This window comes from Paramisgurnus dabryanus, chromosome 22 (genome assembly GCF_030506205.2).
Source record: "Paramisgurnus dabryanus chromosome 22, PD_genome_1.1, whole genome shotgun sequence".
NCBI classification, from domain to species: Eukaryota; Metazoa; Chordata; class Actinopteri; order Cypriniformes; family Cobitidae; genus Paramisgurnus; species Paramisgurnus dabryanus.
Genome location: NC_133358.1, coordinates 1895682 through 2010967, shown reverse-complemented (window position 1 = coordinate 2010967; position 115286 = coordinate 1895682). Strand labels below are relative to the sequence as shown.

The 115286-nt window shown below is 41.4% G+C and overlaps 3 protein-coding genes across 3 annotated transcripts; 1 reads left to right on the top strand and 2 right to left on the bottom strand.

Annotated features, from left to right (window-relative positions):
• The first annotated feature begins 1212 nt into the window (after positions 1–1212).
• Positions 1213–18276, top strand: LOC135777752 (ferritin, lower subunit). Its single transcript, XM_065287973.1, has 5 exons — positions 1213–1346; positions 1982–2082; positions 4213–4359; positions 17099–17224; positions 17482–18276. Exons 2-5 carry the CDS (start codon positions 1984–1986, stop codon positions 17629–17631), a joined length of 522 nt encoding a protein of 173 aa, XP_065144045.1. The 5' UTR covers positions 1213–1346; positions 1982–1983; the 3' UTR covers positions 17632–18276.
• A 10060-nt stretch (positions 18277–28336) lies between these two features.
• On the bottom strand, positions 28337–29277 carry LOC135777753 (X-linked retinitis pigmentosa GTPase regulator-interacting protein 1-like). Its single transcript, XM_065287974.2, has 3 exons — positions 29211–29277; positions 28973–29100; positions 28337–28892 (listed from the first exon to the last, which is right to left on the bottom strand). The coding sequence occupies exons 1-3, from the start codon at positions 29240–29242 to the stop codon at positions 28678–28680; spliced, it is 375 nt and encodes a 124-aa protein (XP_065144046.1). The 5' UTR covers positions 29243–29277; the 3' UTR covers positions 28337–28677.
• Positions 29278–44629: 15352 nt separating this feature from the next.
• On the bottom strand, positions 44630–100676 carry LOC135777775 (receptor-type tyrosine-protein phosphatase H-like). The gene is made up of 17 exons (XM_065288007.2): positions 100395–100676; positions 95979–96255; positions 76122–76388; positions 75737–76015; positions 72688–72957; positions 71980–72213; positions 71638–71889; positions 66134–66224; positions 65540–65587; positions 65382–65463; positions 65066–65156; positions 62560–62633; positions 53753–53890; positions 53391–53513; positions 46982–47142; positions 45484–45619; positions 44630–44863 (listed from the first exon to the last, which is right to left on the bottom strand). The coding sequence occupies exons 1-17, from the start codon at positions 100440–100442 to the stop codon at positions 44744–44746; spliced, it is 2691 nt and encodes an 896-aa protein (XP_065144079.1). The 5' UTR covers positions 100443–100676; the 3' UTR covers positions 44630–44743.
• Between the last annotated feature and the right edge of the window lie 14610 nt (positions 100677–115286).

The window sequence follows — 115286 nt, the reverse complement described above, 5'->3', positions numbered from 1 at the left end:
CTAAGAGCCATCCCCTCGGACAGCTACAGGTAACATGCCAAAAATGCATATATTATCATATCTGGATATATGTTAAGTTTCTTTTTGTGGTTTACTATTTGTATTTTTTCTTCACTTAAGTAGTCTAATGTTTCTGTTCAGCCACTTAACTGAAATGCTTTGTCATAACCTTAAATTTAATTGGTTTAACAGACAGAATATAACTGCAATATATCAGTTTCTATCATTGCAAAAATAAAAAAATTATGTTCCAGAATCGGATCAAATAATAGACCAATTTAGAGTAGACGTCACAGTTACGTCACTGCAAGCTGCGCGCGCAATGCGGTTGCAGAAAAACAGTGGAAATGAATTAGACACGAGTGAAAAGAGCAAGATAACTCACTAGAAAATGTCTTGTTGTGCTGTTAAGTGTCAGAATAAGAATGCCAAAAAAGATGGCTTTCATTTTTATAGAATACCATCGTCGAAGACATCATTTGAAGATAAACGTAGGTGTTTATGATTACAATAAGCCCTTAAACGGACAGAATGGAGCAAGGAAATCATCTGGAAATCTTTTAATAATTAGAATAGAAAATAAGTAGAGAAGATGTCCGGTGTTCTGTCGAAGTTTGTTCCCTCCATGTGTTTCTTATAGCGTTTTTATCATGTTACAATTATAATTTATTAAGGAAGAAAAAATTATATTTAATAAACACTATTATGTATAATACATGATAGTATTGCTTTTACATGTACTTTTAGCGATTCAGACTGTAAAAATAATTGATTTAGCAAAAAAGAACAATACATATACATTACATACATTGCATATCAGTAGCCAAGCCATTTAAACTTTTTATCTATCTAAAAAATAAACGTTAGGTGATTTAAACGCTATAAGAAACAGTGCACTAAAGGGAAACATAGGGGAATCAGACTTCGACAGAACACCGGACCCATAAAAATCACGGTTTAATGCTAAAACACTTCACAACCCTACTGCGGAGCAGTCACTTTCTGCAACCAGTTTGGCTCCGCCCACAAAAAACGTCATCTCTGTTTGCAAACAAGAAATTGGTCTATACAACGGACAGAGCCAGCATATGTGAACTCATCCAAGGTGAATACCTTATGTAAGTAAGTAATTAAAAGTTAATAAGTAAATGTTTGCTTTAACATAATGTTCATATGATTTGATGAGATGAATTTGATCGTCAACAGTAGAGGTCGCTGTATAAGAGCTGTGGGTCTGTGTGAAAAACAGCACGTGAGTATAAACTGGCTGATGTGTATCAATGGATTAAAGCTTCTCTGCTTTACCTCGATTTGCATTTGAAACACAACAGTGCTGAAGAACAAAGGTGAGTTTAATACATTTTGTAGTCGTGTTAAAATAAACTTGTGTGGATTAACTTTACACGTTGATGTTACCCTCTCTTTTTGTTTGTTCATTATTGTTATTTTTTTACTTCAACCGTCGAGTATTAGTGTTTTGTGATTGTGTCGGGATCACTGATCCACAGAAACCAAACATAAGCAAATTTTATATTATTCCGAATGAATTTGTGTCGTTGTTTTTATTGATTGTGTTTATTTGCTTCTGTTCTTGTGTAATTATAGAGGACACGATCTGACATGTGCTGTATGTTTAAATGATTGCGCAAAGAGACTTTTTTATTTCATATTGCTTTAAACATTTATTTAGACCATATTTAATTTTTAAATGAGTAACTTCATAAACGGAGTAAATGAATATTAATGAAATATTTATCATACCATAATCTTGCAGTCATTACTGGCAATTCCAGTAAAAACCTGTTTTAGATTTTGGGAAAATGAACACATATTTATAGATAAAAGACACTGGAAGTTGTGTAATATGTGTGGGTATTTAGTTAATTAACGTTTGTAATTTCAAGTTTCACCCATACATTCAGTTCATGTTAATATATATGATGCAAAATATTGAATGTGTTTTGTGTGTTGTTTTCCACAGAAATGTCTCTTGTCAGGCAGAATCTTCACCAGCATAATGAAGCAAACATCAACAAACTAATAAATTTAAAACTATCTGCCTCTTACGCTTATCTGTCTCTGGTGGGTTTCAGTCACTGCTTATTATAATCATCTTTACATTGATAAAAAATGTACGTTTGTTACAGGGCTCGCAAAATTGTTTAATCCCTGATAGCCCTTCAGGCAGGCACTCTTTCATTTTTGGTAGCCCGAAATGAATTCAAGTAGCCCGAATAAAAAATACACTGTTTAATGTAGAATATTGATAAATCCTGGATTTCCATGTAAGCCAGCTTATTTCTGCCCATCCCCAGCTAACAATTTGGTACCCAAAACGGTCCCCTAACATTAGTTTTTGGTTTCTAGAATGTTATTTTCCAAGGATTTTGTTTAATAGCAAGGAATGTTTTCTTAAAGAAAATAAACATTCCCCTAATGTTATTTTTAGGTTATTTTAACGTTCCCCTAACGTTAGGATAATTGAATGTTATATTACTGAATGTTATATTATATGAATGTATTATAACACAGGTTATTTTTAATTTAATTTAATATAATAAAATACCTCAACACATATTTAGATAACATGGTATTTTATCAAATATATAAACAACCAGTGACTTTAACACAATATAGAAGACTTATTTATTAAAAAGGAATAAACATTTAATTCCCTTTAGGTTAACAGATCTTACCATAGCAGTTTATTTTCGCTAGAATAATGTAAGACTCTGAGGTAAAACGAAATGACAAACACACATTCTATTCGCTTTAGGTAAACGTAATATCTTACCACTGCTGTTTAGTCACCTATCAAAAGCTTCTAACATCATATTCTCTTAAAGGAATAGTCTACTCATTTTCAATATTAAAATATGTTATTACCTTAACTAAGAAGAGTTGATACATCCCTCTATCATCTTAGTGCGTGCACGTAAGCGCTGGAGCGCGCTGCTACACTTCGATAGCATTTAGCTTAGCCCCATTCATTCAATGGTACCACTCAGAAATAAATGTATGGCGTAATAGCACTTTTGGGAGTACTTCCACTCGCCTGAAAATTCCGCTCCCCTTCTCCCTCTCATAATGGGAGAGGGAGGGTGTTACTGCGCCGAGTCGAAGTACTCCCAAAAGTGCTGTTCCGCCATACAATATAGTTCCTCTTTTAAATCCGCTTAGAAAAGCGCTTCGTTTTATTTTGTACCACCAAACTTGCTCGTATAACTACTCGTCTTAAATAGGAAAAACGTTGATGTGTTTGGTCACTTCTAACTTTATCTCTGAGTGGTACCATTGAATGAATGGGGCTAAGCTAAATGCTATCGAAGTGTCGCAGCGCGCTCCAGCGCTTACGTGCACGCACTAAGATGATAGAGGGATGTATCAACTCTTCTTAGTTAAGGTAATAACATATTTTAATATTGAAAATGAGTAGACTATTCCTTTAATAGCGTAGACGTGTCAAATCGATCGGAAATCACTCAGATCTATTTTCCTTCTCATATATTTAAGTTACTACCTGAAGAAAGAAAAAAGAAACGCTAAAACAATGTTAGTCTATGAAGTAATTTTTTTTGTAAATGACTTGAGTTCACGCTGAGCACAAGAGCAGGCAGGTGCTTGTGAAGAGCGAAGCCGGCAGAAGCGCGTCCAGAGGGTCGCGTGCAGAGGGTTGCGCGCATTTCAGAAGTGCACATTAAAGGATGGGTTTATTTATGCTTTCACTTCATTTCCTGACAGTTTCACTTGTTACGTGAGGATAATGACTGACAAGAGGACACCGAAATACGTACAATACAATTACCTAAATAAATCTGAGACAAAGCAAAAACATTAAAATATTATTTCCTACCCAAGATAGCCCGACAGGCAGGGCAAAGATACATTTTGGTAGCCCGACAGGAATTCACAATAGCCCCGGGACGTCGGGCTAGCGATTTTGCGTGCCCTGAATTTGTTATATTTTTTTGTCGTCTTTTGATTTTATATATTTTTGTGTTGTTTTGACTTTAACTAAATCTTGCATGTACATGTTTTATGTTCGCAACACAAGTTAAAGACACAATAATGTAAGGTGTTTGAAAAAAAAAACCCAAAAATATAAAAGCACCTTGTGCATTTTCCATTATTGTAGGATTTGATATTTGTTGAAGTGGTAATGTGAAGTTTGTTCCTATGAGTCAGTAACCCCATACTTTTTTTCTTTTTAAGGGTATGTATTTTGACAGGGATGATGTGGCTCTACCCAATTTCTCCAAGTTTTTCCTGGAGCGCTCCGAGAAGGAGAGGGAGCAGGCTGAGCACCTGCTGCAGTACCAAAACAGACGAGGAGGACGAATCCTTCTTCACAACATCGCGGTCAGTCTGCTTTATAGTGTCATTTGTTGTTCTTGATTAAGGGTGCTCCTATCAGGATTTTTGGGGCCGTATACATATTACACTTCCTTCTTGTTGGAGCCACATTAGTTTATTCAAGTAGTGGTAATTTGTTATAATTTTCTAATTAATTTGTGTACTATTATGATTTGCTCTTATTAGTAATATATATTTTGACATTATTATTTTTGTTGTTTATTTATTAATAGTCTTTTATTTATATGTTTAGTCTTTATTTTGGTTAGTTTAATAATTACAATACTTGATTTATACACTGGAGGGCAGTAGTGGGCACAGGTAAAGGTGAATATAGGTAGGAAGTAGGAGGTGTCCTATAGCACCTGGGTGACGGGCATATGGTTTTTTACCAGCGTGAGAGATGCTGTATTGTCTGCTCAGTGGGAACAAATAAACCAGCCACAAGTCTGAATCCAGTTTGAATTTGATTTATTTCTTACCTGCGTACATCACCTGCCCAGGGTGCTAGAAGTTGTCTTTTGAAGGTTTGATTTAAGTTTAATTTATCTTTGTTTGTTGACAAACGGCCACTACATCAAGTAAAAAACCTGCCTATTGATTAAAGAAAGAAGAAAAACTTTCCTTGGAATTTGCTTCGGATATTATTGGGATACCCGATGGAAAATCAGCATGGATTGTTTTAATCATCATTCATGGATTATCTGCTGGCATGAAACAGAGGCGGCCTGATCCGAGCTATGAAGTTCAAGTTGGTATGTACTGCTAAATGCCGTGTAGGAAAACGGTTTCATAAAAGGTAAAAGCCTGCAGTGTGTGCTTGTGTGGATGAATAGGATTGTTTGTATTAAACAAAGTTGTTTCAATAAACGTTGCCTTTGCTTTGTTGCCCGATTGTGAAAATTCACTGATATCAACAATATAAGTTTGCAACAAAATTATGTGGAGAAGCCGAAATCACAGAGGTCAATTAAATTGTCTTCTAAAGGAATGTGTTTTTATATACAAACATGTCAAGAAAAACGCACTGCAAAAACCAAACAGGCTAAAAAGCTTATGGATAAAATCCGTGCTCTAATTGAATTAAATGAAAATGCAAACACAGTGAACACTCAGCTTGCTTTATTCATTAAGTGTTATGAAGGAGCACAACATATTCATGAAACATTTATGGAGTTACCTCTACCAGAAGATGAAATACTCATCGCTAACACTAAAAACTTTGAGGAGAAGATGAAATCATGTCATGCATTTGTTGATGATGTTAAGGAGTGGTTGTTTAAAGCTGGTTATCCATACTCACAATCAACAGAACCTATCGACGCAGGATGCGTTAATGATGAAATACAACCCGAAGACAGTATTTCTAACGTCTTAAGTGTAAGAGCAAGTTCTGTAAAATCACGCGCCACTGGTATATCAAAGACGTCCGCAGCATCCGCGGCGCGCATTAATGCGGAGGCTGAGAGAGCAGCTCTTCTTAAACGCGCCGAAGCTTTAAAAAGGGAGCATCATATAGAAGCGCAGGAGGAAAGGCTTCGTAGGGAAAAGGAGCAATTGGAGCTTGAAACAGATTTGGCAGCTACAACCGCAAGGCTTCATGTCTTAGAAGTGAACTCATCACAGCGTGGATCAAGACGATCTGATGGATTGAACTCTTATTTGAAGAGGAGTAAAGCTCAAAGATCCATCGGTTTAGATCCTCTTGCTAAAGCCTTTGTCCCACCTGAAAATGATGTTCTTGCTGTACCTCATCCGGTATCAGATTTTAAGTCAAACCAAGGATTTACTGAGCGAATGTATGGAAGGCCATTGGGGTCAGAAGCTCTATATCAAGAAGTACAGCCTGCAAATGGATGTCAAGTGGCACATGTATTAAATTCTCAAACTCAAAGTGGTAACAACCAAAATGACATGATGGGGATTATGCAAAAACAAAATGAAATCACTTCACTGTTGGTTCAGCAAAATATTTCCTCTGTCCTTCCTCCAAGAAATCTGCAAATTTTTGATGGAGACCCTCTTCAATATAAATCCTTCATTAGAGCCTTTGAAAATATAGTGGAGAAGAAAACGAATAATCCCAGTGACTGTTTGCAGTTCCTTGAACAGTACACTAGGGGGCTCAACATATACCTCCAGATCAAGGATATCAAAGAGCCAAGAATCTTCTTGCACAGCATTTTGGAGATGAATATAAAATTGCATCCGCCTACATGGAAAAAATACTTAACTGGACACCCGTTAAAGGTGAAGATGTGAAAGGATTACAATCATTTTCTCTGTTTCTCCGAGGATGTTCAAATCTAACAGAACAAGTAATGTATATGAGGGAACTGGACTAACCATCTAACATGCGGAGTATCATTTTAAAGCTTCCTTACAAGCTAAGAGAGAAATGGAGGAATATTGCATGTGATCTGCAAGAACGAAGTGGACAGAGAGCTACATTCATTGATCTTGTAAATTTTATTGAGAGACAACCCAGGTGAAAAAGTAGTACACTTCCATAGTGTACTTAAAGTGCTTTATTTTCGCACACTAATTTTGTACTTAATATACTAAAAATTAATCTTTAGTACTTCTTAAGATGTTCTTAAAATCATCTAAGTGTACTTCACTGTGCTATTTTGAGACACCATAAATATGAACTAAAATGTGCTAAAAATGTATTTAAAAAATGTATTTAGATACCACTTTTAGTAAACTTGAACCCATCTTTGTATGAAAGTTGAGTTCAAGTTTAATTCAAGTGTTAAGTAAATACATTTTTTAATACAGAGATAGTATGTTAAAAATGCATTTTAGTTCATATTCCTGGTGTCTCAAAATAGCACAGTGAAGTACACTTAGATGATTTTAAGAACATCTTAAGAAGTACTAAAGATGAATTTTTAGTATATTAAGTACAAAATTAGTGTGCGAAAATAAAGCACTTTAAGTACACTATGGAAGTGTACTACCTTTTTCACCTGGGAAGTGAAAATTGCTTTAGATCCAGTTTTTGGAAACATTCAGGATCCTCAACATCCTAACGTTAAAGCCTCCTGTAGCAGCCAGCTACGACAACGAAGGAAGGGGAGCAGCTACGTTACAAATGTCACTCCTGTGAGAGAAGAAACTATGGCACGGTCTGCAGAACATAGCACTTTCTCCACTCATTGTTGTCTTTTCTGCCTGCAGAGAAATCATACAGTAGGTCAGTGCTCGCAGTTTACTGCCAAGTCACACCGGGACAAGATCAACTTCATTAAGGACAAGGGTATTTGTTTCGGTTGCCTGAAAGTAGGCCACACAAGCAAGGACTGTAGGAGTCGATTGGATTGCTACGTGTGTCATCAGAAACATCCCGGGGTCCTTCATATAGAAAGACAGGATAAAGGCATATCTGTAGAACAAGGCAAACATCCTGTGAGCCTTCCAAGTGATTCGACTGTTACCTTTCAGACGTGTGGCCATATTGGGTGTGGAAGATCATTCTACCTTCCTTATCGTTGCAGTAAAGGTCAGAAGCAAACTGACTAATAAGATCATGCATACATATGCTTTCTTGGATCCTGGCAGTTCTGGCACATTCTGTACAGAAACCATGGCAAAAAGGTTAAATTTGCAAGGTAAGAAGACAAGTATTTTGTTGAGAACAATGGGCCAATGAAAGGTTGTGAATGCTCATGTTTTGTCAGGTCTTGAAGTGTCTGGCATGGGTGCTGAAGATTTCATAAAGCTTCCTGATGTTTTGACTCAAAAAACCATACCTGTGTCTTCACTTAATATTCCACGACAATCAGATATTGATCCATGGCCGTATTTGAAGGATGTAATACTCCATGACATCCATGCAAATGTTGATCTGCTTATTGGAACCGACGCCCCCAAGGTTCTGGAGCCGTGGGAAGTAATAAATAGTCAAGATGAGGGCCCATATGCTGTCAGAACCAGGGTTGGTTGGGTCATTAATGGTCCTCTTCATGGTGGAAGCCGTAAAGGTAAGAGTGGCTATTCGGCTGTAACCGCAAATCGCATCTCTGTTGAACATCTGCGAGAAATGCTTGTTAAGCAGTATCATCATGACTTTAATGAGAAATCATCAGAAGAGCAGATTGAAATGTACAGAGAAGATATAAAGTTCATGGATATTGTCAGTAGTACAGCAAAACTAATTGGAGGTCATTACTGTATTGACTTGCCATTCAGAAAAGAAAATGTAACCCTGCCAGATAATCGTTACATAGCAGAGCAGCGCTTATGGAGCCTGAAAAGAAAGTTTGACAGGAACAGTGTTTTTAAGGAGGAATATACCACGTTCCTAAATGAAATGATAACACAAGGACATGCTGAGCCAGTTCCTCTTGACCAGCTGACACAGAGCAATGGAAAAGTTTGGTACATCCCTCATCACGGGGTGTATCATCCTCAGAAGGGTAAGCTAAGAGTTGTTTTTGATTGTGCAGCCTCATATAAAGGAACATCACTCAATAATCAGCTTTTGCAAGGCCCCCGATCTTACCAACAGCCTCATTGGAGTTTTAGTCCGATTTAGGCAGGAGCCTATTGCAATAGTGGCTGATATTCAATCCATGTTTCACCAGGTTCATGTCTCTAATAAGCACATTGACTTTCTCCGCTTCCTCTGGTGGCCAGGTGGTGACACTGCACAGGCTTCGCAGGAATACTGCATGAAGGTACATCTATTTGGAGCTGCATCATCCCCAAGCTGTGCCAATTATGCCTTGAGAAGAACTGCAGATGACAACGCAGAACACTTTCCACCAGAGGTTGTGAGTACAGTGAAAAACAATTTTTATGTCGATGATTGCCTTCGTTCAATGGCTTCAGAAGAGGAAGCTAGGAAAATGGTCCAGGATTTAACTGCACTTGGTCAGAAAGGAGGATTCACTCTGTCAAAATGGGTCAGTAATAGTCGTGCAGTTTTGCGCTCTGTCAGTGAAGGCCACAGAGCAAAAGACATGATGGAGCTGGATTTGGATTCAGATCAACTTCCTGTGGAACGTACATTAGGACTACAGTGGTACGTTGAGACTGACCAATTTGGATTCAAGGCCTCAGCACAAGAGCAACCACCAACAAGAAGAGGAATTCTTTCAGTGGTCAGCTCCCTCTATGACCCATTGGGCTTCCTTGCTCCATTCAGCATGATGGCTAAGTTGTTACTGCAGGAACTCTGTAAAAGAAACCTTGGATGGGACGAAGATATTCCCCATGTTCTTGCTAAACAATGGGCGGTCTGGTTGGAAGATCTCCAAAAGGTGGCAAAGTTCAAGATCGATCGTTGCATTAAGCCTAATGACTTTGGAAACCCTGTCACTGTACAGCTTCACCACTTCTCCGATGCCAATGAGGTTGGGTATGGAGTCGTCTCTTATTTAAGACTCGAAAGTGAGGATAAAGTGCATGTTGCGTTTATGATGGGAAAGGCCAGAGTTGCTCCGCTGAAGCAGACAACAATCCCTCGTCTGGAGCTAACAGCTGCAGTCCTTGCTGTCAAAGTAGACCGAATGCTACAGAAAGAGTTCAAACTTAGGCTGGACAAGTCAGTTTTCTGGACTGACAGCACAACAGTCCTTAAATATATATCAAATGAAAGTCGACGATTCTGTACCTTTGTGGCTAACAGAATTGCAGTCATCAGAGAGGCAACTGATGTTGATCAATGGGGATATGTGGGGACAAAGGAAAACCCAGCAGACGAAGCTTCAAGAGGATCTTGGATGATGGGGAAAGTTTTGGATGTCAAATCAGATGTGAATGGGGTTGTGCGCTCTGTCCGCCTCCAAACGAAGACCAGCATCTTGGAGAGGCCCGTGACGAAGCTATGCCTGCTGCTGGAGGCGGCAGCATAATCACATGAATTGACTCTCTTTCTCTTTGTATACCTCTATTATTCTCTTTCTTTTTCTTTTCTTTGCAGGTGCGGCAAGACATCTGTACCTGATGTAGTTAGAATAGATAGTGTGTAGCTCCGTTTAAAGAGTTCAGTAATTGTGATAATATCCAATTAGGGGCCGGAGTGTTGGAGCCACATTAGTTTATTCAAGTAGTGGTAATTTGTTATAATTTTCTAATTCATTTGTGTACTATTATGATTTGCTCATATTAGTAATATATATTTTGACATTATTCTTTTTGTTGTTTATTTATTAATAGTCTTTTATTTATATGTTTAGTCTTTATTTTGGTTAGTTTAATAATTACAATACTTGATTTATACACCGGAGGTCAGTAGTGGGCACAGGTAAAGGTGAATATAGGTAGGAAGTAGGAGGTGTCCTATAGCACCTGGGTGACGGGCATATGGTTTTTTACCAGTGTGAGAGATGCTGTATTGTCTGCTCAGTGGGAACAAATAAACCAGCCACAAGTCTGAATCCAGTTTGAATTTGATTTATTTCTTACCTACGTACATCACCTGCCCAGGGTGCTAGAAGTTGTCGTTTGAAGGTTTGATTTAAGTTTAATTTTTCTTTGTTTGTTGACAAACGGCCACTACACTTCTTATAGAAACAACTTAAACCACAGCATGCTTGGTTATCAGTGTTTGGAATAACGGCGTTTAAAATAACGGCGTTACGTAACGACGTTCATTTTTCAGTAACGGGCTAATCTAATTAATTACTTTTCCCGCCGTTACAACGCCGTTAACGTTACCGGACGTTAAATGCGGTGCGTTACTATGCACTGACTTGATAAACTGTGTGATGCAAACGCAACCCTGGCTCACATAGCTAGTGAGGAGGTAGGTTAATAACGAGATAAGCGATTATGATTGGCTAAGGCAGAGTAATGTGTTTCATGGTAGCCAATCAGAGCCAGTGTTGTTATACATATGCCAGCGCACGCGCCTGCGGCGACACACACACAGGGCGAATTCCAACCGAAAGTGATGATCACTATGCCCTATTCCCTTTGAAGATCAAATCTCTTGATGTATAAACTCTAGAGAAAGTTGCGCAATGTTGTCTCATAGTGTGGCTAATTAAAATACGTTTGGTGATAAAATACAGCGTCTTTTTCTGTTTATTTGGATTTTACATCCCCTTCGCGAAGTGCCCTTCAAGGGCGCACAAACGGCATTTGGAATTTACCCACACACACCGAACAGCTAAACAGAGATTCGCGGTAGCAGAAGAGATATGGCGAGTCAGGATGAGCAATGCGATGAAAAGTTGGCATAAATGTGCATGTAATGTGTACATTATGTCCGGGAGCGAAGACTTTGTCGACATCCGTTGTAAGCAACTCTAATTTAATGAATCATATTGTTAAACTGTTTACTTTTTTAATGAAGAAAATGAAATACAGCAGCCTATGTCTTCCAGACTATTTATTTCAGGTTGTTAGTTTGATTTATTTAATTTGCTACAGTTATTGCAAACACACTTTACTGTATATTATTTAACTGTTTACTTTTGAAGAAAATACCTGTGCCCGGTTGCATGAAAGTCCTTAAGCTAAGAAATCCCTTAAATATAAGGTTAAGGGTACCCTTAATAAAAAATGGGTTGCAAGAAAAACCCTTAAGTGAACCTTAAGGCTGTCAATAAGTATTTACCCTTGAATGCTAAAGTATTACCTTAAGTTCTGCTCTGCGTTGCTACAAAGTCCTTAAGTCCCATTTTCCCTTAAAAACTTAAGGGACTAAAACAGGTCCCTTAACGTCACACGCGATGGCTGATTTTATGTTTTTTTTAAGAAAATGAAGCACAAACGCGCATTTCTAACAATCGAAATAATCCCTAGAGAAAAGTGATGCGCATTTATCAGAAGAATGGCGGTTTGATCGTCCGTCAAAATAAAGTGTTTCCAGTTTGAATTACTTTGAGTATTCATGCATGCGGCACTTTACAGTCTGTTATTTGCGATGTTTCATTGTACACAAATTCGCCGTCTGTTGAGCTGCGTGCGTTGATTTGTTTACGCTGTGAGATTTTGTAACCGTAGCAACTGCTTCTCCGCTGCCGTGTTTTGGCAGAGACTATCGTAAAATACTTAGTATAAACACTTAGGTAAGGGTGACAGTTAAGACCTTTGTTGCAACGCTCTTAAATAAATCCCTTACCTCAGGGATTTTTTCTCCCTCAGGGAAACCCTCACTTAAGGAGTTTCATGCAACCGGGCACTGAAGTACAGAATGTCTACCAGACCAGTTGTCTGACATTGGGAGTTTGATTTATTTAATTAAGAATACGACTACAGAGCAAACACACTTTTTGTTGTTTAAAAGTTAACTTTTTGTGAACAAAACACTTGGAAGTACAGGTTGTTTACTTCAGTGATTCCCAACCGGGGGTACGCGTACCCCAGGGGGTACGTGAAGAGTTTCCAGGGGGTACGCGAAAAGATTTACATTTTACTTTGATCTCATTTACTTTTAATAAAAATGTCTTTCGTTTGTCCAGTCATTTACCTAAGATTGATTTTTGTGAGGAAAGCATTGTAAAAAGGACAACTTTGTAATTTTAATCTTATCATTAATATAATTAGGCGTCAAGAGTAAATGCGCTGCATGATCCAAAACGCAATAGCGATGTCCAACTCAAGAACGATCTGACTATTTTCAATGAACCTGAATAGTTTCTAAAGACACAAAGTTTATTAACTATAAATAATGTTCAAATAATGTTATAATATTCATTCCCGCTGCCATTACATTTTCAAATTATGCAAAAAAAACTTTTGCATTGTTTTTGGCTAACATATATTGTCCCGTATGATGTCTTTTGTATTTATAGAGAATGTCTTAACACATTTTGTTTCTCTTAATATTTGAACTGAATAATTTAACTTATTTGCACACTTTAATTATCAGTAACTTAAATTGAGATTGTAGTAAATTTAGGGCATTTACTAAAAAGGACGTTAGAGCTCAATTCCAAATAAGCACCGGAGTGGATAATTTGCGTGTGATTTACTACAAAGGCGCAAATAAAATACACAGGCACAATAATGACATATGCACATTTCTATAATGACCATTGCAATCTATAAGAGCAGCACAATTTAGTACAGGGTCGCAAATAAGAGACCTCGGCAGGACATCGCAATGAAAATGCGGACTGCGGAGTGTGAAATTCCAGCTAAGTGAAAGTAAGAACAGGAGGACGAAAGATGAACGGTAAAAGAAGTTTGAAATACCTGATTTGACTTCTCCTCGTGACTTCTCCTCTTTTCTCCAGCAAATTAAACATAGCATGGCTTGGCAAACTATATATATATTTTTTAAAGTATGTTTCTCTGGCAAAATTTAATACTCTCCTCGCATTAATGTTGCTTCTAAAAGGAAAACTTCCACAAATGCAAATGCAATAAGGTCGCAAAAGTAACACCTTTTCAGAGCGAAATATCTACTGCGTGTCTTTAGTAAGTTCAGTCGTTATTTAACGCCAAAATGATGGTTTGCGCAAGCTGTAAAAGGCCCTTAAAGGGGTCATATGATTACATTTTTTTAATTTGTAAAATAAGTCTTTGGCGTACCCAGAACCCATATGTGAAGTTTTATCTCAAAACACCCAACAGATAATTAATTATAGCATGTCAAAATTGCCATTTTGTAGGGCTGAGTAAAATGTGCCGTTTTTGGGTGTGTCTTTTAAAATGCAAATGAGCTGATAAAATGCAAACACTGATCGCAATGATAGTGGTTTGTTGAAATAAACATGCTTCATCAGTCAGTGCTTTTTACTTTAATGTTTAAAATTAATAAATATTACTAATTATTTGTCTTTAAAACACAACTTAGGTTTAGTTTCGATGAAGGGGTACTTGAGCCTTACTGATAGGGCTGTGGGGGTACTTGAGGCAAAAAAGGTTGGGAACCACTGGTTTACTTGACCAGTTGTCTCAGGTTGAGAGAGTTTGATTTAATTTAGTTTGCTGAAGTTAAATGCACTTTATATGTTGTAACTTGTTTACTTTTCTTACAAAGATAATACTTGAAGTGTAGGATAAAACTCTTGCTGTCTGTTGACGTGCAATAAATATGGAAAGTTATGTATGAACACCTGTCTGTTCTACTCATTTCAACTGACATGTGAAAACTGCTAAAAAAAAAACAAATTCTTTGACATATAGCAACTTTTTTTTAACCGTAACGCAAATAGTTACTTTCCCTGGTAACGAGTTACTTTTATTATAGAGTAATTCAGTTACTAACTCAGTTACTTTTTGGAACAAGTAGTGAGTAACTATAACTAATTACTTTTTTTAAGTAACGTTCCCAACACTGTTGGTTATTGGGAACCCCCATAATAATGAATGAATTTCCACGTATCTTAATTTCATCGTATATAAACTTTTTTGTTTATGATGAAAGCGTGAGTGCGCACATCGAAGCATGAAATGTTTAGGGTGCTTTTGACTTTGTAGGATTTCCTTTGCACAAACGTTGCACATTGCAGAACTGTCCTGCAGTCGGTTGAATGTAGTAAACGGGTTTGACTTCATGCAGAGCTGCACAGACAGACACGCAGCGCCGCATGCTGTTGAACACATCTAGCTTAACAGGGAGTAACACAAGTTTTGCGTCATAAAATCGTCTCTTTCAGTGTTTCCCACAGGATTTTGAGAGACTAATAAGCATATACAGTTGTGTTCAAAATTATTCAACCCCCAATGCTGTAAAGGGTTTTAGGGAATTTAGTGTACATTTGTAATTTTATTCAGAATGAAATCCTACAAGGACTTCTTAAAGAACCATATGCAACTAAAATGACATCAATTGGTTTTGTAATACAGTAGTAAATGTTTCTTTTGTGAATTCTTCATTGACACAATTATTCAACCCCTTAAAGACCACCACTCTGAAGAACAGAGGTTCACTGAAGTGTTTTCAATCAGGTATTGAAAACACCTGTGGATGTCAGGGAGCAGCAATAAAGCCTCATAAGCACCAATTAGGCAGCTTTAAAATGACTGTGATACTCAGCTCCTTCTAAACATTTACTGGTGTGGTTACAAACATTGTGAAGTCAAGAGAATGGTCCAGGAAGACAAGAGAAGAGGTGATTACTCTTCACAGGAAGGGCAATGGCTATAAGAAGATTGCAAAGATGTTAAACATACCAAGAGACACCATAGGAAGCATCATTCACAAATTCAAGGCAATGGCACTGTTGAAACGCTACCTGGTCATGGCAGAAATAAAATGCTGACTTCGACTGGTGTGCTCTACCTGAAGCGTAGAGTGGAGAAAAGTCCCCGTGTGACTGCTGAGGAACTGAGAAAAGATTTGTCAGATGTGGGTACTGAAGTTTCTGCTCAGACAATACGGCGCACCCTGCGTACTGAAGGTCTCCATGCCAGAACTCCCAGGCTAACCCCCTTGCTTTCTCCAAAGAATAAGAAGAGTCGACTGCAGTATGCCAAAAGTCATGTGGACAAACCACAGAAGTTTTGGGATAGTGTTCTGTGGACTGATGAAACAAAATTAGAACTGTTTGGGCCCATGGATCAACGCTATGTTTGGAGGAGGATGAACAAGGCCTATGAAGAAAAGAACACTTTGCCTACTGTGAAGCATGGCAGGGAGTCAATCAAGCCTAAGAATGTGACTGAACTGGAGGCTTTTGCCCATGATGAATGGGCGAAGATACCCGTAGATCGCTGCAAGACACTTGTGTCAAGCTATGCTTCACGTTTAAAAGCTGTTTTAACTGTAAAAGGATGCTGTACTAAGTACTAAGATTGAATGTCACTCGGGGGTTGAATAAAACTGATAATGATGTGAGCACAGAAAAGACATTTGTGGTTATTTCATTATAAATGTTATGTTATATTTGTCTGACCTACACGTGCCTCTTTGATTTAATTGTAAGCAGAGTGACTGAATGATCAAAATCAATGTCAAACCGGCCCAAACAATCAATTTCAGTTGAGGTTGAATAATTTTAAACACAACTGTATGTGACGTCATCACTTGTTTGCGTTTGATCGAGTGTTGGGACCTGAAATCTGTTTCACTTCTACTCTTTGATCTAGCACATTATATTGCATTTTAACACAACTGAATGCTATTTTTATATATTATCGGTTTTGTTGTCAGACATAAAACGAGTAGACTATAAAGTAGTGACTAAACAGAACCCAGTTTACCTTGTGTTTAATCCAACCAGCTTTTAATTTTTTTTCATTTTGCTGCTAAAATCCTGATTTTCAGACAATATTCACCTGTATATGAGAGCCGGAGCTCTAGATATCGATTTTATAAATATGACAGGTGCTATGAAGTGATGACCATAAAGTCTGTTTTAAGGTCTTGACGCCCTTTACTTTCTATTAGACCTTAACCGTTGCTTCTCTTTCTGATCAAAGATGTTTGTACTATAAGCAAATGGCGCATTAAACTACATCGCTCCAGCAGCGCACTGTCACTCTGTCACTGATATACACTCGAGTTTTAATATAGCTTTAAACGTGTTTTCAATGCCCGAGAGAGACTGCAAAAGCATTCAAATATATTTTTCCTCCCTGAGATGACCTGACGGGCAGGGCAGAGAAACATTTTGGTAGCCCGACTGGAAGGCACAATAGCCCTGGGATGTCAGGCTAGCGATTTTGCAAGCGCTGTCATTTTACTTGAAATTCATGTTTATTTTATTCAGTATGTATACATACACAAACATATGGCATATGATAAAAAGATACTGTTTTTCATATGTGAAATGTAATTTTAGAAGCTTTGACTGGTTTGAAAAAAAAACAACTTTCCATCTTACTTATGTTTCATCAGAAACCCACTCGTGATGACTGGAGAGGAGGTATGGATGCCATCACTTTTTCTCTAGACTATCAGAAATCTCTCAACAGATCCTTACTGGAGATTCATCAAACAGCTGCTGAAAACTCTGATCCTCATGTAAGTAAATCCTCATTTTAAGGTCAGGCTGTTATCAATACTGACAGCTGTTTTTTTCCTTCAGTTTAGTAATAATTGATCAGCATACATATTTTGATTTAGTTACTATGTACAATCACTAAATGTCACAATTTAAAGAAATAATGTTTTTGTGTTATGGTTAAGAAGAACAATCCTTATGAATCTTAAATTTTTGTTGTAGGCCAATTGAATCTGATTCCTTCACTGTGTCCAATGTTGTCTCCGCTTTCTTTCAGCTATGTGACTTTCTAGAGAGCCACTTTTTGACAGACAGCCATGAAACCATTAAGATAATGGGTGACCATGCAGGCAGTCTGAGTCGTCTTGTCTCCTCTGATCCACATGGCAAGATGGGAGACTATCTGTTTGATAGGCACACGCTGTGATGTGCTCCACAGTGAAACTGTTTGATTACTTTAGTAACCTTTCAGTATTATATTGAACATTCAAGAGTTGATAAAGTCACAAATATTTTTGACACCACACTTTAATGTACTTTCATATAAGTGGAAAAATACTGTGATCGTAACTTATGACTGCCATTATATGTCTTTATACCTCAAACATCCAAACTGTTATAAATTGTTTTACTTGAAGTCAGTAAAGCAGATTTTGTTGTTCATAATTGCATACAGTTTACATTTTCACAGTTTGGTTGTAACCAAATTTGGTTGTAAGTACTTATTTCTTTGTATGTTCAATTTTGTCTAGAGGTAATACAGCTTATTAAAATCTTCTAGCGTTCCTTACAGTTGTTTGTCTTCATAATAACTAGACACTGATCAGAACCTATGCTAAAGTTCCTAACTAACAGTAAACCCCTGTACACTTTTAGTCTATAAATCACTTCAAAACTATATGATGACCTTACATTTAACTAAACTTTTTTTTATTTTATTTTAAATATTTTGATGAATTATACTCAAACTTATCAGATATTGAATTTGCTTATGATTTTGACTAGTATAAGTAGTCTCATTTACTGTAGTTAAAGCATGAATGTAATTCTGAAGAAACTTGAAAATAATCTATCAAGGTTATATGAAAGGGATATTCTGCCAATTTAAAGTAAATTTAATGATAAAATTGAAAATTAAAAAAATATATATTAACCATTTCACTATACACAAAATATGTCATTTTGCCAATTTTTTTACATTTTTATTTTTTAAGACAATGCATAAACTGTAATTTTATTTTCACTTCAATCTGGAGGCAAGCCACTGTTTACTGATTAACAAAGGATTTGCAAACAAATTGACTTTGAAAATAAAAATGAAAACTATGAAATAAAAGAGAACATGAAATGAAAACTGAACTTTACATTTTAATTTGATTTGTGGCACTTTTATTGTGTGAGCACTAATAAAAATGCATAATCAAATAGTCATCATTTTTTTACGTTTGCCTTAAAATTTGAATATTGCCAGCCTTGCCTCAAGATTGCAGTAAAAATGTAATGTCATCAAATGCATTTTATATTTCTATTTAAGAGCGAAGATGCATTGTCACAGTAAAAATTCAAATGAAATTTTGTCTTTACATTTTCGATGTTGCACATATTTAGAATATAGTTTTCTATAATGATATGGATAACATGGTTTTATATTAAATCCCAACATATAATTTATTTAAAATTAGCAGAATTTGCCTACCATAAGGTTAGGGGATGGTAATGTTGGAGTAACTAATAAGTAATTGTGAACCGTTTCTCTGAAGTCACCTTATAGATTAGAGAAAAACAAAAACCTTCATGTTTTTTTCTAGAAAATATATTTGCTGTACTTGGATTGTTTCATAGTGAAATATCTGATCAAGTAAAAACTTGATTATTAAAGGACAAATGGCCTTATTTGTTTATTCAACTCATCTTCCTTACACATGAACAGCGACTGATTATAGCAGCTGTTTTTCAGACTTTAAAGCAGTTATCAATAATGTGAAGGGTCTCTGAAGTCACTTGAGATAAGGTCATTGCTGATTCATTGTGTATGCTTTGGATAAAATGTTGCTTGCAGAAATGTGAAGATACAATGCCTGTAATCTTGTAGATAAAACTTTTAGTTTCAAAAGGAGTGAAACCTGTGAATGGTCTGTGGCTGTGTTGTTATTTAAATATGTTAGAAAAAAGATAATTACATTATTAAAGGTATTGCAGAGGATTGTCTTTTTATGGATCATCAAGACTTTTGGTCCTCCTAGTTGTCAATCAGGAGTGTTGCGTAATTGCATTTTTAAAAAAAAGTTTTCTTTTCTCAAATTCAAGAAAATCCTCCACTACACCTTTAAAACATGTATTTGGAGTATTTTATATTACTGAAAAATGTCTCTAGTTTCAGTCTCCTGGTTATGTGTGAAAAATAGGCACATGTGTTCTGGCTAACAAAAAAGTTATAAGAACGTTCCTTGAATGTTTCTAACATTCCCATTATGTTGTGAACATGTTCAAAATGTCAATTTTTGTGTGTTAGGAACCATTTTTTTTGTTTCTTGTTATGTTCCTCTACCTTTCACATAACCATTATATCATTTGCCAATGTTACATTTTAATGTTCTCTCAATATTTAACCCTTCTCTTAGCATCAAATAACATTGGCCAAATTTGACCTGTGGGTTCTCCAGGGTTTAAATACTTGACCTTTTTAGTATAGCTAATCAGAGCTTTCGATCCATCTAGAATAAAACGTTGGTTACGTAGGTAACCGTGGTTCTATGACTGGCGGAAGACCGCCAGATGGACTGAGTGGATACCTTCCTCTTCTAATCGAGAACCCAATATAACAGCTGTCACCTGGTGACCTTAATGACGTGCCTGACTATAAATAGCTCCCTACACGTCATCACTTCCTCCAAAGTCTTCTCGGTGACCCGAGTGACTCGAGGCTCTGGCGGTCTTCCGCCAGTCATAGAACCACGGTTACCTACGTAACCAACGTTCTATTTCCTTGGCTACAGACCGCCAGATGGACTGAGTGGAAGACGAATATAAAATCTGTCACGAGGGTCTAACAACCTGTAACATCCTTAAATATGGTTACTTGATTACCTGAATGACTTCTGTATAGGTAATGTAATAACAGCAAAAGTTAAACAGTATCCATACTGGTCTGCAAGTCGTTTTGATAGAATCAACTGCCAAACGTTATAAATGTAAATGACAATAAAACAACAAAACCACAGAAGTATGAGATTCTTTCATTTATTCTTAATATCTCAGTTTCAATGATTATCTCCAGATGTGCATGAACCCATTCTTAGACTGGCTTCCTCGCCCAGCACTGCTATTGCGCAATTATTTGGAACATCAACCACATTAAGTCTGTAAAATCTGGAAAACGTGGACGGTGAAGCCCAAGTTGCTGCTCCGCAAATATCTGCGAGCTGCACTCCCCGCAAAGCCGCCCAAGATGTTGCCACAGAGCGGGTGGAGTGACATTTCACTGGATCAGGCAGAACCCTGTGAGCGGAGACATAGGAGCACGTAATGACCTCCGTTATCCAATGAGCCAGTCTCCCTTTTGATAGGGGAGACCCTTTACTTCGATCTGCAAAACAAACAAATAACTGGTCAGTAGTTCTCCAAGAAGCCGTCCTGTCCACATAAAGACGCAGTGATCTCACAGGACAAAGCTCCTGATTCATTCCCCTGACAGAGTGAAATGCCGGTAGTATCAGAGGTGTGTTAGCGAAATTACTTGACAACACCTTCGGTAAAAAGGCTGGATTCGGCCACAACATAACTTTTGAGTCTTCCGGACCCCATTTTAAACATTGCGAAGCCACCGAGAGTGCGTGTAACTCACTCACACGTTTTGCCGACGAAATGGCCAACAAAAAAGCGTTTTTTAAAGAAAGCCATTTAATATCAGCTGTAGACAGTGGTTCAAATGGCAAGGTACAAAGACTTTCTAGGACAATATTAAGATCCCATTGCGGAATCATAATTCTACAAGGGGGGTTTAGTCGGTTAACACCTCTCAAAAAAGCAACCACTAATTTATGCGTCCCGACAGAAATACCGTCTATGAGACCTCTGTGCGCTGATAATGCTGCCACATAAACCTTTATTGTGGAGTATGACCGACCCAACGTTAACAAGGTTTGTAAAAATTCCAGAATATTGGTTATAGTGCATGACTGGGGATTTATTTGATTTTCGCTACACCACCTCGAAAACAGTTTCCACCTGTTCTGATACTGCGCTCTAGTCGATGGTGCCCGAGCGTTTATAATAGTGTCCCTGACCCCCTGCGAACAGACCAAAAGGCTGGGGTCGCCCCCAACGGCCAAACGCACAATTTCAGAGTTTGAGGTTGGTCGTGCTGTAGTTTGCCATTCAGCTGTGTCAAAAGATCTGGGCTGCACGGCAACCGGACTGGAGGACCAGTTAAGAGACGTTGAAGGAGACGAAACCACGGTCTGCTCGGCCAACACGGGGCTATTAATAATAGCGGTTGGCTCGTTACACGAATACGACTGAGAACTAACCAAATCAGGGGAAATGGGGGAAATGCATATAGGAGACCACTCGGCCAATTGTGGGCTAATGCATCCTGTCCTAGAGACTCCGTCTCCCTCCTCAGAGAGAAAAACTTTGGACAGACAGCCGACTGACTGTCGGCAAACAGATCCACCACTGCCGTGCCATATGTGTTCCAGATTAACTGAATTATCTCTGGGTGGAGTTGCCATTCTCCTGACAGCGGAATGCTCCGTGACAGAGCATCCGCTACCGTGTTCATCTGCCCCGGAATGTGAACTGCCCTCAATGAGGCTAGATGTATATCTGCCCATAACCAGAGCTCGTGCGCAGCCTGTAGCAGCTTCAGTGATCTCGTGCCCCCCTGATGATTTATATTGAATACTGCTGACATATTGTCCGACCGTATTAACACATGTTCGTGGATCAGCTGATTCTGAAAATATCGTAGCGTTAGGAACGCTGCTTTCAACTCTAGATAGTTGATATGCTGAAAACGGAGCTCCTCTCCCCAAATTCCTTTCACTCCTCTCTGTTTCCATACTCCTCCCCAGCCCTGGTGACTCGCATCTGTGGTAACAATTACCCTCTTCGCCGGGGGTGGACCCATAGGAACCCCGCGAAGAAGGAACTCCATGCTGTGCCAGGCTGTAGTGCCCGTCGAGCAGTGTGCGTCACTCTCACCAGTGTGTACTTCTGAGTTTTTACTGACAGGTGTCTGCCCGTCAGCCAGCGCTGAATTGGTCTTAGGTACAGCATACCCAACCTGATCACAGGTGTCGCTGCAGCCAGCATGCCCACTAGTCGTAACAGGGTGAGATATCTCACCCGTCTGCCTTGTTTCATCCCGGTTATCAGGCTCAAAATGTTTTGAGCTCTTATCTTTGTAAGAGATGCCGTCATTGCGCGAGAGTTTAACCGAACCCCGAGAAATTGAATGCTTTGCGCCGGCGTAAACTGGCATTTGGCCCGATTGACCACAAATCCCAGATTCGCAACGTGATTTAACAGTTGTTGCAAGTTGTCTGTCAATTTTGAAGGGTTCTCTGCACACAACAGCCAATCGTCCAGGTATGGAAGCACGCAAATGCCCCTTTGTTGCAAGGGTGCAAGAGCGGTCTGAACGATTTTGGAAAACACCCTTGGGGCTAAGGATAGCCCGAATGGGAGCACCTTGAATTGGAATGTCTTTCCTTCGAACCGGAATCGCAGGAAACAACGGTGTCGGGGCGCGATAGGAACGTGAAAATACGCGTCCTTTAAATCTACTTTCACCATCCAATCTTGTGGCTCGACTGTCCGCAGAACATCCGCCAGCCGCAGCATACGAAAGGGTAGGAATTTTAAAGTCTTGTTTAGATTCCTCAAATCCAATATAGGACGAAAGCCTCCGTCTTTTTTTGGAATGACGAAGTAAACGGAGAAAAACCCCTGTGTCGCCGCAGGTGGTTTTACTTCTTCGATTGCGTCTTTCACCAGTAATGATTGAATTTCTGTGCAAAGAATTTTGTGCTTTTCTGGGCTCGTCGTGATTGAAAGACGAATCCCAGTGTTCACGAGAGGCCGGCGACGAAACTGTAGGTTGTAACCTTGTGAAATTGTATTTAGAATCCATTGATTTGTTGTTATTGAATGCCAAAAACGGATTTGTGAAACTGAAAACTTGTTCGTCGCCGCCGGCCTCAACGAGTCAACGCTGCCTACGAGAGGATTTTGTATCTCTGGGGGGGTGATTATCAGAGGCCCCCATATATCTCAAGCGATTAAATGTTCTAGCCGGAGGTCCATATGGACGGGTTTGCTGGCCTCTGTAAGGTCCGCTAGGTTGCGGCTCTCGACCGGGAAACTGGTGGCGTGAGGAAAACGCAGACCTACCCCGGCGGAACGAATAGAGCGGATAGCCGGGTGCTTTAAATGAAGTGCGTTGTTTTCCCAACTGATTCCGTGCCTCTGAAGCAACCAGTCTACGGTCAAACGCTTCTTGAGCCGCTGGCCCAAATATCTGACCGGGAACCAACGGAAGCTGACGCAAGGCGGCTCTACAAGGTTCGGAAAAAGGCGACTGTGCGATCCATACCTGACGGCGAGCCTGAACTAACAACCCCATGGCTTTCCCACAGTGACCCGCTATTGATCCCACCGACCTAAGGGCTACATTAACCAGCTCTGCAGCTGTAGCTTCAGGTGAGTTGAGCGAGGCATTGATTGCTAATAAGACATGTGCCAGTGTATTAACAGTTCTCCCTAAACAGGCTGTTGAGTTATATATTTTCCCTATTAAATTATCTGTCCTTCTGCACTCCATATTCGGGCATCTCGGATCCTGTCTTAATGCTTCATCGGGTGGCACAATTAAAGATGCCACTGCAGGTTCTACTGTGGGCATTGCCCCTAGTCCTATTGGACCAGGCTCTTGCATTGCTGCCAACAGACGTGAAACACGATCCAGTCTGGTTGAATGAGCCGATTTAAATGCTTGTGAAAATACCTCCGTAAAATCTGGCGATTGAGGAATATTAAACACATTGGAGCGTGGCAAAGAATGGCCAAGGCGATTCGTATGCGCGGTTTCCGTTGCTGAAGTGGGGTCCATACCTAACTGCGCTAAAGCAGTCTTTATTACCTTAACTAGATCATCAGATGAAAGCGAACTTTCACTATGATCGTCCCCCTCATCCTCACTATCAATCATCCCTGGTTCCTTATCTAAAGGAAACCGATCTTCCGAGAACAGCGAGTCTGTTGCTGCCACGGAGACACAGTCAAACTCATCCAAGGATACTGTATAATCAGGTTGTGGAAGGGACGGGGTTTCAGACTCTTCCCTACCCGATTCAAAAATCTCAGAAGCTGGCTGGGGTTGTAATTTAGCCAAAAACTCCTGAATTTTCCCCATACCATCAGCCAATTCATCTACTCTACGCGCTAGATCCTTCTTGGCTTCTTTTTTCTTTTGACAAGGAGCGGAAGCCGATGCTTTTCGTTTTACAGCTCCCTCCTTAATCTTTTTAAAAGCCGCGAGTCGAACGCGTCTTACTTCTAGAGGCATCACGCTGCAATGCATGCATGGATCCTCCAGCGCCTCTTTAAGATGATCAATGCCGAGACAGCTCGGGCATTGATCATGAGCATCCTCGAGCTCCATGCGCTGTTGACAAGACGAGCATTGCGCGGACAAACTCATGGTAATTGTCGGTAACTGGAAACACCACTACCTTTGTCAATAACAATTAACGCCAATCAGTTCCCACGGGCGGTTTGGAAAAACCACTCTCACCCTCTTAAGTAATTGTCTAATTATAATTATGCAGGGATACAGCTTGTGGAACTTTGTCCTAGATAGCTGCACTCGCACCGCTGCAGGTTCTCAAACTAGACGAGAAGACGAAAGAGGAAGTGATGACGTGTAGGGAGCTATTTATAGTCAGGCACGTCATTAAGGTCACCAGGTGACAGCTGTTATATTGGGTTCTCGATTAGAAGAGGAAGGTATCCACTCAGTCCATCTGGCGGTCTGTAGCCAAGGAAATAGAACTTCATCTGTTACCCGGTTACATTTAACAGGTATTAAAAGGAAAGAGACTGGAAATTTACTGCTTAATAAAATTGTCAAATGAAACCCATGAGATTGAGAAATTCACTTATCTATAAGACAATACAGAAACAATAATATAAATAATGAATGAGAAATAGTTTGTAAAATGAATGAATATATAAAAACGAGTAAGGATATTGTATAGACCAGGGGTGTCAAACTCAATTTCATCCCGGGCCACATCAGCATTACGGTTAATCTCAAAGGGCCGGTTGTATTTGAATGACTATATGAATGTATCAACTCTTTTATTACTGTACATTGCATAGTTTTCTCTGCATTTGCTTACTATTGGTTTTTTTAAATACCTCAATTAATATCTAGCTATGAAAGTAGAAGCCCAGGCAAATAATGACAAAGTGTATAGAATACAGAATAGATTATTTAAAAAATAATTGTGGTAACAAAAACACATGTAGTATGTGAGTGCACTCAAAATGTTCTGTTATCCTTCATTGTGCAGGTAAGAAAATGAGTGGCATTTTAAGATACTAATAAAGAGTTTTACAATCTCCACCACAATAGGCCTATGAATTTATTAGACACATAAACTCTTGTCATTTCTTGCCCTCTTTACAAAAAAAGCTGTGATTGTTTTTACCTGGCTTTGAGTGTCTGTCTGACTGATTGACTGACGTCTCATGAGTTCAGTGTTGTAGGCTACAGATCAATAGTTTCAATCGTTTATTAAACGTAATCGGTTCAGATGAGTCATTAGTTCGCGTATTTAGCGGGAATACACGCGTTGTAAACTAATCCCAGCTGGACATCGCGAAACATTTCTGTACACGAGACGGAAAACATTTTCTCGCTGGATCTGCGTGAGCGTGCGCGAGAGAGGGAGAGAAAGAACGAGCAGATACTGTCCGTTTCCAAAGGCTGCAGCCTGCGGAGGTCGCATAGGCAGCGTCATCAAGCCTGGTTTATTCAAGTTAACTCACCATTACATTCGCAAGTCATACGCATATTACAACAATTTACTATAAACAAAGAATAATATTTAACTTTATAATTGTTAATATTCTGAAACAAGACAGTCTTGATGACGTATGCAGCCTGGATATGCGACTTCCGGAGGCTGCAGCGTTCGCATTCAGACACGCCCACTCTAGTAGTGTGCACGTGCGGGGCACTGCTCGTTCTTTCTCATGCAATCATAAACATTATCACTATAATTACATTACAAAAAGACTTTGGCGGGACAAAAATTAGTTTTAGTGGCTGCTAATAAAATCAATGTAGAAAATAACCTGCAAAAAATAAAACTTATAATAACATTAAAATAATCTGTAAACTCTTGCGGGCCACATAATTAACATAATTTGTAAACTCTCGCGGGCCAGATGAAATGAGGGGGCGGGCCGGATTTGGCCCGCGGGCCTTGAGTTTGACACCCCTGGTATAGACCATTTTGCAGGATATAAACAACACTGGTCCAGAAGCACAGAACAAAATATGCATTAATATCAGGCCCGGTACTAGGCTTGCTGGACTGGGGGGGCAGTCAGGATTTTTGGGTGGGCAGCCATTTCTCGACTAAAATGATTCATACACTAAATTATGGATGTTTCAATCCAATATTATTTTGCATAGGCTATGTCTTAAAATAAAGTGCCATTTATATGTCCTTTTACACGTTCAAATTTTAAAACTAGATACGATTAGATTTATAATGATTTATAATGTTTTAATGATTACACTTAATGTAGTTTTACACATTAAGTCACAGTTAATGAAATCAGGCAAGCAGGTGATATGAATGCAAAGCTGTACATATAGCTATATTTTAATAATGTGTACACTGCATTTAATCTATTATTTCACTTTTAGATAAATTAAAGCCATTCTTATACCTACCCAACATACGCCTTTCTTCTAAATAAACACTTGTTGGGCACTTTATTTCCACTTCTCAAACATTTTCTTCATTTAAAATAATGCATTTTCAATGTGATATGTGATAAGCTATATTTTCATTAATTCCTGACCCTATCATGCTGCTGCAGCAACCTCAAATATCACAAGAAAGAACAATGCTTTAAATAATCTATATTGAAACATCATGAAAGCAATTTGACATGCATGACAAATTCGTCAAAGGTTATCCTGTAACAGCACCAGACAAAAGCACAAGCCCTAAAATACTGTAAGTGTGATTGCCACGAGACCAAAGATAAATCAAACTGCTTTGTACATAACACAGCAAATTAGATATTATAATACAACGCAACATTATAAAATACAACGTTTTACCTTACGATGACCTTGCGGAGTGAAAGCTCCTCCTGAACTTAAAAGTCTGTAGATTTTTGCGTGTGAAGATTTTCTCAAACGCGAGCTGAATGATCTGATGATGAATGACGATGAAAAAAACGCTAAAATTTGATTGTAAAACTGCACGCAATGCTCAGCTGTTACAATACTGTATATTTACTGTATAACCATCTTATATCAATTATGTCTACTATATAGTATGCCACAACCAAACTGCATATTCTAATTTTAATAAACAGAACTACGTCTAAAACAAACACATTAAATGCTGCTGGAGACTTGCCATTGGCTGTTGTATTTGAATGAATATATAATGAGGTGAGTCTAAGAAAGGATAAGGGGCTATTTTGGGCATGTTTTACTATAAAAAAGTTTCAATTTAATATGTGTTGGGTTATTACGTTTATGTAATACTAAATTGCATCATTTCTAATATATATTTTAAAGATGCAGGTTTTTTTTTGTTAACGTCATAGAGAACAGTAGTACTTTTTCTGTGAGTTAAATACTGCTGAAGAGACCTAATAAGTTAATCAGACAGTAGTGGGCGTGAGCTGTATCACTAGCTTTGCCAACAGAATACGTTTTATGTTTAAAGAGACTCCGTTATTTTATGGTTGGCTGGATATTTTTGGGGGGGCAGAAGGAAAATCTGGGGGGCAATGCCCCCCCAGCCCCCCCGTAGACCCGGCCCTGATTAATATTAGAACAAAATACAACCAACAGAAAATGTTAAACTGAATAAATAAATGTTACATAAATGTGAACAAAAAAAACTTAAAAACAACAGGAAGTGCTTCTGGACCAATGTTGTTTACATCTTGAAAATGGTCTATACGAAAGAAATGAAATACAGCACAGATGCATGTCTGTACTTATGAATTTCATTTATCTCCCCCAGAAATTTAGATTCATAGATCCTTTACATGTTAATTAACCCTAATATGATCAGTTTGAAAGTCATGATGCTGGTACAGGAGCATAACCCCTGAATAAAGTGAATGAGTGGATTTTTTTGCTGTTGCTTGACAAAATTAGCAGGCCACCACATACACTGTAATCAATGAGTTAAAACATTTTAAATTATAAGTCGCTGTCGTCATCATCAAAATCAAGCACATGTAACTGAGTATTTCTAATTTTTTCTACTTCCTCATCCTCTGTGCTGTTTGTCTGTGCACTTCTGTCACTGGTCTCAGTCTGATGATATTCCTGATAGATTACATTCAGCGCCTGCGCTGCCTCTACAGATACTTTCAACTTTCCCACCACTTCCTGTTCTTCATCCACACTGACAACTAAGAGAGAGAGAAACAATAATGTGCTTTAAAAGTTCACCCTGGCATTTTACGTTTTACATTGACTGACTGAATCTCACCATCAATTTCTTGTTCAATGACATCATTTCCAGTCAGGAGAAGCTGTCGTAAATCCAGAAAGGCACGGCCAACATCTTCACATTCTTCCTGTTCATTCATGGGCTCACTCACTACAGTAAACTTTAACCTAGATGACATGAGAAAATCTTTATCAGTTTCATGATATGTTTTGTCAAGTGAGATAATATTTTCAGACAGTTATATTTCTTTAGATATTCAGTTTGTATGTCTCTTTACCTGCCCTGGTTGGGGTCAGTGCCTTCCAGCATGGTGTAGAGATAATGTCTCAGAGGAGCTGCTTCTATTGAATCTATGTGAATAACTATTAGAGAGGAAAGAAGAATAAAAAACATCATAATCATCACGAATGGGGATCATTTCATGCTTTCCTAAGAGTTAAGTTAGATCTCTTGGAGCCCACAGAAGACATACAGCATCTTTGTGATAGTCAGTAGTTTCTGTAACTGCTCGAGCATTGCATTAGTGAGGCAAAAGTCATAAGTTTGATCACCAGCAAACCAAAAATACGTGTACACTATAGATTGGTCGGTGCACCGTAAGGCCAGCATCTGCCATATCCTTAAAATGTAAATATAATCTCATGATGGGTCAGCATCATTTATTTTTATAAGTAGCAGTTATATTACAAAACATTTTAAACATTTAATGACATGTCACTGTAGAGATGCCACTATCCAACGAAGAAATTAAGCATGTGACAAAATTGTATTTTATAGGTAATAAAAATGTACAAGGAAGAGTTTATCTGTGTTCCTTTAACTCAAATAGTAAAGCATTGCATTACCAAGCAAAGGTCAAAGTCATTCCCATGGACACAAACTGTACAGTGCTTTCAGGAAGTACTTAGACCCCTTTCACTTTTTCAGTTTTGTTATGTTTCAGCCTGATACTCGTTTAAATTCAGTTTTTCTCAATCCACACTCAGTACCCCATAATGACAGAGTGAAAAGAGAACTCTAAAAGTTATAAAACAAAAATCTCACGTTTGCATAATTATTCAGTCCATTTTCTCAATACTTTGAAGCACATTGGCAACAATGACAGCCTCAAGTCTTTTGGATATGACACAACAAGCTTTGCACACCTGGATTGGGGGATTTTCCATTCTTCTTTGCAAATCCTCTCAACCATGGATGGGAACTGTCGGTGGACAGGTTCCCATTTTTAGGTCTCTTCAGAGATGTTTGATAGAGTTCAAGTCAGAGCTCTGGCTGGGCTACTCTAGGACATTTAAAGAGTTGTCCCTTAAACACTCATGTGTTGTGTTGTGTCGTTTGGCTGGGAAGCCTGCTTTTGGATATAACTGCTTTTTGAGTAACACTGCCATTGTTTCTGCATTTCTGAGGTTAAACTGGAGTACCTATAGAGTAGTATTACATCCTTTATATCTCCGAAGAGTCTTTAGTTTAATCAGATTAATAAAAGAAAGATTAGCTTTACCGAATCTTTCCGATAACGTACGAACAAATGAAGAAGGAGGAGTTACTACTGCGGGAGGAGCGAGTACAAGTCATGCAACACTATACAACACTGTTTAACTTATGATTCACTACATGTTCGTGTCATTTATATAATATGCACGCGACTATTTCCAACATAAGACAAAAGTCTTACCGCATGCAACTCATGACCCGGTTGGGAAAATCCAGCGCATCAAACACACACCTGCTACCCCGGATAATAAACTATATACATTGTTTCCATAAGGCTGTCTTTCTTCTTCTTACATCCAAAAACACACTTCTTCTATTCTGCCCTCCAAAGCCTAAGTGCAGTATCTACGCAAACACTGAAACTGAGAAAAATGGCTTTAAAGTTTTTACACTAGCCAGCCAAACATGTTGTAGGTAGATTAGTGGTAATGCATTCATGTAATGTCTTGTTAGGAAGAAATTTTTTATAGATAAAAACCATGACCACCGATGTGACCTTTGACTCCCAAAATGCAGATACTGCACTCTGCCTTTAAAAGACCTTACACAACTAAAACACTATTGCAAAAGCAAAGTGCAGTATCTACGAACTAAATGTGTTCATTCAACTTTTTCTCATGCTTCTTAATACATTTTGATTGTTTTTAATAACTGTAATAGTTTTATTTATGTTTGTGAATGCTAAAAATGCTCCTTTTACCACAAAGAGAGTATTTAACTCACTTTATTAATTTTTATTTATTAAAAAAATTACATTAGACGAGGTTTACTTTAAAACAGTAGTTAAAAATTAACATAATTTAAAAATAGAAGAACATGTTTGTCCCAAAGATATTATTGTTTCAAATGTACTATAAGTGGTAACTAACAGTATGTACATTTTAGTTAATTTTCATCTCAAAGTAGCACAGTTATGTAAATTTAGATATTTTTAAGATTAGCTTAAGAAGTACTAAACTAAATGTTTTAATATTAAGTAGCCTTCAAAATTAGTTCGTGGAGAAAGAGCACTTATTATGGAAGTGTACTTTTTCACATAATGTGCTTTCTGCTGGCTCGGCTGCGCTCGTCAGGTTGACTGGGCTCCGCTATCTTTGCCTAACAATAAAACTTTACAAGACTCTTATCAACTTTTGAAGGAGTAACCCCTGTCAATACAATTTGATTAGCTGCCTAAAAAGTGGAGAGATGTTCGAATCAACAAACACCAATGCGCTTGAATCGGATTATATCATTATTGTCAGAGGATATTGCCTTCAATGGACGAGCACAGGTAGGTCAAAACTTGCTAGCAGCTGGCTAGTCAATGTTAACTACTTATAAAGCTGTAATTTGCCTTAGCATGAGTTATTATTTAGCTATCTTCCTTACCAGTATTTGTTTATTTGCGTTTTAACGCGAGTTCAACCATCATTTGGCCGCGGGATTGTGCCATGGTTTGTTGTTTCTGTGTGTTACGATCGGGGGAAACCGCAGTATCTGCGGTATCAAAGCCGGGGAAACAAAGCCAAAACGCAGTAACATCACTTACTGTGGTTTGCCTTGGTATTAGCATGGATTTTGTAGTTACTGCAATTTTGACACCCTCATTTCTCTGAAACGGGACAAAATTGAACCAGGAGACTATGTCACAAGACAGAACAGATGTCATAAAGCTCATTTCAAGCCTTAACTCAATTTTGACCAAGTGTGTAGTTACTGCGCTTTGGCTTTGGACGGCAGTATTGTGCCATTGTTGAGTTTTGAAATTAAACAAAGCTGTCGCGTGATGTGATGTTTGCAAGTTCTAGCGTCTCCCGCTGATTGACGGGTGGGCAGGGTTTTCCGGGGGAAGTGCCCATATAAAGAAGTGATACGTATATTAGAAACGCCTGAAACGTCAGCTGGACCTTCAATCGAAAAAACAAATCAGTCGTATCTGTTTTAACGCTGATGTGCGGAACATGATCTAAACACATGATTTATAGCTACACACTACTGTCAATTCGTAGGCCAAAACATATTTATAACTTTCTGTTGACACACGAGAAACAAAGTTATTCACCCATTGTAGAGCTGCTAAACTAGAACATGAGCTCACATTCGATTGGTCTACAAGTTTGTCTTTTTATTATCTTAACCAAAAAAACGTTTTTCATTCATTTTATTAAACTTTACAAATAATAATAATGATAATAAAATTAATACACAGAACAATAAGAATATAATATGAATAATGTATATTATATAATGTAAGTTATATCATGTCATATTGTAGTCACAGCCTCAGACACGCCCACTTTGAAGTTTTTTTTATCCCCAGTGACTTACAAATAAGGGAGGATTAATTATTAAAAGATATTTTAATGGCTTTTCAAAGTTACAAACACCAATGTTATGATGTGCTTTATACAAACACTTCACCAACTTCACCACGTACATACGCCTGAATAACTTGTAATGTCATACTGCTCCCTGTCGATCAAAACAGTGCACTTTCATCTTTAAACTTTACCTGAACCTGCTTTTGTTCTTCCATCTTGAGATGTGGTGCTATACGTTGCCTGCGCTTTTATAGAATGTGCCAATCTATGGCTTAAACTCATCTGAAGAATTGCTCCTCTGAAGACTTTATTACAAGACATTCTCGCCATAGCCATTGAAAGTGTAAAATAACACTTCAATGAAGAACATTCGTTGGCATACCAAAATAAAAGTCCAGAAACGTTCAGTGCCAAAATGAGAGCGTTCCAAAACAATAAGAAATGTTTTTTTTATGTAGAAAATACGCAACTAGAACAAAATGCTTCCTGTTTAGTAATATCTCATACTGTGCAAACCTTTTGTTGATTAAATATAGGAAAGCTTGTCAAGAAAACAATGATAGCAATTTGTCAAACAAAACAAAAAAGATATTTTTGGTTAGTACCATACATTATTTTGGTTTTGTTTTTGTAAGCCATTATTTGAATCACCTTTTATTATAAAATATGAACAACAAAGAATCATTTTGTGTGTCCGAACATGTGTCTGATATTTTATTTTTATTTTTAGTGCCACCATTTAAGAGGCTGAAACTTTTATTATGAAAGGAATCTAGCGTCATTCAACCCGGAAGTTCTAGCACACTGTTTACCCAAAGCATGTTTCGCGTTGTTTTCCCACGTTTTGGGTTGCATTTGGATTTTCGTGGATTATTCAATGCACTTTTGGACTTCAGGCAATGTGCCTTTATGTTGGTTTTCCGATTTTCACTAAAATCCAAAGAAGTTTTTTCTGTTTTAAGGGCTAACTGGGCTTGGTTCGTCTGATTGTTTGTCGTAGTTTATTGTAAAGACTTACATTTTTTGTTGTTCATAATGTCTCTAGCTGGAGCCCTTTGGCTCGCTGTGCAAGATGATTTATTCTTAAGTGGGCACAACGACAATTTAGCCACAGTCGATAACACGACACAAGAGAAGCATCGCCGTGAGAGCAGCAATATCACGCCTGAGACACGCAGTCTCCTGGATCAGTTTGACGATCGCTTTCTGTTGCAGCATTTCCATCTGAGTCGACCGTGTCTGCGGTTCATCATCGATTACATCCACGCACGTTTAAAAAAAGATGCATTTGCACCATCCGACAACCTGACTTCCGTAGAAGCAAAGACTCTTGCCACTATATCCTTTTACGCACACGGATCTCTACCCAGTATGATTACAGATCGACTGGGAATAGATGTGAACGAGGCCGGAGAGCAGGGGCGGATCTACCGGGGTGGCACGGGGTGGCAGTTGCCACCCTAAATAAAAGCATTGCCACCCATTATGCCACCCCAGCGCGGGTATCTTAATATATATAATATATACCCGAGTAGGCTCTTTTAACCAGAAAGGCAATGTAGTTTTTCTCTGCGTGTGTTTGGGGATGGGAGACACATATCTGACGATGATTGGTGTGTGTGTCTTAGACGGGGTGGGACAACCACATAGCTGATGGTGATGGGCTTAATTTCCATCATTAGCCAACCAGAGGCAGCAGAGTTCATACACAAGCATGCAGTCAGTCCGAGCAGAAAGTCTTTTACAGTATAAAAAAGGTCTGCGCAGTCTTGCCAACTTGGTGACTTGGTCTCTAGATTAAGAAACTTTTTAGACCCCTTTAGCGACTTTATTAAAAAAGCGACTAGGACAAATCTAGCGATCTTTTCTGGCGTGGTTGGAGACTTTTGGAAACGGCGGTGAAAGGATGCATCGCCCCATCCAAGGCACTCACATGCAGCCCGGTTCTCGCGCTGCAGTCCATCCCTTCCGAGTCGCACAAACCCCCAACAACAGAGCGATGGGAAGTACAACGAGCTCAAAACAAAGGTAGCGGACGCAAGCACAAAGTATAAAAAGCACAAACGCTACTTTTCCATCGTTGAGGTTAAAGGCAAGAATGTTTATGAACGTGCAACTTATGCCCATGAAGAAAGAGTCTCTTCACGTCTGTAGCGAGTAATTCTGATAAAGCACCTCACATCATCACATGCTGACAAAAAGTTAGTGGTTTCTCTTTAGTGTCTTAAAGTGATTTAGTTGAGCATCACATCAGCAAATCAGAGTACTGAATAGGGTCATATTTTAAAGATAAATGTTGCATCAGGATAAAAATACAAAAATTAAACTGATGTTAAATATTGCACGAGGTAGTTGCTTGGTAGTTAAAACAACTGAACTGCAGGCTTTTGTAAGCAGTAAATATCTTTTAAGCAGTTCTTTCTAGCCCGTCTTGTCTTGTTAGCTACTGCAGCAATCAAAATATTCCATACGTGCATATGAAATCGCTCGTTATGATATAGTCTAATGTTTTTATTTGTCTTCGTTAAGGAGACAAAACTATTCAGTGTTGTGTATGTTTAGAAAGCTTGAAAGACAACTTAATGCGGCATTTTCCAGGATATTATGAAAAGAAAGGCTGATATCCATTTTTTTACCAAAAAGAATAGAAAAATCAAATACTATGGGAGTGGAAGGTACAAATAAAACAGAAAAATATGTTGTGGAAGGGAAAGGAATAGATGAAGTAATGAAGGAAAGAAACATATGGATGGCAAAGAGCTAAAAAGAAGTGAAAAGACAGAAATCCATCATGAAGTGAGTGAAAGGATTATAGAAGAGGGTTATGAGAGAAAGAGATGTTTGCCTTTCAAATATGTTTTACATTAATATAAACTAGGCAATCCTATTTTGTTTATATAACAGTCTTTATACCATTATGTTCAACCAGTCAGTGTTTTTAGATATTGATAATCTGTATGTATTAACTTAGTATTAAGACAAAGTGTGCTACAGAGATGCTAAAGGTAGCTGCTTGGGTACTTACTTATAGGAACATTTGTTGTTGCGTTTATTAATGTTATAAAAATTTGAGGTCCAGTGTTCACCGAATATAGTATATACAGTATATAATTTCTTGAATCCACGACAACCATGCAAGGACGCTTACTTCATTGCCACCCCTTGTAGTTCTCATGCCACCCCCTTGCCACCCCATAAATAATTTTCTAGATCCGCCCCTGCCGGAGAGGCAGTAAAAAGTCTTACTAAACTGTTATCAGACATGAGCCCTGATTTCATCACTTTTCCCAACAGTTATAATGATCGCATGGGTGCCGCACAAGCCTTTAAAAACGTCAGTGGCATCCCCCATGTAGTGGGTGTTTTGGGGTACTTTCATGTAAAGGTGACCCCACCGCTCGGGAGGGAGCAGTCTTATGTAAATACTCTTAGATATCATTCCGTTATGATGCAGGTAATATTTGATGTGGACGGGAATATCTTGAGTCTGGAACAGTGTTGTCCTGGAGGAACACCTGAGCACAGTATTTGGGCAAGCAGTGATATCGGGAAGCAGTTTACCACATTTCAACACGGTCATTCATGGGTCCTGGGTAAGAATAAGACGATACCACATTTCATTTGATTTAAATAATAAGTTTTATGATTCTAAAGTGTGAAACAAAAAAGCACTTAATATTCTGCAAAAATGTGCAATGTGATTGAAATGGTGACCATGTAAACTCAAAAAGTATGTTCTGCCATGAATCATAAAATTAGGATTGTAATTAAATAAATAAAAGTGCAAAAAGTAGCAAAAGGTCTTATTTCTTCACTGTATCTGGGTAGTTGACAAATAAACCATAAATGTGTCATATGGTGTGATTTATGACATTAAAACATCTTATGTTATTTGTGACCATATCATAAAGAGATACATGTTTCTAAAGCTATTTGTATATTATGAGGGTTTTTCCCTAAAAAAATATGTTGTCACCATGACTCATTCATTACATGTCAACTACCCCTGTACAAACAATGTTAGTAGTATTAGAATGATTTAAAAATGAACGTGAAATTAAAAACCAGGGGATCAAAACATGGTGGGGAAATGTTTTTTTTACATGTAGTAATGTGGCTCTAGCTGCAAATAGAATAGGAAGCCTTTATTGTCCATGCACATCTGTATTGTAAATGTTTTAAATATTCTCTACTTGCCTTCCAAACACAGGTGCCAGAGGTCTATTCGGCGGTGGACATGTTTTGACCCCTATTATAGCCTCTCGCATCATAACCAACGCCACTAAACGATTTAACAAAGCACACGCTCAGGTATATGGTCTTGTGCAGCATGTCTTTGGTGGTCTGAAAAGTCGTTTCCAGTGCCTGCATGATATTGGCTCCATTCAGACTTTAAAGTCAGTAGCATGCACCATCAAAGCCTGTTGTGTCTTGCACAACATCTCCAAGAAGTTCTCGGTTCCTTTACCCTTAAATTGTATCACAGAGCCTCTCCATCCACCATCAAAGGAGGTTATGAGTGCAACCGAGCTGCCATATGACTATATGGAAGAAATTAAAGATGAGATGATACAAATGTTTTTTGGAAATAATAAAGAAGATGATGTCTGAGATGTGATTGGAAAGACAAACGGTGAAGAGAGATTCAAAGCTGTGAATTGCATCGTCTTAGCAGTTGAATTGGAGCAATTCTTAAGTGATTAATGTTATATCATGTAAATCTTTATATTTTTGTTTGTTTTTTATACAGTCTGTAATGAGGGTCAGATCATATTGTTTGTTTTTTATGATATTATTTTTAGTAAAATCTCCTTGGTCCAATATTACATTAATCTGTCCTAAATGGTTGGATTGTGTCACACCATGTAGCATTTTCCACACATTCTGTGTAAAAAGACATTTTCGCTATAATAAAAACATGAAATACAGCTCTAATATCTGTTCAATGTCTCTATGAATCCAAGAGTTATATCAACAAATGCCTAGCAGCACTTTCTTACTGAAGTGACTAACAATTTCACATTATACAGCCAGATACAGAACAAGCAGCAGATGAGGTAGCAAGTAGCATTTATGTCAACAAACAGCCTCAGTCCTACACAACTTTAAAGTCAAGCAGTTTTTCATGACTAACAAGAAAACCTTTAATGGTTAAATTACATACACTTTGCAGATTCACTTTAAGTGTGTAATGACCTAAAATGCTAAGCTTAAACGAATCATACTTGCAACATATATAAAATAAACTTTCCTTTTCAATTTTTACAACTTTAGAGGTTAACTTAACCTCTTACATTATTACAAAAATAAAACTATATACAGAGACATGTAGTTGTTAACAGTCAGTTTAGGTGTAAATAGTAAACTGTTCCAGCTAAACACACCATAACCAAATCTGTTAGAAGTAGAGTGTGTCTTTATCTGATACTTAGTTTTTTTATTGACATGTTAAGGCAAAGGTTATTGTAACCTTTAGTGTTTCTTTGTTGTGTGTGAATTGTTTTATTTAGCACAATGCAGTATTGAATGCTGAATATAGCAATATTTCAACAAGACTAAATTAATGCTGTAATACAGTTTAAACAGTTATGTTTTATGACTTGATCTTTATATTACTGTTTGAAAGACAAAATAAAGCTAACTATACAAACATTTTGTAATGTTATGGTCACACTTTGTTTATTATATTTGACTCGCTTTTTCATATTCCTTTAAGCCACTGCATTGGCAAAGATTATGTCTGAGTTCCCTTTCAGTCGGTCACTACGACGTCACGTCGTGACCGACGAATTGGGAATTGGGAACCGCTCCGCGGTGGCAAATCTACTTCGAGAAGCTATTAAAAAGGCCAATGAAATTGGCATGCAGATTATTTGCACCTGCCGCGCGGGTATATAATCAGTGCTGTAATCAAATCAGCTTTTCGCTTCGAAGCCGGCAGCATTCTGCTCTTGAGAAGCAATCCTTTCTGGGACCTCTGTGTGTGTCGAAGTTGGTAGGACAGACAGCACCTCAGCGGAGACTCGCATTTGTTCCACCTCTTTAATTTCTATTTTTGAATTTTATTTGAGTGTGTCGTTGCCTCTCCCCTGCATGCTTCATCAACTCACGCATTACATCTAAAGAGTGAATTCCCTAAAAGAGCAACACGAGCTTGAACTTGTGCCTTTGTAAAGGCAGCCGTTCTCTCGTGTCACAGGTCGGGTGCGTCCTTTTCAGGATGACATTCCGACCGTGTGCTTCGTCCGGATGCGGGCTGTACATGAATCCTCGTGACGGCCACGATCGTTGTCTCTCATGCTTGGGGCTTGAGCATGCGGAGGCAGCGTTTCGCGACAGTACATGTCAGGTTTGTCTGAACATGACTGTGGTGGATCTGCGCAGTCGGGTGGCGTATCTCCGGGACCGCCGCCCCTCTTCCAAGCCATCCGGCGCTAAGAAGGCAGCCGTGATGAAGGATGACTTGCGCCTTACGGTGCTGAATAAGTCCACCGTCGGTGGCGGTGAAGTTCAGCACCCGATCCACAGCCGGAGGTGCCAATGGAAACCGGGAGCGCGTGTTCTACGTTGCCCTCGGGGACCGCTGGCACCACACGGGATTCTGTGTCGTCCGCAGCATCGGAGGGGGGGCCGTCTCTCTCGGACGTTGAGTCTGACCCTCTGCCTCCTTCGGGACGGTTAGAGGGCGCTGCGCTCGACCCCGAGATGGCGGCCATGCTCGCTCGGGCAGCGGGTACGGTCGGAGTGGAGTGGCGTCAACCATCTCCACCCGAGCCATCCCGCCTCGATGATTGGTACTTCGGGTCTGCTAGAACAGAGCAGACCCAGCCACCGGTGCCTTTCTTCCCCGAGGTTCATGAGGAACTGACAAGGTCGTGGAAAAATCCTTTTTCCTCCCGGAAGCGGCCGTATCAGCCCTCACCCCTCACCACCCTCGACGGCGGGGGCCGCTAGAGGGTACACCGATCTCCCCCCGGTTGAGCGTCCGTCGCGATGCAACTGTGTCCAGCCTGGTCCTCTTCCCATTGGCGAGATCGGCCGACCCTCCCCTTGCGGGCATGCAGGTACTCCTCGGCCCTAACAGGATGTGCCTACCGTGCTTGTGGGGAAGCGGCCTCTGCCATCCATGCCATGGCATTATTACAGGTACACCAGGCTAAAGCACTGCGTGACCTGGACGAGGGTGGTCACGATTCGGCCGCATTTAAAGAGCTCCGTGCGGCTAATGACCTGGCGCTCAGAGCCACTAAGGTCACCGCACGGGCGGTCGGACGTGCGATGTCCACTTTGGTGGTCCAGGACCGCCATCTCTGGCTGTGCCTGGCCGACATGCGGGAGCAGGATCGTATTAAGCTCCTAGATGCTCTGGTGTCCCAGGCCGGCCTGTTCGGCGAGAGGGTGGAAAATTTTGCACAGGCGGTTTCCACCGCTCAGAAACAAACTGAGGCCATTGCTAAAATCCTGCCGCGTCGGAAACGTCCATCTGCCCCTTCGACGTCGGCACCTCAGTTTGCCTCTTGCCGAGGGCGTCCTGCGGCGGCCGCCCCCGTTCCTCCTCGGGGCACTTCTTCTAGGAAGCGAGGAACCGGTCGCCAGCAGCCCGCCCCACCCGCTCAGCAGCCTGCCAAGAGAGGTGGAAAACGCAAGGCTAAACGACCCTGAGACGGGCGACCTGGAGATGGGGGGGATCGCTCTACGGGAGATGGTGAAGTCACCACTCCCCCCACCGGAGGAGGGCCGGGTGGGGAATCCTTGGTTTCAGTTTTTTTCTGTTCCGCCGGCTTTTCAGCCGGCACCCACAAAACCACAAAAAGAGCGAATTCCTCTTCCTTCTCCAGGTCTTCAGAGGAGCGTGAGAGCTACGGACGGGCACAGAGCCCTATGTCCTCCTCCTCCTCTTTCGCCACCGGGTGTGTCACGGCGGGTGAGTCTTCTACATCGAGATCTCCCCAGCTCTGCCCCCCATCAGCGGAAAAAGGTGAGTGGCACACCACACAACACCTCCGTTGCTGTTATCACAGAGAGTGCAGCAACCGTTACATCCGCTCCCCTCGCCGCGGGTACTCCGATCGTGCCGTTAATTCCCCTCGCTCGGTATCTGGGGGCGTGGGAGGCGCTTCCCAGCCCGTCGAGATGGCTTTTACGCACGATTCGTCTCGGCTACGCGATTCAATTCGCCCGTCGCCCTCCCAAATTTGCGGGCATTCGGTTTACTACGGTGAAAAACGCAGACGCGCATGTTCTCCGTGCCGAGATCGCTGTTCTATTGGCGAAAGACGCGATCGAGCCGGTCCCTCCAGCCGAGATGAAATCTGGGTATTACAGCCCTTATTTCATTGTACCCAAGAACGATACTTCCTCGACACAGGCCGTTTCTCCGCTTTGCGTTCGAGGGGCGGGCATATCAGTACAAAGTCTTACCGTTCGGGCTTTCTCTCTCTCCCCGTGTATTCACGAAAGTAGTCGAGGGGGCATTAAAACCCCTGAGAGAGAACGGTCTGCGCATTCTAGCGTATCTCGACGATTGGTTAATAATAGCCCAGTCCCGTCAGATGCTTTGCGATCACACGGACCGTGTGTTAAAACACCTTGCCCGTCTCGGTCTTCAGGTCAACTGGGAAAAGAGCAAACTTTGCCCCACGCAGAGGATCTCTTTTCTCGGTATGGAACTGGATTCGGTCGATTTATCTGCACGTCTAACAGAAGCGCGTGTGCAATCCATTCTGACTTGTCTAAATTCATTCAATGGCAAGAGCGCGGTCCCTCTGAAACAATTTCAGAAGCTCCTGGGTCATATGGCAGCAGCAGCGGCCGTGACACCGCTCGGGCTGCTCCATATGAGACCGCTTCAGCGTTGGCTTCACGACCGAATCCCGAGGAGAGCGTGGCTCACCAGCGCGCATCGCGTAACGATCACACCGAGGCGCCGTCTCCATTTCACTCCGTGGTTAGACCCGTCATTCCTCAGAGCAGGGGTATCATTAAAACAGGTCTCCAGGCATGCCATTGTGTGCACGGATGCCTCCAACACGGGGTGGGGAGCCACGTACGACGGGCATGCAGTTTCGGGTGTCTGGACGACATTCCAGAGACGTTGGCATATAAATTGCCTCTAGTTGTTGGCAGTGCATCTCGCTCTCATTCGTTTCAGCAACGAGCTCCGAGACAAGGATGTATTAGTTCGCACCAACAACATTGCGACTGTTGCGTATATCAATCGCCAAGGCGGTTTGCGCTCTCGTCACCTGTCGCATCTCGCCCGTCATCTCCTCCTTTGGAGTCAGAAGAATCTGAGGTCTCTTCGTGCCATTCACATCCCGGGGTCGCTCAACACAGCGGCAGATGCGCTCTCACGAGCAGCGCGTCCTGGCGAATGGCGACTCCACCCCCAGACGGTTCAGCTAATTTGGAAACGTTTCGGCAAAGCACAGGTAGATCTGTATGCCTCCCCAGAAACGACTCATTGTCGCCTGTTTTATTCACTGAACGAGGGAACCCTCGGGGTGGATGCACTGGCACACAGCTGGCCGCGGGGTTTACGCAAATACGCCTTCCCTCCAGTGAGCCTCATTGCGCAGACACTGTGCAAAGTCAGGGAGGACGAGGAGCGCATTCTCTTAGTCGCGCCGTATTGGGCAACCAGGAATTGGTTTCCAGAACTCGCGCTCCTCGCGACAGCCCCTCCCTGGAAGATTCCCCTGAAGAAGGACCTTCTTTCTCAAGAAGGGGGCACATTATGGCACCCACATCCCGATCTATGGAACCTCCATGTGTGGTCGTTGGACGGGACGCGGAGGTTCTAAGTGATTTACCGCAAGCGGTATCTAACACTATTTTTGCGGCGCGAGCGCAGTCTACTAGACAGGCTTATAAGCTGAAATGGAACCTGTTCGTTGTTTGGTGTGCTTCACAGTCAGAAGACCCCCATGAATGCCCTATTAGAGTCGTGCTATCATATCTTCAGCATCGTCTGGAGAAGAAGCTTTCACCTTCTACAATCAAAGTAGATATCGCGGCGATATCCGCGCACCACTCGCCGATAAACGGTAGATCTGTGGGCAAGCACGATCTAGTTATTAAAGCAACACTATGTAGTTTCCATGTAAAAATGACTTACAGCTCTCCCATGTGGTTGAAAAGCGCAACAGTGGCTGGTATCAGAAACTCTTCTGCAGGCAGGGGGAGGGGCGGGGCTGTGTTTCCTACCCTCCACCGCCACTTTCAGAGTGTGCTTGTAGCAGCTAAGAGGCTGCTCAGGTTGCAGCAACCGTACAATTTGTCCAGTTAAAAGTTCTTCTATCACTGAAATAATTTTAGAGACATTATTTAAAGATAAAAAACTACATAGTGTTGCTTTAAATTCTTAAGAGGCGCACAGAGGCTGAATCCTTCTCGCCCGCCCTCTATTCCTCCTTGGGACCTGTCCATGGTGCTGAAGCACTTCAGGACGCCCCATTCGAGCCTTTGCACTCTGTGAGTATCAAATTTCTCACAATGAAAACTCTAACTCTTCTCGCACTGGCCTCGGTTAAGCGAATAGGGGATCTTCACGCATTCTCGGTCAACGATTCGTGCCTTCAGTTCGGGCCCGCTAATACCAGTGTAACACTGTGACCCAGGCCCGGCTACGTGCCCAAAGTTCCCACCACTCCTTTTAAAGATCAGGTGGTGAACTTGCAAGCCCTGCCGCCGGAGGAAGCAGACCCAGCCATGGCTTTGTTATGCCCTGTGCGCGCTTTGTGTGTGTATGTGGACCGAACTCAAAGCTTTAGAACCTCAGAGCAGCTCTTTGTCTGTTACGGTGGTCAGCAGAAAGGGAAGGCTGTCACTAAGCAGAGGATGTCTCATTGGATTGTAGACACTATCGCCCTCGCGTATGAAAAGCAGGGTGCCCCTTGCCCCTTTAATTTGAGAGCCCACTCTACTAGAAGTGTGGCATCATCTTGGGCATTGGCTCGTGGTTCCTCGCTAACAGACATTTGTAGAGCGGCTGGTTGGGCGACACCTAACACGTTCACCAGATTTTACAGTGTTCGTATTGAGCCGGTATCCTCTCGTGTTCTCTCCTCAAACCGGTAGAGACACTCAGAGTCGGCTCCTGTGTTGGCTTGCAGCCTCCGTTTTGGCGCTGCACGACTGCGCCAATATGGAAGGCCATAAGGTCAAAACGTCACAAAATAAGGTTTTGACTTTCCTCCATCGCCTTGACAGTCGATGTTGCGGAGCATCGGCTATCAGCCTCTCACTAGCTGTATTCCTGAAAACCTGTGTTTGGCTAGGCCCCCGTATAGCGCCCCCGTGAGGTGTCCTATGCGCGTATTTTCCGTGGAGCTAATCTACCACGTTTTCCCTTGCAGAGCCCGCTCTGCTCTCTCTCTAGTATAAATATAGTTATGAGAGTCACGTCATAGACCTACGGACTATTTTGCGCCACCCATTCGTACAATCTCCTCTGGGTTGGCTCCGCAGCGTCTCCTAGTTCCGCCCAGGCTGGATTCGCTTCCCAGTTTGCCTAGTTCACTATCGTGGGTTTAGGAACAAATAGTGACCGGCCTTCTGCTGTAAGCCCAGGTTCCGCCTCTCGTAAAGTGAAGACGGAAGGTTTTACGCAGGCACTGGAAGGGTCAGCTCCAGTGGCGCTTTGGTAGGGATTCCCAATTCGTCGGTCACGATGTGACGTCGTAGTGACCGACTGAAAGGGAACGTCTCGGTTACGTATGTAACCCTCGTTCCCTGAAGGAAGGGAACGGAGACGTCACGTCCCGTCGCCACAGTTGCTGTTCCACTGCTGAGTCGGCCGGCCCCTTTATTTTGCCGGCTTCTCAGCGAAAAAAGCTGATTTGATTACTGCACCTGCCTCTGATTATATACCCGCGCAGCGCGGCAGGTGCAAATAATCTGCATGCCAATTTCATTGGCCTTTTTAATAGCTTCTCGAAGTAGATTTGCCACCGCGGAGGGGTTCCCAATTCCCAATTCGTCGGTCACGACGTGACGTCTCCGTTCCCTTCCTTCAGGGAACGAGGGTTACATACGTAACCGAGACGTTTTCATAGATAGAATCTTCTGGTTGAGGAATGTCTTTAGATTGCAGGATATCCATGATGCACTGGTGCAGGAAGACGTACTGAGACTATGAGAGATGAGAAGAGAAACGTTAGTTGGATACAGTGAACTGTGTCAAAAACAACAACATTACCTGTACTATTGGTCAGTTGAAATGGGAATCGTAAAATGTTTTCCTGCCAATCCAAAATGTTGTTGTATTGTGCTGAATCATGTGATCCATGAAAAACAATAATATTTTCCCAGAATCATATCAACATTGGCTTTCAGAGATCATGGACCCTGCCTTTATATTTCACAATGTTTACCTGACAGTAAATATTAATACACATAACACATATTTAAAATGAAAATTCTTCATAAGAAATAAACACAATAAAGTATCTGAAAAATAACTGAAAATAAAAATTCTATCAAAATAAACTGACTATACCAGAACAGGCGTTAATTAGTAGCCAATCCTACTAAGATCATATTACTACTAAACCATATGTCTGTAGTGGCTGGGGTTTTTGGGATATCTGTCTTTTGTTAAGACTACAACTATAACTTTAAATAGTGCAGTTTTTAAAAAAGTAGACATTTGTAGATGCACTCAATCAATCCCTCACATACTGTAACACACTCAAAGAAATTTGTAATACTGTTTTGTTCCTGGTTAGTTTTAGCATAAAAAATTGAGTTTACCTCAGTTTGAACCATGAGTGGCCGGTTAAGTCTCATTCTCTGTACAAATCCTGCAATGCTCACTGCCTTCTCTCTTTCCAGCTGCTGTATCAGAACATCCAGGGCGATCAGTGTACCCGTCCTGCCCACTCCAGCACTACAGTTGGGAATATTATCTGCAGTTTATTTTGTGGTTTTTTATTGACTTAGAATGCACACTTGATTGGTTATTAAATGGATTCATTCATTCATTCATTTCTCTTTTATTCTTTTCATGAAAATGCATTATTTATACAAAGCACATACAATTCATTTGAATTTTCCTTTACATTTCCATGATCAGAAAGGAGCAGCTGGAAGAATAATATTCTTATATTTTTCTGCCCCCTTTATAAACATAAATAGTAGATGGCTTTAACATTGTTCCCTCCACCATCACCCATAATTTATTAACATAAATAGTAGATGACATAAATATCACCAGAAATATATTAACTTAAATAGTAGATGTCACAGCTTTATTCCCTCCACCATCACCCAAACTGCAACATATCTAATATTTATTTAAACATTTTCAATAATCACATACAGTCCTATTCAAATTTCAATTTGATATAATTCAAGTTGTTTCTTTCTGTAGCTCCTTTTAAATTCTAAAATATTTTTACAACTTTTTAAATCTTTCCTTAGAAAATTCCACGCTTTTACTCCAGCAACAGACCAACACATTTGTTTCAGGGTTGTTCGTGCTGTTAGATGTTTAAAGTCATTCGGCCGTCTATGATTTCCATCTTCAGAAGTGAGAACAAATAACTTTTGTAAATCATATGGAAGAGCTTTGCTTCTAGCTTTAAACATCACTAATAAAATGTGTAATTCTACAATGTCTTTGAATTTTAATAATCCTGATCTAATAAAGAGTGGATTTGTATGATCTCTATATCCTGCTTGGAAAATAATACGAATAGCTCTTTTCTGTAAAATAAATAAAGGCATAGTGTTACTATAATATGTATTTCCCCATATTTCTACACAATAGTTTAAATAAGGCAAAATCATTGAACAATATAACATTTTCATTGTATTATACGTTAAACTGTATTTAACCTTATTCAAAATAAATAGGCTTTTTGCCATCTTATTTTTTACATGCATTATATGACTTTTCCACGTCAATTTCTCATCTAAGGTAACTCCTAAAAATCTAATTTCAGACACCTTCTCAATATTTACATTGTTTATAGATAAGCTGACTTCCTCCTTTCTTTTATTGCTAAATATCATAAACTTTGTCTTATTCAAATTTAAAGATAATTTATTTACATCAAACCACAATTTTAGTTTTACCATTTCATCTTCAATATTATTAGCTAAAGTTTTCAAATCATTTCCTGAACTATATAAATTTGTGTCATCTGCAAATAATACATAGTGTTATTTTTTTGAAACCTCACAAATCTCATTTATATACAAAATAAAAAGTTCAACTGATAGTTGTGGTACTTTAAAGTGGCTTCACCTGCCGTGTACAACTGTTGGTCCTGAAGAGGGGGTGCTCTCGATGTGCTGCCGAATGAGTCCTCTGAATCGGATCAGCTCCCCTGTGCCTAAGGGAACACCATGATCTGGCCACGCAGTGAAGTGGAAATGCCTCACCGTCCGTGTCTCTGAGGTGTTTTTCTATAATTGATCAAAATAATGACAGAGATAGTATGTGTTTCATGTTAACCTTTTAATGCATGCTACTCAATGAGGTATTTTTCGTCAGTTAATGGGACATTAATGATATTCAATAAAAAAAGAGGTCATCTCATTAATATTACAACTGCAGGTACAAGCCTTCGAATGGAATGACAGTAATTTTGATGAGCCTTTCTTTATAAAATGATGTTAAATTGACAGTTGTCATCAACTCTTTCATTTCTCCATTCAGAAATTCTTAAAAGGTTAGTTCACCCAAAAATAAAATGTTATTATAAATCACTTAATCATGTGTTGTTCTAAACCACCTTCTTTGATTTAAAGTCCGTTGATTGTCTTCTGAACACATTTTTAGATATACCGTAAAACTTCAAATAATAGCCGAGTCCCAAATAGACGCCTGTCTCTTTTAGACGCCTGGTGTGACGACGGGTTTGGGTAAATAAACGCCTGTCTCAAATAAAGGCCGGGTCTTTTATTTTATTTTTGGGTTGTATTTAATCTTATAAAACCCGTCAGATCGTCTGTTTAAGCCAGTTATATGGTGCAGATTGCACGCCCTAAAGTTTTGATTACCGGTAGATGTCACGTGACAGACGCAATCGTTCCGTGTCTCATCACTATAACAACACAACAAGGTTCATCGTCAGGTCATTAGGTTCTTGAACTTTCTTAAGTCTAAAGTTTTTCTAAATTCTCTCAATACCACAATGGCGACAAAAAGAAAAAAGTATGATTTGACATTTAAGCTAAAGGTTGTCAAATTTGCCGAACAAAATTCGGGAGAAGAGGCGGCAAGACATTTTTCGGTTGATCCAAAGAGAGTGCGAGAATGGCATAAAAATAAAGCTGAACTGCAACGTCTGTCTGAGGAAGACGACAAAAGGGCCAGACTGCGAGGTGGTGGGAGGAAGAAAATCAGTGAAGAGCTAGAGGTGAGCGTGTGCGAGTGGATTCACAGCATGCGGGCAAAGCATCTCAGAGTCTCACGTAAGATGATCAGGACCAAGGCAAAAGAAGTGTATGCAACAGTGAGTGATGGCAGGGTTGAGGAGAGTTTTACTGCGAGCGCTGGCTGGCTGGATAAATTCCTGAAGCGCAATGAATTTTCGGTCCGAAGACGCACAACTGTTGCCCAGAAAGACGCAAGGCACTTCACTGAAAAACTGGTGAATTTTGTCACATATACAACGCGGATTATTAAGGCAAGTAAAATTCAGCAGAAAAACATTATAGCCATGGATGAAACAGCAGTGTGGTTTGATATGGTGGGCTCGACAACGGTGGATGCAAGAGGTGCGCGCAGTGTTCCATTGAAAACCACAGGCCATGAGAAAAGCCATTTAACTGTGGTGCTGGCTGCAAAAGCAGACGGGACCAAACTGAAACCTTACGTTGTCTTCAAAGGGGGGATCAAGGAGGTGAAGTCGATGCAAAATATCAGTGGTGTCGTGATCGCCACGTCCAAAAATGGATGGATGAATGAGGAGCTGACTGCAGACTGGCTTCAGAGAGTGGTGGGAAAGCTCAACTTCGCCCCTCGTCTCCTCGTCTGGGATTCATATCGCTGTCATATCAGAGCAGCAACCAAAGGTGAGCTCAAAAGGGGCTACAACATAACCACGGCAGTGATACCCGGTGGCTGTACAAAGTACATACAGGCCCCTGACGTCGTATGGAACCAATCATTCAAAGCCAGCCTGCATGAGTCCTATGACAACTGGATGGCAGGGGACGTGGACAAAGAGTACACCGCTGGAGGAAATATGAGGGCTCCAGCTCGCCGCTTGTTGGTTGCCTGGGTACTTCAAGCGTGGGAAAAGCTGGATACGGAGCTGCTAAAAAAATCCTTCAAGGTATGCTTGTGCGCAGGTGTGTGTGTGTGTGTGAGCGTGGGAAAGGCTGGATACGGAGCGGCTGCTTGTGCACAGTGCACGTGTGTGTAAGAGAGAGAGAGAGAGAGAAACCGGTAATATATTTAATTAACTTCAGGATCCTTGTCCTAGGTATGTGGCCTGACAGTAGCTTCTGATGGAAGCGAGGATCACCTTATCCATTATTTCAAAGAGGGAGAGCCCTGCGCATCTGGGCGGGAGCTGTTAGTTCAAGCAAGGCAGGCAGAGTTAGCGGAGGCTGGAGAGGTAGAAGTTGATGAGAGCGACGAGGAGGAGGAATTCGCCAATGAACTTGTTGTTGAGGCTTGCAGTGATGATGATAATAGTGATGAATAGAGTCATTTTCTTTTACATGATTGCATTTGTTTTGCAGGGTAGCCTAAGCTTTATTCTTTCCTGTTGATGTGTTTCGGGCAACAAGTTCACATGCTCGGAGGATATTACCGTTAACTTACCAGTATATTGTTTTGCCCATTGCTGTCACATGTTTCGTTTTTAAGCTTTATTTATGCTGCCAATAATTTGATGTAATGTTATTCTTACACAAAATAATTTGTTAAACACATTTTAAATGAAATTAAAAATAAAACGTAATATGTAATAACCTCCTGCTGTCATGCTTGAACAATTAAATTAAAAGCCTGTCTCTTATAGACGCCTGTCTCTTTTAGACGCCTGGTGTGACGACAGGTTTGGGAAAATAAAAGCCCGGGCTATTATTTGAAGTTTTACGGTATTTGCATGTGCTGTAGTCTGCTTCTGAATGCGCACTGAAGGACCAAGGAGGAGAACAAATTGTTGAATAAAATTGTTTGTTTTGTTTTCTTTGCACACAAAAGTGTTCTCATTGTTTCATAATATTACTGGAACTATATACATTCAGAATTTTGGTGATGTCTTTCATTTTTTTTGTGGGCTTGATTGTGTAAATCAAACTGCAGTCTATGGGACAGTGACAAGCCTCTTGGTTTCATTAAAAAATATATAAAAATGTGTTCTGAAGACAATCAAAGGACTTGGTGGTTTGGAATGACACAGGGGTAAGTGATTCATGATAAAATTGTAATTTTTGGGGTGAACTAAACCTTTATGTCAGAAGAGATCTGGCTTTTTTTAAACCTGGCATGTATGGAAAGACTCACACACAAAAATATAATATTAAACTGTAAAAAAGATGTGATGAATAAGTTATGATGTATTTAACTAGTTGAAATAACTTGTACAGCTATCTGATTATATCTAAATTATTAAAGTATATTTATGAATATAATAGTCTGATTACAATGCTATAGCTGTACATCCAAAAAGAATGCAATACTGTTAAAAAATAACAGCAATAGATATTTGGAAAATGTCTGCCATTTAGAGGATTTTTGAGTTGTGAACTATTTAATGCCAAAATCAACAGTTTAGTAACACTGTGTGGATTTTAAAGAAATTAATAATATATATGATATGACCCCTTTAACTAAGTTTGACATTTTTTTGGAATTTGCCACATTTCACCCATTGCTCATTAAATCAGTCAATTTACTTATCCTGCAATAATTAACGTATCCAGAAAAAAACATTCACATAACTCATCTAGGTAATATATTTATTAGGGCTGGGCCGATCCACTTTTTCCTTTACCGATACGATTTCGATACCTGTATTCTGAGTATCGGCCGATCCCGATCCAATACTAGTATTTTTCTTTATCCATTTAGAATTGTGTGTGTATAAACACATAAATATATATATACTCACACATATACACACAAAACATATTCAGGAGAATATCATTTTTTTTTTAAATGAGATACAAGTTAAAAGAATGTAAGTGTTCTAAAATATTTATTAATTGTTTTTGAGTGGACATACGATTTAAAATACGGCTTTTGTGTGTGTGTGTATGACATATTTAATTCACGCTACTCCAGTGTATTAACTCGGCAAACACCAGACCATTCAGTTTTTGTGACCTTAAATATGTTCATATATGCATTTGTTTTTCGCATAAGGCTGTTGAATATATTAGGAAGATTTTGAATAGAGTGTATAATAACATTTATGGTGCTTTTATAATAGTTTAACTTTTCTGTAGCATGACAGTAACAACCACAAGTAACGCACAGTATCGGATTTGGATCGGCCCCGTTTTTTCTATACCCGATCCAGCAAAAATGGTCCGGATTGACCCGATATCTGATCCAAAGTATTTAATCGGCCCAGCCCTAATATTTATCCCACTATAGTAAGCCTGTCTGGAACCGAGTGGGTTTTAAACCACAGTATTGTATGACACCTGCATTATATGTGAACGGCCCCTACGCTAATACGATTTTGTTTCTATCTCCCTGTCTCGTCCTTATTCCAGAGGACAATGGGACTAACAGACCTAGTTCCGGCTGCCATGGAGGTCATCACACCACTGATCTACTGGCCTTCCTTCAACATGATGCCCAGCCGATGTCAGACCAACGACCACCAGCTGCCCCCATCTAATCTACTTATCCGTGTGTATATATATTATGTTTTAATCTCTATAAAATTGGAAAAAAATTTACCTATTATATAACATATCCTCTATAGAATCAGCTATGTCTGGCTCTCTTCCAAGGGTTTTTTTTTACTTTTCGCCCACATGGTTTTTCTCCTAGGGTTTTTTTTTCAACCTCTGGGGACCCTGGTGACATTGGCTTAACTTAGCACCCTCGTACATACGTTACATTTTGTGCTCTATCTTACACCCGGCGCAATGCAGCACAATGCGCGACGCAAGTGTCTTTTGCCAGTTTTCACCCTGCGCAATTATCATTTTCATGTTTAGCGCCACGTTGTTTAAATAGCAAATGCATTTGCGCCCCCTTTTGCGCCCATGGGCGTTCTGGTCTGAAAACGAGGTGTGTTCAGGTGCATTGTTGGAGCGTTGCTATTTTGAGGCAACTAAAATAGACTACGCCATTGACCAACAAAAACCTGCTCTAAAGTCTAAAGTCAATGGCGCAATATGTTTTTTGTTATTTAACGAGCGCGTTCGTAATATGCGCCTTTAAACGGGACGACAACGCGGGTTTGCTTATCACATACATGAATGCGCAGTGGCACAAAAACGCTTTTAAATATGAAAAATTAAAGGATTGAATGTAAAAGATTATTATTGAGTCTCTTGGACATAAATGAGGACTAATTATGAGACGTTAGAAGGCACAAAGAGCTGCTTCACCTGTAGCCTGGTAAGTAAATAAATGCTTTTCTTAAAACAAATGCATCTGTTTTTAAATGTTTTTTTTAAATGCTACCTCACGGGTTTATTGTTTATGATGACTCTGTACCTGTGGATATGGTGGGTCCAGGTGCTGAAACGTGCGGAGAGCCGTTTGTAAATTCTTTATCTCCTGTTTGTTACAAATAAAGTACAAACCTTTTCTTACATACTTGTAAATTATTTTTTGATGATATTGGATAGCCATTCATTTAAAGAAATTAAATAAGCAGTAGCGGGTCTAGGGAGGGGCCAGCGGGAGGCCAGCGCCCCTGTGACAACAAGCTTGAACCCCCTTGTGACCCCCCTAAATGTGGGGTGTGAAATAATTTCTACAATTTTTTTGTGATCGTTGTTTTTTACATCCGCTATTAGACAGTGGCATAAACATGGTATTTGGCCTGTTAATGCCTTTAGTGCAGTGTAGAAAATGATATGACAAGAGTAAGGTCTAAATGTAGCTGGCCCCTCTAACAGTACAACTGGTCCAAGATTGGCTGAGACTCTCATTGGTTTATTACACGTTACGCCCAAAATACTCCCATTACGCATTTAAAAAAAGGACCAACCCTTTTCGACCATGCCCTCGGCGCAAAAACAATTTTTCCCGTTGTTAAATTAGCAAAAGTGGATTCGGACACGCCCATTTAGACAATGCGCTTAGATCGTTAAAATAGGGCCCTTAATCTTAACCGCTGTATCAAGCTGTTTATGTTTTTAGATTTTTCTGTGTTTTTCCTGCATCTGTTAATGTAAAGCTGCTTTGAAACAATTAAACAATTGTGAAAAGCGCTATATAAATAAAATTAAATTGAAGTTATGTTTAATTACACTGCGTTACTTGATTTAAAAAAAATACTTTGTTACATGTTAATTACCGCTAAAAGTAGTGGAATTACAGTAACGGAATTACTTTGTAACCCGTTACTCCCTTCACTGTTTTTAACACAACTTGTGTTGGCCCTTTTATTTATTTTAACATGAAATAACGCCTTAAATGGCATGACACACACAATGTGTAAAAAATTAACACATCATTTTTTGCAGTGTATATTGTAGTGATGGATAAACATATCCACGCTCACATTTTTAACAGCAAATTCTCGCAAAGTCCAGCATTGTGCTTTGTCCTCAGATGTGATTGTGACAAGCAAATATCCGTAGAGACAGGGTGTGTAATCCAATGGCCAGTACTGCTCACATTTAACCTGAATATAGAATAAATGAAAGAAATATACATACATTAACCTTAAATAAACAAAAAAAGCTATTTTGTGTTTTAAAAAGTTGTGCATTTACATTTTGCTATTATTTGGATGGCACCATATTAGATATTCCATTTTTTTCTATTAGTTATAAGTGGCATGGCTCAGCTATATAAAAGTCTCTGGTAGTATGCAGTAAGCAGTATGCTTGTGTTCTATTTTAAATCTATAGCTGTACTTACAATTCCTCTTTCAAGGCAGTTGGTTACCATAACAATGCCCTGTGATCTTCTCTCCCAGATCATTCTCCAGAAATCATTGACTGTAGAGGGGAGTGGACCTTGAGTAGCAATGTACTGTCTACTCGCGTTGCCATAACCCTGACACACACATAAACATTTAACATACACACATATACAATATATAAATCCACATGTAGAAGTACAGAATGTAACATTTCATTAACATTCGATTACATTTCAACTCATACATGCTTGACCAACAAAGAACAATAACTTTTCTTCCTGACTTTTATGTGTGTTTTTGTGACAAGTGTGTTCTTAATTAATTATTCAATTTACAGTAGTCTGTTACATTAATTATTATATTGTGTTCCTAATTCATTATTTAACTATATTGTGTTCCTAATTCATTATTTAGTTTACAAAAGTCTGTTATATTAATGGTTATATATGAGTACGTATTAAGTTTGTCACTGTTAAAACTAGTAATATTAAGAATTGAAATGCAGATCATACTGATCCTTGTCTGTATGGGTTGATTATTCGTCAATGTAGTGGTAATACCTCGGGGTTTCGGTAGGGGGAGCCGAATCACCTGTGCACGCGTCTCTGCCTCATTCAATACAGACGAGTGAAGGCAAGAGCTGCATGCGTGTGTGTTTCTTCATCTCTTTCTCACTATTTTCCCCTTTTTAAGGGTACAACATTTGGAGGCACCGCTGGGATGTTTGGCCTGAGGATCACCCCTGTGTTGTAAGGGGAGTCCTTGTGTCGATCATCCCTTCAAACAACCCAGGTATCAGGCAAGTGAGTTCAGTAGGGTGGTGGAAGTGGTCTTCAGACGAATCTGGCACCTTGTATCCCAAAGTGAGCAAAACTGACCGCTAGGGAATTGCAAAGAGCCAATTAAGTCAGATTAACCCTCATTTTACTGCTTATGCTCTCACTGTTAAATGGAGTCTGAATTGGAGAGACTGCAACTGGAGATTAAAGGGGCGCTGTACAAACTTACCATTGAACAGCTGATTAAAGTATGCAATTCACTGCAGATTTCAGGACCAGGAAAAGAACATGTAACTGGTAAAACTCGCAGCCAAGTGATTTCACATGTAATAAAGTATCTTGAACGGGAAGAATTGTCCGACCTAGAGGATGAGGGTATGTCAGACCTTAGTGTCCACGACATAATATGCAAAATTGATACGGCAACAAACATAAGTGAAAGTGAAATTTACAGTCAAACTGAGTCACAGGAAAATCTTCAGAAAGAAGTAGAGGCGCTAAGGCTGTCATTGAAAGAAAAAGAGAACGCAAAGTATGACCTGATGAAAACAAGCATGTACCCCCCTGTCAGTTCCAGCAAGTCAGAAATGAATACGACCCTAGCACCCCCTAATAGCTCCATGTGGCGCAAAGACTTTAAGATATCTGGCCAAATAGGTGAGCCAGGGCAAAAGGATAAGCTGACGTTTTCTAGTCTAGCCAAACAAATTGAAAGATGGCTCAGCAAAGGCTACCCAGAGTCAGAGATTATTGATGCTGTAATCCGTGCTATCACACCAGGCCTACAGTTATGCAGTTACCTTGAAGGGAAAGACAAACTAACATTGCCTGCCCTTCGTAGGATCCTCAGGTGTCATTATCAGGAGAGAGGCGCCACAGAGTTATATAAACAACTCACTTCTGAAGTTCAAAACAGTAAAGAGACCCCTCAAAACTTTCTGATAAGGACAATGGACCTAAGACAACAAATCCTGTTTGCTTCTCAGGAAGCTGATTCAAGCCTAAAATATGACCCAGTACTAGTCCAGAGTCTGTTTATGCATACTGTCCTAGCTGGTCGCCAGAGTGACAATATTAAAGGTGACCTACAGCCCTACCTTCTCCAGACAGATACCTCAGATGAGCTGCTGTTGGAGAAACTGAACATTTCATGTGCCAACGAAAAAGAGAGGCAGGACAAAAAGAAACATTTGGCCCCATCCCGTGTAACTCATGTTAATACAGTCCAGTCGACTTTGTAAGCCATATACATGTTCAAGTATCAAGAAGCAGGTAACTCAGTCACGAGATAGAGTCAGGTGCAAAGAAAAGTGTGCTCCAGAGAAAACACCTACTGTAAGTGAGCTAGTAGGAAAAAAGTGTGTCATCAGATGTTTCCTGAACAAACATAAAACTCAGGCACTTTGGGACACAGGTTCACAAGTTTGTGCTATAGATGAGGTATGGAAAAAAGCCATTTACCTGATGTTCCTCTCAGAGACGTGTCAGAATTAGTTGACCCTCTTGACCCTTTGCAAATTGAAGCAGCCAATGGAACAGAAATGCCATATGTCGGATGGCTTGAAGTGTCCTTTAAACTTACTGCTGATGATGGTGCGCTGTTAATACCCATGCTAGTGTTGAAAGGCAAACAGCAGCAATGTCCTATTATTGGCTTTAATGTCATCGAACGCCTTGTCCTAGATAGCTTGCAAGATCAAACAAAACATGTGGATAAAAACAACCTTGTGAAGACAGTGAGAATGGCTTTTCCTCATCTCAGGAAAAACAAAGCAAAAACCTTTATTAATGCAGTGAGTGTAGGACAGACATGTGACCATAATGTGAAGACAGTAAATGAGAGAGTCACTGTGCCTAAACGTACCTCTTTCCAAATCGAGTGTCGAGTACAGGCCCCGCCTTTCAGGGATGACAAGACTCTTATATTTGAACCCGATGAGAACCCACGTTGGCCTGAAGGACTAGAGTTCTGTGACACTCTTGTGTCAGTGAAGGCAGGGATGACCCCAAAAATTATTGTTAGTGTGCAAAATCCTACAAATCATGACATTGTGCTGCCAGGAAGGACTGTTATTGGAACCGTACAGTCGGCCAGATCAGCGTATCCTGCCAACACATTTAAAACAGATATCCTACCAACAGCATCCATTCACCATGTCCAGGCTCAGAATTCTAGTGAAGGTATACCTACCCAAGAGCATTGGGAACCTCCTGTTGATTTGACTCACCTTAATGAACACCAGAGGCAGATAGTCAGTCAGATGCTGAGAGAAGAGTCAGGGTCATTTTCCAGGTCTGATAATGACATAGGTTGTGTGGAGAACCTGCAGATGGACATTTCACTAAAAGACAATGAGCCAGTGTCAAAAACATACCTCTCTGTTCCAAAACCTTTATATAGAGAAATGAAAGACTATTTACAGGACTTGATAGCACAAGGGTGGGTTGAAAAGTCGATGTCTTCTTACTCCTCCCCAGTCGTTTGTGTTAGGAAAAAAGACGGTACTCTGCGCTTATGCATTGACTATAGGGAGCTCAACAAGAAAACCTATCCAGATCGCCACCCCATCCCCAGAGTACAGGACATTATGGACACCCTGGGAGGAAACACCCTCTTTTCACTGTTGGATCAGGGTAAGGCGTACCACCAGGGATTCATGGCAAAGGGAAGTAGACATTTGACAGCTTTTGTCACCCCGTGGGGCCTATATGAATGGGCCCGGATCCCATTCGGACTCATGAACGCACCTGCAGCATTCCAACGTTGCATGGAACAGTGCTTAGAGGGCTTGAGGGACGAAATATGTGTGCCATATCTCGATGATGTTCTTGTGTTTAGCAGAACGTTTGAGGATCTTGTCAATGATGTCAGGAAGGTGCTGCAACGACTGAGGGAGCATGGGATAAAACTTAAACCCAGAAAATGTGACCTGTTTAAGACAGAAGTGCGGTACCTCGGGAGAATTGTGTCTGCTGAGGGAAACAGAATGGACCCTGCTGATACTGCTGCGGTAAGAGCCCTGAAAGAAAAGCAACCCGGTACTGTTGGCGAGTTGAGGGCAATTCTAGGACTGTTGAGTTATTACCGGCAGTACATCAAGGATTTTTCACGTATTGCCAGTCCCTTGTATGACCTCCTCAAAGCACCTGTCGAGACTGAAACCCTACAAAATATAAAGAGAAAGTGGCAAACAAAACGAAACAGTAGAGGAGTTCCATCCAACACACCCATTGAGTGGGCTGACGTACATCAGACCATATTGGAACGGTTGATAGACTGTCTCATTCAGACTCCTGTTCTAGGTTTCCCAGAATTTTCCCAGCCATTCACTCTCCATACTGATGCTTCCAGTCAGGGGCTAGGGGCGGTATTATATCAAAGACAGGATGGAAAGCTATGTGTGATTGCTTATGGTTCCCGTACTTTGACAGCAGCGGAGAAGCCCTAAAGTGGGCGATCACAGAAAAATTTTGTGACTACCTATACTATGCACCATTCTTCACTGTCTACAGTGACAATAATCCACTCACCTATGTGTTGTCCACTGCTAGACTGAATGCAACAGGTTGTCGGTGGGTGGCAGAACTAGCCGATTTCCATTTTACAATGAAGTTTGTCCAGAATGGCGCTGGATGAGGAGACGTTTATGAAAGAATGTTCAGAGGAAATGTCATATGATGTGATTGGAGCAGCGACACAAGCAGTGGAAAGTCAAGAAGAGTCCAGTGCATCTTGGTCCATGGGTATCTCAGCTGAATGTGGAATGCTAACTACAGACACCTTACTCAGTCCACTAACAGCAGGACAAATCAAACAAGACCAGAGGGATGACCCCACTGTTGGACCTGTGGTTCAGTTTAAACAGACAGCAGATAAACCATCAGGTCACAAATTAAGACAGCTCAGTCCGCAGATCACATGCCTTCTTAGAGAGTGGGACAAACTGGACATCAATGAAAGTGGGATATTGTACAGGAAGACCACAAACAGAAAGCAACTAGTGCTTCCAGAAAAATATAAAAGTACTGTGTTAAAGGAACTTCACGATGAAATGGGCCACCAAGGTGTAGACAGGACAACGTCACTGATACGAGACCGGTTTTACTGGCCCTATATGCAACAAGAGATAGAAGATTATGTTGCAAGGAAGTGTGCATGCCTCAAACACAAGAAGTCAAGTCGTGAGACAAGAGCCCCGCTGACGAGCATTGTCACCACTCAACCGTTTGAGCTTGTCTCAGTGGATTTTTTGCATCTTGACAAATGTAAAGGTGGCTATGAATATATTCTTGTAATCATTGACCACTTTACACGTTTTGCCCAGGCGTATGCTACAACTTCAAAATCAGGAAAAACAGCAGTAGACAAAATATTTAATGACTATGCACTAAGATTTGGCTTTCCCACAAGAATCCACCACGATCAGGGTGGTGAATTCGAAAATCAACTGTTCACACAACTGAAAAAATACTGTGGAGTTGCTGGGTCGAGAACTACTCCCTACCACCCCCAAGGGAACTTACTATCCACACAGTTGTGCGTCAAGTGAGTCCAGAAATCCCTGTTTATGAACTCAGACCTGAGAAAGGAAAAGGGAGATCAAGGATTTTACATCGTAATCTTCTCCTCCCATGTGACCACCTGCCACTCGAAACGACAGTGCAGCCACGAGCAAGAAAAAGAAATGTGGAGCAAACTGAGGAAGCGGAGCAGTCGGAAGAAGAGGACGATACAGATGAGTATTATCCAGTGTCACTTCAGCAGCAAGTTGAACTGTGCGTACCTGAGACAATAAACCCTGAGAATAGTACACCCCCAGAACCTGAATGCACCCAGGATGAGGAAAATATGTCACCTGAGCCAGATAAAGAACAAGGAACGACAAACCAAATGGAAAATTTGCTGGAAAGAGAGAACAGTTTTGTCGAGGGTATGTCTATAGAGGAAGCTGTCCCCTTGCTTATTTCAAGTGACCCCAGTGGTGAGGAGGTTCAATGGCCCAGACGAGAGCACAGACGGCCGAGGGTTTTCACATATGATAGGCTTGGCTCACCAACTTGCCACAACATTAGGGCACTACAACAACAAGGCTGGATGGTTCCATGGACATACATTGCACAGCCACATCACTTTCAATATGTCCGGTATTAAAAACATTTAAATGGACTGTTGAACTGAGAGATTGCATACATTACACTCAGAATGAACTGTTCAGCCCATAATCCACATTTAAATGGACTGTTGAACTGAGAAATTGCATACACATTACACTCAGAATGGACTGTTCAACACGCAATGCATGTTCAAATGGACTGTTGAACATAAGATGGACTGTGGTTACACTTTACATACACATTTACATGACACTGTTGCAGTGAATCACACCACACTCATGGACTTTTGTTAAAGGGGAGTGTAATTGACGTGAACATGTTGCACAAACAGAACTGTTAACAAGGCAGTAGTGTGCCTAAGTGGACACAAAACAAAGACATTAAGGGATTTTGGGTACTTACCTGTGTTTGAAGGAATGTATGAAAAGAGTTCCAGTTTGTAATATTGCACTATATATGATACAATGTAGCAGAAGTGTTAATCTGAAATAACGGTGCATTGTATGTATGGTTTATGTATGTATGGTACCCCTTATTTGCACTTAAGGTCAAAGGTTACATTCAGATGTTGGGGACAACATTTATTTTGAGGGGGAGTATGTGACAAGTGTGTTCTTAATTAATTATTCAATTTACAGTAGTCTGTTACATTAATTATTATATTGTGTTCCTAATTCATTATTTAATATTGTGTTCCTTATTCATTATTTAGTTTACAAAAGTCCGTTATATTAATGGTTATATATGAGTACGTATTAAGTTTGTCACTGTTAAAACTAGTAATATTAAGAAGTGAAATGCAGATCATACTGATCCTTGTCTGTATGGGTTGATTATTCGTCAATGTAATACAGACGAGTGAAGGCAAGAGCTGCATGCGTGTGTGTTTCTTCATCTCTTTCTCACTATTTTCCCCTTTTTAAGGGTACAACATTTTCACCAAATGCAAGACTGCAGAAGTAATGCATCAAACTGATCTCTGCTTTTCATGTTTCAACAATTAATGTATCAGGACACAGTATATCACTTAAAGGATTAGTCAATTTTTTTTAAAATTCCAAATAAATATTTTTTTTTTGATTTTTTGATTTTTGATTTTTTGAAAAATCCAAATAATTTACTCACCACCATGTCATCCAAAATGTTGATGTCTTTCTTTGTTCAGTTGAGAAGAAATTGTTTTTTGAGGAAAACATTGCAGGATTTTTCTCATTTTAATGGACTTTAATAGAGCCCAACACTTAATACTTAACACAACACTTTACAGCTTTTTCCAATGTAGTTCAAAAGGACTCTAAATAATCCCAAACGAGGCATAAGGGTCTTATCTAGCAAAACGATTGTCATTTTTGACAAGAAAAAATAATATATGTATTTTTAAACCACAACTTCTCGTCTAGGTCCGGTCCAGCACGACCTCACGTAAATGCGTAGTGACGTAGGAAGGTCATGTGTTACATATATAAAACATTTGCGGACCATTGTAAACAATAAACTGACACAAAGACATGAATTAGTATTAGTTGACATACAACAACGTCGGAACGGTCCTCTTTCAACACACTTGTAAACACTGGGGTGTAGTTTCGCGTTCGTCCTCTGTGACCTCTTGACGTCATGACGTATTGCGTGAGGTCACACTGGCGCTTTCAGTACCGGACCTAGACGAGAATTTGTGGTTTAAAAGTGTATATTTGTTATTTTTCTTGTCAAAAATGACAATCGTATTGCTAGATAAAAACCCTTATGCCTCGTTTGGGATCGTTTAGAGTCCTTTGAAACTCCGTTGAAAAAACTGTTAAGTGTTGAGTTAAGTATTAAGTGTTGGGCTCTATTAAAGTCCATTAAAATGAGAAAAATCCTGCAATGTTTTCCTCAAAAAACTATTTCTTCTCGACTGAACAAAGAAAGACATCAACATTTTGGATGACATGGTGGTTGAGTAAATTATCTGGACTTTTCTTTTAAGAAAATGGACTATTCCTTTAACTCATATCACTTAACTCAATTGTCTTAACATGATCACAAGTATTAAAATGCAAACGTGTTGCTCCATTGAGTTGGTAAATTGTATATGTTAAAACAGGTAAACATAAAATGTCATTCTGTACTTTTGTCTCATATTCACCTTTTAATGTTTAGACATTTTTTGACTCCACAGCAAAAATAGCAATTTTGAGGGGACAGAGCAAAGTGAGGGCTGGGTCAGCCTCCTCCAGGGGCAACGCTTGCAGGTTCACTACCTGATTTCTAAAAGAAGTGGAAGGAACCTTGGGCACGTAGCCGGCCGACCAAAAACACATGCAGGTCCCTGTCCTCTATATCGATGCATTGCAGCCAGTAGCACAATTTTCATTGACAGAAACTTAAGCTGCACTGACTGCAAAGACTCGAAGGGGGCTCCCTGGAGTGCTTTCAGCACCAAGGACAGGTCCCAAGAGGGTATAACAGGAGGACAGGGTGGATTTTATCTCCTCGACCCCTTAAGGAACATTCTCATTCAAACTAATACTCTGTATCTCATTATGGGAATGATGTGGCCAACTCTACCAAACGAATACCAAAACACACTTGTAGCCAATCAGCAGTAAGGGGCGTGTCTACTAACCGATTGTTTGAACACGTTGCGTCTCTCTCTTTCTCTCTCCCCATCTCTCTCTCCTTACCCTTGGCTATATATATACTACTTCCATTGACAGGTAAAGCTGTATTTGAAGTTTGATTATATAAATACTTTTAATGATATTGGTGGATATTTAAAACTATAGACACAAAGAGCTATTATATGTCAAGTCAAAACCTTACGCAAATTTTAAACTCTCATGTCATCTCCTCTTTAAGAGTATTTGATTTCCTTTAATTAGATTGAGAGATAAGCAGAATAAATTAGTATATAGCATGAAACTTACAGGCATGTAGTTGGCATTTATATAATCAGAATCATCCTCATTATTTATTAATAGATGTACTCTTGAACATTCATCTGAAGAAAGAGAGAATGAGACAAATGTAATTAAATAATGATTCATAATATTTGTGGTGAAAAAATGGCAAGTAAAGTTGTACAATAACCAGGTTGCATAAGTGTGCACAATCTTAAACTAAAACTTAGTTTGAGCACCTTTAGATTTTATCACAGCATTCAATCTTAAAGGGAACATGTCAATCAATTTCACACATCTTGAATTTGCAATATGTATTATAAAATGGACTATAATACATTATTCCACATGGATTTGGGATATAGAAATATTTGTTTTTAAAAACTTTAGATGGACCTGATGATATTTTTGGTTAAAAATGCTAATAGCCCAAACATGAAGAATTCAGGAGATTTTTGTCACATGTAGGGAGCAAAAAGTACTTGCCAGATATTGTTATAATTCTTTTAATGTTGCTCTAGGCCTCTTGGCACCATTTTTTTCCTGGTTTTCTCATCAATTTTAGGTGGATGTCTGGTCTTAGTAATGTCAATGTTGTGCCATATTTTCTCCACTTGTGGATTATTGTTTTTACAGTACTCCATGGTATATTCAGTGTCTTGGAAATGTTTTTTAACCCTGTGTTGATTGATATTTTTCAACAATTGGATCATGTACCTGCTGTATAAGCTCTATACAGCCAATGGCTTTTTCAGTTGGATGATACTCAGAAAAAATCCTTTAGGACCAGGCACACTTCATTAATAGTTAAAAAGTAAATTTAATTGATGACAGGTATGTACTACTTCATATTTAACTTAAGTCTAAATGTGATTGGTTGCTTCTGAACACTGCCACACTCACTATTAGGGTTGGGAATCGTTAGAAATTTTCCGGTTCCGATTCCAGTTCCGGTTCTGCCTAACGATTCCGGTTCTGATTCCGGTTCCATATAATAAAAAATAATGCACAATACTTAAACAATTCAATTTGTGTTTATTAATTACTGATAAAATATTTTAAATGTAAAATTATTAATATTTTCACTTTTTCAGTCACTAGGCCTATATCATTTATTCCTGTTGTAGTCCTCGTAAGATCCTACCTGTTGAAGTGAACATGATAGCAGCAGTAGTTCTCAAACATATGATTTGAGATTTATATGCTGGAGCAAGTGTTTTTTCATATATCCTGAAAAGGCTGCTGTACAAGTAATAATTTTTGTATGTGCATGCGTATAGGCTTATATATAATGCATACATATATTTTGAAATATAAAAATGTAAATGAGGATCAGATATACGTTTCTTAACAAACATGCGTGTTCATATGCGCTGATTTCTTTTCGCCGGAGGCTGCTCGTCACAACATCAAGCAATGCTTAGGTTGCTTAGCAACGACAGACGCTTTGGAGCGTCCACGCGCTTTGGAGAAAAGTGGCGCGATCACGTTTTCCGCGTGGTTTTAGATGCGAAATGTGAAGCAATTGAGCATAATGTGCATGGCCATTTCGGTGGGTGATGCTCGAGCCCCGGAGCGACCACGGGATCGGCGCGGCTATGTGCGTGTTTATTTTATCACTTTCATCCGTGAAACAACACACGGTTCAAGTGAGGAACCTTTTTGGGGTTATAATGTCTGCACAGTGCTGAAAACGCATGTTGCTATACTGGTAGTGCAGATTGATACTTTTTCGCAACCTTGACCAAGAATATCTTACCTCATTGTTCCGCCCCCAAGCCAGCGGGTCATCACTGATATCAGTTTATAGCGCATTAACTCTTGAGTCTTATGTCCGTTTGCTTTCACGCGAACTTGAAGACATCTCGCTGGGTGAGACTGTACTTTATATTTTTCATAGTTTGTGAAGTGCACGGCATCGCGGGTCGCACTGTACCGTCAATAGCCCTAGAATCCACACTTTTGACTTTTAGACATGTTTAACACGAAGTATACAAAGCTTACCTCAGCAGCCCGAGTGTTTTCTGTGGTAAGCTGGGTTAATTTGGTTGCGCGCGCGAGTGACTATAAACAGTGGCTCAACGTAATTAATATTCATGAGGTAAGAGACATAAGCGCTTTGCACGTGCCTCGCATCAGAACCGCTTTTAGAACCGAAACTTAAGAATTACGTGCGGTTCCGGTTCCTTTTAAAAAACGGAACCGGTTCTGAATAAGAACCGGTTATCGGTTCCCAACCCTACTCACTATTGTAAAAGGGTGTACACACTTATGCAACCTGGTTATTGTACAACTTTACTTGCCATTTTTTCACCACAAAATTATGCTTATTGTTATTCACTTTAATATATAGGTTGGAAGTACGGAATTAAGTTGGAACAGGTTCCAAAATGATTCATCTTGGTTTTATTTTATAAATCACAAAAACCTGCAATTTAAACAGGGGTGTGTAGACTTTTTATATCCACTGTATACAACTACATATACCTGTACAAGTATTTGTGTGTGTTTGTGCATGTGCGTAAGAACTCACAAGGTAAAACATTGGTGAATCGGTTTTTGCTCTTGTTTTCATGCATTTCAGCTGTAGTTTTCGATTGTTCTACACCCACTACGCCTAAGTCCTATTTCAAAAGAAACAAAAAATGAATAAAACATATTTAATAATAAATCAGAATTACTTGAGTTACAGTCTGATCTTTAAGAAAATAAGGGACTACAAGAGGACAATTCCATTTGTAGCACCTTTAGTCCAGAATAGGTTACATGCCAAACTTTGGGTTTAATAAGAACAAAGAACTATAGTATAGTTAAGGTTTGTTTGGAAACATTTTTGCTCAAGCTTATACCTCATATTCCTCACTGAAACCTCTGTTCTGATCACGACTCATGTTTCGAAAATGTTCTGGAAATCTCTCCATAGGAAAAGGTCTGAAAAACATTGTGCGTTTATTAGTACTGTTAAAAATTATTTCATGTCATAAATATTTTAGAGTGCCATACTTACTTGTATGTGCTGTTAGTTTTTTTTGGCTCGTCATGTCTTTTAGACCCTCTAAAGACAGCAGAAATTGTATTAGCTAATTAATTTAACTTATAATAAATATTTTATATTTTATTAATAAAAACAACTAAACCTATAGGGGTGGTTTCTCGGACAGGGATAAGAAAAATAAATTAAACGAATGAGCTGTCCAAACCGACAAACTGAAAACAATTTAGCTGACGCTTTTATCCAAAGCAACTTACAATTGCTATATATGTCAGAGGTTACATGCCTCTGGAGCAACTATGGGTTAAGTGTTTTGCTCAGGGACACAATGGTGTGTCACAGTGGATTCAAACCAGGGTCTCTCACACCAAAGGTGTGTGTCTGCACCATCACCATCACCCCACGATTTGCACTGACATATCTTAAAATACATCAGTGCCCTTTGTTTTGTGTCAAAATGCACACAAGTAATGTTTAAGTAAGGTATGTTTGTTAAAACTAGTTATATTTCCTATTTAAACTAAGGCCTAGTTCTGGCTTAGCCTTCACTAATCCCTGTCCGGGAAACCACCCCTTTATCTTTTAAACAGAGATTATAATCATACCCACCCAGCATGCTTCAGCTTGCGGCGCCATAAAAAGATACCAGCAAAAATAATGATGATTAACAGGAGAGACACAAGAACACCTGCTATAACTCCTGTGGGAAACAAACAGATTAAAAATCTCAAACAGTTGGATTAATCATCTGAAAGATATTGATGACAATTTCAAGGTAAATAACTTCATTACAGTGGAAATCTGTGGTGAAAGTGTACATGAATATTATAGTATTTTACAGTATTAAACAATGCACCGGACATCACATGTTCAGATCAGCTTTCAAGTATATCATTTTAAAATTGTAATTCATTGGACATTTTGTCCTTGAGGGGTCATTTCAGGCAATATATTCTGCAGTTTCAACACCAGCACCCACATTTTTAGGATTCCTTCTGACAGTTATCAAAGATTGAAGATAAAGGGCGCCTATTTCATTGCTAAAAAACTACTTTATATTGTGTATTTGGTATAATACAATGTGTTCACGTGGCTTATGGTTAAATCACATAATTTTGTCACAGATCGTACATTTTTGTAGCTGCAGATATACTGCTTTCCTTAAACGCTCAGATTTTGTACAAAGCTCATCCATCTGAAAAGTGCTGTGTCCCTTGATTGGTCAGCTAATCTGTACGTTGTGATTTGCCTGAATACCTCTGACGTCAGCCGGAAAAGTGACACTCCTTAAAATGTTTGAAAGCTTCGCTCCCAATGCAGTGCTAAAAGGAGTTAACTTACAGGCTGTGCGTCCAATTATGATAATGTCGGTCTTGTCTACATCACCAATCCCAAGAAGTATACTGTTGTCTACAATCCGTGTGTTTGTTGTACTCCAAGAAAAGAAATTTACACTGGATACTCACGTCATTGTTACTTTTGGGTTTGTACCTTTTGCATATCATTAACATGTACTAATATACACTTACGTGAGAAAAGTGGCGTCTGCGCCAATGTCTAAATTGTATGCCCGGTGCGTAACTCCAAGATAAAAAGGTGTAGTGGTAGAAAAGAGTGCGGTCTCTTTTCTACCACTACACCTAATATACACTTACACACCAAAGGAAAAGTAAAATCATGAATCTGACCTTATAGGTGATCTTTAATCATATCTTTAAAGTGGTTATCAAATGTGTTCCTGTCCTTAGAAATCTGTTCATTCTTAGAGAAAGGAGCCAAACAGAAAGGTTTTTCCCTCATGAATGGACTTTTTACTCCACACTCATTCTTATTTCAAAGAAGGATGGTGAGTTTCATACACTGGATTTACGTCATTTAAAGGTGCCATTTCCTTTTTTAATGTTTTGAAGAGTCAGTGTTCATCAGTCTGTGAGGCTGTTTCATGTTCCCTTTGGTCCCTACCACATTGGACTTTCTGGAGAAGTGCAATAATAATAATCGGCTTATAATAAACTAAAACTGAAGCGAAGGAAAGTGTGCTCATGATGGCAAGCAAAAAAGTAAAAGAAAAAAGCAGGCAGTTGAGATATCTCGTCAATTAAGAGAAAACGCTTCCCCGCCAATGACGAGATTTTCCGTCTTTCAGCAATACCGCTATTATCCACCAGGTGGCGCCCTTCCGCAACTTTTTAAAACCGGAAGTATTGCCCTATGGCAAGCTGCTGCATGTCCGTGTCTGTTTTAAAGATCGCTCTGAATGGGATCTCTATGAAAAGTCCGTCACAAAAATTTAATTATTTTTGCTTTTTGCTCAAAATATGGTGTTTTTGCAAAAACCTACCCATATTCAAAAGCTGATTGCAAAAGAACCACTAAAGGTAGGATGAAACGGTTTTTTTTGTTTGAAAGCAGAGGGTCTGTTCTTTCATTTGGTATATTGTATGTTTATTTATTTAAAGAAGAACATTTTCTGGAAGGCATTAAACTTTGGTGAAAATCATGAAAAACGCTAGCGCTGGCTGGCAACTTTTTTTAAAAACGCTGGTGGTGAAAGAGTTAAGGAGGACCACCCTTTATACACGCGTACACGCCCGCATTAACTAGCCTATACTCGTTCCACGACTATGTAAAAGTATTCAACACAAGGGCTATAGATACAACATACATAAGCCGGCTTAAAATGGTCAGATCACGAAATCACACAGCCAGTTACCAACACTAGTGATGAATCAGCATTGTTTCTATTGTTGGAGCATCATAGGGTAACCATACGTGCTATTCTTCCCGCGGACCCGGAAGAAAAAGCAACCGTTACATTTTAAGGTAAGAATGAAACCACGATTGTATATCTTATGTTTTTAACTGAATGGCGTATGCGCTCAACAAATACGACTTCCGGAAGACGCACTGAAATCCTGGACAGGATGCGTCGGGGAAGAATGGCACGCATGGTCACCCAAATAGGTGTAACAATGCAGAGCCAAGATTTAGCTTTAACCAACAGATTAATTCAATTTGTAATAGCCAACAGAGTGGAAAATCAAGCACTTATCATAGACGTGTTCACAAAAAAAGCATCATCAATGATGTTGACGCAGTCAAGGGTCCTCGTTCTCTCCGTATTTATAGCCAAAAGTGCCAGATTACTGGTCCTCGTGTCTACAATGCTGTTCCTCGGGTAGTTTTTGGTGTATCCATTTTGGTGTATTTTACTTGGCTAAATTTCCAAACTCGCTATCAAAAACAAACTGCTGTGCGTTAAGGTCAAAGGTTCACCGGGCGCTGCACACATTGGCCAAAGAAAATCACCTGTTTGGGCCTCATGATATTTGAGACTAAAATATATATTTTTAAATTATTATTTAATTCCCTTTTTAACAACATGAAAATACTTTTCAAAAATGACTTAAATATAAAAATTACAGACATTTCTTGGGGGTGCTGGGCGGGTGCTATGTATATTATAGCCGGAGCTACAGCACCACCTAGCTCCTCCCTGGCGCCGCCACTGCTCCTAACAATCTCTAAGAAAGATAATGCATCCCAACCCGCATACTTATCTACTTATCCACTATTCTATGCTATTTACTAGTAGATAAATAGTGTAAGTAGTGTGCTCATAATGAAAACACCAAAAAAGAAAGGGTACTTAAGTACCCCAATAATTCAACTGAAAATATAATGTGTGCAACGCTGGACATTTCATGCACTCAATGGTCGCAGCTTTGCTTACATAACGAAAGAGAGGCGGGACTATCAGATGCCGTAGGAGCAAAGTTTACCGGTGGAGATGGTTTCACAAAACATTGACATTAAAAGAACCGTGTACAAATAGATTGCCTTTGAATTTGTGAAACAGTCCATTTATCTGCTCACTTTTCTGCCGCTCTCATCTCATGTAATACTGACAGCCCTGCTGAAAAAAACAATATACCAGCAAGACCAGCATATGTTGTGTTTTGGTGCTGGTTTGCTAGTGAACACCAGCTAAACCAGCATCAGCACCAGCATTAGCACCAGCTAAACCGGCACCAAACCAGCATTAGCACCAGCTAAACCAGCACCAAACCAGCATTAGCACCAGCTAAACCAGCACCAAACCAGCATTAGCACCAGCATCCAAACACCTGAAAACCGGCATATGTTGTGTTTTGGTGCTGGTATGCTGGTGACCACCAGCTAAACCAGCATAGACCAGCATAGTTCCCATGTGTTGGTTTCAGCAGGGAGAAGAGCTCATTGTGTCCTGTATGTGTTCAAAGTGCTAAGCCAACTCTACGTAGGGTGGCCATTCGTGCCAGTTCCGCCGGACACGTCCCGAACATGTTTTCGGGTTTGTTCTCCGGAAGTCGCGTTGGTCGACTGCATACGTCATCAAGGTTTAATATTTCGGGTTTAATTTCAGAAAAGCAACCGTTACATTTCAAGGTAAGAATAAAACTACAATGATTGTATGTCTTAAAAGAAATAAATCTTAATTTTCTAATGTATTTTAACTGAAATGTGAGAACCTCGATGACGTATGCAGTCGAGAAACACGACTTCCAGAAGACGAACCCGAAAACATGTTTGGGACGTGTCCGGCGGAACTGGCACGAATGGCCACCCTAACTCTACGGCATCATTAAAACTGAGTCTCAATTTGAGAGTTGAAGTGATCAATTTGTGTATGACAAAACTCAACAACCAGAATGTGTAACACTTCATTTTACTAGAGTTGTTTCTTTGTGTTGGGCTGCTTTACGGGGAGTTTATTTACCTGCAAAATAAATGTGTCTGCTTCTCATGGTATGCAACGTAGTGTGGAGCAACCTTAATGTTTTCAGGTGTTTGTCATTCCTCATTACTCTTTTGGTAGATATCATCCATGAACTCTCCTACAGAATGATGTGGCCATTTGAAATGTGGCTTTGAATGTTACTCTTGAACTGTCTGGCTGGCTTTGCAACATTTTTACAGCTCTGACACCCATCCAGAATTAACAAAGACACATATACAGTACCTATATATGTAATGTTGCAGCAAACCCCCTTTTAAATACTATTATGGTGTTTTCTTAACTTAAGAGATTTGTTGCATCTGTGAACAAGCTTTGATTCATTTCTAACTGAAGAACACGAACTGTCAAAGAGAACAGGACATTTTTAGATAGAACTGTAAATCTAATACATGTGTTTAAAGAAAATAAAACATTTAATAGCGAATGCTAACTGGTAAATATGACATCCTTAGTTTTTATTTCTTTTTTTAATTTTTCTACCAGTTGTATTTTGATCTGCCAACTATTTTTCCTCGCAATTTTAATGTCGGTTGCGAATTTCATGGCCAACCAGTTGTCTAGATATCAAAAATAAAGAAATAAAGGTGCAAACAGTGTCACTGGGCCGGCCGCAGTACCCTTTCAAAAGCTACACCTTTTTACTTAAAGGGTGTATATTAAAGATACATACTGGTATGTCAAAAGCATGTCACTCATTATAATCTCTTTAAAGAGTAACTAAACCCCTGGTCAGAGCCTGACTCCACCCACTGCAATATTTGAAAAATGCAAGAAAAGTGGGCAGATCCCAACGGAGATGGGACGAACTTAAAGTGTGTGGTGAGATCGTAACAAGGGCGTGGTGAGCTTGAACCTGCTTACGTTACGAGTTATTTCTTGGACCCAACACCCAATAGGAAAATTCAACTGCAGTAGCCACCGTTCAACCTGAAGAGGGCAGCACTCAGACGTTTTTACACCATATATTGTAGTACTGAAACACTTCATATCCAAATGTCAAAAAACTTACTAAAATCAATGAACAGCACTAATAAAGCATCATTCTTACAGATCATTAACTAAAAAAAGTCGGTTTAGGGTTTAGTTACTCTTTAAAGAGAACTATACCAGTGAAAACTTTGTTCCCTTATTTCTGACAGTGAAGTAGCATCTAAGACGTGTTATATGATGTTTCAGGTGTCCTCTACACATGACGACTGGGGTGCACTGTAATCTACTAGTTACAGAATAATCACAAACTGAAAACATCAAACCTTGAGATCTCTTTCTACATTACATTACATTACATTATATTCAGATGCATGTAGAAAGACTCTTGCTCTGGTTATTTTACCTGCTGGGTCAGTTTGACAGTTGACTGATACTGTAGGACCCATCCTGTCATCAGAGAATGATGTCGCTGACACTTTGTACCACTTTGCAACTTGCAGTCCCTTTACCTCCAGTTTACTCTCAGATTGGTTGAAACTTTTTCCTGCAACATCCACCTGCACTTTATCCACAATTCCAGATGTGTCCCACACCACAGCCAGACCATATCCCCCAGAGATGTGATTACAGTGCAGACTAGATACACTATTAGGATCTAGATTAAAAAAGTGACACAGATTAGACCAACAAATAATATGTACTTGTTTATCAACAGCACAGTTCAACACAGAGCACATAAACTCACCTAATGTCAAAGTTTTTGAGCATTGTAGATGCTTCTGTGACTCTAAGTCATACCACAGTAAAACAGTGTATTTTGCGCCAGGGTCAAGCTCTGTAAGATTCACGTGATTTTGCTCAAAAGTTCCTTTCACTTCACCGCCGGTGCTGTTTCTAGCTGTGACATCTGTGCTGCCATTCACTTCAGCTTTTATTGATGAGTTGGTGACTTGCCAGTCAAAGAGTTCACAGTCAATAGCTTCAGAAAACACAACAGTGGTGTTCATTTCACAGAGCATTGGAGTCTTGATCTTATCCACTTGTTAAGTGATGAAATAAAAATACCATTTCAGGGTCCAAGCCTTTACTCGCTTCATGTGAGATTACAATCTCAACAGCCGCTTACAAGCTGTATTTATTCATATCAGACATTTTAGCTATCTTTTTATTAACTCTCGGTATACACTACATTATACAGGCTCAGCATATCCCAGGCAACAATACTTGAACAATTCATAAAAGATGAATTACTTTCTGGCCATCTGGGATTTTAGTATGGCGATAAATGTTAGGATCATGATTTTTTGGGAGTTTAACACCGCACTGTGAGTGTTTATTAGTACAGTTTGTTGTTCGCTTAAGGCATCTGATGGAGCATTTGGACCCAGAAGTTTGCATCAGACTTAATAAGCGGATAGATTTAAAAAGTGGTCTCAAAAGTTATTTAACTTACTGGTGACATGCGTAAAGTTGTATCCTGCACTCTTGGTGTCTTTTACCACAGTAAAGAGAGTAAATTTATATTCTGTTCCCGGGGTGAGATTGGATAGATTATATTTAATAACGTCATCATTGTTATCTCCAGAAAAATGTTCCATCTCTTTTCCATCACTTTGACTCAAAGTGTAGTTGTAGATGTTGTTTTTGTTCAGCTTATCCCATTCAATAGCCAAATATGTCTGTGAGCGATCTGTCACTCTCACCTGAGTTACTTCAGATAGAGCTGTGGATAAAGAGTTTTTACATTTTAAAACACATACTGCATTTTTAATTTTTATAGGAACGATTCCTGTTAGACTTAGAGCTACTAAATTAGAGCACCCTTAATTAAATGACAGTAAACACTCAAAAAGGTATAATCTATCCCAAACCCACCAACATATATTTAAACGGAAAGATGGGGAAAACACATTTTTTTCTTATTTATAATTGAGTAGTTTTTATTTTCTTTGTCATTTTATGAATTAAATGTAGTTCTAAACGTAGGTTTGGGAGGAGCCTAAACATTCAGGCCTGTCAATCATCATTATGGGCGAATATAACTGTGCATTCAGACCGCCACCAGCGAGAGCGTCAAAGTGGCCGGAAGTCATTCATTTTCAATGAGAGCCGGCGGCGAGCTCCGGCGAGCAGCGGCGCGTTCAGGTACAGTGTGAGCGTCGAGCAGAGTTGAAATCAGCTCAACTTTATGGTAATGAGATATGACGCGGTTCGGCGGCAACCAATCGGAAGGCGGAAATGTTCACCGGCAACCAATCGGAAGGCGGAAACCCCGCCTGAGAGGAGTTCAGAGAATGCATTCGAGCTTCAGAGCGTCCACTACAACTTTTCTTTAGCGTCGTTGTCAGGGCAGCCAGAGCTTTTATTGACGCTCTCTCCGGTGGCGGTCTGAATGCACAGTAAGGCAGCCTCTAGGCCTCAGCAATTCTTTCTGCATCCCTCCTCCTACACATCTCCTTCTTCACTTCTTCTTTTCTTCCTCTGTGCAAATCTGTTGCGGGGTGGCGGGGTGTTGAAATTGGGGGCTTGAGCCCTGGCCTCAGGTTCGGTCTCTCTGAAGGTGCAGAGCTCCATGCGAGGACAGAAAGCCAAGTTCGTTTACCACTAATAATCATTAAGACTAAATGCGCAGGCGAACTAATGAAATGTACGTTTAATTGTTTAATATCTTATAACACAAGGTTTTTCAAACTGAGGTCCGCAAACCCCTGGTGATTTACAAGGAAAATTGCAGAGGGTTCGTGAGTTGAAGCAAAATTCAAAGAAATCTAAATACATATATACACAAAATATATATTTTATTTGTTCAATCTGAATGTAACCATGAACAAAACAGTATGGGGTGGTTTCCCAGACAGGGATTATCTTAAACCAGGACTAGACCTTATATATAAGTTTGAACAAACATGCCTTACTAAAACATTACTCGTGTGCATTTTTAAGGCAAAACAAAGGACACTGATGTATTTTAAGGTATGTTAGTGGAAGTTGTTTTTGGTTTGGGCAGCTCTTACATTTATTGTAGTCTAGGACTAGGATCAAAATCAGAAAACGAAGGAGCTCATGCAAAATACGTGTTATGTACCAATAAAACAAATTACTAGATAAAGGTCGAATAACAGTTCACTAGCTTAGCTGCGCATTCAGTCTAGTGCAGTGGTTTTCAAACTGGGGGCCGTGAGATGGTGCCAGGGGGGCCCCAGTTTTATGACATTTTATGAAATACATTATCATGAATTCTGTGTAATTAAACCTAAAAAAATAAGGCTACTAAGTAAAAGCACTACTTTTTTGTATAATTTAAAGTTTTTTTTATTAAAATATTGAGTTTTAGAATGTTTTTTGTCACAAATTTTCTTTGGGGGGCCGCGAAGGAATGCACCGTACACAAGGGGGGCCACACGCTGAAAAAGTTTGTGAACCACTGGTCTAGTGAATGATGGTAAATGAACTTGGCTTGCTGTCCTCGGAGGGAGCTTGAACCCTAAGCTCAGCTCGAGCCCCAAGTTCAAATCCCCCCTGTAGTAAGACTGTGCGGAGAGAGGAATGAGCAAAACAAAGGAGGAGATTAAGAGAGGAGGAGGAGGGATGCATCGTCACTGTGAAGGCGTGGAGATTGACTCGATTAAATAGGCTCTCAGAATGATTGGCGGGACTGAATGTTTAGTCTTCTTCTGAACCTACATTTAGAACTTCATGTAATTACTACTGATACAAATGAAAAGTAAATGTTTTTGAATGCAAATATGCTATTCATTTATTGAAATATTTACTTATATAATCTTAGGGGGTACTCTGGTAGTAAATAATTTAGGTCAAGGTGGTTCGGCTGACAAAAAAGTGTATAAACCCCTGCTATAACATCATCAAAATCATTGTAATTGCTAGTCAATTATTTGATTAAACTTTTTTTGTGTGTCATTCACTGCAACAGCCAAATGACTTTGTGCGACCTACCTTCCCGACCCACAGTTTGAAAACCCATACTCTAATCACATGTCAGCCAACCTAATGTCATGCAAAAGGAATGACAAGCAAATTATGTTTTGTCTAAAAATCTGAATCACTTTAAAGTCAATTCAATAAAGTTTATAGTCTTGTACTGAACTGTGTACTGATGAAACGGTATTTTAAATTTGGGGATGGGGCGTGTCCAGTGACACGACAAAGTTGGAAAAACCTTTAACTTTATGAAAATAATGAGCGACTTTCAGGAGCGACTACTTATTGGAGTAAAACCTGGAGTTCACATCATCTATCTTTCATCAGTTACTTCAGTAAAGGGTTACTCATTTGTGTAGAAGTGTTACTAGGACACTTCCTAATGACCTCATTAAAAGAGATGGGTGACACACAGTGGCTGGTAGTTTGCACGCAAAATAAGAAAGAATTAGTCATAAACATTCATATACATAACAGATGGGATATTTTCTAACTCAACAACTGCAACAAATTTTCATAAATTCTGTTATGCGGTCCAGAGTTCATATAAAGAGACTTACTTGTCGAGTTGGTGAAGTTAAATCCTTTACTTCTCAAGTCATCAAATATGGTGTAGAGAGTGAAGCTGTAATTTGTTGCAGGAATTAAACCTGATATATTACATTCTACTGTAGAATTCCCGTCTGGAATTATAATAATGGTTTCCACCCCTGATTCATTTCTGTATTCCAGAGAGTAGTTATATGTGCTGTCGTCTCCATTTGTTACAATCCTCCATTGTAAGATCAAATAACTGTCATTACGGTTCACCACAGACACTTCAGCAACATTGGATGGGACTGAAACAAATGACGGCACATGATAACATTTTTTTACTTACTGGTCACTGTACAGATAGATTGTTATAGATCTGAATAACTGAATTAAAGATATATTCAGACTCACTGGTCGCACTGGAGAAGTTATATCCACTGCTTCTCACTGTTTCATACACAGTGTAGAGAGTAAATGAATATTTAGTCCCAGGAGACAGCAGACGGACTTCATATGTCACTTTAGCACTATTTTCTAGGGCACTGATGTCAGACTCTGCTCCATTGCTGTTTTTTAGCACATAAGAGTAATTCTTGTTTCCATTGACTATATCCCACTGTAATTTAATTTCAGTCTCTGTTTGGTCAATCGCTGTAATGTCATCAACATTAGGAGGAGCTGAGAAAAGAGAGAAATGCATAAGAATTAATTATTGAAAAAAAAATCAATATTTTTTTGTTTGCATTCTGATGTTAAATGAAATGTATATTCCAGTTGTTTTCACTGGCAACAATTGTTGCATATGAAATAACCCTGAACACACCTATAGCTGTATTTAAAAAAATCTGGTCAAATAAAACCATATGTCCTTTTATGCCAGACTCTTATCCTAAACTACAAGACTAATGTACCAACTTTAGAACTATACAAAGTTTACAGCAGCTGGTTTGAACATCTACCTTAACTAACTGTCACTGTTCCTGTAGAGGAACACCTAGGTTTACTTCAATATTTTGGATGTAAATGTTTATTGAATCATGACAAACTATATATTTTTGGAAAGTCTAAGCCTCTAGAATACATATTTCAGCAGTGTTTTATAAAATAAATTATGTAGGGAGAGTAATTAATTACTTTATGAGGAGAGTGTGCTTCAAAACATTTATGTCCTGCTAAATGTCATTGTCCCACTGGTGGGATGCCTACAATTACTTCAGTGTTTTGCATATGAATTCTTATCCAATCATGACAAACTGTATATCAATGGAAAGCTCTAAGAGTGTAGTTTTTATTTGTCATCATCATTTTGGGAAAATATTGACATAGTGTGAGTCATTTTCTAAAAGGTCACGGGCCCTCACGCGGGCCCACATTGTTTTTACATATTTATAACACTAATACCCTATTCTAAACCTAAAAATCTTGACAAACTATATATCTTTGGAAAGCTCTAAGAGTGTAGTTTTCAAATTTCATCACAATTCTTGGAAAATTATGACGTAGTCAGAGTCAGTTTCTAAAACGTCACGGGCCACAGGTGGACCCAATTTGTTTTTACATATGTATAGCACTAATACCCTGTTCTAAACCTAAAAAATCTTGTCAAACTATATATCTTTGGAAAGCTCTTAGAGTGTAGTTTTCATATTTCATAAAAATTTTGGGAAAGAAATGACGTAGTGAGAGTCAATTTCTAAAAGGTCACAGGCCAACATGTAGGCCCAATTTGTTTTTACATATGTCTAACACTAAACCCCTACTGTAAACCTAAAAAATCTTGATAAACTATATATCACTGGAAAGCTTTCAGAATGTAGTTTTTATATTTCAAGGTCATCTGATGATAGAAATAATGTTGTGAGGAATTGTAGGACAAATGAACAAAAACCGGAGGCACATGCCAAACACAAAAACAAGGCATGAACCTCCACACAAGGCCAGGGACTGCCAGAACTCTGCCACCATGACAAAATACAAATTTAACAAGACTTCAAGGCAGAGTCCTGACAGTAGCCCTCCGTCAAAGCACGCCACCTGGCGTCCAAAAAGGGAACACACAAGACAAGAGAACATGACAGATAATAAACATGACAAGACTAGAACAAATCAGACTAAAACTTAACAAAAGGTGCTAAAAACAAAACTTATCAAACACTCTGAAGTCCACAAAATACTCAAAACAACAGTCCAAGGGGGTGCGGGGCGAGGGCACAGGAAAGGCCACGCAGACCTCACTGGCTTAGGCCGTTCAGACACAAACATCACAGACTGGGTTGACGGCGCGGGATGCGCGGGCTCCGGCTGCGCGGGATGCGCGTAATGCGCGGGCTCTGGCTGCGCGGAATGCGCGGGCTCCGGCTGCACGGGATGCGCGGAATGCGCGGGCTCCGGCTGCGCGGGCTGGGTCGGTTGCGCGGACTCGGTGGGTGGCGCGGACTGCGCGGACTCGGTCATCCCGTAGGCCGAGGCAAACTGGACAGCGGCCAGTCCAAGGATCGGCCCGGACAAGGCAGCCAACCCTTCAAGGTCCGGATCGGACTCAACGACGGCCTGCCATAGATCGGCAAAGAGCCGCACTCGAGCCCGCCTGGTCAGCCAATCTGAGACAGGGCGCACCGCGACGGGCAGCAGGACAAACATTGTAGCAGACCCCGGAACCGTCGCTGGGTTCAATCTTGGCAGGTTCATCTGTGAGGGATTGTAGGACAAATGAACCCAAGAGCAGACGATGTCGGGGAAAAACAGAAAACACTTTATTCTTTCACAAAAACAAAAACCCACTAGGGGGTACAAAACATGAAACACCAAACTCTGACATATAACACTAAACTCTGACAGGATAACTAGACTTCTCTTGAACACCAACACAGGAAACAGAACACAATGAACCTGCACAGAACTAAAGATACACTGACATTAAATAGAAGAAACCAAACAAGATAACGAGCGGGAACAGGTGATGCAAGAAAACCAATGATTACTAATAAGCAGGAGAACGAGGGGGCGGGGTCACAGGACAAGACACCGGAGGCACATGCCAAACACAAAAACAAGGCATGAACCTCCACACAAGGCCAGAGACTGCCAGAACTCTGCCACCATGACAAAATACAAATTTAACAAGACTTCAAGGCAGAGTCCTGACAAATGTAGTGACAGTTTTTAGTTACATGACCCCACCCCCCATAGGGATGCATATTAATTTTATATATTCATAATTCTTATATCATATTATAAATCTTCAAAAATGTTGACAAACTATATATCATTGGAAAGCTCTAAGAATGTAGTTTTCATATTTCAAAACATTTTAGCAGTTATAATAATGCAGTGACAGTATTTTATCAATTTGTGACAAGAGAATGCAGCAAATCGTTGACATCTAATGAATTTAACTCATTTTTTTATTAATATTGGGGAAAATATTGCCGAATCAATTGAGGTACCTACCACAAATCAAACTGCTGCCTATAGAATGGATAGTAGAATAATGCAGTCCATGTTCCTATGTGAGGTTATGGAAAATGAAATTACATCTATTGTTAGTGGATGTGAAAATAAAACATCTACCGACAGTGACGGACTGGATATGATTATTGTAAAAAGGACCATTGACTGCATTATAAAGCCTTTGACTTTTATCTTTAATTTGTCTATACACTCAGGTGTTTTTCCTGAGAAGATGAAGGTTGCCAAGGTTGTTCCTCTTTTCAGTAAGGGTGATGTACATTATTTTGATAACTATAGACCAGTGTCATTGCTTTCCCAGTTCTCTAAAATCCTTGAAAAGTGGTTTGCTCAAAAACGTACTATTTTTTTAAAAAAACATAAATTAATTACAGAAAAACAATATGGCTTTAGAGCAAAAAGATCAACTGCTTTGGCATTAATTGAGCTTACAGAAAAAATTACATCTGCAATTGAGAAGAGGCAACATATAATGGGGGTCTTCATCGATTTAAGCAAAGCATTCGACACTATAAATCATAGTTTACTATTGTCAAAATCATACAATTATGGCATTAGGGGTCTAGCTTATAAATGGCTTAATAGCTATCTTAATAATAGGCAGCAGTTTGTTCAAATTAATGGTCTAAGATCTGAGTTAAAAGAAATAAGATGTGGAGTTCCACAAGGGTCCGTTTTAGGCCCATTACTTTTTATTTGTTTATTAATGATCTCTGTGAAGTGTCTGAGGTGGTACAGTTTTTGATGTTTGCTGATGATACCAACATTTTTTGTTCTGGAAATAATTTGTTAGAAATTATAGAAAACATAAGTTCAGAAATGGGAAAAATTAAGCTGTGGTTTGATAAAAATAAACTATGTTTAAATTGGGAAAAAACTAAATACATGATTTTTGGTAATTGTAAAAAGAAGGAAGAGGTAAGAATATCAATTCAAGGAAATTATATAGAACGAGTTAATGAGATAAAATTCTTAGGTGTTATTTTGGATGAAAAATTGAATTGGAAAGATCACATAGTATATATTAAGAATAACATTTGTAAAAGTATTGGGGTCTTATATAAAATTAAAGATGTTTTAGATTACTCTACGTTGCTGATGTTGTACAATTCCCTAATTCTTCCATATTTTGGTTACTGTATAGAAGTCTGGGGTAATACATACCTGACCAACACAAAACCTCTTTTTTTGTTACAGAAAAAAGCTTTAAGGATTATTAATAAGTTATGCTATAGAGAACACACCAATAGTTTATATGTAAAATCTGGACTTCTAAAATTTAATGATCTGGTTGATTTGAAGATTTTGACTTTTATGTGGAAAGCTAAGCAGAGAGTTTTGCCTATGGATATACAAAATTTATTTACTTTGGTATCAGAAGATTATGGCCACAGAAGGCAGTATTATTTTAAAATTAATTTTGCACGTACCACACAAAAGCAGAGGTGTTTGTCCATTTATGGAGTTAAATTGTGGAATACCTTGGACTATGAACTGAAATGTTGCAAAAGTGTTTGTAAATTTAAGAACCTGTATAAGAAAAATATTCTGGAAGGTTATAAAAAAAAAGATGACTAATATGATTAAGAGGATGATAATTAAATGTAAAGATAGGTGGTATATTTTTTTTTTTTTTTTTTTTTGGTGGTTGTGGTAAGGAGTGGGGTTGACTTATTTATGTAGTTTCTTTCTTTATTTTTTGTTTTGTTTTGTTTTGTTTTGTTTTGTTTTTTGTTTGACTCTGTAGGCATAAGTGACAGGTATTATAAGATTTTCTTCTTCCTGTTTCTTTTCTTTTTTTCGTTCATGTATGATATGAATGAATGAGATGAAATAAATAACACTAAACATCTAGTGGCCGTTGTTGGTAAAACCACTAAAAGTGTTACACAAACCTCATTTTTTGTGATTTTAACTTAAAATTTGGATCACAACTGCTTGAGACATATGGCCTCATGTTTACATTATTACTTTTGTGAAACATTTTCATTTTTATAATTTTAATTATCAAATTAGTATGTTATTGCATTATTTTTAATTATTATAATAAATTTAAACTGCTATAACAATTTTTCTGTTAAATATTTTCACATCCAGAAACATCAGTGGAAAACCTTACATTGTCTTCTTTAAAACAAGACCAAGATTAGTCTTTTAGACCAAAAAATGCCAAAGTTATATTACTTTGAAGCTGCACATCAACTTTTCACCCCCCACTCAAAAGGGTGGAGTGACGGGTAAGTGGTTAAGCACAGATGTAGTAGATGCTTCACCCTGGTTTCACAGAGGCTCTTTCACACTGAGCGTGATTCAATAAAGTGACGCTCCATCAGCTTAGTCAACAAATTCACGTGTATTGCCCTGCTCACTGTATTGCCCTTACAACACTGGTAACAAAGTATTGTACTTATCAACCACATGGGGGAACCGGGAGCAAAGTGTTGCTTTAAACAATTTTAAATCATGGGAGATCACAGAAATAGGGACAGTGTTAACCGATTTTTAACAACATAATCCTTAGAACGCACACACTGGATGATTCGACCACACCAACAGACCACACAGGTGATGACTGTAGATGTCAAACTAAGAGAGATCTTAAAGAAACGCGGTATCAAATGTCACGGCCAAGGGGCTGGCGCTACTGTGCTAAGCCACGCCCCTTCTCAACTTCCACCTCGAGGAGGTCCCCAAAGCCAACCCAATGACCAGACAACACGAGAAACAGGTAAGTATTAAAACAATCTTTATTAAATATTTAAAAGGTAGTAGGGAAATGGGGAAGGGAAATTAAAACTAATGTCTATCTCTGCCCTCCAGGTGGGCCACGGACAGGGAACAAGGGGGCAACGGAATGTCCAGGACACTGAAGACCACGGGGGGGGGGGGCGTAGGACTCAGGCTCCAACCTGGTCTAGACTACCCGTGGCGCGCTCCTTTGTCCTCCTGGAGGCAGAATCAAAACTGGATGAGTGTTGTAGTTCTTTATTTAAGCTGCGTACCTGGGTCTCCCTGGTGTGGGCTCTTCCTCGCGTTTTCACAATGTTTCGTCGAGTCACTCAATGTTTCTCCTTTCTTCTTTACAGGTAACAATCCGTTGCTCCTCAGAGTAATCACTCTCTCTCCTCTTCTTCCACAGGTATCGACGTAAGTACAGGTCTCACTCTGTTGCTCGTTAGAATAATCACTCTCTCTCTCCTCTTCTCTCCACAGGTCTCGACATAAGTACAGGTCTCGTTCTGTTACTCCTCAGAATAATCACTCTCTCTCCTCTTCTCTCCACAGGTATCGACTTGGACACAAAGCACAGTTAGTTTGCTTCACAATGGCTCTCACCTCTTGGCTGGGCTCAGCGTACCGTAAGTACAGGTCTCGTTCTGTTACTCCTCAGAATAATCACTCTCTCTCCTCTTCTCTCCACAGGTATCGACTTGGACACAAAGCACAGTTAGTTTGCTTCACAATGGCTCTCACCTCTTGGCTGGGCTCAGCGTACCGTAAGTACAGGTCTCGTTCTGTTACTCCTCAGAATAATCACTCTCTCTCCTCTTCTCTCCACAGGTATCGACTTGGACACAAAGCACAGTTAGTTTGCTTCACAATGGCTCTCACCTCTTGGCTGGGCTCAGCGTACCGTAAGTACAGGTCTCGTTCTGTTACTCCTCAGAATAGTCACTCTCTCTCTTCTTCTCTCCACAGGTATCAACTTGGACACTGAAACACAGTTATTTGACTTTGGATGATGCTCACCTCTCAGCTAGACACAGCACACCGTAAGTACAGGCTCCTTCGATCTCTCCCCAGGTTATTCACCTTCTCTGTCCTTCCCTCCACAGGTATCCGTGGACAGTGCACAAAAAGGACTCCTGTCTTTCTTTACTTCACTTCAGTCAGAGCGGCGATGGATAATGTGGCCCAGCTGATAATGTCGTCGTTGTGTCTGCTTCAGTAAAAGAAAAACCTCCACTTGGCTCACCCACCACGCTCTAATAGGGGTAGGGCCGCTCTCTTTCTCCTGAAGAGAGTTCTAGCATACACCAGGTCAGTATAACAATCACTTGCGTTTGCTCTAGTACTCACAGCGTTTGTTGATTTAAATATCCCCTTTCACTTCGTCTCAATCTGTCATGCGTTCGTTCTTCTCGTCACCTTTAAGGTTTGTAATGTCCTCAACATTCACTGTTCAGCCTGTGAGAGAGAGAGAGTTTAACAGCCACAAAACATAGCGTACCAGCGGGCACAACACAGTGCTTACACACACCCAAAGGGAACTCCTGACTGTGAATAAACTCAGCCTTATATACTGCTGTGTTCAACGTGTCTTCCAATCATTGCCCGCTGTTTCTAACTAGGCACAGGTGCATCGAATTTCCCAATCTTCTCCGTTACGGCGCTACCGGAAGTCCGGTGTTCGGTTCTTCCGGTCTGGGCGGAAACACTTCCGGGCGGAACCAAACTTTCCCAACTTTGGTTCCGCCCCCTAAAAGATCGTCACCTTGTGACATCCTCCCCCGCCAATGCGTTCTAGTCCCTAGAACGTCTTCGAGTCGTCCACTCACCGTAACGGGCGGGAGGTCGACCTCGGTTCTCCCGCTGGGACCGCCTTAAAGGCGAATCGGGCTCGGCCGGTTCAGGGGCCGCTTCTGGTTCTCTCGGGGCGACCGGAGGTTGTGTTACCACGGGTCGTCCTGGTATCACAGCCCACCCTCCAATCCAGGGGGCCGTCGGTACGGGCTCCGTGGGAGTTTCTTCCACAGCTTCGGGGTAATTTGGGCAGGGGCGGATCATATTGCGGTGTACCACCCGCTCTGGGCCCGGCTTGCCCTCAGGCCGGATGGGATATACCGGCTGTCCCGGTCTCTGCTGCCTACAGACCACATAGGGGGTGGACTCCCATCGGTCGCTCAACTTGCCCTTCCCTTGCCGACGATTATTCCGTACCACAACCCTCTCACCTGGCAACAGGGGGGCGTCTCGGGCGGTTCGGTCATACAGTCGCTTATTCTTTTCCCCTGTCGTCCGAATCCTTCTTGACACCTGTTCATAGGCGTAGTGTAGTCGTTGATGGTGACGTCCCACCCACTCGGTCACATTCCCCTCTTCCTGACCTGCTGCAACTCCTAGGACCAGGTCAATGGGCATACGCACGTGCCTGCCAAACATCAGATAGGTCGGGGCATACCCCGTCGTACTATGTATGCTATTATTGTAAGCTTGGAGAAGGTTTGGTAAGGCACTCACCCAATCACTCTGCTGCCGTTGGTCCAGGGTCCCCAATAACCCCAATAGGGTCTGGTTGAACCTCTCGCAGCCACCGTTGCCTTGGGGATGATATGACGTTGTATGGGTTTTTGTACAACCGTACAGCTGGCATAATTCCCGGATCACTCTAGATTCGAAGTTGGCTCCCTGGTCAGAATGTAAGAACTCTGGGCACCCAAACGTCTGAAGGACGACCCGCCATAAGGCTGTGGCGGTAGTGTTTGCTGTCTGGTCGAGCGTAGGGACTGCCCAGGCATACTTGGTGAACAAATCCATGATTACCAAGATATTCTGGTATCGATCTTGAGGCCGGCCCAGCGTCAGGAAGTCCATCGCCATGATGTGCAGGGGAGCCTTTGCGTGGATAGGCACCATGGGTGCTCGAGCCTCTCGCCTAGACTTGAACAGCAGGCACCTAGGGCACGCTTAGATCAGGCCGTGTACCGAGGCTTCCAGCCCTGGCCAGTAGAAGAACCTGCGCAGCAGAGACACAGTTCTCTCTTGGCCTTGATGTCCTGACTGATCATGGTATGCTGTAACTAGTGCTGTCACCTGGTCTGTCGGTACCACGATCTGGCGCACCTCCTCCCCCAGCTTTGGATCACTGATCTTCCTGCACAACACTCCTTCTTGCAACTCCAGCCTGTCCCATTGTCCCAACAGCCGCCTTCCAACATCAGTCTGGGCCACTCGCTCGGCCGGTGTCGGCCATTGGCCTTGCTTCACCCACTCTCGCACTTGACAAATGTCCCGGTCCTGGGCCTGTCTCTCTGCCCACCGGCGGGGGTCCCACCCCCAGTTTTCTGGCACGGTTTCTGGTCGACTTCCTGGGGCGTCCACTGCCCCCACCATGTAGCCTTCCTCACAGCGAACTGCATCAGGGTCGGCCCGGTCCCTTGAGCCTTCTGTCTCCTGTAACCTGGAGAGCACATCTGCATTCGTGTGCTCCCGCCCAGGGCGATACTGGATCTGGAGGTCATAGTTAGCTAGCTGGGCCACCCACCGCTGCTCCACGGCACCTAGTTTCGCCGTCTGCAAATGTACTAAGGGGTTATTGTCAGTAATCACCGTTACCTTGGCACCCCAAAGGTAGTCCTTAAACTTCTCACTTACAGCCCACTTCAACGCCAACAGTTCTAGTTTAAAGGAGCTGTAGTTCGCGTCGTTTCTCTCAGCGGGGTGGAGGCTCCGACTTGCATACGCGATCACTCGTTCCGCTCCTTCCTGCTGTTGGGCTAACACCGCCCCCAGTCCAAGGTTGCTGGCATCTGTGTATAGAACAAATGGCTTGGAAAAGTCAGCGTATGCTAGGATGGGGGCCTGCAATAGCTCCTGTTTTAGCTTACGGAAAGCCGCCTCGCAGCCCGCGTCCCAGTCAATGGAGGGTGACCCCCGACCTCGGTTCCGACCTGTACCAACTAGTAACTGGTTAAGGGGTTTGGCAATCTTGGAGAAGTCCTTTATAAACCGTCTATAATAGCCCACAAACCCTAGAAAGGATCGTACTTGTCTCACCGTCGTTGGTGCAGTCCACTCCTCCACCGTAGACACTTTCCCCGGATCCACGGCCACCCCTGCTGCACTGACCACATGACCCAGGAAATGAACTTCCCGTCGCAGCAGGTGGCATTTGTCGGGCTGCAGCTTCAAGCCATACTTTTCCATAGCCCGAAAAACTTCCTCAAGGTGCCGGAGGTGAGAGTCGAAATCTGGGGAGTAAACGATTACATCATCCAAGTATACCAAAACTGACTCCATCAACTGACCTCCAAGGCACCGCTGCATCAGGCGCTGGAAAGTGGCTGGAGCGTTACAAAGCCCGAAGGGCATCCGATCCCACTCGAATAGTCCGAAGGGGGTCGTAAAGGCGGTCTTCTCCCGATCTGCTTCGGCCACCTTCACCTGCCAATAGCAACTGGCCAAATCCAGGGTGGAATACCATGCCGACCGCGTGAGGCCAGCCAGAGAGTCTTCAATCCGTGGTAGGGGAAACGCATCCTTCTTTGTCACTAGGTTGAGCTTACGATAATCCACACAAAATCTCCATGCCCCTGTCTTCTTCTGGACGAGCACAATGGGCGCCGCCCACGGGCTACTACTCTCCCGAACGATGCCTCGCCCCAGCATGCCCTGCAGAAGAGTGCGCACTTCGGTGTATAGGGTGGGTGGGATCGGCCGATATCTCTCCCTGCTAGGCCCAGCGTCCCCGGTGGGGATGTGATGTTCCACCACCCCGGTGCACCCATAATCTTCATCATGCGTGGCGAACACATGTTGCCACCTTCGGAGGAGTGCCTGTAACTGTTGTGTCTGCGCCCGTTCTAGGCCCTCTCCCTGTAAGGACTCGCCTCCCAGGTGGGTCGGCACACCCTGTCCAGGCCTTCCTGTTGGGACATCTACCTGTGTCAGGGCCACCTCGATGACAGTGGGGCACACCTGACGAAAGCGGACGTCTCTCTCCTCCCTCACCTGCTGGGGCGCTACCACCGTCAACCGGGCCAGCCGTTGGTGTCGATGTAGGTGCACTGCGTATGGATGTTCGTTCCGCACTCGCACAGGGATCTTCCCACGGTGAACCGTTGCCAGGCCCCGTGCTACCTCCACTTGTGGGCAATCCACGTGGGGTTCGACCAACACCCACTCTTCCGGTCCAGGCCCCCGGGGCGGCACTCGGGCCCACACAATGGCCTCACTCCTAGGGGGAATAGACAAAGCAGATCGACAGGTTACTCTTCCTACCTCTTCTCGGCCCTTACGGGCCTGGTTCATCTGCACCCGTTGGCAATCAGCCACTACACGCTCCCACTTGGGCCTCCCAGCAGGCGCGATCCTTGGGCCCGGCCTAGCCCGAAACAACTCTTCCCAACATTCGGACAGGACATTCATGCCAAACAGAGCTCGGTGGCTACCTAAACATTTATCCTGTACAATGATCACACCTTTCTGGGGGACCATCACCCCGTGGATTTCCAGGTCTGCCAGTAAGTAGCCGAGGTAGGGAATTTCCAGGCCGTTTGTGCCCTTCAGGGTCAACCAGGGGGCCTCCGCTCCATGCGTCCCTTGTCTACCAAACACTTCCCGGGACAGACTTTCAGCAAACAGCGTAACTTGCGAGCCCGTATCCACCAGGCACGAAACCGTCTTGCCACACACTCTTACCTCCGCCGTTGGGCTATGCCCGACCATCTGGCTCCTAGAACCATTTGCTCTCCTAGGGTCTTCTCGAGGGGTCCCGGCCACACGACCCACAGTGGCCGGTCGACTTAAAAACCCCCCTCAGATGCTCTGCGGGGCCCACACTGGCGACTATAGTGACCCGGCTTCTTGCTGCGGTTGCAAATTGGTCTCCCCTGCTCGTCCCACTCAAAACGGGGCCGATTAACATAGTCTGTCCGTCCGGGGGGATCTCGGCCCCTCTCGGAGTACACTCGTTCTCTGGGTACCTGCCTTGGCTCCTCTCGCGCTCGTCCCTGGCGCAACTCCCCCAAGAGGGTTCTAGACAACTCCGACATCTGGTCCCTGACATCTTTGAGAAGTTCCGCCTTCAACATTTGTTTCCAGTCAGGGCCCTCCGGCGGTGCCGGCGTCGCTTCACTGACCACCGCACACACTGGGGGCTCCCCCAACTCGGTCTCGTCGCCTTCTAGAGCTAACGCCTCTTTCTTCAAATCTTCGAACGTGAATCCTGGGTCTCTTCTAAACTGCACTCGTAGGCTCTGCCTCACTGGGCCTTCCTTCATGCCCAACAAGAACTGATCACGCAGCAAGGCTTCCCCGTCTCCCAGCCCATGATCACGTCGGGCTTGTAGTCGTGTAAACTGTTCTCGCAGCCTTAGGGCGAAAGCTCGTATTGGTTGACGGGGACCTTGCTTGCAATTAAAAAATTGAGAGCGGAGGAAGGCTACAGGGGTGTGATCGCCATATTGCTCAGTGAGAAACTGGAATATCGATTGGGCGGTAGCTCGAATAGCTTCGGGGGCGGCCTGTACTTCTCTTCGTGCTTCTCAGTCCAGAGAATTTAGCACGAATTGGAGCCGCTGGACTGCACTAAGGCCCTGCAAATCGGCCAGGTACTCTAACTGGGCTTTCCAATCTGCTAATCGTACCTCAGACTCGGTGCCTCCGTACTTCTGTATCCATGGACTACCCATAAAAACGGGCGTGGCCCGGGGTTGGGCTGCCGGTGCGGGCGTGGCCCGGGGTTGGGCTGCGGGTTCCGCGTTGTCGGTCATTGGGTGACCCTGGTTACTCAACTCGAGGTGGGGCCCTGCCGACTACGCCAAAATCTGTCACGGCCAAGGGGCTGGCGCTACTGTGCTGAGCCACGCCCCTTCTCAACTTCCACCTCGAGGAGGTCCCCAAAGCCAACCCAATGACCAGACAACACGAGAAACAGGTAAGTATTAAAACAATCTTTATTAAATATTTAAAAGGTAGTAGGGAAATGGGGAAGGGAAATTAAAACTAATGTCTATCTCAGCCCTCCAGGTGGGCCACGGACAGGGAACAAGGGGGCAACGGAATGTCCAGGACACTGAAGACCGGGGGGGGACGTAGGACTCAGGCTCCAACCTGGTCTAGACTACCCGTGGCGCGCTCCTTTGTCCTCCTGGAGGCAGAATCAAAACTGGATGAGTGTTGTAGTTCTTTATTTAAGCTGCGTACCTGGGTCTCCCTGGTGTGGGCTCTTCCTCGCGTTTTCACAATGTTTCGTCGAGTCACTCAATGTTTCTCCTTTCTTCTTTACAGGTAACAATCCGTTGCTCCTCAGAGTAATCACTCTCTCTCCTCTTCTTCCACAGGTATCGACGTAAGTACAGGTCTCACTCTGTTGCTCGTTAGAATAATCACTCTCTCTCTCCTCTTCTCTCCACAGGTCTCGACATAAGTACAGGTCTCGTTCTGTTACTCCTCAGAATAATCACTCTCTCTCCTCTTCTCTCCACAGGTATCGACTTGGACACAAAGCACAGTTAGTTTGCTTCACAATGGCTCTCACCTCTTGGCTGGGCTCAGCGTACCGTAAGTACAGGTCTCGTTCTGTTACTCCTCAGAATAATCACTCTCTCTCCTCTTCTCTCCACAGGTATCGACTTGGACACAAAGCACAGTTAGTTTGCTTCACAATGGCTCTCACCTCTTGGCTGGGCTCAGCGTACCGTAAGTACAGGTCTCGTTCTGTTACTCCTCAGAATAATCACTCTCTCTCCTCTTCTCTCCACAGGTATCGACTTGGACACAAAGCACAGTTAGTTTGCTTCACAATGGCTCTCACCTCTTGGCTGGGCTCAGCGTACCGTAAGTACAGGTCTCGTTCTGTTACTCCTCAGAATAGTCACTCTCTCTCTTCTTCTCTCCACAGGTATCAACTTGGACACTGAAACACAGTTATTTGACTTTGGATGATGCTCACCTCTCAGCTAGACACAGCACACCGTAAGTACAGGCTCCTTCGATCTCTCCCCAGGTTATTCACCTTCTCTGTCCTTCCCTCCACAGGTATCCGCCTAGCGAAACGCCTGATGGAGTAAGCCGTCCCTATGTGGCGTCGGGGGCGAACCCTCTCGACGGCTGTGCGGTGGCAGGGGGGTGGGAATACTCAACGTCTCACCGGGCCGAGCGCTTCCCTCTCCTCGCTGCCGTCGGCGTTCGAACTCTGGACAGGGGCGCCCCTTTGTAGAGGCCACGGGATGATGGAAATCCCTTCACCTCGCTCTCTGCAATAATAAACTCACACAGTATACAATGTTAGTTGTCACAAATCGTACTCACGATGCTGCTGCCCCTCCAGCTCTTCTTGGTGCTCACACCACCCACTCAATGTCTAGGCGGGACAGGATCGTCTCGGGGCGCCGTGCAAATCTCATAAACTCTGAAACACGCTCACAACATATGCAAGATTAAATTCAGCTAGGGCCAACAGCCTCTTGGTCTTCCTTTGGCGAAGTATGTGAAAGCGGGGGTCTATCAGACAAGACACACAGCAATCCACAGCAACCCACAGCAATATACAGCACCACGTCAAACTTAAAGGTTTTCACAACACAAAAGACTCACCCACCACGCTCAGTGCACAAAAAGGACTCCTGTCTTTCTTTACTTCACTTCAGTCAGAGCGGCGATGGATAATGTGGCCCAGCTGATAATGTCGTCGTTGTGTCTGCTTCAGTAAAAGAAAAACCTCCACTTGGCTCACCCACCACGCTCTAATAGGGGTAGGGCCGCTCTCTTTCTCCTGAAGAGAGTTCTAGCATACACCAGGTCAGTATAACAATCACTTGCGTTTGCTCTAGTACTCACAGCGTTTGTTGATTTAAATATCCCCTTTCACTTCGTCTCAATCTGTCATGCGTTCGTTCTTCTCGTCACCTTTAAGGTTTGTAATGTCCTCAACATTCACTGTTCAGCCTGTGAGAGAGAGAGAGTTTAACAGCCACAAAACATAGCGTACCAGCGGGCACAACACAGTGCTTACACACACCCAAAGGGAACTCCTGACTGTGAATAAACTCAGCCTTATATACTGCTGTGTTCGGCGTGTCTTCCAATCATTGCCCGCTGTTTCTAACTAGGCACAGGTGCATCGAATTTCCCAATCTTCTCCGTTACGGCGCTACCGGAAGTCCGGTGTTCGGTTCTTCCGGTCTGGGCGGAAACACTTCCGGGCGGAACCAAACTTTCCCAACTTTGGTTCCGCCCCCTAAAAGATCGTCACCTTGTGACACAAACATGTTTAAAAAAAAACATTTGTTGTAGTAATTCTTGCATAACACATTATAAACGCACTTGTACTGTTGCCATAGTTGTGCAATTCTTTCACAATTCTCCTCTTTCATGTCACGTTTGTGAGTGTCTAATTTCAGTTATAAAAGCACGCAACATCCGGTTGAAGCTTGCAAGCTCTCATTGTCTATTTGGAGCTGTCATATATGGCAGCCCTTCAACAAGTTTGATATGTACATACAGTGATTGGGAGCAGCAAAATAATAGCAATGACACGACAACACACCCTTAAAAAAAATTTTGGGGACAGAATATCGGCAGCAGTAAAACACTAATAACACTAACATTTCTTTTATGTTCAATTTTAGGATTTATTCATGTTTTTCATTTGTTTAACAACATTGTTGATATTAATATGCTGATTCTTGATGATGTAGTAGTTTGATTTTTTTATGTGTCTAATCCTTCAGAATAATTGATTGCCACAACACTGCTAAAAATCAAGCTGTAAAATCACAGGATTAATATATTAAATTACACAAAAATGAAACCTCACTTACATATTGAATGAGATCTATGAATAGGGCTAACACATGACAACTGTATTGCTATCAACAGTTTGCCAACATCATTTGATCACATTTCCTTATGACTTACTGTATCACGACCACAGCAACAAGAAAATAAAATTATAAAGCTGAGAGTCAAGAGTCCAACTATAGCAAACAATACTCACCATAATGGCATCTTGAAACAATAAAACAACATCTAAACCACATGGTGAAATAAGCTGTGAATTACATTTACACTGTACATAAAACAGCAACAACCTAAAAACTAAAAACCTAAAGGTTTGAGTATACTTTTTTACACACAGCCTTACTTCATTTGACTTGTATGCATACACAGGCGTTCGACATACATGCATTGCGCCAAATTGCAATTTGATGGGAAAATATTTCCACTTTTGTTGACTGTACTGTATGTCTTTCACTTTGCCCAGTGTTTGAGCAATCTCTCGCAACAAGTTAAAAATCATGTACAACTTTTTGTACTTTTTCATAGTACTGTATTTAAATGAGTGTATTTAACCCACCTCAATGAGTGGTGAACACACACATTGAAAGTCATGAACAATCACACACACCCAGAGCAGAGGGCAGCTAAGGGCGCACTCACATTATCCAAACCAAACCATGTCCCAGCGCAATTGTCCCCCTGCCTACTCCCCCAGAAGTGTGCCCTCATACTGCACTTTAATTGATCCGAGCCCATTCACGCTTTTTCATTAGAATGTAATTGTTTTGAACAAAGCAGTAAGTAAAGCGCTCTCTAACACTGGAACCTATCGTAATGTTAAGTCTGTGTATTTTATTCTGAGTCGTTTTTTGCATGATGACACACAGCCCTCTAACATGTCATCATTGCTTAGTTGATCTGTCATGTGTGCAGCTCTGACATTCACGTAACCCTGCTGTGTGCATCAGAAGGTTTTTAAGAAGGCAGATGAAGGTGAGTGGTCGCGCAATTGACGCTCAGGCGTGATTGCCTCACACTATAGCCTTCCACGCCCAAGTAAACCACGCTCCAGCCCACCTCTGCAAGCCCGCCAGGGTGTGATTAACCAGAGTTATTCACATAGAGAAACGAACCAGGCTTTGGGGGACAAACACACCCTCGTGCATCGTTGAGCAAACCAAACACGTGTCTCAATCAGTTCCCTAGCTTCCTAGTTGTGAAGAATGCACAGGGACTCAGGCACTGATAAGGACACTGGTTCACCACATACGGCAAAAAAAAATCAATTTCTCTGGCCAAAATAAATTCATTTTGTAGAAAGTTAAGCTTAATGAAATATATTTTTTTATTTGAAAATATATTTAGTTTAAACCTTCATATATTAACGTATATTTCCCAATGTATTTCAGGGGCAACAATTACATTTCTAATTTTACAACCCATATGTCAAAAATATATACAGGTATTTGTTCTGGCCAAAATAAAAAAATTCTATAAAATGTGTAAATATGAATAAAATATAAAATTATAAGTATATTTTTGCTGTTGAGAATATATTTTTGTAACAATGCGACGTGAATGTAAATGCAAAATATATTTATTTTAAAATAGATTTCAACATTTTTATTTATTAATTCATTCATTTAGCTGACACTTTTATCCAAAGTGACTTACAATTGCTAAATATGTCAGAGGTCACACAACTTTGGAACAACTAGGGGTTAAGTGTCTTGCTAAGGGACACAATGGTGTGTCACAGTGGATTCAAACCCGGGTCTCTCAAACCAAAGGCATGTGTCTTATCCACTGCCCCATCAAATATAAAAAATGGTCAAAAAATGTTTGAAAAATAAAAAATGTTAACTTATTCCAAAATATATTTTTTGACTATTTTTTGTAAGTTTTAAAATATATTTAAAATTATTTTTGAAAATATATATTTTTGCCTTATGGGACATACTGAAAAACTTGATGACTTATTTTCTGGTGACATGTTTTGAAATTGAGTGCATGCCTCGGTTGGCCATTGTATGTAATGATTTGCGTGGATACAGGTGACTTTTCATAGTAGTACTATTAGTACAACTAAGCCCACTCCTTAATCGGCAATCAACTTTTGTGTCTTTAAGCGATAGTGTTTTGGGGTCAACAGCTTTTAAAAACGTATTTCAGGTTTTTTTGCTTGTTAGCTGTACACTCTGTCACACAGCAGCTTTTAGGCATTATTCTGTTTTTGTTATAAGCCAGAAATGACAAGGAGGCAGCCTCTCGCAATACAAAGTCAATGGAGACGGTTGGCGTGGTTTTCAAATTAGCATAACTGTGCTTTCTCTCTATGTATTTTTTCCTTTTTCTGCAAATATACCAATGCTACTAATGACGGTCTGTGGTCCAGGGTCACATGTTCTCATAAGATCACACGGTTTCCGGTAAGGGAACAGGGAACATCGATGCTCACTGTTTTTTGCAGTCAGTGCCCTGACTACTAAGCAAGACAGCTGACTGAGACACAGCTAAAGTAAAAAAATGTATACAATTATACATGACTACATTTGAATTCCAAGCTATGACATACAAGCTATGTATGTTGTTTGCCGATTGTTGCAGGTTTTAAAGTCTGAATTAAACACGGTAGGAGTCAGGAAGTGGTATTTTTAAAGAGGTATATAATAGTTATTTGTATAATACTTATACACTGTATGTATGAACAATCTAGCAAAGATACAGTATACACTCACCAGCCACTGTTTAATTGCTTGTTAATACAAACTGCTAATCAATGCAACTCAATGCATTTAGGCATGGTGGACACAATTAGCTGAAGTTCAAACCAAGTATCAGGAAGAAAGGGGATTTAGTATATGAAGGTTGATGTCAGGGGAGATTGGGCAGACTGGTTTGCAGTGTTGTCAATTTAGGGATTTTGTTTCTAGTTTTAACAACGTCCACACCCTTTTTCATACTTTTTCCAGTCATCTAGAGATTGGAATCTTGCAACTTCTTAGACAACCCTTATCTAGGTTTCTGAGACTTGCCCAGTGATATGCCGGTATATTATGCAGATCAGTAAATTCACCTGTATGACATCATCAAGCGACATTTAGCAACCAGCAAGCTTAATTGAAAGAAGTTGGCAACGCTGCTGGTTTGACATAATATTAAGGCAACACTAACTCAAATAACCACTGGTCACAACCAAGGTTTGCAGAATAGCATTTCTGAATGCACAACATCCTTGAAGCATATGGGCTACAGCAGCAGAAGTGCGAACCTGGTGCCACTCCTAAAAACTGAGGCTAGAATTCGGACAAGCTCACCAAAATTGATGATCATGAATACATCCTGCCTTGAATCAATGGTTCAGGCTGGTGGTGGTGGTGGTGGTGTAATGGTCTGGGGGATATTTTCTTTGTACACTTTGGGTCAGTTAGTACCAACTGACCATCATTTAAACGCCATGGCCTATCTAAGTATTGTTCCTGACCATGTCCATCTCTTTATGACTACATTGTACCCATATTCTGATGATAACTTCAGCTTCAGGATAATGCACCACGTCACAAAGCTCAAATCATCTCAAACTAGTTTCGTAACCATGAAAATGAGTTCACTGCAGCCGACAAATCTGTTGTAACTGTGTTATGCTATTATGTCAATATAGACCAAAATCTCAGAGGAATATATCCAACACTTATAGGCCACGATGAATAAAGGCAGTTCTCAAGGCAAAAGGGTTCCAACCCGATACTAGCAAGGTGTACATAATAAAGTGGTTACAACCTAAACCCGCATAGTGTACGTCACTAAAACATATGCATTTAAGAACAGTGCTGTGGCCTAACAGTCAGAGAGTCCAACTTGTGACCTGAAGTATATCAGGAAGGTGACTGAAATGGCCGTGATCAAGGCATCTTTTCTCCAGTTGCTCCCCGGGCCGTGCAGTGTTAGGTACCCACTGCTTTGTGTGTGTGTTTGTGTGTAATCACTTGGAAAAGGTCTCATTTTGAGTATGGGCTACCATACTTGACAAGTCATATCACTTTCACTTTTCCATTCAATGTGCAACAAGTTGACTTGACTGAACTGTCTCGTTTTCTTCTTTTAAACCTAACTACACCACTTCTAATATTGTAACCCAGTGTAGTTTATTTATTTATCATTGAGAATATCCAAGTTATGTTTAGTCCTAAATAATGTGAGGAGAATCAGAAATTGACATAATTGTTACATTTTTTTATTTCTTGAAACATTTTAGACTTGGTCTTGTATTAAAAATATGGAGTCGGTCACACTCACCTGTCACAGCAGAGAAGTCATATCCACTACTCCTGTTTTCATTTAACACAGTGTAGAGAGTAAATGAATAATAAGTGCCAGCAGACAGAGAAGAGACATTATGTCTCACATCAGTACCAGTGAGTGGTGCACTGATATTCGTCTCTTTTTCAGTGCTGCTTTTCAGCACATAAGAGTAATCAGTATTGTTTCCGACTATACTCCATTCTAAAGTTAACTCAGTCTCTGTTCGGGAAATTACTGAAACATTGCCAACATCAGGTACAGGTACTTGTCCCTAAGGGAAGAAACATTATAATGAAATAAAACACATCAAATGTATTTAAATGTAAGATTTTCCTAACTAAAGGGTCTTGTCTTTAAATTAGCCTGATAATCCCATATACATGCTTGTGTTAATATTGTTAGAGTTTAAATCATGCTAAAGATTTTTAATGACTAATGCTTTCTGTACACCTAAAGACTTTGAAAAGATTTAGAAAAGACTTTATAAGATTATCAGCTCACATCTAAAGACTTGGGTTCACAGTTTTAAGTCTCAGACTAAAGATTTTACAAACACTGAATCTTGTAGTGACACTATTTACAAGACTACAACAAGATTATTTTAGCTTTTTATCATCATGCTCAGCAGTGATTTAACAAAAATGTATGTGCGTGTCCATTGTGCTTTCACACCAGCTGCGTTTGCAGCGCATACTGTGCAGTTTACAGTTTTTCTCAGTCGCTTTGGTACATTTCTCAGATCAGAATTGAAATTCTCAAAAGTACTTGTTCATTTCTCACATCATTGTGTCACTTGTGCACATCAAAAAAGCAGTTTCTTATTTCTTTGAACAAGTTGCAAATGCTTTGGTACATCCATGCAAATGATTATGTACAATTCTCTGCTTTTTCCTACATTATCGATTGCTTATGTCATGTTGATCAAAATGTATTATAATGGGTCTCTGTTGAATAGTCTCACTCCACACAACATTTAGGCATTGGTTCATAGTATAAGTCTTTACTTGCAAAATGGTTGAACAAGTTCTCATAATACAGGGTTTGGTCAAACATATTTCCATACATTTCCATTAGACGTTTTTTTCTAAATCTGTCATGAATTGGTAAATTGCTCGCAGGTGAATTTTGACTTTCTCTAACAGACAGAAACGTCCCCCAGCAAGCAAAAACCGAGACGTTGAAATGATGGCTAACTATAGACCCAATAGTAACCCACTTCTACCCTAAATAACCTTGAATTTGGTTACATGCCATTTTTGCCAAAATAACTTGATGATGTATGATATTCCAACATGTAAGCAAAGTCAACAAGTGTTCAAGGTGTTTGCTTTCATTTCTTTTACAAGTATACACATCGTCTATTCTTGGGTCATGGTTAGACGTCTATTAGACTTTTACTGGCAGCCAAAATTTAGCCTTGTTTTAGCCAAACATGTTTGCTGGGTCAGGAGGTGGAAGAGTTTTCCCTAAAGATGTTGTCCCATGTTCACATTTCTACTCTTATGTTATGCAGTGCTGTCTTTTCCTTTCTGTATCATTATGACATGGTCTGTCAACCAATTACAGTACAAACAGTAAAAGCGTAAATGTAAATTTTGTCCAGTCTCTTGCAATCAAACTCCCACATAACTTAGACTAAGGTATAACTTACAATTTACAATATTGTCATCAAATCTTTAGCCATAGTTTACATCAGAACATCCCTCCAAAGTAAACTGTTATAATGACAACATGACTAAACAATTTGACTGTCTTATCCGTACACAATGACACAAGGACTTGTTATTCTGATGGCACTGACATGTTCATTGACACAGATATTTAATTTTGAGAGATGAACTAAGGATTTTGAGTAAAAGAGTGGCTTTTGCAGGTTATCCATGGTGTTTTGCTATTTGTACGAATTGTTTTGAGAAATGCACTTACTGTTTTGCAAATTGTGAGTATGATTCGAGAAATGTACCAAAGCGACTGAGAAAAACTGTAAGAGTAAACTGTTATATTGACAACGTGACTAAACAATTTGACTGTCTTATCCATACACAATGACACATTGACTGGTCATTCTGATGGCAATGACATGTTCATTGACACAGATATTTGAGAGATGAATTTTGAGTAAGAGAGTGGCTTTTGCAGGTTATCCATGGTGTTTTGCTACTTGTCCGAACTGTTTTGAGAAATGCACTTACTGTTTTGCAAATTGTGAGTATGATTGGAGAAATGTACCAAAGCGACTGAGAAAAACTGTAATAACAGTATAAAAATCTCAAGTTCACATTACTTTATTTTATATGCATTAATGAGCAAAACCTCTTCAAGACGGTTTTTGACGGTCAGTGTAATTTATATAGCTGTGATTTGTTTAACCCACATTGTTTTCGTGCTGTTCTGGTTCGTGTAATGACAGATATAGACACAATACACAATTATTAACATAAAAAGCCAATGGCACATTATTAAATCTGTTTCTCTTACGTTTTAAGATAAAATAAAAAAAATCACTCAGTGATTGACAGCATGAAGCAGTCGATCGTGTTTCCCGTCAACAGTTGAAGCATAAGATTTAGATTTATAGATGTACGTTATCTGTTTCTCTGAACAATATTCAGCTATATGAGGACTCATTTGCCGGGCAGAGAGTGAATGACAGCGCAGTCTTCTGATGTTTTTAAATATTTCATTGCTTTCTTTTACATTGCTCAAAGTCATGACTGTTTGAAACACACATTTATGACATTTATGGCGTCACATGTATGACCGCACGCGTGCGGTGTACGTGCTTGTGCTTTAACTTGTTAACATGGGCGCCGGAAAAAACACGCGCCGCTTACGCGTTGCTCACACTTGCGGTGTGAAGAATGTAAGCACATACCAGAAAACATTAGCACGTTATGCCATTCAATAGAGTGGTAGAGTTAGCATGAAAACACATACAGGCAATATCGCTCCAATTCTTTTCTTTATCCACTCTGTCGTGGTATGAATGGTAGTTTACATCAAAAAGACACGGCTGCTCTGCCCACCGCTCGACACGGCTGCTCCTCTTTACCCACGGTCCATTTTCGCCTACTTCGCGCTCGTTGTGTTTCCACGTCCGTCGACATGTTTCTTTGTTGTGACTGATGGCTTCCTGTTTCCGGAGAACGAATTTATTGGTTGTTGATTGTTTTACGTCACGAGACTACGCTGGGACTTGCGATAATATCAAACATGTTTGATATGAAAGACTAAAAAAAGGCTGGCATAAATCGGGTCGCCGACTGCAGATTATCACCTCACAGTTAACGATCGAGACGACGGGAGCGCGCCGAGACTCCAGTTAGATTCCTATAGACTGCCGGTCTTTAATCTGGGACTGTGAAAATCCTTTGGTGTACGCTAGGCATAAGACAAGGTGAAGAACAGATAACTCCAACATAAGTAAATATGTTGAGGTAATGATGACGATACAGTATCAGCATGTAATATTGTGACACTGAAATATTTTAAGATTGTAATACTGAGCAGCAGAGCACAGCATATTAAGATTCGGCTCGTGTGACCTGGGCCTTCTGTAGGTATTTTTGTTCATGCATGGGCTGTAAAATCATGAATTCATTTGTGATGTTTGACAGGACCTAATGTGTGAATGTTGTAAATAAATTTAATGAACTTTAGTTACCTGTTTTTTTTTTACTAGCTTTATTATTAAATTCACTTGTGTAAGAAAATCGGTAATTAAACTCAAAGTGGAATTTTCATTCTCATCATCATATATGTAGAACTTTGTAGTTAGTAGTTTAAGGTGTCGCTGAAATGGCTTGTGTACCTACATTGCTATACTAGCTGTTTGTCAGCTCGGTTACTCTATTTAAAAAAAAATCATACATATTTTAACACAACCTCCAACCCAAGTGGATTGAAGAATTGGATTCTGTAAAATGTTGAATATGCAAATTCTTTATTATATTCATAGTAATATCACAAACAAAATCTTAACTTTTATGTTACTGTATGATGTAAATATTGTTGAATGATAACTGGTTGAACTTTGGACCAGAATCAGGTATAAGAGTAAAACATTACATCAATAAATTAAACTTGATAGATTCCACTTTAGAATTGTTTTCTTAACACCCTCCGCTTAAAACAAATGTGAAAACATTCAATAGTATTTCAGCTCTCAAAACACAGAAAAACTCAAATGATTTCAAACATATTATTTAGTTATGTGCTTTGACAGGAACAGAATCTTCCTTATTCGTTGCCTATGTGATATTTTAGGTTTTGGCTTTAGACTATCTGTTGCTAATGTTTCCTTATAATAAACCTCTTTTTTAAATAAGACTGTCAGTATTGAGTTCCCATCCGTTATTTAGTTATTAACACAAAGAACAGTTAAAAGTCTATAAAGTAAGAGTGACTTACCAATACAGGAACCATAGACAGCAATACTAAATGCAAAACTTTCTCCATTATCAAACCGGTTTGTGGTCGGAGTAAACACCTCTTGGCACAGTTTTTATATTTATCCGTTACACCCAAAAGCCATGCTTCATCTACAAACAAGACTGTTTTCTACAATAGAGCTGTTTTATATTTTAATATCTAAAACCTCTGTGTTTCTCTCTGTCCCTGTCTCCTACTCTGTCCGTCTCTGTTGACTGATAATGACTGTTTTATTGCTACCTCTCCTTTTCTCATGAGGGGAAAACAATGTACATCAACCTTTGTACGGCCTTTAACTAATGCTCTTCCTTATTCCTAACTCTTCCCTTTTTCACTTTCCAGCAATTTCAGTCTCTATCACATATTAAACTTTTATAGCCATCTATATAAAGCGACAGCTTTTGTAACTTTATTTCTGAGATTGAACATAAACCAATGACCAAACAAAGTCCCTGCTATTTTAATATTTCTGTCTTTACTAGAAACAAAAGAGACAAATGGGTAGTTACTCATTGTTATGTCATTTAGTTGAGTAAGGTGTGTCTTAGATGTCTGGTACAATGTGTCACAGGTCGGGACTGGCTGCTGCTATAACTAAGCCACGCCCCTTCTTAACTTCCACCTCGAGGAGGTCCCCAAAGCCAACCCAATGACCAGACAAACACAAGTGCACGTAAATATAAAAGCATAAACTTTATTTAAATTAATTAAAAATGGATATGGGAAATGGGGAGGGGAAAGGGATTTAAAACTAAACTTCTTCATTCTGCCCTCCAGGTGGGCCGTGAACGGAAGAGTGCAAAAAGGGGAGGGGGCAATGGAGTCAAGTGTCTAGGATCCACGACACTGCAGGGGATGTGGGACTCAGGCTCCTCCACCTGGCTTTAGGTTCCCGTGGTACCCTCCTCTTCCTCCTGGAGGCAGAGTGAACAATAAAATAATTGTTGGGCTTTTAAAACTTCCTTCGTCACGTACCCTTTTCCGACCGACACCGGGTCTCTTCAGTACGTGGTGCTGGGAGGTGGTTGTCGTAAGTGTTCCTTGGACTCACGTGTATGTCTCCTCTCTCCCTCTTTGCAGGCGGCTGCTAGAACACAGAAGATCAGTTTATTATACTTCGATGGACTCCCTCTCACCTTTTCTGCCGGGAACGACGTACGGTATCTGCAACACAGGTAAGGTTTTGCTCGTTCCTTTCTCCACTCTCTTTCTCTCTCTTTCTCTCCACAGGCTGCGGACTGAGACACAAAAGTGAGTTATTCAGACTGCTGGTTTTCTCTCACCTCTCCGCTTGAGACGACGTACAGTAAGTACGGTACAGGTAGGGCTTTTCTCGTTCTCTTTCTCTCTCTTTCTCTCCACAGGCTGCGGACTGAGACACAAAGTGGGTTATTCAGACTGCTGGCTTTCTTTCACCTCTCTGCTTGAGACGACGTACAGTAAGTACGGTACAGGTAGGGCTTTTCTCGTTCTCTTTCTCTCTCTTTCTCTCCACAGGCTGCGGACTGAGACACAAAGTGGGTTATTCAGACTGCTGATTTTCTCTCACCTCTCCGCTTGAGACGACGTACAGTAAGTACGGTACAGGTAGGGCTTTCTTGTTCTCTTTCTCTCTCTTTCTCTCCACAGGCTGCGGACTGAGACACAAAGTGGGTTATTCAGACTGCTAGGTTTCTCTCACCTCTCCGCTTGAGACGACGTACAGTAAGTACGGTACAGGTAGGGCTTTCTCGTTCTCTTTCTCTCTCTTACTCTCCACACAGTAACACTCCTGGTCAGGTAACAGTCAATTTATATGGACCTTGTATTTGGATGAAATGTGGTGGACTTACAGTGACCAGGCTCTCACGATTTGCCAGATGTTTCGTGACTGTTTGGTGAGGCAGCGTCGGGGGCAAAACCTCCCAACAGCTGCTGCGGCTTTAGAGGGGAAAATGCTACGCTGTCTCACCGAGCCGAGCGCTGCCCTCTCCTCTCCACTTCCTAGACTGTAGAGCAACTGGACAGGGGCGCCCCTTTGAAGAGGCCTCGGGACAGAGGAGATTTACTCCACCTCACTCTGCAACAGTTAGCGTTATGTAGATGTATGTGCAAGCAGCATTAATCTTTAGTTGTACTCACACAGCCTCTAACGGTCCAACTCTTCACCACCACTCTGCAGAACAACCCAGATACAAAGGATGACTGCTGACGAACACCACAGTAATATTATACATCCAGAGCTCACTCACAGCATAGGCCAGATAATAATAACTGAAACCGGCAGCCTTTTCGTTCTCCCACGGCGAGGTTAGCGAAGGCGGGGGGTTTTCTGACAATACACACACAGCAGTACACAGCACCACGTCAAAATGAAATTTCCACAACAACACAGATTCACCCACCGCACTCAAAGTGAACACTTAGGACGCCCCGTCTTCCTTCACTTTACCGGAGTCCGTTTAGACGATGGTTAGCATGGCCCAGTCAGCATTCACGTCGCTGTGATAGCCCAAGTTGTCCTCCTCCGGCTCACCCACCACACTGTTTAAGGATAGGGCAGTCCTCCTTTTCCTGGAATCGTTCGCTACGAAACAGGTTAGTATACAGTGTGTCTCAAACTCAATGTTTCATACTCACAGTCACTGTAAGATCTTCTCTGATGCTCTCCTTTTTAATGCACACAGGCGATTACTCCCAGCCTCACAGAACAGAGCCTCACAGAACAGAGCGTCTCTTCCCCCAACAGGGTTGCACAGCGATTTCACTTGTATCACAATATCCTCAATATAGCAACACTCACGCTAACTCCGCTTCTCCTTTTGTTTCGTTTCAGTATCCAGTAGTCTCCAATCGTCTTCCAACCACTATGGTTTACTTCGTCCCACACAGCCACACCAGCTTCAGCCTGAGAGGAAAAACAGCCCAGCAGTAAACACACCAACAGCACCAAACGAGCCAAACAACTGAACCCAAACTGAACCACAAACTGTGGTTTTGAATCATCCTTTATACTGCCCTGCTCGTCATTTACTCCAATCATCAACCGCTAATGTTAATTACATACACCTGTGTGCAATTCGCTGATTTTCCCACTCGCGGCGCTTACCGCAAGTCCGGTGTTCGTCTTTTCTGGTCCGGGCGGAAACACTTCCGGGCGGAACCAAACTCTCCTAATTTCGGTTCCGCCCCTGGAAAGATCGTCACCGTGTGACATCCTCCCCCGCCAATGCGATCTAGTCCCTAGAACGCCTTTGGGTTGTCCACTCACCATAACGGGCAGGGGGGCGGCCTCGGTTCTCTCGCTGGGACCTTCTTGGGGGCGAATCGGGTTCGGTCTGTTCTAGTATGGCTTCTGGCTCTCTCGGGGCGGCCGGGAGTGGCGCCACCACGGGCCCTCCTCTGACCACAGCCTAACCTCCGATCCAGGGGGCCACTGGAGCAGGCTCCTTGGGAGTTACTTCCACGGCCTCAGGGTAATTCGGGCATGGGCGGATCATATTCCGGTGTACCACGCGGTCAGGCCAAGGCTTGCCTTCAGGCCGTATAGTGTATACGGGCTGTCCCGGCCTCTGTTGACTACACACCACATAGGGGACGGTCTCCCAGCGGTCGCTCAGTTTTCCTTTACCTTGCCGCCGATTGTCCCCACTAAGACCCTTTCGCCAGGCAGAAGGGGGGCATCCCGAGCGGTCCGATCATATAGCCGCTTGTTTCTCTCTCCTGCCGTCTGTATCCGTCTGGACACCTGCTCATACGCAAAGTGTAGGCGCTGATGGTGGCGCCCCACCCACTCCGTCACACTCCCTTCCTCCTGGTTTGCTGCCACTCCCAGCACCAGGTCGGTGGGCATTCGAACATGTCTGCCAAACATCAGGTAAGTAGGGGCATACCCCGTCGTACTATGTACACTGTTATTGTACGCTTGGAGGAGATATGGTAAGGCACTCACCCAGTCGTCTTGTCGTCGTTGATCCAGGGTTCCCAACAACCCCAGTAAGCTCTGATTAAACCGCTCGCAACTGCCGTTCCCCTGGGGGTGGTATGACGTTGTATGTGTCTTTGTGCAACCGTACATTTGGCATAACTCACGGATCACCCGTGATTCGAAGTTGGCCCCCTGGTCTGAGTGCAAAAACTCCGGGCATCCGAACATCTGAAAGACGGCCCACCATAGAGCCGTGGCGGTGGTAATTGCCGTTTGATCGAGGGTGGGGACAGCCCAGGCATACTTAGTGAAAAGATCTGTAATTACCAAGATGTTTTGGTAGCGGTCCAGTGGCCGACCCAGCGTCAAAAAGTCCATGGCCATGATGTGGAGAGGGGCCTTGGCGTGGATGGGGACCATAGGCGCTCGGGCCTCTCGTCTGGACTTAAACAACGTGCACCTGGGACATGCCTGAATCAGGGCGTGTACCGATGCTTCCAAGCCGGGCCAGTAGAAGTAGCGACGTAACAGGGACACAGTCCTCTCCTGTCCCTGGTGGGTAACACTTTATAAAAAACTGCACACTATGAAGCATTAGTTAAGCATTACTAAATAGTCAATTCATAATTTATTAAACATTAATAGACATTAGTAAATAGTTTATCAATGCTTTATTCTTGATTTATAAGCGTATATTTAATGTGTTTAATGATTGTCTTTTCATGCTTTATTAATTATCAATTCATCATTTCTAAAATAAGTATTACATTATTTACAGACCAGTTTTTAAGATGTTGTCAGTGGTTCATAAGATCATTCAGGAAGTGTTAATAAATGATTAATAAACTATTTAAACATTCATTTATGCATCTTATTATTTAGACATATAGTAATAAGTTAGTCAGTGTGTTAATAAATGCTTCATTAACACATATTCCTACTGTATTCATGATTAATTCAGGTAGTTATAAAACATTTAGAAGTGGTCAGTTAACTATTTTTGTGAGCTCATCTAAATTGAGGACTATTTATGCTTTGTAAAGCTTTTATAAAGGAGAATTAAAGGCTACGTTATCTTTTAAAAAGGAAACAAACACAACACAGAGTAATACAGAACATAAAACATATTTATTTCAAGATGCAAAAATTAAACTGTACAATACACTTCCTATCAAAGTAAAAATAAACCTCTGCTATATCATAAAAAAATACAATAAATAAACAACAACAAAGAAAGTGAATAAATAAATATTTTTTTTAAAGTTGTATAATGAACTGAAACATGTCCACAATCTGCACTTCTGGTCTGGAATGTTTGAAACGTTCTGTAATGCCAAGGTCCTCTCTGGAGTATATGAAGTAAAGTAAAGAAAAGTATTAAAGTTTTAATCCAAGAGAACTTTGATATGCCTTCCCTCTGTCACAACGCATTTTTTTTACATTTCAGTACACCAACGGAAATAGAAATGACGCAAATATGTCACGTGGCATGCAAAGAGCCAATGAGCTTTTGATATCACTGCCGTAAAGCTTCTTGAGGCGGGATATTTGAAATCAAATTTATATTAGCCTATGACGAACGCGCGAGGGCTGAATTTGGATCTATTTCTCCGAATCGTATGAATTTTAAAGATGTGGATTACAGCAAATGAATAAAAGTAACATCTTTTGTGAATTTATGTTGTATTTTGGTGTAATTGTTGCTTAGCAGTAATAATAACGTATTGCATAGATGACACGTATTGCATAGAGAAAACGTGTTTTTGTTTGTCATGGCAAACTAAATATTAAAAAAATAGTTAAATAAATACAGAAAGTTTTAAAATGATCAATATTGTAAAATTATCTGAATATCATAATCATTTCATTAGGTAAATGGATAAACTGTCTTAAATAAATAAGTCAGACAATATGACTGAAAACATGTCATTAATATGAGTAAGAAACGTTAATGCCCGCGATTTTAATATTTATGAATAAGAATAACTTACGTGCAAATTTGTACCGTTTGTAAATCTGTAAATAAGTATTAGTCCTGTCTGTGATTTAAATGTAAGTAAATGTACGTATGGTACAACCACACTGAAACTTAAAAATACATACATATTCTCATGAGATCACGTTGGAAGTGTACAGTTGTACAGTGTAATTTTTGCATCTTGAAATAAATATGTTTCATGTTTTGTATTACTCTGTGTTGTGTTTGTTTCCTTTTTAAAAGATAATGGAGACTTTAAATCTCCTTTATAAAAGCTTTACAAAGCATAAATAGTCCTCACTTTAGATGAGCTCACAAAAATAGTTAACTGACCACTTCTAAATGTTTAATAACTACCTGAATTAATCATGAATTACAGTAGGAATATGTGTTAATGAAGCATTTATTAACACACTGACTAACTTATTACTATACGTCTAAATAATAAGATGTATAAATGAATGTTTAAATAGTTGACTAATCATTTATTTACACTTCCTAAATGATCTTATGAACCACTGACAACATCTTAAAAACTGGTCTGTAAATAATGTAATACTTATTTTAGAAATTATGAATTGATAATTAATAAAGCATGAAAAGACAATCATTAAACACATTATATATACGCTTATAAATCAAGAATAAAGCATTGATAAACTATTTACTAATGTCTATTAATGTTTAATAAATTATGAATTGACTATTTAATAATGCTTAACTAATGCTTTACTAATGCTTCATAGTGTGCAGTTATTATAAAGTGTTACCCCCTGGGGTCCCAACTGGTCGTGGTAGGCTGTAATCAGGGCTGTCACCTGGTCTTCGGGCACCACGATCTGGCACACTTCCTCGCCTAGCTTCGGGTCCCTTACCTTCCTGCACAGCACTCCTTCCTTCAGTTCCAACTTGTCCCACTGTCCCAACAGCCTCCTCCCTGTATCCGGCTGGGCTTGCCTCTCCGCCTGTGTCGGCCGCCGGCCTTGTTCCACCCATTCGCGTACTTGGTGCAAATCATGATTCTGGGCTTGTCTTTCCTTCCACCGACGGGGGTTCCATCCCCAGTTCCCAGGCACCGCCTCCTGTTGGCTTCCTGGTGCATCCACTACCCCTACCATGTATCCTTCCTCGTGGTCGGCCACTTCGGGCCCGGCCCGGTCCCTCGGACCTTCTGCCTCGGGGAGCCTCGAGAGCACATCTGCATTCGTATGCTCCCACCCGGGGCGATACTGTAGCTGGTAGTCGAAGTTCGTAAGTTGGGCCACCCACCGTTGCTCCACTGCCCCCAATTTCGCCATCTGTAAATGTACTAATGGGTTGTTATCTGTAATCACTGTTACCTTCGCACCCCAGAGGTAGTCTTTAAACTTTTCACTGAGCGCCCACTTCAGTGCCAGCAGCTCTAGTTTGAAGGAGCTTTAGTTCGCATCATTCCTCTCTGCTGGGTGGAGGCTCCGGCTAGCATAAGCAATGACCCTCTCAGCTCCATCCTGTCGTTGGGCCAACACCGCCCCTAGTCCAAGGTTGCTGGCATCTGTATAAAGGACAAACGGTTTTGTAAAGTCAGCATAAGCCAAAATGGGGGCCTGCAGTAATTCCTGTTTCAGCTTTTGAAAAGCTGCCTCACAGTCGGTGCTCCATGCTACAGTGGGCGACCCACGACCCCGGGGGCGGCCTGTGCCAACCAGTAGCTGATTTTAAGGTTTAGCGATCTTCAAGAAGTCTTTGATGAATCGCCTGTAGTACCCCACAAAGCCCAAAAAGGATCGCACTCGTCTCACCATCTTCGGGGCGCTCCAATCCTTCACCGCGGAGACCTTTTCAGGATCTACGGACACTCCTGCAGCGCTGACCACATGGCCCAGGAACTTAACTTCTCGTCGCAGCAGGTGGCACTTTTCGGGTTGCAATTTCAATCTGTATTTCTCCATGGCCTGGAAGACTTCCTCAAGGTGCCGAAGGTGAGATTCAAAATCTGGGGAATAGACAATCACATCATCCAGGTAAACTAAAACTGACTCCATCAACTGACCTCCCAGGCATCGCTGCATCAGGCGCTGGAAGGTGGCTGGAGCATTGCAGAGCCCGAAGGGCATCCGGTCCCACTCAAATAGTCCGAAGGGGGTCGTAAATGCAGTATTCTCCCGGTCTGCATTGGCCACCTGCACCTGCCAATAGCCACTGGCCAGATCTAAGGTGGAGTACCACGCGGACTGCGTGAGGCTGGCGAGAGAGTCTTCGATCCGCGGTAAGGGGAAAGCATCCTTCTTGGTTACCAGGTTAAGCTTACGTAATCAACACAGAACCTCCAAGCCCCTGTTTTCTTCTGAACGAGTACGATGGGGGCAGCCCAAGGGCAGCATGCCCTGCAATAATGTGCGTACCTCGGTGTATAAAGTAGGTGGAATCGGCCGGTACCTCTCTCGGCTTGGGCGCGCGTCCCCGTAGGGATGTGGTGTTCCACCACCTGGGTGCATTTGTAGTCTTCGTCGTGTGTCGCAAACACGTGTTGCCATCTCCAGAGTAGTGCCTGCAGCTTCTGTGTCTGTGCCCGTTCTAAGTCTTCCCCTTGTAAAGACTCTCCCTTAAGGTGGCTAGGCATGCCTCTCTCGACGTCGTTGGAGGGCGCATCTACCTGGGTCAGGGCCACCTCAACAACAGAGGGGCACACCTGACGGAAGCTCACGTCTCTCTCCTCTCGTACTTGGTGGGGTGCGACTGTCGTTAACCGGGCCAATCGTTGGTGCCGGTGTAAATGTACCACATAGGGGTGCTCGTTCCGTACCTATACAGGGACCCGTCCTAGTCGGACCGCCGCCAGGCTCCGATCTACTTCTACCTGCTGGCAGTCTCCATGGGGCTCGACCAACACCCATTCTTCAGGGCCCACACCTCGCGGTGGCACTCTCACCCATACCACTTTTCGCTGGAACAGACAATGCAAAGCGACAAGCCACTCTTCCTACCTCTTCTCGGTCCCTTCGGACCTTGGTCATTTGCTCCCTACGACAGTAGGCCACCACACGTTCCCACTTGGGCCGCTCGGCAGGTGGTATCTTCGGGACGGGCCTAGCCCGAAATAGTTCTTCCCAGCACTCTGCGAGGACGTTCATCCCCAGGAGGGCTCGGTGTGTACCCAAGCAATGGTCCTGCACAATGATCACTCCTTTCTGGGGAACCACTATGCCGTGAACTTCTAGGTCTGCCAAACGGTAACCAATGTAGGGGATGTCTAGGCCATTTGCGCCCTTCAAGGTGAGCCAGGGGGCCTCCGCTCCATGTACTCCTTGTCTTCCAAATATCTCTTGTGAGAGGCTCTCTGCGAACAGGGTGACTTGCGAGCCCGTGTCCACCAGACACTGAATCTTCTTACCACACACTTTGACTTCTGCTACCGGGCTATGCCCGATCATCTGGCTCCTAGAGCCCTCTCTTCTCAACGGGTCTTCTACGGGGGTCCCGGCCACACGACCCACTGTGGCCGGTTGACCTAAAAACCACCTTCGGATGCTCTGCAGGACCCACACTGGCGACTGTAGTGGCCTGGCTCTCCACAGCGGTTGCAAATTGGTCTCCCTTGCTCGTCCCATTCGAACCGAGGTCGGTTGAATCGGTTCGGGCGTCGGGGCGGCTCTCGGCCTCCCTCCGAATACACTCGGTCTCGGGGCACAGGCCTCGTCTCCTCCCGCGCCTGTCCCAGGCACAACTCCCCCAGCAGGGTTTTGGACAGCTCTGACATCTGGTCCCGGACGTCCTTCAAGAGCTCCATCTTTAAGGCCTGCTTCCACTCTGTACCTTCTGGCATTGCCGTTGTTGCTCCACTCACAGCTGCACACACTGGGGGCTCTCGAACTTCGGTTTCATCACTCTCTAGTGCCACTGCCTCCTTCTTCAAGTCCTCGAACGTGAGCCCTGGGTCTCTTCGAAACTGCACCCTCAGGCTCTGCCTTACCAGGCCTTCTCTCATACCTAAGAGGAACTGGTCACGCAACAGGGCCTCTCCATCTCCCAGCCCATGATCTCGACGGCCCTGCAGTCGGGTAAACTGCTCTCGCAATCTCAAGGCGAAGGCTCTAATGGGCTGGCGGGGGCCCTGCTTACAATTAAAAAATTGGGAGCGAAGGACAGCTACGGAGGTGTGGTCACCATATTGCTCGGTGAGGAACTGGAATACTGTTTGGGCGGTGGCTCTAATGGCTTCAGGGGTGGCTTGCACTTCTCGCCGCGCCTCTCCCTCTAGGGAGTTCAAGACAAACTGCAACCGCTGGGCCACACTTAGGCCTTGCAAGTCAGCCATGTACTCTAGTTGGGCTTTCCATTCGGACAGACGTACCTCAGACTCTGTTCCTCCATATTTCTGTACCCACGGATTACCCATGAATACGGGCGTGGCACGGGGCTGGGCCGCGGGCACTTCGTTGTCGGTCATTGGGTGACCTTGGTTACTCAACTCGAGGTGGAGCCCTGCCGACTACGCCAAAATCTGTCACAGGTCGGGACTGGCTGCTTCTATAACTAAGCCACGCCCCTTCTTAACTTCCACCTCGAGGAGGTCCCCAAAGCCAACCCAATGACCAGACAAACACAAGTGCACGTAAATAGAAAAGCATAAACTTTATTTAAATTAATTAAAAATGGATATGGGAAATGGGGAGGGGAAAGGGATTTAAAACTAAACTTCTTCGTTCTGCCCTCCAGGTGGGCCGTGAACGGAAGAGTGCAAAAGGGGGGGGGGGGCAATGGAGTCAACTGTCCAGGATCCATGACACTGCAGGGGATGTGGGACTCAGGCTCCTCCACCTGGCTTTAGGTTCCCGTGGCGCCCTCCTCTTCCTCCTGGAGGCAGAGTGAACAATAAAATAAGTGCTGGGCTTTTAAAACTTCCTTCGTCACGTACCCTTTTCTGGCCGACACCGGGTCTCTTCAGTACGTGGTGCTGGGAGGTGGTTGTCGTAAGTGTTCCTTGGACTCACGTGTATGTCTCCTCTCTCCCTCTTTGCAGGCGGCCGCTAGAACACAGAAGATCAGTCTATTATATTTCGATGGACTCCCTCTCACCTTTTCTGCCGGGAACGACGTACGGTATCTGCAACACAGGTAAGGTTTTGCTCGTTCCTTTCTCCACTCTCTTTCCCTCTCTTTCTCTCCACAGGCTGTGGACTGAGACACAAAAGTGAGTTATTCAGACTGCTGGTTTTCTCTCACCTCTCCGCTTGAGACGACGTACAGTAAGTACGGTACAGGTAGGGCTTTTCTCGTTCTCTTTCTCTCTCTTTCTCTCCACAGGCTGCGGACTGAGACACAAAGTGGGTTATTCAGACTGCTGGCTTTCTCTCACCTCTCTGCTTGAGACGACGTACAGTAAGTACGGTACAGGTAGGGCTTTCTCGTTCTCTTTCTCTCTCTTTCTCTCCACAGACTGCGGACTGAGACACAAAGTGGGTTATTCAGACTGCTAGGTTTCTTTCACCTCTCCACTTGAGACGACGTACAGTAAGTATGGTACAGGTAGGGCTTTCTCGTTCTCTTTCTCTCTCTTACTCTCCACACAGTAACACTCCTGGTCAGGTAACAGTCAATTTATATGGACCTTGTATTTGGATGAAATGTGGTGGACTTACAGTGACCAGGCTCTCACGATTTGCCAGATGTTTCGGGACTGTTTGGTGAGGCAGCGTCGGGGGCAAAACCTCCCAACGGCTGCTGCGGCTTTAGAGGGGAAAATGCTACGCTGTCTCACCGAGCCGAGCGCTGCCCTCTCCTCTCCACTTCCTAGACTGTAGAGCAACTGGACAGGGGCGCCCCTTTGAAGAAGCCTCGGGACAGACGAGATTTACTCCACCTCACTCTGCAACAGTAAGCGTTATGTAGATGTATGTGCAAGCAGCATTAATCTTTAGTTGTACTCACACAGCCTCTAACGGTCCAACTCTTCACCACCACTCTGCAGAACAACCCAGATACAAAGGATGACTGCTGACGAACACCACAGTAATATTATACATCCAGAGCTCACTCACAGCATAGGCCAGATAATAATAACTGAAACCGGCAGCCTTTTCGTTCTCCCACGGCGAGGTTAGCGAAGGCGGGGGTTTTTCTGACAATACACACACAGCAGTACACAGCACCACGTCAAAATGAAATTTCCACAACAACACAGATTCACCCACCGCACTCAAAGTGAACACTTAGGACGCCCCGTCTTCCTTCACTTCACCGGAGTCCGTTTAGACGATGGTTAGCACGAGCCAGTCAGCATTCACGTCGCTGTGATAGCCCAAGTTGTCCTCCTCCGGCTCACCCACCACACTGTTTAAGGATAGGGCAGTCCTCCTTTTCCTGGAATCGTTCGCTACGAAACAGGTTAGTATACAGTGTGTCTCAAACTCAATGTTTCATACTCACAGTCACTGTAAGATCTTCTCTGATGCTCTCCTTTTTAATACACACAGGCGATTACTCCCAGCCTCACAGAACAGAGCGTCTCTTCCCCCAACAGGGTTGCACAGCGATTTCACTTGTATCACAATATACTCAATATAGCAACACTCACGCTAAAGGGCGATTTATAGTCGTGCGTAGGTCCTACGGCGTAGCAGTGACGGCGTAGGTTCCGCGTCGGTTTTCATTTATACTTGTGCGTCGCCGTCCGCGTCGACGTGCAAAGACACGCGAAACCGCTGGTTGGCAGTAATCACGCGTGTAACCACAGTAGCAGCAGAAGTTGTCACAGAAGAAGAAGCTAAGCAAGTTAACCCACAAACGAAGAAGAAATAGCAACTTGTTGTGTATAATTTGAGAAGACCAGCAATGATGGAAGTAAATAAACAGCGACTTATGTTTCAGTTTGAGTTAAATCACTCCTCAACTTGGCTCATCTTTGTTTTCACCGTCTCAAACGGAAATACCTATGACGCAGTTTTTTTACCTGACGGGAGGGGTTTTGGTGGACCAATCACAGCGCTTACGGTCCGCGTAGAGCCGACGCGCTGTTAGAAATTTTGTGAGGTGCGCGTCAGGCTACGCAGAGCTACACACAGGCTACGGATAGCCTACGCCGTAGCAACGCCATAGGACCTACGCACGACTATAAATACGCCCTTAACTCCGCTTCTCCTTTTGTTTCGTTTCAGTATCCAGTAGTCTCCAATCGTCTTCCAACCACTATGGTTTACTTCGTCCAACACAGCCACACCAGCTTCAGCCTGAGAGGAAAAACAGCCCAGCAGTAAACACACCAACAACACCAAACGAGCCAAACAACTGAACCCAAACTGAACCACAAACTGTGGTTTTGGATCATCCTTTATACTGCCCTGCTCGTCATTTACTCCATTCATCAACCACTAATGTTAATTACATACACCTGTGTGCAATTCGCTGATTTTCCCGCTCGCGGCGCTTACCGGAAGTCCGGTGTTCGTCTTTTCCGGTCTGGGCGGAAACACTTCCGGGCGGAACCAAACTCTCCTAATTTCGGTTCCGCCCCTGGAAAGATCGTCACCGTGTGACAAATGCAGATTATATTATAGAGAATATATATACAGAGTACATTTGGTAAGGCATGTGTTTTTCCATTAAACCCTTAAATGTTCTTCCTCTTTATTTTTGCCAGGCCTGAAATTACAAAGCATCCCCTTTTGTTTTTTTAAACTGTGTACTGATCTAATTGAGATGTGGGAGATGTTGACCATGAGTTTTCTTTTCATTAACAGGTGGTATGGGAGATGTAGTGTCAGCAATGATTTAATCATTTCTCCTCTCTTTCTTATCATGTTTTAAACTTCTGAAAGATACACTATAAGTAATTGGTTTTATTTCCATTTATTCATCATTTTCAGGGAGTTAAGTTAAATCTTTGTTATGTACATTTGTCGCAGTATACTTTAATTAGAGAGACTACTGTAGTATTTTAACCCTGCACCCTTTATTATATACTGTTACAGAACTCTGGCGTGTGTGGTGCGTAAGAGGTACCTGTGAGGGGTCTCCGTCTGCCTCCTGCCTCGCCAACCCCCAATACGGGCTGCCTTGTGAAGCCTTGCTGCCATTTTTGTTCTGCTCTGCCACAGAGGACTTTTTAGTTGACATTTACCAGCCATCTGGATATTTTCTGTTCGTCTGAGTCCTTGGTTGATGCCGTCTATTTGCCTGTGGTCAGCTTTAATAGACTCTGTACATTTTCTGCTATCTTTCTATCTATCCTGCGTTTGAGTCCCGCTTTGCCATAACAAACAATCCGTACAAATCCCCGTTAGATCAGGCTGGTTCAGACAATTTAGTTTAGTTAAGTGTAAGAATTAGGTACAGGTATTTACAGTATGTGATCTTTGATGACACTGAGGTGGTGAACAGGTGGATTAATAATCTAGGGAGGATGAACGGATTGTTGACTGGGATGAGCCTGAGCCTGGTGTGTCTGTGACAGTATTCCCCTCACATTACTGCGGACTGCAAATTAAACTGTGTCTTTAGTGCACAAACAAATTTCTCGTTATTTTATTTGAAATGTCCTTAGCTGTGTAATATACCTTAATAATATAAAATGATAAAAAAAAAGATTTGTAACATTATTTCATCCTTTCCACCTAACACCTAAACGGACATTGCAATTGTTATTTTTCACAAGTAAATTATTGTTTGGGAAAAAACAAAGAGCTGTCAGTCTATTACTATATTGAGTGACGATCGTAGTGGTGTGACAGGAAGTAAGTATCCCAGACTTCCGGTAAAGCCGCAATACTGTGAAATAGGCCTATTAGCTAAACTCTTTATTTATAAACTCTAACAATAAATCAAAACATAAAATTTGTGGATTTGTGTGTAAATTTATTTAACTAAGTTCAGGAGAAGCATGGTCATGTAATCCAACCATAAGAGGTCCATAGATCCGTGCCAAATGTAATTGCTATCTGGGTATAAATACCAATCCCTCACCTCTGTCCATGATAGTTGTGCAGCATCTCTCCTTCTCACACTCAGC

What these genes read in the sequence shown, in the direction of transcription:
- LOC135777752 (XM_065287973.1), top strand. Translation starts at nt 1,984, where the DNA reads ATGTCTCTTGTCAGGCAGAATCTTCACCAGCATAATGAAGCAAACATC. An exon ending in TCCTTCTTCACAACATCGCG is followed by an intron (nt 4,360 to 17,098) that starts GTCAGTCTGCTT and finishes ATGTTTCATCAG; the next exon opens with AAACCCACTCGTGATGACTG. An exon ending in CTGAAAACTCTGATCCTCAT is followed by an intron (nt 17,225 to 17,481) that starts GTAAGTAAATCC and finishes GCTTTCTTTCAG; the next exon opens with CTATGTGACTTTCTAGAGAG.
- LOC135777753 (XM_065287974.2), bottom strand. Translation starts at nt 29,242, where the DNA reads ATGCTGGAAGGCACTGACCCCAACCAGGGCAG. An exon ending in ACTGACCCCAACCAGGGCAG is followed by an intron (nt 29,101 to 29,210) that starts GTAAAGAGACAT and finishes CATGTCATCTAG; the next exon opens with GTTAAAGTTTACTGTAGTGA. An exon ending in CATTGAACAAGAAATTGATG is followed by an intron (nt 28,893 to 28,972) that starts GTGAGATTCAGT and finishes TCTCTCTCTTAG; the next exon opens with TTGTCAGTGTGGATGAAGAA.
- LOC135777775 (XM_065288007.2), bottom strand. Translation starts at nt 100,442, where the DNA reads ATGGAGAAAGTTTTGCATTTAGTATTGCTGTCTATGGTTCCTGTATTG. An exon ending in CCAACAGTTGTACACGGCAG is followed by an intron (nt 45,620 to 46,981) that starts GTGAAGCCACTT and finishes TCCCAACTGTAG; the next exon opens with TGCTGGAGTGGGCAGGACGG. An exon ending in CACTCATGGTTCAAACTGAG is followed by an intron (nt 44,864 to 45,483) that starts GTAAACTCAATT and finishes CATCTCTCATAG; the next exon opens with TCTCAGTACGTCTTCCTGCA.